The sequence below is a fragment of the Ceratotherium simum genome, chromosome 24 (genome assembly GCF_057802395.1).
Source record: "Ceratotherium simum simum isolate JZ-2026a chromosome 24, ASM5780239v1, whole genome shotgun sequence".
Lineage (NCBI taxonomy): Eukaryota > Metazoa > Chordata > Mammalia > Perissodactyla > Rhinocerotidae > Ceratotherium > Ceratotherium simum.
The window spans coordinates 47,037,163-47,181,341 of NC_141923.1; the positions used below are offsets into that span (position 1 = coordinate 47,037,163).

General features: G+C 42.1%; 3 protein-coding genes across 9 annotated transcripts; 2 read left to right on the top strand and 1 right to left on the bottom strand.

The window, feature by feature from the left end:
• Positions 1–1,171: 1,171 nt before the first annotated feature.
• Positions 1,172–15,906, top strand: GMFB (glia maturation factor beta). Of its 2 annotated transcripts, none has more exons than XM_014784260.2 (7): positions 1,172–1,291; positions 6,078–6,174; positions 7,813–7,862; positions 8,558–8,607; positions 9,112–9,197; positions 10,259–10,332; positions 12,215–15,906. In XM_014784260.2, the coding sequence occupies exons 1-7, from the start codon at positions 1,289–1,291 to the stop codon at positions 12,284–12,286; spliced, it is 432 nt and encodes a 143-aa protein (XP_014639746.1). In that variant the 5' UTR covers positions 1,172–1,288; the 3' UTR covers positions 12,287–15,906. The 2 variants fall into 2 exon arrangements, with proteins under 2 accessions (XP_014639746.1, XP_004426227.1); XM_004426170.3 differs by having other exon boundaries at positions 9,115–9,197.
• A 14,997-nt stretch (positions 15,907–30,903) lies between these two features.
• On the top strand, positions 30,904–44,431 carry CNIH1 (cornichon family member 1). 2 transcript variants are annotated; one of them, XM_087448510.1, is made up of 6 exons: positions 30,904–31,036; positions 35,891–35,959; positions 36,207–36,254; positions 39,978–40,090; positions 41,187–41,330; positions 43,450–44,431. In XM_087448510.1, exons 1-6 carry the CDS (start codon positions 30,956–30,958, stop codon positions 43,475–43,477), a joined length of 483 nt encoding a protein of 160 aa, XP_087304636.1. In that variant the 5' UTR covers positions 30,904–30,955; the 3' UTR covers positions 43,478–44,431. The 2 variants fall into 2 exon arrangements, with proteins under 2 accessions (XP_087304636.1, XP_004426226.1); XM_004426169.3 differs by lacking the exon at positions 36,207–36,254.
• Positions 44,432–49,900: 5,469 nt separating this feature from the next.
• On the bottom strand, positions 49,901–64,747 carry CDKN3 (cyclin dependent kinase inhibitor 3). 5 transcript variants are annotated; one of them, XM_004426166.3, is made up of 8 exons: positions 64,634–64,747; positions 62,382–62,464; positions 61,022–61,077; positions 60,459–60,503; positions 57,206–57,428; positions 53,619–53,650; positions 51,840–51,943; positions 49,901–50,133 (listed from the first exon to the last, which is right to left on the bottom strand). In XM_004426166.3, exons 1-8 carry the CDS (start codon positions 64,640–64,642, stop codon positions 50,047–50,049), a joined length of 639 nt encoding a protein of 212 aa, XP_004426223.1. In that variant the 5' UTR covers positions 64,643–64,747; the 3' UTR covers positions 49,901–50,046. The 5 variants fall into 5 exon arrangements, with proteins under 5 accessions (XP_004426223.1, XP_087304632.1, XP_087304634.1 ...); XM_087448506.1 differs by lacking the exon at positions 64,634–64,747 and adding an exon at positions 64,461–64,568; XM_087448508.1 differs by lacking the exon at positions 61,022–61,077.
• Positions 64,748–144,179: the final 79,432 nt, after the last annotated feature.

Below are 144,179 nucleotides of genomic sequence, written 5' to 3' on the forward strand. Positions count from 1 at the left end.
TACTGTTGATCAGGTGTGATGTCATGTAGCTAAATGTTCATTTTCTCACCTTTTTCTCTAATTCTTCCCATAGAGGGAGAGAGGAGATGGGAAAAGATGGGGGTAGGGGGACAATCTATGCTAAAGTCAAACATAATTGCTCATGGCGCAGTAACAATCATTTTCTCTCTCACCATTTATTACCTGGTACTTTTTTCAAACTTACCAGTTCCCTTCTCATAGTAAAAACTATTGTGGGAGCAGATCACTATGAGAATATAGTTGAGCTGTGGAATTTCTTATAGCTAATACCTTTTTTAACTTATGAGAAAACATAGGTATTGTATCAAATTGGTTTATATATTTTGAACCCTAATTTAATGTTATTAACATGCTAACAATTCATTAAATTTAAACATTAAATACAAACTTTAAAAATTCTAATTCAGTCTAATACTACTGAAGAAGGATGGCAGTGGGAGCATGATCTGGAATTTTCTTTTTCTTCGGTTCTTTCACTCATTCAGCAAATATTAATTGAACACCTATTGTGCACCAGGCACATGCTAGCAGATGGGGATAAGCTGTAAACACCATGAGATCCTGCCTCAGGCAGCTTCTTTTATTGAAGGCACCTATATGAATTCTAGAGTTCAAACTTTACGTCTTCCAAACCCCTTTCCTCCCCGCATTGAAAAGTAAACTTGCTGCAATAAGTCTGCACCTCCTACAGAAACTTCTTAATAATGCGTGATTAGGCAGTGGCTCATGAGAGCATTCAGCTGAACATCAATCATCTTCCAATCACACATCGTAAACAAACACCATCGAGAAAAGAAATGTATTAATCAAGTCCTGGAAGGCGGCGGGGGTCGGGGTGGGGTTCTGGTGACGGTGGGAGGAAAGGCAGGGGTGCCTACGTTTGAGGAGCAAATTTGGAAGGTAGGCTGCGGCCAAAACACACATTTACCAATGAAATCATTGACTTAATCATGTCCCAATGAAACTGCTCTCAGTGCTTGAGGAAAGTTAAAAGGAAGCAAGAACTCGCTTGAATTTTAAGAGTGCATTTTGCCACGGTTGCCCAGTCCCAGTCAGACAGAGCGCCCCCCAGAGGCTACAGGCAGGCGCTCGCGTTCCGGCTAAGTTTGAGCCGCGCCTCCCGCCGTCCGCCGTCACGTGCCGGCGCCGCGGCGCGGAGGTCGGCGGGGGTGGCTGTGCCAGGCGCCGGGCAGGAAGGGAGGCGCCGCCGTGCCATTCTTAAAGGGGTCAGCGGGAAGGCGAGAGGCAGCCCACGGCCGGAAGGAAAATGGTGAGCTGCCGCTCGGGAGGGCGGGGGCCAGAGGGCTGGGCCCGCCCGCCGGGCTTTCCTGGTTGCCGGAGCCGGCCGGTGGCGGCAGCGGGTGGGGTGGGTCGGCGGCCGCTTCCGGTGCTCACAGCCAGATTCGGCCTCTGCCCCCAGCCTACGGGCGGCATGCGGGGTCCACCGGCCCAGCGGGCTCTGGACGAGGGTGCGGCCCGTGTGGGTGCGTGTCCTCGCCGGGCCTTCTGGATGGAGGTTCCAGCTTCGGAGCGAAGCGTCGGAGGGGCGGCGGGCCTGGCGAACGGAGGGCTTCCCCAGACGCCGGATTCTCTGCCAGGGCCCGGGCCAGGCCCGAGGGGTCGGCAGACGCCCAGCATCTTCCGCCTGCTGGCCTCTGCGGGGAGCGCTCCAATTCTGACTCTGCTCTCTCGACCTGCCCTTAGCTTCTCCTTGCCCGGCCTGCCTCTAAGGATGTTTCCTTATCCTTGCTTGCTTCGAGTTATGGCAGTTGGAAACCTTTTGACCCAAGGCTTTGGCGCTTCGCCTTGAAGTGACGGTCAAAAGCATTAGTTTTGCTTGGTCTGGGGGCTATGGCTTCCGTTGTCGTATGGGTTGGACCCCACGCTCAAAAATAAAGTGGAGAATTAAATCAATTCCCCAAGAAGGATCTTCTAGATCTTTCCCATAGGGGTTTTTAATATGCTCGTTTCTCTAATTAGAAACAAACAAAACACAACCCCCACCCCACACTGTCCTATCTCTAACTTCCCATTCATTTCTTAACCCACCTCCATCGAATAGATCTTGTCATGGTCACTAAATCTAAGCGCCCGGCTTCAATTCTCATCTTTCCTGACCTTTCAGCTGCATTCCGGGGTGGTGACCACTCTTTCCTTTTTGAAGCATTCTCTTTCCTCATGCTTCCTCCTTGGCTTCTGGGAATGCAGAACTCTTGGTTTCCCTCTTCCACCCGTTGGTCCATCTGTGTCCCATGCAGACTCGTTTCCTTCCGTGGACATCACATGTAGGATTTCTAAACTCCATCCTAATCCTTCGTTTTCCATTCCATATTCTCTCCCCATCCTTTCTTACCTACACTCATAGCTTCAGTTACCACCTGCCTGTATGCAGATAACTTGTGAATTTGAAAACCTTGCTTCTGAGATCCAGTTCAGATCTGTATATTCTACCACTTAGTTAACATCCCCTGGGAAGCTTTTCTTCACTTGGGTGCCTCAAGCTGTCTCAGTTTGTCCAAAATAGAACTCATGCTCTTTCCTCTGAAAGTTGGTCTTCCTCGGCGTTCCTTAACTCAGCGAAAGGCAGCACCATTTAGTCTCTTACACAGGTGAAAAGCCTAAGAGTCATGTTGGTAACTCTTTTTCCTAACCCCCCTACCCCTCTCCCAGTATCTAGTCTGACACCAGCTCCTTTGTAGTGATTAAGGGAGTGGGCTGGAGGTCAGGCTGCCTAGTTTGAATCCTGGCTCCTCTGGTTGCATAACTTTGAGGAAGATAACTTCTCTAAGCCTTAGTTTATTGCAAAATGGGGATAATAATAGTATCCCTCTCATGTGATTGTTTAGAGCATAAAGGGCAATCTATGTAAAGGACATAGCACAGTGTTTGTCTCATAGTGTTTAGTACATGTTAACTATTACTGGCAGGGTTCACCTACTTCTCTTTATCTTCATCACCCTGTGTAAGCTACTTCTCATATCTCACCTGGGCTAGTGTTGCCAGTTAGTTAACTTGCTCTATTCGTCCTGTTTCTCCGCATGTTTGCAGTGTGCAAATCTAATCATGTTTGCCATCAGCACCCTGTTTAAAACACTTGAGTGGCTTCCCTTTGCTCATAGGCTAGAGATTAAAATACTTAACATACGTTGTTGGCCCAGAGGTGTAGTGGTTAAGTTTGCATGTTCTGCTTCCGCGGCCCAGGGTTCGCAGGTTTGGATCCTGGTCGTGGACATGCCCACAGCTCATCAGGCCATGCTAAAGTGGCATCCCATGTAGAAGAACTAGAAGGACCTACAACTAGGATATACAACTGTGTACTGGGGCTTTGGGGAGAAAAAAGAAACACACAAAAAAAGAGGAAGGTTGGCAACAGATGTTAGCTCAGAGCCAATCTTCCTCAAAACAAACTAACAAAAAAACTTTATGACCCCCTGGGCCCTATGTGGTCTAGCCCATGCTGTCCTCCTCTTGTACCATGTTCTTGCTTATTCTCGGTGCTGAGTCACACTGACTCTCTTGGATGTGCCATGCTCACTTTAATCAAAGGGTCTTTGCACAGGCAGTTTTGGTTCTTCAGATGCCTTTACCGGGGACTATTCCTGTGACTATGCTGTGCTTCACTAGTCATAAGTTCTCATAGCATCCTGTGTCTCTTTCCTAGCTCTTATCACAGGTACAAGTGTACAATTTTTGCCTGATCCTTTTTTTTTTTTTTAAAGATTTTATTTATTTATTTTTTCCCCCCAAAGCCCCAGTAGATAGTTGTATGTCATAGATGTACATCCTTCTAGTTGCTGTACGTGGGACGCGGTCTCAGCATGGCCAGAGAAGCGGTGCGTCGGTGCGCGCCCAGGATCCGAACCCGGGCCGCCAGCAGCGGAGCGCGTGCACCCAACCGCTAAGCCACGGGGCCAGCCCTGCCTGATCCTTTTGATATAGGTCTGTTCTCTACTGTAAGTTCCCTGAGCACAGGCCCATATTTATTTATTTATTTTATCTGATTATATCTTTGGCGCTTAGCATGGTGGTGGCGCACATTAAACGTTCCTTGTGTGGATATACCAATAAATGAACAGTTGAGTTCAACTCCACTTAACTTTGTGTGTTAACATTTACCATATAGAGTTGGTTTCAGGGCATTATGCTCATTTTTAAATGTTTCTGCTAACAGTAAACAATTAGAATTGGCTGAGCCTGAGTCCTTTTTCTTGTAGGGGGTAGTTTTTGGCTTTATTATGGTATGGGGAGGAGTGAAAACGCAAAAAGAGAGCTAGATAAATTAAATCACAGCATATTCGTCGCTTAGTTTCTGGTCCTTAGAATGTCAGGATTGCACAAACAGCTCTGGGTATCAGAGCTGGAAGATAAGACTTGCACGGTAGGTCTTTGCCTAAACAGAAATCTAAAATATTTATTAGTTTCACTAATAGGTTCTACCTTTGGTCAAAGAGACAATGGAAATTCTAGTTTTCTAACTTCTATATCTTTCTTAAAAGAGGAAAAAAAAAGGACTGAGGTTGAATATTACCTTCAGGATGCTCCATATGACTTAGCACCTCTTTCTTTAAAGACAACTAAGAGAATGGATGTACATGACTCCTACAGGAGGCTTATTTATTGAATAGTACCTATTGGTGGCATGTATTTTCTAATTGCATAATAACATATACTGTGGTATCACACCTTATATATTATCAGTGTTCTGAATTTAAAGGACAATTTAAAACTGATAGCCATTTCCCACTTTAATGTATACTGTCATTTACCCAGCATAGGATCAAAAAAGCAGGCTTTCATTAAATTTTTATTTTAACTTAAAATCGGAAGCCTTAATCCTTTTGGGTTGTAATGAGACATATGTATTAGCATTGGTCTCAGAACTGTTCTAATTTTCTTGAAAAAGGGGGGGGGAACCTATATATGAAAAGAGACCAAAGTATGTGGACCTTGTTTGGAACCTGACTCAGTCAAACCAACTGTAAAAATAAATAAATGAAACAGGAAAATTTGAACTCTATTTGAATATTTGAGACTGGAATTGTTAGTTTTTTTAAGTGAGATGTTATTGTCCTTATATTTTTAATGGCACGTACTGTCATTTTAATGATACATACTAAAATATTTGTAGTTGAAATGATTTCTGGCTTATGTTGTGTGACAATCCCAGGGGGCAGTATTGAGGGTGTTAGGTGAAATAAAATTGGCTGTGTTGATATAGTGGTTGAAGCTGAGTGATAGATGCATAGGGTTTCACTACACTATTCTCTACATTTGTATGTGTTTAAAGTTTTACACATTGAAAAAAGAAAAAAAAAGATTTCCGTCCTGTTGCTTCCAATCGGTAATACATTTGCACCACTAAACAAAGAGTGATTTTGATCATTTCCTTGCCAGATTTCTGGGGAAGAGTCTCTAATACTTTTTCATAATTTGTAAAAGGTTCTTTTAGTTTTTATATTTGTTTTATATGGTTTTGCTTTCATAATTCTTAATAGCTCCTTTTTTTATCCCCATAGTCGTTTAATTGATATAAAATGTTAGTGGTCTTTATTCTTTGGTTTATTTTTCATACTTTTGTTTATTTATACTTTTTTTCATAGTTATGAGACCCAAACATGAACCAAGGTCTTATTAACTCTAAGTACAATAAGATAATTCTTCTGTTCTTCGTGCATAGTGCAAAAATATTATACTATCTAGCAGCAGACAGTGATCCTTGACTTTTCTCATATCCTTCCTTTCTTCTCCAGTTCTGATGAAATTGCGCTTTATTGTGTGTCTGATTCTTTGAAACATTTATTAGCCAAAGAGGAAGTTAAAGTCTACCCCACATATAAGATGAACAAATGTGTATAATTAAACAGTGTAGATACAAAGCTTGGTAGATTTAAAAGCTCTTTAAGTGTTCCTGTGTTTCATGTTAATACTCGCACATAATTGTGACATTTGTAGATGTCAGTATACTGTTCTAAAGGTGTTAGGTTTTATAACTTTAACATGTACATATATTGAAGTCATGGCATTTTATACATGATTTCTTTTATTTTCTTTTCTAGAGTGAGTCTTTGGTGGTTTGTGATGTTGCTGAAGATTTAGTGGAAAAGCTGAGAAAGTTTCGTTTTCGCAAAGAAACAAACAATGCTGCCATTATAAGTAAGCTAAATGTGATTTGCTCAGTGATGTGGTCTTAGTTTATTTTTATCTTATAGCTACATTGAATAAACTTTGGAACCTTTAGAAAGTAATTTTCCTCCTCCTGTGTTAACTCCCCCTTTAGGTCACTTGAAAATAAGTAACAACTGGGGCGGGCCGGGTGGCGTGATGGTTAAGTTTGTGGGCTCTGCTTCCGCGGCCTGGGGTTTGCAGATTCGGATACCAGGCATGGACCTGTGCACCGCTTATCAAGCCATGCTGTGGCAGGTGTCCCACATATAAAGTAGAGGAAGATGCACACAGATGTTAGCCCAGGGCCAGTCTTCCTCAGCAAAAAGAGGAGAATTGGCAACAGACGTTAGCTCAGGGCTAGTCTTCCTCACACACACACAAATAATAATAACTAATATCACAGAACAAAGGTGGAGTATACTACCTCCCCCATAGTCTTTCTCTCAGCTGCCCTCACAGCTCTGGAGAAGACAGTCGTCTTTGTCGTTGGTAGTGACCCATCCACCTCCATCCTTTAACTTCTCAGGGGATTAAAAATAGCCTGGCCATTCATCCTCAAACAAAAACCTTTGCCTACATCTGAAATGGTAAATAAAGTTCAGCGTTGTGTTCAAATGATTTGGGTTCTTATTTCAACTCGAGACTTGAACTCTAGTTTCATGGAGAGTACTTTTTAAGTGTTACTTCTGACAGTGGAAAGAATGATTTGCATGTTGCTTCTTCCACTGTGAGTTGTATCTGATGTTCTGCAGATTTCTTTTATATTCGTAGGTGATATTTAATATGTGGGTAGTGATTTAGAAAGATGAAGGAAGGGTGAGGGGGTGAAAATATCAACCTATAGACTATGCGTAACAGAGATGCATCTGGTAGGCGTGAATTAATGAGGTGGTGACAACTTATGGTGACTTCTGGTTCTATTACAATTAAATACTACAGCGTAGACATACAGTTCTTAAAAGTGAAAATGTGTGTCGGTGCCATTTTGTCACAAAAGGCGAATCACAGGATTTATTATGAAATTAGTGCAAAACCAAAAATGGCCAACTTTTCAGAGTAATGGAAAAGAATAGAGGCATCAATTATCTAAACATATTTAGATTTGGCTTTGGATTATGTTACATGTATTTGGATATAGATATCACTGCTATTTGGTAATTCACTTTCTCAGAATAATCATACTGTACCATGAAATCCGGGCTCTGGAGAAACTGGGACTCTGGTGGCGGTTGTTCTATCCTGACCCCTGGTCCACTTTTCCCGTGCAGTTCTAACCATGTTACATAGACCAGTCTCAATCAGTCACCCTTTCAGACTACTATCATTATCTGAGAAGTTACATTTGAGTTACAAAGTTCTTCATTTTCACAGTAAATGTAAGGAGTTGACATAAAGTTCTAAATAGCACATTAGATGCTAGGAATTGTGGGTAAAAGCTTTTAAATGCTGATTGAGTGAAAAGCAAAGCTAGCTAATAGAACATAAACTAGAGCTGCGAATGAGTTTTATGCTTGTGTTTCTGATGTTTTAATTTTGGATGCCGTAAAAAGAGCTGAGACTCTGTGGGTTGGGTAGATCAAGGTCATGTTAGAATCACAGTTTACTCAGACTATCTTTTTATTGTAGTGAAGATTGATAAGGATAAACGCCTGGTGGTACTGGATGAAGAGCTTGAGGTTTGTTTGATCAGCTAAATACAATTTTATAGTTAAGCAATTATTTTTGCCCAAGATGCTGTATTAGTTACATGTACTTCTAAAATGAGTTCTGAACCTTTAAATACTTGCTCATTGTGCATGAAACGGGTGTGCTGATTATTGCATAATACACTGTCTTGCTAATTTAATCACCTTCTTTAAATAATTAATGAAATCCAGTGTAATAAGTGGTAGAAGTTAGGGTTATATGTCCAGTAAAAGCTGAATCAACTTTATAACTTGCTTCTAAATTGCTTGGTCAGTAATTAAAAACTAAAACCCTATAACCTAAGTATTTAGTTTGTCAAATTAAGTAACTAATTTAGAGTGAAAAGAAGTTAACTTTTTTCCTCGAAATCAGACATGGTTTCCTCTGAGGGGGTTGGCTTATCTCAGTTAGTATTTCTTGATATTTGGAACACGAGCAGAAAGTACTGGGCCTCTCAGCCCCACGTTTAGTTACTAAACAGAATTAAGCTGAGTGGGCTGGAGTGGGCTTTCATTGGGTTGGGGGTTTAGTAACCTCAGCTTACATACAATTTAGTAAAATAAAACTTTATGTTGTGGTGTACAGTTATGAGTTTAGACCCGTTACTAGAATGGGTGCTCGGTATATCTCTTGAGGATTTATGAGCAAGAAAATGTTTAAAAGCTGTTTTTCTTTATGGTGCCAGGGCATTTCACCAGATGAACTTAAAGATGAATTACCTGAACGACAACCTCGATATCCTTTTCTTAGTGCTTCAAAAAGATTTATTTTCTTTAGTGGTCAGAATTTTATTTATGAAACTTTGTTCATTTGTTGAACTTGTAGAAGACATTTTATAAAATTTTCTTCTACACCATGATCACAACCAAATTAAAATAAGTATGCACATATTGGACTAAGAAAATTGAAAGTTGATGTATTAGTGGGATGAATTATTTCCTTTTTAAAAAATTCTTTTCATTATGTGTTTACAATAAAAATTGAGAAAGAGAAAAAATCCATATTAAATCCCTACTTTTAATAAATTTATTTTTGAGAAATAATATGATTTTATGACTTAGCTTTGGGGCCCATTTGTAAATTTGTGGAAAGACAATGAATAATGTAAGTGTGACCTAAATGGATAGGTTAGAAATTTACCACTCACTAACTCTCCACGTGTGTGTTTTCTTTCAGAACTTTGTTGGTAAGTACTCGTCTCAAATAGAGAAGTAATTTTAGTTTCTTTAACTTGAGAAAAACCTTCATTGTGTATAGTTACAAATATCAACATGATGATGGAAGAGTTTCATATCCTCTGTGCTTTATTTTCTCCAGTCCTGTTGGTAAGTGAATTTCTTTAAATAGTGCAAATTTGGTTCTGATCTAATTAATTAAGCCATTTTTACACTAGACAAATTTTATACTTGTTTTAAGGATGAAAAGTGTCAAATAAACCTAAATTGAGGTGTATGTGCACACGCCTGCACAGGCGAAGGCATCCCTAGAAATAAGTTCTTATAAAGCACTGTCTCTTAGAATTTACTTATTTTCTTAGGATAAATCCCTGAAAGTGTAATTGTTAGGTCAGATCCTACACACATTTTAAGGAATTTGAAATGTAATGACATTTTAAAATATCAAAAGTACATTTTCTTGTATATTTTAATTTTGTTTATAAGTATGTGAACTTTGTGTATAATCATGATTTATATTTGTGTTTATCTTTAAAATAGTAGTTACCAATGATATGCCTGTAATCTTGAGAATTGTCCCAGAGTAGCATACATTGGGTATTAAAATGGCTTATTGCTATTTCAGGTATCTGTCATCAGAACTCCCACTACCACCACCGTTTAAGCCCACAATCAAGTCTCTACTCACTGGGCTCTTCTCTAAACTTTATTGTTTGTTATCATTTGCTCAGCAATTAAAATATACTGTGGTATATTTTTATATATACCAGTTAATGTGTAAGCAGTTAATGTGTAAGCAGACTGTAACTTTTTTTCAAGGAAGATCTCCCCACCCCACTGACTTACCATCCCAAACCTTGTATGTGTTAGGCATCCATAAAATTGATCTTGATATTTAATGTCAGAATTAAGATAATGCTGAGAAGTTTTTAAGTGTTTGCAAGGCTCTAAAAGTCAAGATCTACAGAGGTCTAGATTCATTTATTTTTGCTGACCTAAGGCTTATTTGCTTATAATTTAACAATATCTCTTTGTGCAGGCAGTATGCAATAGAAGACTCAAAATACAGTCCCCACACATTAAGACTGAAGTTTCTGTAAACTCGATAGCATAGGAAATCCTAAATGTGTCATTTGTTAAAAGTAAATAGTGCAAATCCATCACTTTTTCAAAATCTAAGTCTCATTTCTATGTTAATCTCTCTTTTCCAGGATGTAAGCCTGAACAACAAATGATGTATGCTGGGAGTAAGAATAAGCTAGTGCAAACAGCTGAACTAACCAAGGTGGTATTTATATTTGACTTGCTTGTTGAGATGATATTTTCCCTTAGTATATAGAGCAATGGCTAAAATAATCTGCAGAGTTAAGTATTTTTTATGCAGGTGAAAGTTATTCAGAGCAGTAAGTTAGTCAAAGCTTTTCATTAGTTGGAAATAGAATGATAGAAGTCTTTAACCAAAAGTGTGCTTTTTGATTGAGAATTATGTTGATTAGAAGAATTCTTAAGAATGTAGCCAGCTTTAGAAAAGCCATTGTAACTATTTGATCTATTGAGAGTTCTTCTTCCATACGTGATTGCTTTTTTTTTTTTTGAGGAAGATTGGCCCTGAGCTAACATCTGTTGCCAATCTTCCTCTTTTTATTTTTTTCTCCCCAAAGGCCCAGTACAAAGTTGTATATCCTAGTTGTAGATTCTTCTAGTTCTTCTATGTGGGAAGCCGCCTCAGCATGGCTTGATGAGCGGTGAGTAGGTCTGTGCCCAGGATCTGGCAAACCCTGGGCCGCTGAAGTGGAACGCATGAACTTAACCGCTACAGCACTGGGCCAGGCCCCATGGTGTGATTTCTGATAAAAGTCAGCATTGAAGCTTCTGTGAGCCCTTTACCACAGGCTAGATGAACCATATTCTGTGCAGGAATTCCATATTATGCAGTTAACTGAATTTTTCCAGTTATCTAAAATTAAGTTAAGAATACTTATTAGTATTAGCTTTATTAAGTGAGAACATTCTGTCTTATATGAGACCCTTGCTTTAGGATTTAACATGTCCCCATTGTTTTATGGCATTTTTGAAGGTTAAAGGTAAGAAGGGTACTTGCTCTCATACTATTTAACGTCCACATATTAGTTTGAGTTGAAAAAGTATATAAATTTAAGGTTTTGAAATAGAATATTACATTACTGAAATGGTATCAAATAATACTTCCTTTCAGGTTTTATTTTAAGGACAGCATCGATGTTTTCCCGATGGGTGCTTATTTATCAACTCAGGGGATGTCTTTAAGCGCACTCTCCTTTTTCCCTTTAGCGCGTAGGATTGTCATTGACACCACCAACTTATGTAGACACTACTTTTTCTCGTTTGTACCATAAGAATACCCTGGAGTTGCTCTCAGGGTTTGGGTGGTTAAGAATAACTTCTGTTAACAGCCCTGTGTCTGTTCTACTCCTGGGCGCTCCTGAAGTGCTGGAATTAAGGCTTTACAACTTACAAGTTACTTCTACAAATAATCCAGTTGAATCCTCATCACAACCCTGTGAGGTTGATGGTGGCATTCTTATTCTGTAGGTGGGAAAACTGAGGTTCAGAGGATGAACGACATGCCCGGTGTTGCATAATAGTAAATGACAGAGCTAGGATTCAAACTCACATCTCGCCTCCAATCTCATCCTTTCTGCTGTATTACATTTTCTCTCTATAGCCATTATACTTGATGGGCCTGTGTGTGTGTGCAGATTCTTACTGGAGATTTGTGGACCTCTAGTCCATCCTTACCAAACAACCTACAGCTGATATTTTCTCCAATTATGGAGGACCAGTGTACTTCTAGTTCCTAACTATCTGTATTGATTTTCGTTGTGTATATTTGGGGTGTCTCTTTTAATGGGTAAGATTTACAGAACTGCTCTTTTAGAATGTTTGTAGATTTGTGCTTTTAAGAGAGTTTTGCTTTAATGCCATCCTGATTGTTAAACTTTGGAAACTGAGTACCTAACATTTAAAAAAAAGTCAAGTACCTTCCAAAAGCTATATCTGATTTACACAGATAAGTCATGACCAATATGAAAGGAAGGAGAATTTGGCATTTAATACTCAAATGTATAATTTGTTTGATTTTTTTTTTTTGAGAGTATCAGAGTATGACCTAAGTTTTTTTTCTTAAGGTATTTGAAATAAGAAATACCGAAGACCTAACTGAAGAATGGTTACGTGAGAAACTTGGATTTTTCCACTAATGTGAACTTCTGTGTTTCTAAAGTATTTATGTATTAACCTGACTGTACTGGAACCAGACATAAATACTTATTTATGCCTAAAAATGCACTGTTACTTACAGTTTGTTTCCTGCAGTAAAGAAAAATAATTCATTTTTGTTTGAACAAAGAGGAAATCATCTTCATAGTAATGAAACTTTGTAAAATGTTTCCTTATATTTGTATTTGTTAGGTGGACTGCTTCTCTCCAGGGACTTTTTGCACTCTTGTGACTAATTTCTATAACTTATGGTTCAGAATTTGTTACTATTTACAGACACCATTGGAAAGTGAGTATTAGATTGTGATAGACAACAGTTGCCTCCTTTTGACAAATATTGGATATTAGCAGTTCGTATATGAAAATAGCATATTATCACTTGTCAAATATTTGAAATTAATTTGGGTAAAAGACTTGAGTAACCCAATTTTGAGCCAGGAATAATAATTTACCCTAGTGAAACCTGCGTTACAAGTACATTTGTTATCAATTCCATGCCTTCTTTGGTTTCCTATATCTTTTTAATCATGTCCAAAAACTTTGTTCATCAGTTGCTCATTCTTAAGATCTGGGAGTTAGATTTTATAATAAAAAAACTATTAGGTTTTCTTCTTATGGAAAGTAGCATCTTAGTCTTAGAAATTGATGGATTGTAACTAATCAAGGGCTTCATTCCGGGTGTGTCATTTGTAGATAGTTTTGAATCTAGGTTAATAACACTTTTATTTATAAAGCACCTCTTAATATTGTCCTGTGAACACGAATTATTTTATATGTGTTAATACTGTGCCTTTGATTTATTAGCTTTAAAGTTAGTTTAAGACTACACTGCCAGTATTCCAGATTTGGTGAAATTAACACTTTTGTAAAGGGTCCAAGTAAAATTATTTTCTAATGTGCGTATCTGAAATTTGTAATAAAACCAACATCATATTTTTAAGATTCCAACTATCTGCTTGCATTGGTGAATATATGGCAGTTGAGAGTTATAATTTTGGGTATATTTGTGATTAGTTTTATGCTATAGAAAAAATTACTTAATTTAAAACGTTGGCCATAGTTAATAACATTAATAACATAATAGAAATGGCATCTTATATCCTAAATTTCAGAAGATATTCTAAACTGGACACCTATCTTATTAGATGATGGCATCCGTGGCATAAAGCGAGGATTCTAATATATACTGTACTTTAAAACATATGACTAACTGTTTAACGTTAATTTAACAAGAGGTCTTGAGACTCTAAAGAGTAACCAGTGTGGTGAGTGAATTCTTATATTAAGAATATCTTAGTCATTTCAGAACTAGCAAAGGCATTTTTTTTTATCTTGGCATTCATATGTTCGTTGCATTTTTTTGAGATTTTTGTGCCAACTCTAATGAAGAGTTACAGATAGTTGGAATTTTCACAATATTGAATAGAGCATCTGTTCTCAACAGAGTTTTGCTTCACTAATCTAGAAAACAGGAAGCAATAGGAAGTTTGTTGGAGATGAGAAGTGCTAGCTCGGGGATTTGTTTTGGTTAATGAATGAGAAGGATGCTTTATTCTAATTTCCAGAAAGAGAAAAAACTTCACCCAGGAAGTTTAAGAATTAAATAGCTATTTTGATATTGAAGAATAATGCTTATAATTCTGCAGAAATGGAAATGTCATCTAAGTGAATGGAGAGTGTTTTTAATGTTTTTGAATGAAGGAAATGGGATTTTATTTCACCTGGTTCGCAGCAATAAGAGCAACTAGTGCTGCAAGAATGTGTTTTTTAATGAGCTTCCTTCCTTCCTTTTGTCTTGCATGTTTTAGGTTTGTTTTTTCTTTTAATTTGAAAGTCCTCCATACTGTCAGATAATAATGACCTCCATATACAAACCTCTCTTAGTTCCCCTGTTCTCTAACAGGGGCAGAGGCCTCTGATAAACCATGCTTTTTGGAGCTTGTCTGATCCTTCTCAATAACATGTATTTTGCAAGACAATAGATTGAGGTTAGGAGATCAGAACTTTTCTCTACTCCCCGTCCTATAGGGAGATTTACAAATCACATGCTCTAGACTGCTCTCAGACTTTTATGTAAAACTACCTTTCTTCTAACCAAATTTTGCATTGTTCTTTTCAAGTACATTTCCTATTTGATCTCTTTTTCTGCCTTCTCTCAGATAGTAACTCCAGATTTAATAACTCCAGTTTTACATTCCATATCTTTCTGGTGCAACCATTTCCATTCAGCCTTAAATCTTAATCTTTCCTTTTTGGCAGCAGCTTTTTTCCTGGGAACCTCCTTCATGGTCTTCTAAGTCAGCTTAGTTCTGAAATGGTTAGCCTTGCGTAAGTTCTGTATAGCATTTAATGTTGTCAAAATAGAACCAACTAGTAGTCACAGCATATTTTAGTACGGTTTTTGTGGCAACGTAAATAACAGTGAAGAAAACTGTTCTCAGGTCACTGTGCTGGAATTCCAAAATGTCAGAGTTTTGAATAGTATTCACTTTGTTCTGGTATTGAAGCAATTATGTTAGGAAAAAAGTTGGTTGACTGACTGTTTTTGTTTAATTGACTTCTGAAATAAATGTTCAAATTGTCTATTTCTAAAGTTTACTAAATGCCTACTGCAGTTAAACATACTCTTGTTTAAGAGGGCGTTGCTAAATTTTTTTATTGTCATTACTAAATAATCTTTGTAGCAAAATGTCTGTCAGCTCTTTTCTCTCGTTTTATCTCCTATTTTCAGGAGTCAAACGTAGCCATAAATTGTATCCTGGTCTGACGGTTTAACTAAAAATTTCCAGTTAGAGGAGTTTATTGCCAAATTAAATTTGGCTGTCTTTATTCCTCACCCATATAGATAGTAAAGAAGGCATACTTTAAAAAATGTTTGCATTGCTTTAAAACCTGAGCAATGTCTTTGATCTCTAATGTGGACTAGTGATGAACAGATGTTTTAATAAGATTTTAAATGCTGATATTTGGTGGAAGTAGAGAGTTAACTCCTGTTAATTCAGATGTTCTCGGTATGGTTGCTTTCCCTATTTGTTCAATATGCTGATAATACTGGAATCTACAGAATTTGAGCCTTTACAACTTATGTGAAGAAATGTCTCAAACATTTCTGGACAAATCTCATTTTGTATTTCTGGAAGAATGTAAATCCTCTAGGTCACTTAATACCAATGGTCCCAAGTTGAATATTCTTGAGAAATTTGTTTTCTATTACGCCATTGGACATTTCAAATCAGTTATCATGTTCTTGTAATATTTAAAACAACTACATTAAGGTTGTGATGGGAACTGTGTTTTCTTGCTTTTTGGAATATAGTGCATACATATATATTTACTTGAATATTGTTTGAGATCACTAACATGCCAGGGCAGTTCCCACTGATTTAGATGGTCCAATATAATCTCATTCAGGAGGCTTGAAACGTTAATGATTTAGTCTTGTGAATTTTAACAGTTCCCAGTCATTTAACAAAATCAACAACTGGCACAACTTCGTAAGCTGTGGTTTCAGTCTCTGCTAGTTCATATTGCATGTTTATTTTGGACAGTCTTCTGTTAAGCATGGTGCTTGTACTGGTTTAAATAAAATGTTAACATGAAAGGACTTCTAGATTTTCATTTTTTGCTCGCCTCCTCTCCCCTTTGGAGTTACTATTACCTGCCTGGCTCAATTGTGGCATTTGTGTGAGCCACACAGATTCAGCAGTTTACTTTATCTGGAAAAACTGAGAGGCAAAATAAACAGGAATCACTTGGCAATATAGGCTTGGGGCAGGGAGAATACGATGAGATTATAAAAATTTCTACAACTTGGTCCAGTGCTAAAATGATTCGTTTCTAGAAGCAGAAGATATTATTTCAAATGCTGAACCCTTGCTCTCAAAGGGAAGACTAGAAGAGGGGCTGTGTACTTCCTAAGAAATCAAATTGAAGATTCTTTTACTGAATATAGTTTATTGCTGTTTATTAAACATCAATTGAAGGCCCAGACTGCCATTATAGACTGTTCTCCATGGTGTGTGGTTCATAGGTATCTGTTGAATCAATACAAATCACCAATACTTACATAGTTTTTAGAGTTTACCATACACTTCTTGTGACTGAATATGTAGTAGGAGCCACAGATTGTTTTTGGTTGTGAAAGTAGTAGTTTATGCCTTCCTATCTTCAAGAATCTCACAAGGAGAATTGGCCAAAGTGTGGAAACATGTCTTCCTTATGTCTGAAGTTTGGCCATTTAGCTCCTCAGCCAGCTCCTAAATTTTTTCACCTTCGTCTTTTTGTCCCTTGCAGTTTTCAGCAGCAAAAAGCATTTGTAACCGCTTAACCTCACAGCATGGGCCCACTCTCATTTGCCTGAGGGCATACCCGGAGTGAATATTGTATCCTTGTACAGTATATTTTTAGCTATGTTGGGGAGCCAGGTAAAGATATTCTTGCTGAGCATCTGGGAGTTTTCACACAGTTCTCTTATCCTTTACTTGAGATTGGCCCCTAGACTACATGAAAGCTCCCTACTGAGGTAAACGTTTCCCATTATAGGAAAGAAAAAGCAGAGTGCTTAGGTTGCGTCCAAAAGCCGCCTTGTAGTGCCTGGACAAAGGAGGGGGAAGGTGTGTGTGTGTCACTGTCACTATTACCTATACAATTAAGTACGGATTCTCTTACTCTGGAATTGAAGGTCCATGTGGTATTTTGGCCCATTCCTTACCTGTAATGGACAGCCAAGCCCAAATGAGCCACAGCCCTTTGTTAGGTAGAAATGCCCCAGCCCCTGCTCCTTGCTGCAGGGGCAAGCTGTTAGGCAACCAAGATTTGTCCCACAAGGCTGTACCTTCCTGTCCTCAGCCTCCTCCCCATCCTTAATACACATAGGATCTCCAGCCCCCACTGGCTGAACCCAAGGGCAGCCAGCCTGTATGATGTTGCCTCATTGGTGCCAAAGAGTGAGCTGGGCCGATGTTTTTCCCAGAGTACCCTTTTGGTACTCTGTAGTTCAATTCCTGACAGTGGGAAAATGATCTTATTCTCTTGGGATGAGGCAGTTAGCAGTGGGAGCTGAACCTGCAAGAATGCCATTGGATGGAGACGAGGCCACGTGCACTCTACAGAGCAGGAGGAAAGAAAATGCCAGCTGGGGCAGTGTAGAACGAAGCAGGCATGCGGAGAGTAGCTGAATCATGTGAAAGATGGAGCCCCAAATTGAAGAGCCATGCTCCTGCCTTGTAGGTTCCTAGAGCTTCCTTTGATCCATGGCTACTCTTAAGAGCCCCATCTTTGTGAGGCCCGGTTGGTCAGCTTTTTCTGGGTGCCTCTGCCCATCTGTCCTTACCAGAAACCCTCCCTTATTTAAGTTAACATGGACATGTCTGTTTACCTGCAAACAAAAGTGCCTGACTATAGTGCTACCTCTGGTTTCATCTGCCACTATTCTGTGCAGTGACACTAACTCCAGCCTCACTGAACACCCTTCTTGTATACAAACATGCCCTGGGCTTACCTGCCATCAACAGACACCTCCTCCTCATGCCACTGCTGCTGCTGAAACCGAGCTTCAGAAATCATCTCAAATGCCAGTTAAACCATCAAGTCTGTTGTTTGTAGAACTAAATATAATACCTTCCTTAAAAACACACAAAACTTTTATTCAACGACTAATATCATTAGAAAAAAATTAGAAAATACACGTAAGCAAAAGGAAGAAAAATTCTACCACTCTGAGAAATCTGTTACCGCACCAGGTCCGTTTTTCCCCACTGCCCAGAAAGCCGATCACCGAGACGATGAGATGGCATAGAGAGAGGGTTTAATCACAAGGCAGCCGAGTGAGGAAAACGGGAGAACAAGTCTCAAATCCGCCTCCCCGAAAATAGGGACTCGGGTATTTATGGAGAAGGGGGCAAGGTGGTCTGAAATGATTGGAGGTGAGGAGAGATGAGGTAATTGATGATCTGCGCAAGCGCAAGTGTAGTCAGGCCTCATGTCTCTGTAGGACACACGTTCACAATGGCAGCATTAGCATGCCCTGAGGGTGGAGTTCCAACCTCTTGCCGTCAAAAGGGCCCAGTTGATGGGTTGGTAGTCTCAATCTGGCCTGAAGTGGACAAGGGGTTCCAGTTCCCGAAAAAAAGAGCTCGAACATCCGTTACCATGGTGACCCAGGCTCCAGGGAGATGTCATCTATAGGAACCTAGTGGGAGTCAGAGAGCATATTGCCCAAACAGCACAGTTAACAATGAGTAAGTTTATCATGCAGACTTAAGTCCTCGACTTCCGTTCTGATAAGTTTCTAGGTAAGGCCATCCCCCTATTCTTCCTGGTACAGGGAAGAAGATAACTTTACAAATGTAATTATCTCCTATAAAGAGTAGCTCGAACTAAGAATGGGCTTAGCACGACCCACCCAGGCACCCGGAGATGTCTATGGTAATGGCCTTTTCTAGGGGCAGGCCTCCCATCCCAAACTCCTTTGGTCAGTTAGTGGGGGTGGGGGTCAAAATGTCATTCAGGCAGAGACACATTTTGAGTTGCCAAATTCCAATCCCCTGTAGTTACTAACTGCTTAATCATCAATGGCTGTTTGCCAGTTTCAAATCCATCGTGACATTTTTGGTTATCTCTTTCCCTGTACGTGGAGGAATTCTCTGGCGCCATAGTTTTTGTGGTCTCTCTTATGAATTACGGAATTACACTCATTCTTTCAGGTAATAAAAATTTCAATCTAGTCTAATGTCAAAATTTCAGTATCTTATTTTCCTTAAATCTCCCTCTCTCCCTGCCTCTCTTTCTCCCACTCCACCTCCTTCAAGCATGCTTAAGGCTGAGAAACCCACCATGGGAGCAAATGGGGTGTGTTCTGTCCCTCATCATCGCCTCACCTTGCTCCCCCATTCACTAGGCCTGAGCCCTCTGGGATTGGAGGGGGAGAGGCAATGTAAGGAGCAGAAAAAGACTTCTTAACCTGGTGCAGATGTAACTTGGAGTTGGTGTCCTGTGGGGTGTGGTCAGTGTCACATGCCAACTCTTCCCCCATGGGGTGCTTTTGTGGGTTCCTTGCTGAGTCCCCCACTGGAGACTTTGGCTCAGGTCCCTTGACTTGGGTCATGCCTCCTCTGGCTAATGGCTTTACAACCGCCCCTCCCAGCTCTTGGCTTCTAGTAGTCAGCTCTCTATTAGAGTCACCTTGCTTCTGCAGACTGGAATCTTGAGCAGGGTCCCTTGTTCAGCTTCCTTCCTCAGGGTCCTTATCTGGCCCACAAGAAGCATGCATCTTAGCCTTGCTGCCATCAGGGAGGGGACAGCTTGGTCCCTCTGCCATCAGGGTCGGCCCTCAGATCTGGTCCCTGCACACCTCTCTGATCTCATTTTGTCCTCTCCTCCTAGCTCCCTACACCAGAGCCATGCTCGGCTTATTTTTTTTCCTCAAACACACCACGTCTTCCTGGGAAGATGGCCCGCTCTCCCCTCCTCACCACGCTGCCATATTCTTCTGGCTGGTCCGTCCTTCTGAACTGAGCCTGAATGCTGCCTCTGAGAGTGGCTCTCCCTGATGACTCATCCTAAGGTGGCAGCATGTTCACTGTCATGTGGCATCTGTCTTAATTCTCTGCATAGCGCTTACCACCATCTGATAGTTTTCCAATTTATGTAACTGGTCTGATGAAGGACTTTCAAACAGAATAGTGTAACGACAATTTTTGAGTCGTTTTTCGAAAATTTCTACCTCTGCTCCCTGTCAAAGCTCTCTTTTTTCCCGTACTTAGAAAGCTTCCTTGATGATATAATATTTCCATCATATTTTAGTTACTTGGTTGTTAAATGTGCCTTTTCTGTTCATTTTACAACTTCAATCTCATATTTGATTCAAATCTCTTCTCCTCAGCACAGGCTAAACTTGTGGCTCTGGGGGAGGGAGAGTGTGGGAGCCCTGTCCTCATGTCATGATTGCTCTCACTTATCCCCCTGGTGCTGGGGACGGGAAGAAGGAGGCAGAAAAGGTGTTAGCTTATGGCCCATGGCGAGTTGACTGTGCTCTCCTTGAACAGTTTCTTTCTTGGCACATCCATGGGTGTTCCTGGTAAGTAGGTTGCTGTTCTTTTGGATGTCATTGCTTCTCTATTGAACACTCACTAGCAGTGAGTTCCAAGAATTGGGCAAGTATTCTAACAATGGTTCTTTCCTAGGGGTCATCTTTTGGGTCTTTGGATGGCTTTTCAGGGTTTCGTCATGATTTCTTTTTCTATAACTTTTGTTTTACTTGGATTAATAATGATCATTTAAAAAATGATCACTTCTTCCTATTTCCTTGGTTTTCAATGTATTTGTTGCTATGTTTTTTTCCCAAATACCCCAACGATTAGTTAAATGCCTAGCAATTCTTCCAAATACTTCAACACATAGGAAAATCTGTCAGTTCTCTTTTTCTCCTGGGAGCCCTCCTTCCCCACCTTCCATCCTCCCTCAAAAGTCTGTACTGGATGCTCTGTAGGCATGAGGCACAGCTGTCTTCCCAAAGCTTCTCTCACTTGCTTCTTAGTTGGAGTGCTTTGGTTGGATCCTATCTTGTTAACTCATTTTGCTGAAGCTCATGGTACATAGGAGGAGAGCTTTTGCATCTCAGAAAATGATTTCACTCCATACTCACGGTTGATTGGTGCTTTGGCTGGTGTGCCAGGTATTTGGGGTTTGCCTCTCCAGAGCCCCTCTCCACCCTTCTCCACCCTGGTCTCTGCCCCGAGGATGCTGACCTTTAGGAACTACATCAACTGGCTCCCCTCCCTCTGGTTTCTACTTGAGTTCAGCCAATTTCTAGGGAGGATGGAGAGTGAGGACAGCGTCTGTATTCCCTCAATCCCTCCACTAGGGCTTCCTTGGCAGGCTGTGGCCCTCCATTGAAAGTTATGCCTCCAATGAAGACAGCGCTCTCTCCGTGACCTGCTCCGTCTGAATCCTGGTTACCGCTACCTCCCCAGCTCCCTCGGGCTCACTGATGGGAACATCAGAGCTCTCAAGGGCTGCAGCATCCCTTCCCACTCTTTAGTAATAGCCCTTTATCAAATCCTCCTCAAATTCTCCTAATTTAGAGTGCCACCTCTTCCCTGGGTGTCAACTTCTAGGGTGGAAATCCTTTTCCCTCAGAATTCTAAAGGCGTGTCTCCTTCACCTTCTAGCTTCGGTATGCTGCTAAGAAGCCTGATGCCAGTCTGACTCCAATTCTTTTGTAAAGTACATTTCTTCTTTTCTCAGGGAGCTTTTGGGATCTTCTCCTTATTTCTAGTATTGTGAAATGTCTCTGATGAGACCTGGTGTGGATCTGGTTTCATTCATTGTGCTAGATACTTGATGGACCATTTGAATCTGGAGATTCACATTCCTCAGTTCAAGGAAAAATTTTTCCATTATTTATTTGATAACCTCCATGGTTTTGCTCTCTCTTTCTAGAACTCCTATTGGTTTGGATGTTGGACTAACATCCAATTCTTTTTTTGTGTGTGTGAGGAAGATCCGCCCTGTGCTAACATCTGCCAATCCTATTCTTTTTTTTTTTTTTTTTTTTGCTAAGGAAGACTGGCCCTGGGCTAACATCCGTGCCCATCTTCCTTCACTTTATATGGGACACCACCGCAGCATGGCTTGCCAAGTGGTGCATTGGTGCGCGCCCGGGATCCGAACCAGCGAACTCCAGACTGCTGCAGCGGAGCACTCACACTTAACTGCTTGTGCCACAGGGCCGGCCCCTAACATCCAATTCTTTAATTGTCTTATTTTTCTTTCCTATGGTTCATCTCTTTGTCTTTTTTGTTCTTGTTCTGGGAGATTTACCTCAACTTTCTCTTCCAACCCACCTGTTGATTTAAAAATTTCGGTTATATATTTAAAAGCCATATGTGTTTTATTAGTAAGAACTAACAGTGCTAAGTTAAGCAAGGAAAACAATTAAAATTCCTTCACAGTTCATAAAATATTTCAAAAATGCTTATTTATATTTCAATAAAGGGTTTTTATCTTGGAACAGGCAGCTAGTAGCATCTCTACAGTTAAATATTTTGACTATATTTAAAAAGATACTACTACATGTCCTGAAATTCCTTTCTTTTTTAAAAAATGAAATATTTTAAATGATCAACAAATTTTGAATTTAAAAACTATTAAAATTTTTTCTAATAAATTAATTAAATTAAAATGGTATAAGAGGCAGTGGAAAGATACTTATAATACAAATAAAGCATTCTTTGCTACATGGCTTTCAATATTAGATTTATGAATATGTCAACAACTATATAATAAAAAAATTTCTAGTCTGCTTATGCGAAATCAGGAAAGCTCTCAATAACATTCTCACTCTCTAAGATATTTTATACAGCTGTACACCATGGCAGTAAACTACCAAGTAAAAGCAAATTTAAAAAATATTTGCATTGTTATGTAACAACATATAACAGAAAAAGATGTATCAACTTGATAGAATTATAATAGTTGATATAATTTAAGGGGAAATTAATAAAATTTATAATATTAAAAAACTTAAAAAGAATTTATTCTTTTTTCCTTATCCTTTGCACATTGCATGATTTTACAACAAAAGCGTTATGTAACATTTCTATCCATCAATCAGTGGCACTTTACACTTCAAATAAAAGTCCATTCATACAAGTACAATACAATAAATATAAATGACAGAATTTTGTTTCCTTTAATGTGAATAAAGTACAATTTCTTAGGCAAAGAATTTTTAAGGGCAAGAATTGTTAAGTGCATTTCATTTAAAAATAGTAAATAAAAACATAAAATGCTAAAACAAATAAAGGATCATGCATTAGTGTTAAAACACACAAAATCCATACCATATTTTTAAAATCTCAAGAAAAACAATCCTCATTGCCTTTCAGAGGTGCAGTCAATAAATTCATCAATTTATAACCACTAGATGAGGGAGGGTTGACGGGAGGCAGAAGAGAAAAAAGAAAAGGAAAAAAGAAGCCTGACAGCAACTAGAAGGATGTGCAACTATGACATACAACTATCTACTGGGGCTTTGGGGAAAAAAAAGGAGGAGGATTGGCAATAGATGTTAGCTCAGAGCCGGTCTTCCTCAGCAAAAAGAGGAGGATTAGCATGGATGTTAGCTCAGGGCTGATCGTCCTCACAAAAAAAAAAAAAAAATGGGCAAAGGACTTGAATAGATTTTTTTCCAAAGAAAACATACAAATGGCCAATAGGTACATGAAAAAGTGCTCAACATCACAATCATCAGGGAAATGCAAATCAAAACCACAATGAGATATCACCTCACGTCTGTTAGAATGGCTATTATAAAGACAAGAAATAACAAGTGTTGGTGAGGATGTGGAGAAAAGGGAACACTTGTGCACTGTTGGTGGGGATGTAAACTGTTTTGGCTACTGTGGAAAACAGTATGGATGTTCCTCAAAACCTTAAAAATAGAGCTGCCGTATGATCCAGCAATTTCACTTCTGGGTATATACTCGAAGCTAAAGAAATCACTGTCCCGAAGAGGTGTCGGTACCCCCATGTTCACTGCAGCATTATTTACAATAGCCAAGACATGGGAACAACCTGGGTGTCCACTGATGGATGACTAGATAAAGATATATATATATGTATACACACACACACACACACACACACACACACACACACACACTCACAGAGTGGAATGTTATTCAGTCATAAAAAGGAAAGAAATCCTGGCGCCAGCCCAGTGCTATAGCTGTTGAGTTCTCATGCTCCACTTCAGTGGCCCGGGGTTCACAGGTTCGAATCCTGGGCATGTACCAATGCACCACTTGTCAAGCCATGCTGTGGCAGCGTCCCATATAAAGTAGAGGACGATGGGCACGGGTGTTAGCCCAGGGCCAATTTGATCTGTGAGTGGATTATTGAGGCTCACAATATCACAGTTATGGTGGTCGCACAATTTTATGAACATACTCAAAGCAATTGAACTGTTTTTAGTATACACGATCATTTTTACTACACACAATTTAAATGGGTAAATTCTATAGCATGTGAATTATATCTCCATAAAACTGTTTTTAGAAGTCTGATCTTAGAGCATGTCTATGTCACTTTCAATGGGGCAACAAAATCTCCAATAAAGAAAATTTGAGAGCAGAATGTCCCATAGAGGGAATGAAACACAGAGGACATTCAGATTACAACTTCAGAAAATCAAACGTCCAAAACTATCGTAAGGAAGATTAAGTACTTGCTGGTGCTTAACACATGGCTCAATAATCTCTTGAAGTAATTGTTGGTGTTTTTGTCTTGTATTCCCTTCTCTCCCCACACTCTGAAGGTGGCTAGGACTTTTATGCTTCCTTCCCTCGAGGATTTTTGTAGGCAGGACGGAAAGAAGACGACTTGCCTTTTGTGAAAGCCCTACTTGCACTGCAGAGACTCTGCTAGGTGTCCCAGAGGGCGAGGGTGGTGAGTGAAGGCTTTTGGGGTCTAGGAGAGAAAGAAGAGAGAGTAGGTAGTCTTCTAAACTGGAAAAGGATCGGAGGTCTGTGGGTCTTGCAGGCAGTGGAGACCTGCGCCCTGTTCTGTGGGCCCTGGAGAGGTGGTGACATAATAGAGAGGGGGACCCTGGGGTACCTGGAAGGACCAGAGTTTTTAACCTTGGCAATATTTCTAATACCTGCCAGTTCTGCTGCTGTGATCACACACATTTCCAGGACTCTAGTGTGACTCTGAGAAGAGGCATCCCCAATAATGCCTGATAAAGAATCTTTTACTAATCCAGTTGAAGGGGAATTGGAACTAAGTTATTTAAAGACAATAAAAAACATTGCACCTTCTCTATGCCCCAGCAATTTCATTCCTAATTGTTTACCCAAGCGAAATGGAAATATCTGTTCACAAAAGAGACTTGTAGAAGAATGTATGTAGCAGATTTATCCATAATAGCCCCAGATTGGAAATAACCCAGATGTCCATCAATAGGAGAATGGATAAATAAATTGTGATGTATTCACACAATGGAATATTACAGAGCAATACAAAGGAATGAACTACAAATACAACAACAACACAGATGAATCTCAGAATCATGCTGAGTGAAAGAATCCAGACATACGAGTACATACTGTATGATTTCACAGACAGGATGCTCTAGAAAAGATAAATCTAATCTGTAATGACAGAAAACAGATCAGCGGTGGCCTTGGGCTGGGAGGTGGGGTGGGAAGGGGCACAGTGGATCTGCTTTGGAGTGTTGTAAATGTTGAACACATTGATTATGGGTGGTTACATGAGTGTATAATTTTGTCTAAATTCATTGACTGTGCACTTAAAATGGGTACATTTTATTTTATGTAAATCATACTGTAATAAAGTTGATTTAAAAAATGAACTACTGATGCGTGCAGCAATGTGGAAGAATCTCAAAGAGAAAACCTCAAAACATTATGCTGAGCCAAAAAAGCCAGACACAAAGACTATATATCATATGGTTCCATTTAATGAAGTTCCAGAACAGGTGAACCTAATCTGTGGTGCTAGAAGGCAGAACAGTCGTGTCTCTGGGGTAAGCCATGAGGGAACTGTGTGGGATGATGGCAACGTTCTCTATCTTGTTTGGGGTGGTTACACGGGTGTAGGCACGTATTAAAACTCCATATACACTTAAAATCTGTGTGTTTCGCCACCTTTAAATCTTACCTTTATATGATTTTATGAAAAAAAAGACACATATAAAAAAAAGAACAATAACAATAGAGACATATATTGTGCACACGAGATTGCTGAGTGAGTCATTTCTGTACATTCATTCCTCTCATAATGGTTGTGTCACAGGCACTCCTAGGGCAAAGGGCAAAGTGGATCACACAGTCACCTGGTGTTAAGAAGCCACATCCTGCTGGTCGGCCCAGGGTTCTCTACCCCCCACAGCCTTCACCCCATGTTCTAAAAATGTACCCAGTGAGCAGAAAACAACACAAACTGTCCTCAGCTCCGCCACGTACAGAGAGCAACTGGGAGTCAGACATCACTCTGGAGGGCAGGAGCTGCCTTTCTCCCAAACATTGAGCTGGGGAAGGCTCTTCCTCTGAGCACGTGGCGTGGGGGCCTTGAACCCTCGAACAGTCTCTAAGCTCTGCCAACAAGAAAGAAGTGAGGGTGGCTTTGCAGGTAACCGACACTTTCTGCTACATCTCCCATTCTTCCCAGCTCCACAGCTGTTCTTTCCAAGGCTTATGTCTCAGTTACATGTCCAGATCCATGTGCCCCCGACAACCACCAGCTGAAATTGCTTTTCCCCCAAATATACAAGTCTCTTCTTGAAGATTGAGAACTGCTAGCCTACAATTTTCTGTGCTCGGCTTCTTTCCTCTTGAAAGTGCCTCATTATTTAAGGCAAGGACCCAGGTCCTCCCAGAGCATCGTGGGTTCCAATATGGTATATGCAACAGGGATGACGTGTTCCCTTATTGTTCCACATCTGTGGGAGACCTTGAGCTGGTTGAGGGCAAATTCATAATAGTGCAAGGGGCTTTCTCTTTTATGTTACCACCATGTCTTTAAGTATCCTACTCACCTGCTCTCTACGGAGGGTGTGTGTGATTTACAAGCCTCCTGGGCCAAAGAAGGAGAATTGTCTCCTTGGAGTGGACTGGAGGGGGCGCTGAGCGGAGCGGCAGCTTCTTTCTCACTTGGATGATGGATGTGTGAAGATGGCCTGCTGTCAGATTGCAGTCCTCAACATCAATGAAGAGGAAAACTGTGCTCAGTTCAAGCTGCTCCCTGAGTTGGGCAAAGCAGTGCTTTTTCCTGTGGAGGCTTGCAACTTTTCTGAGCTCACGTTCTCCTAACTCCTCAGCACCTCCCCTTCCCCCTTCCTCACCACTGGCTTTCTTTATCTAGTCTAGGGGGCTGGAAAGTACTCTCAGGTGTGTATCTCAATTTTTTGGGTGCTATTCTTGGAATACAAGCTTTGGGTTTGTGGGCTTTGTTTTCCAGTTCTCCAGTGGCTGACCTGTGCCCAGCTGTCTGGTGGGGGGCATGGGCAGTGGGTAGAGTGGAGGCAAACTGATGGAAAGACAGTTGAACAGGGGGAAATTTGAGTGGGGGAAGGAGAGAGGGAGGGAGAGAGAGAGAGCGTAAGATTAATACTTCTTTGCAACATCATCCAGCCCCATCCATATTTACAAGTCGAAGCAGGAACTTAATTCAGTATGTGCTAAAAAATTACCCCCATGGGCTAAAAGGGTTAATGCAACGTCCAAAGAATCCTGAGAATTGTCTGAAAGAGGTGGGTATAGACTGCTCACTGCTCATAATGGTCCTCCACAATGTCAACTAAACCATTATTTTCCTCACCAACTGCCTTGTCTATGGTTGGTTGATCTAATTAGCCCTTTGCCCTTATTAAAATGGGTGTATTCTCTAACTGATTACAGCTGTGTAATACTGTCTAAAACAGTGCTGTCCAACAGAACTTTCTGTGACAATGGAAATATGCTATATCTATGTTGTCCAATATGGTAGCTGCCAGCCACATGAGGCTACTGAGCACTTGAAATATGGCCAGTGTAGCTGAGGAACTGAATTTTTAGTTTGTTGTTTTGTTTTGTTTTTTTGGTGACGAAGATTGGCCCTGAGCTAACATCTGTGCCCATCTTCCTCTATTTTGTATACGGGACGCTGCCACAGTGTGGCCTGATGAGCCGTGTGTAGGTCCGGGCTCAGAATCCAAACCTGCAAACCCCGGGCCACTAAAGCAGAGGGCACGAACTTAACCACTATGCCACAGGGCCAGCCCTTGAATTTTTAGTTTTATTTAACTTTAATCAATTTAAATTTAAATAGCCACACGTGACTAATGGTTCCTGTGTTAAGACAATGCAGGTCTAAAGTTTACCTGTGTTCTCTGGTAAAATGTGAAGAGCCCGTCACACTGCCCCAGCTTCTGAGCAAATCAGTCAGTGTTCTACTCGACATAGAACAGGTGCTCAATAAACCTTTGTTGAAATATCTAAAATGTTACCCTTGAATAAAGTGGAGGGACTTGGGTTTTACGTAACAGCAGTAATAGGGGTTGGGGCAGAGAAAATTTCTCTTGTCAATTCCGTCCACCTCCTAGGTGAAAGGTGGGCTGCCCCTTCTGGAACCAAGGGTGGGTCCTTGGGGGGCAGTTCCATTTTGTGAGATAAGGTCCTAGACACAGTTACTAGGCAAAGGAAAGAGACATTTCAAATGAAGCTAGACAATAGCTTGTTGCCCACAGTAGGACCTGGAGGTGCATGGTGATGAAACATCGCTTCCCAAAGTGTAGATGGGATTCATTTATAAGAAGGGGGCTGGACCTCATGCTTTGGCTTGGACAGTACCCTGGAAACTCTGTTTCTCTTGAGACCAGGAAACTGCATCTGCCCCTCATTAGATTGTGAGTTCTCCTGGACAAATATTGCCCAGTGCTGTATTTTGCTATGCTTCTGTTGCCCGTATTACTGAATAAGTCTTCTTTGATGCCTTCCTTTCTCTCACCACTGCATGCAATCAAGTCCTGCTGAGCTTTTCTCCCAAATACTATCAAATATGTTCACTCCTCTCTCTTCCAGCTTCCACTGCTTTAGTCAGAGCCACAGCAACTTTTGCCTGGACCAGTGCTGGGAGCTCCTTGCTTCCAATCTCACACTCCTCTAATCAGCGTCATCATGCACAGTTGGGCAGTTTGTATTCTGCACACAGGAGGCTGGCCAAGGAGCTGAGTGACGCTGAAGTATAGCCTGCATTCCTGTCTCGTGGTGTGGACTTCTGTTTATCTGAGAGAGTACCTTGTAATTTGCACAAAGGCGCCACATAATCCTGGTGGTATAGACCTGCACTGTGACAGTAGCCACTAGCCACTAGCCACATGTGGCTATTTAGATTTTAATTAAAATAAGTAAAATTTAAAGTTCAATTCCTCAGTTATACTAGCCACACTGCAGGTGCTCAATAGCCACTTGTGGCTAGTGGCTGCTGTATTGGATAGTGCAGACAAAGAAAATTCCACCATTGCAGAAAGTTCTGTAACACAGCACTGGATAGACTCTGCTTCTAAACCATTGTCTGTACAATTTGCTAGTGTGAGCGATCTTGAACGCAAGTCTAAACATGTCCCTCTCCTGCTTGAAAGCCTTCAGTGATTTCTACTTCCATCAGCAGACATCAGTTAGAGGTGGTGAATCAGTTTTGTGGGACACAACCAGCATTAAAAACAAAACAGCGAAAAAGAAGGGAAAATACTGGGCAAGCTTTAGTATTGTTTGTGAAATGTTTGTTTCACCTGTATCTATGGTTGTCTCTATATCCAGTCATCCATCTCTGAATAATTCAAGGTCTATATGATGCTCTGCTGGGTTGCAATGAAAAAGTCTTCGCGTTGTGTGTGGTGAGCAAAACAGTTTGAAAAACGTGGGCTTCTGGGATATGAAGTCTGAGCTCCTTAACCAGGCACATAAGGCCCTCTATGATCTGAACCCTTGAGAACCCCTTTCTAACTCTCAGCACTGTCTTGGCTATGTCCCACTGATTTAGTACACTGCTGATGGGTTCACCGAAGACACCGAGCTTTTTTTCTTTCCGTCATATCTGTGCCTTTGATACTTGCTTAAGATAAGGTTGACATGAGGGAAGCCATATTGTAGAAAAGAAACCCTATGGTAACTTTGAATGACCTCTGACTGACTAACCCAGCTGGATATGCACCCTCCAGGAGATCTAACTGAGCTGTAGATTTTACCACTCCTGCTTGTGCGTGTACCTCCCAGCTGTGATAAGATGATAACTTTGTTCTTTTGAGTTCCTTGGGAATGTGATGACCCCGGAACAGAGTCTATGCTGATAGCCATTATCAATGAAAACTGAAAGATCTGGTGTGGCACTCCCAGTCTGTAACACCAGAAGGTCAACATTCCTAATTCCCTCCCCTACAAGATTTTGTGCCCCTGAAGATGGTTCTTTGAGACATTAGTCCGCCATCTTCCCCCTTGCTAGCAAGCTGTAATAAACTTCCCTGTCTTTTCCACCGTCTTGCCTCTTGACCATTGGGTGTTGTCTCACCACGAGCAGAGCGTGCCCTTAGTGCGGTAACACTTTGCTGGTGCTGAACCTCTCCTCTGACTGCTGATTCTACCTTCTCTCTGCCTGGACAGCTTCTACTCATCATGTAAGCTTCAGCTTAGTAAACCTCTCCAGCAGGATCCTGCCTGAGCGCTCCAGGAGAGCCTGCCTGACCTTTCACAGCCCGCCGCAGACGTCCGTTAAGGGGTAATAATACTGTAAGGATTTATTTAGGTGTTCGTGTCCAGCACTAGACTAAGTTCTTTCAGTTAAAGTGCTATCTCACTCATCTTTGTATCTCAAAGGAGAAGCAGAGTCCCTGGAACACACTAGGCGCTCATTAAATAAGCATTTGCTCAAAGAATCAAGGAGAGAAGGCAGGCAAGACACACCCGTCAGCCGTGCAGACAACGGAAGTGCACGCACACTCCGGCCAGCAGAGGGCGCAGGCGCGCCAGACCGGTGCGCAGGCGCGCGGGGAGGGCGGCGGCGGAGGCGGCGGCGGGGGCCGGGGAGGTGAATGGTTTTACCCAGCGGGCCCCGCGCCGCCTCTCCCCGCCGCCGGCGCGCTCGCTGCGGCCATGGCGTTCACGTTCGCGGCCTTCTGCTACATGCTGGCGCTGCTCCTCACCGCCGCGCTCATCTTCTTCGCCATCTGGCACGTGAGTACCGGGCCGAGGGGAGGAGGGCGAGGCGGCGGTGCAGCCCCTTCTCGCCCCGGGCCCCCGAGGTGCGCGCCCCGGGGGTGGGCCGGGCCGGGCCGCACGGCGAGGGGCCCCCGCGGGGCCCGACCGATGCGCCCGTCGTCCCGGTGCAGGCCGCGCCGCTGCTCCTCCCCGCTGTGTGGGCGGCGCGGTCCCGCCGGGCCTGCGGACAGCTTCGCGGGGCGACCTCGGCCGGCCCCCGGGTCCCCGCGTCCCCGCATCCCGGGGTCCCCACATCCCCGCGTGCCCGGGCAGGGTGTCAAGGGCGCAGAGAGGCGTGCTGTGTACTTAGCGGGATTGAAGTTTCCCGCATTACTGTTATTTAATAACGGATTGCCTTTCTTTCGGGTTTCCGCAGGAGCATGGCCCAAGTGAGATAGTTATAACCTATTTTAGATACATTTCCAACTCTACTTTTCAGCCCTTGTTGGGTGCTCTTCAAGTAGAATCACTTTTCGGATTCTTGTTTTCTCATGAACTGTGATATAGATTGGATTGATTACTTTGTTGACCGCATCTCCGAACTTTTCCCGAAGTCATGTTTTGACCGCCCGAGTTTCTCAAGAGACAGTCTTCCTAGCCACTCCTATATTCAGGGAGCTTGATTTAGTAGAAGTAGTTTTAATTGGATTTGGAAATGCTTAGAAACCTTAAGCTTCTCTAGGGTAGTGTTTTTCTTTCGCTCACATCATGCTGCAGGATAGAAGCGCATCGTTACTGGTCCCTGTAAGGAACAATTAGGTTCCCTGCGACATAGTCTTGCAAGAGGTTTTTAAGGATTCCTGTTTCTCTAGTGCAAAATTAGAAGTAGCCTTCTGGAAATCAACATTCATTAAAAATTTATTTTATATTTGCTTCTGCCCTCTCCATATTCTAGTACCTTCTGGAATATTGATCTTAATTTGAATGATTGGGCATGTTCACTCATGTAAATTTCGAGGCAGGTTACATCACGCCGGTAACAAGGATTTGTTATGGAACATAGAGGGGCAGAGTGATTTAAAGGGCAGCAGTGTCTTGCGCAAAAAAAATCTCAAAAGTAGAGTGATATCAAAAATCCATTCCCTTTTGCTAAAGAATATGACTACGTTTATAATTATTTTAGAACCCAGCTGGTTGTGTATTGGAGAATGCTTATGTAAGCTGTCAAGTAACTGCTCCCTCAAAATGCTTGTCAGTAGGAACCAATAACTTGAAAAGCATTGTAGGCTCTTTGGTGGAAGAACAAGAAATAAACATAATTTGGGATCCAAATTAGCTCCCTCTTAGTAAGCCTCTGGTGAAACTGAAATATGTGGTTCCCTTCTGTCTGTAGATGTGGATTTAAGTCACTTCCTGTGCGATGGGTGCTTTTTGTTTTCTGAGTTGATGAGGATTCTTAGAGCTGTGGATGGCCTTTTTTACATTTTGAACCAGGTTGTATTTGCCTTAAGGAAAACCTGAACTGCACTTTTTAAAAATGGGTAATTTAGTATCAGCTTTGAAATGAATATGTGTCTGGGTGAAGTAGATAATTTTAGGTCCTGTTATAGAATTTAAAAAAAATTTGTGCTCCACAGATTAGCGGAGAGCTTTTATCCTTAGGGATTTCTTAGTAGTTCAGAGGATTGTGTATCCTTTGGGAACAAATTGTAAATTCTAAATAAGTAGTTTTAATTTTCCCATTAACTACATAACCCTCAGTTTATTTTCTTTAAGTATCTGTCAGGACACTCACTGGGAAATTTCAAGTATAAATTCAAAAAGTCCTGTTTACATTAATCGTTGTATGGAGGATACTTTTTATGCTGGTGGTTAGGTCTGCCGGTTTAGTCCTGATTCATGTGGTTTATGCTCTGTGGAAAATATGGTTGGGAGCCTAGATTTGTTTGAAAGCTAAAAATGCACAAGTCATTCCCTGAAGAGGTGCATCAAGGTTGACGGTATCCTGAATTGTGTAGTTTGGTGTCTTTAGGGATTTATCTGTTTTATCGTTTTTGCACTTCTGTGGAAAATGTTATGAACATCTTTGTCCAGATGTATACAGTTGCAAAAGATTTGAAAACCACTAGTTGAAGAATCCTTTCAGAAGAGTTTTGAAAACTCTAGCTTATTATAGCACTCAAACAGAAGCCCATTCAGCAACATACTCATTAAAAGATCCCTTGAAATCGCCTGAAGAAAATGTCCAGTTAAAAAAGTTAGTTTTGGGCCGGCCCGGTGGTGTAGCGGTTAAGTGCGTGCACTCCGCTTCGCTAGCCCTGGGTTTGCAGGTTCGGATCCCGGGTGTGCACCGACGCACCACTGGTCAAGCCATGCTGTGGCAGCATCCCATATAAAGTAGAGGAAGATGGGCACGGATGTTAGCCCAGGGCCAATCTTCCTCAAGAAAAAAGGGGAGGATTGGCATTGGATGTTAGCTCAGGGCTAGTCCTCCTCACAAAAAAAAAAAAAAAAAGTTAGTTTTAAAACATAAGTTTTGTACTTTGCTATTAAATTGAATCTTGTTATAGGCAAGTAATTGTATTTTTCATCATGTCCTTCTCTTGAACTTTATTACTAAAAGGCATTGGGGAGATATATCACAGCTAATGTCAGGGAATTGACTAGTAATGTCGATAAATAATCAGAAATTAGTATCGTCTAATTGTACATTTATATTTTTAACATTTATATGTGTTAGGGGTTATTAGCAAAGGAAAATGCCTTTTGGTGAGTTCTGTACTTATTTTGAAGCATAGGGATTTTTTTTTCTCTTTTTTCTACCCCCACCCTTCATTCAGTAAATATTGCTTGAATACTTAAATATGTGCCAGGCACTGTCTGGGCCCTGGGACATAGCAGTGAACACAGCAAAAAATCTTTGCTCTCATGGAGTTTACATTTTAATGTTTAATTATTTTCCTTCTATTCCTGTTTTAGTTAGAATTTTTATTAGGTCAGATTAGTGAATTTTATAAAATTCTAGAAATTAAAAAAACCTATCTTTTTATGAAGCTAAGAACTTTAACGAGGAAATAAACCAGCTTATTAAAAGCTAGACATATGTGACTCCATTGATTACTGGTAATATTGAGTAACACTGTCTCACATGTAAAGATGCTGTTCCTAACCCACTAGAGGAAGGACAGATTAGGTTCTCTGTCCCTTGGGTGACCAGTGGCAGCAACTAAAATAGCTCCCCCATAAACTGGGTGCCTTTGGCTTCTTATTTTGACATCTCACAACACCACATAGTGGTGCATCGCCTCTATTTTGATTTTTAGTACATTTTGACTTTGAAGCTCTGTGTTTAGTGACCCTAAATGTTAAAGCCACATTCTCCAGAGTAGGAACAAAAACATTCTTGCCGTGTATTTTATTTTATTATTATTTTTTTTTTGTGAGGAAGATCAGCCCTGAGCTAACATCCATGCCAATCCTCCTCTTTTTGCTGAGGAAGACTGGCCCTGAGCTAACATCTATTGCCAGTCGTCCTCCTTTTTTTTCCCCAAAGCCCCAGTAGATAGTTGTATGTCGATAGCTGCACATCCTTCTAGTTGCTGTATGTGGGATGCGGCCTCAGCATGGCCGGACAAGCAGTACGTAGCAGTACGTTGGTGGGCACCCGGGATCCAAACCCGGGCCGCCAGTAGCGGAGCGCGTGCACTCAACCACTAAGCCACGGGGCCGGCCCCTTTGCCATGTATTTTAAATGGATGAGATCTTTCTCCCCTTATCACATTTGTAACTGTTTCACTTATACACCATATGAGAAGCTGGCCTTACCTGGGCTTATCCTTCTTCAGTCTTTAGTTTGGCAACCAAATCAAACGACCCAAATGCGGTAGGAATATGCATAGGATCCAAAAGGAGGTCAGACTGATCACTTTTATAGTGGCCTTGAACAGGGCTACTCTTGTCTATATGGTGCCTTTACGTGAATTAGAACAAGGTGTCTCTTGGGACAGAAGAATTAGAAAAATCCTCCCTCCTGAACAGATGCAGGCCGCGGGCGCAGAGCCTGCTGCAGAGCCCTGGGCAGGGTGCCTGGCAGCATGAGCATGGGCTGGCACTGAGTCCCCACCTTTTGTCTTGTGCAGAAACTGCACTACTGTATGTGGCGGTCCTGGCCAGGAAGTGTAATAATCCCTTAGTGTTTCTCTATTCTGAGGCCCTTTCTTGCATTTCCAGATGGAAGCAGGACTTTGAAATGTATGTGTTTGGGCACAAATGGGAACCAGTTGAAGCACGCGAGTCCATCTCTAGTGTCCTACTAAACACTGTGACAACGGAGGGCATGCACAGATGATTAAAAACACTTCACCCTGAGGGCACACAGCCTTGGGGGGAACACATACCTGTACTTAAGTCTCTGCTCCAGTGTGAGAAATGCCATGTTGGCAGCATTTGAAAGCTCTGTGCTCTGTGGAGATGAGACAGGTGTGCAATTATTTCTGACTGAGAGAGTCAGAGAAACCTAGAGAGGAGCTGACGTAGGAAGAGAGTTTTTAGGATAAAGAAGAGTTTCAATAAATTACTGTGGGTGGGGGAAAGATCATTTCAAGTAGAGAAAATAACTTGAACAGAGGCATTAAAAAATTGAAAACTGAAGATATTTATCACAGTGATATCAGATCATTTTAGTGATAATATAAAAATGTTTTCAGTTGTTTCAGTTTGATTCTAGTTATTTATTAGCACATTGAGTTTACTGTAAATTTGTATATCTAATGTTGGTACACTTTTTCTTTTGTTTTATTAACTTTGTTCAATTATTATTTGATAATGGGGCAGGTTTGTTGCTGCTTTTTATTAAAGTGAGAAGTCCTAACTATTTTAATTTTATTTTAGATTATAGCATTTGATGAGCTGAAGACTGATTACAAGAATCCTATAGACCAGTGTAATACCCTGAATCCTGTAAGTTATAGTAGAGGGTTTTTCTTGAGATTTTTAAACTGTTTTTGCTTTTAACTTGCTATAATTTGAAAATGGCCAGTATTCTCAGTAGCATGATATATTTGTACTTTTTGAAGTAGGCAGAATTTTAAAAAATATTCTTTTTCCTGTCCTGCTTGTGTATTCTGACTGTTATTAATCTGCTGGTGATCTTGTCAGCTGTCATACTAACATTCTTCCAATCTGCTTTTTACATTGTCGGCCAAAGACAGTTGAAAAGGTCAAAAAGATTAAAAGAGTCAAAATTGCATTAAAGGTGTGTACTGCTTTTTAGTTCAATGTTTTAATGCTACACTCATTTCGTGGGGAGGGCTAGAGCATTTGTATTTGTAAAATGTTCTGTTCAGTGTGCTTGTTCATATGCCTGTTGAGGGTTATGATTTCATGAAATTTCATATTTTATGCAAATCTTTGCTTGCTGGCCCAGTCAAGTAGGGAAAGCTGTTAAATGCTTATGCATTTTTAAAAATGTTATAGCCATAGGCACTTCTATGTTAAATTATTTGGTGCAGTGTTTGCAAGTTGGTTAACATAAAATGACTAAGAGCAGGTGAAATTATTCTCCTGTGTGACCTACTGTGAGATAGTCTACAACTGGAGTCTTTAGTACCATATTGAGTTTTATCTTTGGTTGTGTCTGTTCTGCAGTTAATTAACTCACTCTTTCAGCTCATGTTTATTCAGCGCCTTGTAGGTGGATAGCTCTGTTCTTAGGTTCTGGAATCTTGTAGTAGTGCTGACCTTCAGACTCATGCTGCCAGAATTTTGTAGATAACAATTTATATACATAAGTCTACATAGTTATTTCTAATATATATCCACTGTAAATTTCTAAAACAAACCTGTCTGACACTAAGTTCTAAGCTCTGAGGGATTTAGTTATAGTGTGGCTCCATTGTGCTTGGGGGTTTTATATATGTATTTTGGACTTCATTTAGTTTACTCCTTTAGGAAGATTCTCCTTTAGTCTGTAGGATTGAGTTTGCCTAACGGGTCAGAAACTGAAAGAAAGCGGTGGGTATATCTTCAAGAAATAGAATACAATAATTCATCTTTAAAAATTACTTAATGAAGTTGAGAACTCGTGTAGACTTTAGTTGTGTAAAACTATAATGCACTAGCATGTTAGAGGGATTTTATTTGGAAACGGGCCTCTAAAGTTAGTTTGCTTCTTTATCATTGTTTGCTGGGTAAATATGAATGATGGATTCCTAGTTTGTCTTTGAAGAGCTGTTACAGTAAGGCTTGTTGTAGGTACAGTTAAAAGTATTAACTTACTAGCTGTTTCTGTGCTCTTTTGAAACAAAGAGTTGACTCTGCTTTCTCATTGGAAAGTAATTATGTTCATTGTAAAACATCTTAACCTACTATTGAAACTAATTGTTACCAAGAAATTAAGAAACTGAAATTTCTCCTTTTGACAGCTGTTTATTAACAGTATTCTGTCTTCTTTGGCTTTTTGTTACTTGAAATAACCAATGATGATGAGGATGATAATACTGAAATCAGAGGAGGGCTTTCCTGGGTGCCAGGCTCTGTGCTAAGCATCTTCACCTGGGTTTTTCCATTCAGTTCTGACAACCCCCAGAGGGAGGTGGATTGTTATTCTCTTGAACAGGAGAGTCAACAGGCTTAGCGAGGTTAGAGACTCAGCCCAAGGTCACATAGCTAAGGTAGGGCCAGAATTTGAACCCACATAGCCTGATTTTTAAGCTCAAGTGCCTGTATTTTGCTAATTTGCTATAAATTTAAGAGGGACTAATTTCATTTTAACATATAATGTGTGATTTCTGGCTTTTCTTAATGGAAAGAAATTCTAGCTTAGAAAAGATGTGCTTGGGACATCCTAATTTTGAGTAGGTTGGAAGAAAGTTTTTATACCAGCACAAGTTGTGTTTTTGATAGGGTGCTGATAATTGGCTTAATAGCAGTGCATCTGACAGTTTTCCCTATTTAAAATTTGTTTTGACAATTCTGCCAAAGTATGGGGGAGGACAAATATTATTTTTTAAAATGTGAACCTTAACTAGAGAATATTATGATTTGCATGTTTAAGTACCATCATTTCAGCCATATTTGCATGAGGTATTTTTTGTGGATACAAGTTTTTGTGTAAATGTTGGTTCCTTAATAGAATAATTTTTATGCCACTTCTGGGGAAATTTTGTCTTTAAAGAATGATTGGAGAGGACTGGTTTTTATGAGAGATGCATAATGAAAGTTTCTGGACGTTTTTTGAGGACAAGAGAGGGATTTTGGCATTTGTTTCATATTAGAACTGGTAGGGTGGCAGATTATCATCACTCTCACTAAAGTCCATTGTTAAGAGCAGTAGGGATCATGCTCTCAAAATCATTTTTTCCCCATACCTCAGTCTGTAAGTGTAGGATGAAAAATTGTATGATAATTTGTATTGTTAGATATCAGTTGGCTTTAGAGGGCTAAAATAGGCTTCTTTTAAAGAAAAATCCCATAATTTAAACAAATATAAACAGCAGCTCTAGTGATACTTCTAATAATATATATATTTTTCTTGGTTTGTCCTGGTGGTAGTCATTGAGTTTCAAAGATTTCCTATGACATTTTCTTGTTGTCTTACAGATGTTTAACTTTGATCTTAATTAAATGCTGGCTTAAAGGTTCGTGTTATTTACAAGTTTATATATATATATATGCAGAGTTTATCTTTTATTATTATATTACTTAAGTTTGTTGAAAAATCTGGTTAGTGGTGTAGATTAGTTGGTTTTACTGGGATTTCTTTTAAAATAGTATTTGTTAAAAACTATGCTCCACACTTTTCCAATTTAAAAAGTAAGTTGGGAGTATTAGAAAATGAATATGTAGTATATATATTATATATTATTATATTCTACAGCTATGGTTTCCCCTCAGGAAAGCTCTGCTGATGTTGGGGATTCATATAGTTTTAATTTGGTGTGATGCAGACATTTGAGAAACTGGCTTTGCATCTGTGACTTACAGGAAGTTCTTTGGCTGAAACTTGCAATGAAAGGTTTTGGTATTTTTATTTAACAGAATCATTGGGCTGAAATCTTTAGGATGAGAAAGATAATTTAAAATAAAGCATTAACTCTTGGTCATTTTATAAAAAGTGTTTTGCTTGAATTAATTTTTCCTCACTTAATGCTACCTGCTATCAAAAGACTTTTTACTTTGTTTTTTGAGTTCTGAGCTTCTCCTGGTCTGCCTGTCTGCAGCATTTCATTGGAAAGTGGGCTTAAAGAAACAGGAAGGCCGTGTGGGAATGAGCTCAGGAACTGGGGAAATTCCAATTTCATGGTTCAGAACTCAGTCTTTTCCCTCCTGCGTTGCAGAAAGCACGTCATTTGCATTTGTGCATATTAGCATTCTTTCCCCCCTGACTGTGCTGAGATTATTGGCTGTTGGCTTTTCATTGAAAAATTACTTTTGTGGTAATGTGACGTGGTTTGCTAAATATTGTATATGTAGCATTCTTGGTTTCTGTTAAAGGCTTAAAAACACTAGTGTGTAAACTTCCGAAGGGGAGTTTTGTGTAAACTTCTGAAGGGGAGTTTTGTTTTTTGTGGATCTTTTTATATCATGTTGCATGTGACCAGATACCTCATTTTTGTATTTTTAATCATTGTTGAATGGTAGAAAGAAAAAGTATTCCAATTAATTAGCAAATAATTGTGTTTGAACAATCTGGGTGGTAACTTTGTATAATGTAACCTGTTGTTCTAATAATTTGAGTTTAAATTTTAGGTTTTATCTTATTCTTTCAGTGCAAGCTATATCCTCTGGTCAGTTTGCTTGTAATCTTGCTTTTGGTAAAAAGTTAAATGTGGAAATAAAACTCAGTGGCATCTTTCATCTCCGCTTCTAAGAAAACAGTGATTTTTCATTATGGAAACTTGGTTGCCACCTGCTTTCCAAATTAGCAGTTGACTTAATTCCAAGGCATTTGGATAACTGGCTTGTCTTTTCCTTCCAGCTTGTACTTCCAGAGTACCTCATCCATGCTTTCTTCTGTGTCATGTTTCTTTGTGCAGCAGAGTGGCTTACACTGGGTCTCAATATGCCCCTCTTGGCATATCATATTTGGAGGTAATATTTAGATATACTTCTAATACTTTTCTTAATTAAACTTTAATTATACTATGGTTGATTGACATGGTCATCTTACATGCTAGTCACCTAAATGAAAACTGAAAGTTAGTTGACATTTATTTTGAAAATCAAGTTGGTGAACAAATAACTGTTTTAATGCCTCTTATGGAGCTTACTTTACTACTGTTTAAAGGTTTTTTTTTTTTAAAAAATGAAGTGTAACTTATACAATATATGTGTGCAGGTCTGAAGCACGCAGCTCAGTGAATTTTTACATATGTACACACCCATGAAACTACCACCCAGATTGAGATACACAGTAGGTCCAGCCTCAGAAGATTCCCTTGTGTGCATCCCAGTCAGTTACCCTGCACTTCCCAAGGAGAACCACTGACCTCCAAACACTTAGTAATTTTGCCTGTCTTTGCACTTCATATAAATCAAAACGTACCGTGTGTCTAACTTCTTTCTCCATGTTTACTTGATGACTTTAAATTTGGTTATTTATGAAAGATATTCATATTTCATAACTTCTAAAAGTTACATCTGATCTATATAGGGAAGTCAAAAAAATCTCATTGCCCTCGATTTTAGGAAATATATACTGAAGAAGTATTTAGGAATAAATTGGTATCATGTCTGTAACTGACTCTGAAATGGTTCAGAAAAAATATACATATATTTAGAGATAGAATGAGAAAGAGAAGGATAAAGCCAGTGTGGTAAATGTGAACATTTGGAATATCTGGGTGAAGAGTTCTTGTACCTCTTCTGTAAGTCTAAACTTATGTTAAAATAAAAAGTCAAAAGAAAAATCTTATTTCCTTTTTACAGTTATTCTTATTTTTCTTGGATTTCTCAAAGTGTAGAGGAGACCAAATGTGACTTGTTTAACTGTCCTGTTCTGATTTAGGGGGCTCTAGTTTAAAATTAAGATGATAAAAGGAAAGAACTCCATCTAGAATTAAAAGTATGCCTCCCTGCGTGGACTACCTCTCATTGGAACAAATATTATTTGAGAAGAAAAACCCTCCTTCCCAGCCTGAAGGTTTGCCTTCCTTTCTGAGTCGCTGATAGACTGTGTTTATTACAGGTATATGAGTAGGCCAGTGATGAGTGGACCAGGACTCTACGACCCTACGACCATCATGAATGCGGATATTCTAGCCTATTGTCAGAAAGAAGGATGGTGCAAATTAGCTTTTTATCTTCTAGCATTTTTTTACTACCTATACGGGTAAGTTTAAAAAATAAAATGAAAATATGATTTCACTTTGCTGCCTAAAATGTTTGCAGGCATTATGGTCTTAACCTTAAAATTCACTTAAAGAATAACTCAGTGTCTTAAAGATGGTAACAATAATGGCACAGCGCACACCAGCAAATTCCCACACATTGAATATGAATACACTGGTAGTTGTCGAGACTGCCAGCTGGTATGCAGTTAGAGGCAGAAAGTTCGGTCAGGGGGCTGTTTCTAAGTTTTTAGACACATTCAGTGAGTGAAGGACAATCCTCATTCTCCATGGCAAAGTGATGGCATTGGGAGGATATGGCTGGGTGAGTTTGCCAAAAAAATTTTGCTTAACTTCAATCTTGAGATTGTATTTAATTTTTTCTGTATCATTCTTCATAAACTGTATGCTCTGCCTTTTTTTTCTGGTTTGCTTGATCCAAATGGGATGAAAGAAAGAAACAGTTCTGTCTTACAAGACGGTGCAGTTACTGATTTTTCTCCCTTTACACCATGATGGACTCATATCATAGTTCTCTAGGTCAGCGTTTCTCAACCTCAGCACTGTTGACATTTTGGGCTGGATAAATCGTTGTTGTGGGGGCTGTCCTGTGCATTGTAGGATGTTTAGCAGCCTCCCTGGCCTCTACTCGCTAGACGCCATTAGCACCACCTCCCCCCAGTCATAACAATCAAAAACGTCTCCACGTTGCCAGATGCCCCTGTGGGGCAGCGTTGCCCTGCTGGAGAACCACTGCTCCAAGTGTGCTGTCGGTGGAGTCCCGTGGCTGCTTATTCAAACTAGACAAGGACACTGTCAGGTGTGGAATTATAGCTTTTGTTTAAGCTGTATAAATACACTTTTCTCATCTTTTATTGATATATATTCAACTAGAGAGGGCTTTCTGATTTTCAAAATATGAAGAAAATTAGCTGTATAAGGTGAAATTGTTGTAATTAGCCTTCCATTCCCTTTCCTTTTTGTTACTTGAAAACTTGCCAAGTACTTTTGTTACAAGTAAAACTTGCAACTTGATAGGCTTATATTCATATTTCTCTTTACATTATATAAATGTCCATTATACAAAAAAAGGTATTTTTATGCTTTTAAAGGTTATAATTATGAACACGAGTATCCTTTAGTGCATCTACAAATGTTGTTCATATATGAAACAGAGTGAATCTAAGTTCTGGAAAGTGAAATTCCATGTGTCATTCTAATGTCCTGTTAATTTTCATTTTAAGTTAATTTACATTTTATAACAAATGTCTGGAACAGTGCTGGCATATAGTAGGCACTTAAAAAACATATTTGTTGAAAGAAAGAAAAGAAACGAATGTTTGAACAAATGATAAAATTGGAGATGTACAGTTGTGGGGAATGTTCACCAGAAGATCGTGGCACCAGGATATTCATTTCTGTTTTAAATTGTCCATCGAGTTGCCCCCCCTCCTTGCTTTGTGTTTCCATTTAGATACACATGCTTTTGAACCATGCCCTTCCCACATGGCTGTTTCTGTAGAATTGCCCAGCAGTCCATAAGCTTAAATCAAATGGTTATTGTTTTTTATTTTGCTCCTCTGTCCCCTTTTTTTCTTTAACCCTGCTGCTGTTGCCTACAGCCTTTCTCTAGTGGGAAAGTTCCTTAATGGACCATTCCTGTCTGTAAAATTGGGATAATAATGGTACCCCCTCCTAGGACTGCTTGGAGGATTCAGTGAGATCATACATGTAAAAGACCTAACAGAGGGCCTGGCATGAAGTGTGCCCTCAGGAGATGCTTTCCCCTGTTATTAGACATAACTCCAGAGCAGTGTGCTGTTTGGATTGCTTCTCTAAGCTCTGATCCCCCATTAAACGTTCAGTTGTGCTGTTCTACTTGCTAAAATTGGAAAGGAAATAGGGGACAGCCACGGCACATGCACTGAGCCAAGCCCTGCCTTAGACAAAGTCCATAGATGCAGATTAAAATTGTGTTGTGAACTTGTCATTGGTCTTTTCATTTCTGCGATGGTGTGATACCACAAACTAGTTTGCTATATAAAGCAGACTCAACTTTTTGGTGCTCTTAGGTGTTATAATTAGGAATGTTTGAATTAACAGCTTTTTTCTTCTTTTCAGCATGATCTACGTTTTGGTGAGCTCTTAGAACAGTGCTCAGAAGAATCGGTCCAGTTCAGTGCATGCACAAAGCCACCATGTGGAGAGATTCTATCCAGCAAGACCCTGTTTCCAGGAGTAGCCTATGGAATCTGATCAGTTACTTTAAAAAATGACTCCTTATTTTTTAAATGTTTCCACATTTTTTGCTTGTGGAAAGACTGTTTTCATATGTTATACTTGGATAAAGAATTTAAATGGAATTCCGTATAAATTAATATCAAATGATGACCTCTGGTGTTGACAGGATGGACTTGCACTCCTTAAGGAACAGCCGTAATCCCTTGAATGATTGCATTAATTATTGACTGTCCTTAGTCCGTTGGAAGCTTTTGTTTAGAGGAGCTTGTAGGGCTCGTTTCGGTTTTATTGAAATGCCATCTAATTATAAATTAGCTGTAGATACCAGGTGCTTCTGATGAACTGAAAATATATATCTAACCTGTGGGAACCATCCTGGGTTTCCTCATCTATCATGTAGATGATTCTATATGGATACATTAAAAAAATAAGAAGAGTGGGATGTTTTCCCTTTAGCTTGAATATTGTCCATATATATTGCATGAATGAGAGATTTCCCGTATTTCCACCAGAGTAATATACTTTAATTCTTAAGCATAAGTGAACGTGATATAAAAATATATGCTGAATTACTTGCGAAGAATGCATTTAAAGCTATTTTAAATGTGTTTTAATTTGTAAGACATTACTGTTTTAATATGGTGATAAAGGTATTCTTAAGAATTTGCAAGTACTTTAGATTTTCAGAACAGAATGAGAGAGAACATTGTGTAACTGTCCTGCTGTTCCTTTAGTGCAATACAATAAAACTCTGAAATTAAGGCTTATTTTCATTGCATTGTTTTAAAGATTATAAATAGCTATTTCTTAAACTTGCTTAATCCGTAATAAAGGTGTATTACTGTCAGTTTTTAAAAAGATAGTAGAGTATTACATTGTGTGTGTTTTTTTTTAATACCATGCTTAAATCTAAAAAGGAAGATTTTTAAATGGCTAAGCCCATTACCCCCTGTTGTCAGTTGACAAGATTCATAAACATTGATGGCACAACATCTTCATTTTTCTTACCAATTTAAAAAATTATTGTGACACTTAAAATGTTTTAAGTATTTTTTTTCTTTTTTGAAACAGCAGGTTTTAAGGTAAAATGACTTGTCAATTTGTATTTTTGCTGCTGCTTGTAAGGTAGGTAAATTGTGGCTTGCATGTTTTTGTAAGCATTCTTATGCTTTATTTGGGATGAGGAAGTTAAGGCAATTGAAAATAGTTTAAGTGGTTCAGAAGTTTCTTTTTTTTTTTGTGAGGAACATCAGCCCTGAGCTAACAACCATGCCAATCCTCCTCTTTTTGCTGAGGAAGACTGGCCCTGGGCTAACATCTGTGCCCATCTTCCTCCACTTTATGTGAGACGCTGCCACAGCGTGGCCTGACAAGTGGTGCGTCGGCACATGCTGGGGATCTGAACCCGGGCCACCAGCAGCGGAATACGCGCACTTAACCACTATGCCATGGGGCCGGTCCCCAGAAGTTTCTTAAACAAAGGATCAAAGAAAGAAAAGCAATGTATAGAAATTCCACATAATGATCAAGGGAGTTTATGGATGTGTTTGTGGAAGTCTTACTCTAAGAACCCCTTGAATTCGAGGCTATTTTATTCTCTACTGGTGAAAAGGCACTTCCCCACCTTTGGGAGAGGAGCTGCACCGTTTGGGGATTGGGTCCTGGGGGTGAGTGTGTTGAAGAAGAGGATGTAGAACCAGAAAAGTGAGGGGAGTCAAACCCTTTCGTAATGAGAGAAGCTTTAAAGACCTTGTATTTTACAGTCTGGAGAACACCTTGAGGGATCTGACTGTTCACCAGTTCATGCTGTCAGCTGTTAATTGAGCACTTGCCAGGCACTGAAGATTCATGCTCCGAGTATAAGCAGTCATTCAGTTTCTAATCCACCCAATTATATCAGCACCCACTCCTCATTTTTCTTTCTAGTTCATAAGGACTTTTGATCAGGAGAGACCTGGCCAAATCTTATATATTACTGATAGGTTTCCTGGGGCTATTACTTGAGTATTCCTGTCAAAGTATTTTCATGAGCCCTTGCTGTCTCTTAGCAAATAGTACTGTCCGTTATAAATTTTAACAAACACCCTTTTAATAATGTATTCCAGGATATTCTCCAGGATTAATGCAAGGTCTACTGATGGCAATTTGTGGAAGCCACCTTCTCATGCTTCAAAAATTAGATATGTAGTTCTTAGCTGATTCCTCAAAGATGATTGACAGTGAGGTTCACCCATCTCGGTGGTAGGTTGTTAGTTCCTAGGCATGTAAGTGATTAGAAGATTGAGAACCTGGATGTTATCATAATATCTACCCATCTTTAGCTTTTCCAGTGTTTTATGAAATCACTTACCAAGAGAAAGCAGGAACATAATACTTGCATTTGACAGTATCCCATTGGCTCTTTTCCTTGCTCTGAATTTAATTTGTTCCCCCCATTAATCTGTTTTGGGTGGTCCTAGCCTTACATCTATTATTCCTGCAAGTCCAGCTGAAGCATAGTTAGCCTGGGTTTGTAATCCTTTCCAGCTTTTATCAAACTACTCCCTGTGCAATGATAGCTGTTTATTTAGGTATTCTTTTCTTTTTTCCTTGTTATAATTACTTTTGATATTATGTGCTTTCAGAGCTTTCCAACTCTGATACATTAGTGTAACACACTGTAGTTGATACCAACGACTCTTTGTTGCTATAGGTACTACAGATTCTCCTGAGTTAAAAATCTTATGTAACAAATGTAGTCTGTTGAGCAGTTGTTCTGTTGAGTAATGTTATATCATGGCAATATGCCCCTTTAGTACTAAGGAAAGGTAGGAGTAGAAACTGATTGGAATGCCCATATCTGAATTTTATTAATGATGGTCGATGATTTTCACAGTACTTAACTGATATTCCCCACTCCCTATCCAGGGTAGAGGAGTGTTTGGTCCCAGGCTACAAATTGCTAATTTGTTTGAAGTTTAAATTATTTTTCACGGGAAGGGGGGAGTGATTGGAAATGACCAGACAATTCACTTTGGATGCGTATCAAGTATTACTAAAGCATTTGAGAAGCCACATGGATTATACATGAACTGCCAGACCTCCCAGTCAAGTCCAGATGCCCAGGTAATGGTCTTTCACACAGCAGCAAAGTACATGGCAGTTTGCAGTATGAGTCTTTTAAAGCCAGTTCAGTGTTGTGCAGCTTGAGGACCACTCATGCTGATAGCTCTCACAGAGCTCTTCTCTGCTCCCCAAATCAACATACCTTGAAGATATGTCAGATATTTGCATAGAAAGGAAATGGAGATGTAGATACACTTTGAAACTAGCAAAATATTTTCCTTGGTATAACACTTCTTTTTTCCTCCAATTATGTGTTTATGAACAGTGTTCATGGAATATTATTACCGTGGTACAAATAATGACTTATGTGTATCTTTTACAGCCTGCAGGGGTGGGCTTTCATTTTAGGTGTGGCTGTATCACAGCAGTGTGATATTGTGAGCCCATTCAAATAATTATCTATATTTAAAAGTATACATCTAGTTTACTTATTTATATCATTTAACACTCATAAATGTGCATCTCTCAATAATTGGTTGTACAGTATAATTGTCAATCAGATTTTTTTTTTTTTTTTTTGTGAGGAAGATCAGCCCTGGGCTAACATCCATGCTAATCCTCCTCTTTTTCCTGAGGAAGACCAGCTCTGAGCTAACATCTATTGCCAATCCTCCTCCTTTTTTTCCTCAAAGCCCCAGTAGATAGTTGTATGTCCTAGTTGCACATCCTTCTAGTTGCTGCATTTGGGACGCGGCCTCAGCGTGGCCGGAGAAGCGGTGCGTCGGTGCGCGCCTGGGATCCGAACCCGGGCCACCAGTAGCGGAGCGCGCACACTTAATCGCTAAGCCACAGGGCTGGCCCCTGTCAATCAGAAATTTTGACAGCAAAAATATTTTAAAATAACACTTCAAAGGGAAAAGATAAAAATATTGAGATCTTGCATTGTTCTTAAGTACTCATTTTCATCCTTTTGGGAAACTATTAATAATGCTAGTCTCAAATAATTTAAGCTCTTTTGCTCAAACCAGTCATTGATCTGTGGTCAGACTAGCAGCTAATGAGTCTCTGGTACTAGTAATATAGCTCAGGAGATGGTTCTGAGCTAATACTGCAGGGTGATGCCAAGAAAAAATGTGCTTCTGTTTCTGGATATGTTGAACGGCTTTCTTAGAACACTCTTCCTTTAAAATTAAGAGTTCTAAAACTAAATGTCTACAAGGAGTAAACAGCTCTGCTGCTTGTTCTGCTTGGTTTTGGAAAATCGTATTAATCATCTAAGGTGATTGATCTGTGAGACTGGAGTGAAGGTTTTATCCTAAGTGAATTTTATTCATGCACATTGTGGAGGTGAAGATGTAGAGAACATTTTGACATGGAAAAGAATGAATAAGTTAATTTTATCGTTCAGTGCTTTTTCTAAACATTTCAATTTCTTTGGTTACTATGTTCATGTATTCTGGAGAAGATTTTCTTAAATAATAAATTGATGACTAGGCAGACTCTAAAACTACTAAGAGAAACATAGGATGTAGTTAGCTGTCTGTGCTCATGGTTTGTTAAAGTCTAAGTTAACCTTAATGGTGCTGTACCACTGTCCAAAGAAAATGCCCTAAGTATCCTACCTTCTTAGAGCTGGCTCGATTTAGTTTGCTTTTGTGTATCTAATAAAAACCATGTGCAGTGTTCCCTTGTGTAGTTTGTGGGTAATGGCTGAGTCTGTGTGTGGACTCAGTTTCAGTGGCTCAGGCGGGCGTGTGTGTGACCAGGACTCTAGCTTGTCTCTCCATCACCCTCCCAAAGATACTTCACGTTTCTTTATTATGGAATCATTAAGGTTTTTCCTTATACCTAGTATTAAAGTAGTTTGATGAAGATTTTAAATGTGGAAGGCTTAACTAGCACTTGCAGTGGAAATTGAGAGATGAATGCATTTTGAAAATTCAATTGATTATTAAAGGATTTGATTAATCCATGTCAATATTTTTCCTCCATTTTCTTAAATATTCATGAATAAGCTGTATATTTATATTGGGAGAAAGCTAATATAAGATTTGGTAATGTCACCTTCAATGACTGCCTAAAGCTTAATAGAATATTGCGATTTAAAATTGTATTTGGTTGTGATACCAAAATCCTGAGGAAGGTCCACCTATTATTGCAGCCTGTACTTCAAAACAAATAACTTTCTTGCTGTAACTTTTGGCATTTATTATCTTAGATAAGAAATCCCTAGGGATATGTGATTCTCCCATCTTCCTTAGTATTCTTATAAAAGCTTAAGTTCTAGAAGTAGTCTATATATAAAAGTATTAAAATATTAATTTTATATTACGGCACACACTGGCTCTCTGGTCTGAAGTTCCCAAACAGCATTTGTAATTGTTTTACAGTATTCCCTAATGAAATTACATAAGCAGCAAGAGGAGTGAGAGACAAAATAAGACTTTTGGTAATGATATGATTGTTTAAAATCTGTTTTGATGTGAAATTTACTCTGTGTGGAAGTGCCAAGACCACTGGTTCACATCTGTGGTTACCAGTAGCCCAGAGAGCTGCAGGACTACCATGTGCGACTCTGAGACCACTGAGGTCTGTTAAAACAGGGGGCTCTGACTCATCCTTTGATTCTTGTCTGTGGTCCAAAGGACTGCTTTTAGTGGCTCAACATTGAGTTTAAAGACAGACAGACACGGTCAGTAGCATAGGGTGAAGTGAAGGAGTGAGAATTGGAGAGTGTTGATCTGTAGATAAGTGCTTTCTAAAGTCACTGTGAGAGAGGGGTTAAATTCACTCCATGTAGTTCCTAGGGTGAAAAAATGAATGCTCTAAAAACAGAGCAGCTGTCTGAACCAATGAACTCCTCATCTCTGAGAATGTTCCAGCAAATGCTGGATAAACACTTGTTGGGGACGATCCAGCATTGGGAGGGAGGTGACTAGATGATTCATAGGATCCCTCACAACACTGTATGGCTATGAAGTAGAAAAGACAATGGGAGAGATTTTGGGAGTAACAGAGGATGAAAGTTATTGAAATAATTTTAGCTTGGGTGCTCATACCAATTTTCGTACTTATTACTATGTCATATACCACTCAGAAGTTACAAATAGTAAAATGAGGTAAAGTGTGGTAAATAATAAAAATATGAAGTCAAATATTTTTCCATATGCTTTTTTCAGCATTACCTCCAGGTAAAATAGACCAGAGCAGCCAGTGCATTTCTAAAAAGGAAAATTGTATAGCAAGTTTTCTCTTTCCTAAAAGAGATGAAAGAGACACAATGAAATTGGTCAATAAAAGCTTTAGGAATATCTGCAGATATACATTTACAGTCAAGTTGATAACACTAGTAGTTTCATTTCAACACAAATTATGTTAGAAGACTTAAATTTCAGACGTGGTCATATATATATGCTATGTGGAATTCTTTTTTTATCTAGACACAGATCTTGATCGTGAGTCTCTTGATGATAGATATGCAGCTCGTTTCTCCCGGAACTCATGAAGATAATTATATTGCTGGAAAAAGTAAAGATACATTGAAATACATTGTAGAAAACTAGTTAACAGAGTAGTCACAATACTAGTAGGAATCAGGGATCAAGAAATATTTGCTAAGAACAGTTCTACAGCCTTTTGGGTAAGGAAGTATTTGTATCATGGGGAAGTTTTATCTTTAAATAAAGCTGCATATAGTGTGGAAAACTATTGCTTTAAAAATCAGAAGATAGCATGAAATACAGATGAATGTTTTATACATCTGTAAAATCCTTTCTCCCTTTACTGGCAGGAGCAAATAAGATTAAAAATAGTGTGTGAAGGCATTCTTGCTAATGTATTTCCCCTGGGGGTAAGTAGGGAAGAAGAACGCACTTTCTGTAGCAGTTAACAGTGGTGTACTCAAGAAAATCTATTTCTTAACTTATAGAAGCCCCAGTTTTCTGCTTTTTGTGATGACATAATCTATTTGGAACAATTTTCATAGTAGATAATATTAAAATAAAATCACTAATCTTAACAGATAAGCAAAAATAAAAAAAGCTTTAAATAATTCATTTGGAGTTTTAATAGCTTCCCAGAGGATATTCTTACTCTGCCAATAATCTCATTTCATATCATCGCGAAGTTGAAATTGCATACTGCTAACTTATCAGCACAGAGATGGGAAAAGCCTGTTTGCCACAGAATGCTGAGGTGATAAATTGACAGCCCACATTATTGTGGGCTTAATTCTCTCCAAGATTAAAGATGTAAAACATGCATATACATACATACACACATATGTTTGACCAGGTCTTTTGTTTCAAAGAAAGACTTGAGAACATCTTGATTTTGAAGCATCATTTGATTTTAACAGCTAATAAGGGAGCTCTCTGTTTTCAGAACCTGTAAGGTGAAGTGGGTCCTGTATGGACTGTTTTGTGAATGACCTTATTTAACCCCGAGAATCAGGCTGCTTGGTGAGTTTATTGGTTGTTATAATAGTTCATGTACATGACACTTGGTTAGACTGCGAACCCTGGGAAGATGAACTTGCAGGCCCAGGGAGCCGCCTACAGGCCAGGATGCTTTAGGGCCCCCGCCTCTGAGTCGGTCCTGAGGCTGAGGCCAGGTGCTCGGGAAAGGAAGGCATGTTAGCTTGACAGGTGCACAGACAAGTGAAATCCGAAGTCTTTTCAGTAATGTGATTAATACACACAGCATCCTCGAGGCCTTGCTGCTGCAGTGTTCTGAAGTGTTAAGGGGAAAGTAAATGTGGAAGGTGTCACTGGTTATCCACAGCAAAGGATAACCAGCATTGCTTTACATTTTTTGTATGATAGTTATTCATCTATCTTAGTAAATATTTTGGTGATATAATAGGATCCTCATTAGTTCTTTTTGGCAAAAAATCTACCCAAGAAACTACCAAGTTTATAGTAACCATCTCATTTTTCCAAGTGAGAGGATCCATTCCCAGAACTGAATGGGCAAAATCTTAACAGTTGTAGATCCTGGAAGAGTAAACTGGAAAGTTTTTTCATTATTTTGTTTGAAATACTGTGAACTTTTTCAGACATCCAGGTTATATTTAAATGTAAACTAAAAAAAATCAAAATATAGACAGGTGACCTATGAATAATAGAATGCTCTGGACTTTCATTGCCCTCTCGAGAGTGTATTACACTCTATTTGTAATGGTCTCTCCCTGACCACAACCACACAAGAACAGTCCATCTCCTTACCTTTATGGTCTGTATAGCTCCAGATCCTCTTAGGTCCCTCAGGCTGTCTATGGCTTGCTGTGGTGACACTGTGTCAGACAGGTAAAGTAGGAGACAAGCGGCCACTAATAGAACATGACAGAAAAACAGTATATTACTAAATAATTAATGATAGGGAAGAGCATTTTATATTTAATTAGACTTCTTTGGTGCAGAAGGTGAGTTTGGTGTAATTGTTCAAAATCAATTAAATGACAGGCCTTTTAGTATGTGTTTTTGACTGTTAAATTATGGTTTTAAATGACTGTGGTTGAATGAAAGTTTAACACTGGCTTCATTTTTTTTAAACAGCTTTACTGAGTTATAATTCGCATACCATGCCACTCATTCAAAGTGTACAATTCAGTGGCTTTTAGTGTATTCACAGACATATGGAGCCATCACCACAGTCAGTTTTAGAACATTTTCATCACCTCAAAAAAAAACTGTACCCTTTTTTTATCATCTCCCTATTACTCCATCACCCCTCCCTAAGCAACCACTCATCTACTTTCTGTCTCTATGGACTGGCCTCTTCTAGACATTTCATATACATGGAATCACATGTGGTCTTTTGTGACTAGCTTCTTTCACTTAGTATAATGTGTTTAAGAGTCACACATATTGTGGCACGTATCAGCACTTCATTCCTTTTGATGGATGAATAATATCCCATCGCATGGATATAAACTTTGTTAATCCATTTGGCAGTTGATGGACATTAAGGTTGTTTCCATTTTTTTGCTGTTATGAATAATGCTGCTATACAGTTTGTGTACAAGTTTTTGTGTGGACGTACATTTTCATTTCTTTCGGTTTATTCCTAGGAGTGAAACTGTGGGCTCACATGATAACTCCATGTTTAACTGTTTGAGGAAGTACTGCCTGACTGTTTTCCAAAGCAGCTGCACCATTCTGCATTCCCACCAGCAGCGTATGAAGGCTCCAGTTTCTCCACATGCTCGCCAATGCTTATTTTCCATTTTTTGGATAATAGCCAGCCTAATGGGTGGTAGGTGGTATCTCATTGTGGTTTTGATTTGCATTTTCCTGATGACTGATGTTGAGCATCTTTTCTTGTGCTTATTGGTCATTTGTATATTTTATTTGGAGAAACATCTATTCAGATCCTTTGCCCCTTTTTTTTAATTGTCTTTTTATTATTGAGTTGTAAGAGATCTTTATATATTCTAGATGAGTCCCTTATCAGATATATGTTTTACAAGTATTTTTCACATTCTGTGGGTTGTCTTTTCATTTTGATAGTGTCCTTTGAAACACAAAAGTTTTTAATTTTGATGCTGTCCAACACTAAAAAGAATAATTGTTACTCCAGTGTCTCATTTCATTAACTGTTTTATTTTCCTAGCACATATTTAAAAAGTTAAAAGTTAACATTTGGTAATTAACTTTGGTTTTCATTCTGTTACCCATGGATATTATTTAGAAGTTACTGTCAGTTTCATAACACCTGCATTGGGATAACATTAGAAAACAAACCAAAACAGAAGAATGCAGGTGCTAAGACTTGTAAATTGTGTTTTGCAGAATCCTCCAAAACAATGCTGAGAATACCTCTCACTCCCACCCAAGTTTTCTGGGTAACACTAAATTTAGGGCCTTAAATAATTCTTTGGATCTTAGCAGACTTATATTGTGTTTTGTTTCATTTTCATACAAAGTGAGCAGATGGCCCAGAAACAGGAGTTTGCCTACTTTGAGGTTAAACAAAATACTGAATAATGAAAATATATTTCTTACCAAGACAGGATCTCCCAAGTCCTCCATAACAGCTGAAAGGGAAGTACAGTTGTGAAGTTCGTACATTTTCATTCCATCCTGACAATTACAACTAAAGACTTGCTCTTTCTGCCTTCTATTTCTGACTCTAATGCCGAGCACAGTGCCGTGCACACCGATATTAATAAATATTTTTGAATTAATCAAGAACAAAGTGTGCTTATTTACTTGTTGGGAGGTATTCTGAACACCTCTAAGGGTCAAGGTAGCGGGGACCTTGTTATTGACCTCTTTAAACTCCAGGATCCACACCTGAGAAGTGGAACATCTCACTAAACAGACAGAAATCAGACTATTTTTACCAACTGCCACTTTGATGACTTTCCTCTGCCTCACAAAACCTTAGTGGTTATGGGACAAATGCTGTCTGTGTAAGAGCTCTCCATTTATCCAGAAAGAGTACAGAGGTAGCGTGTACAGAGCTTCAGGCCCTCGGCTCTGGAGCCCCACTGCCTGGGTGGAATCCTGAATCTGTCATTATTAGATGTGGGAACCCAAGCAAGTTATTGAACCTTTCTGGGTCTCGGCCTTTTCACCTATGAAACGGTGACAGCAGCCGTACCTACATCATAGTGAGGACTGAATGAGGTAACATTTGTAAAGGGCTTAGAGCTTGGCCCAGAGTAAGAAGTAAATGAACATTAGCTGCTATTATCTAGCATTCTGAAGAAATTAGTAGTTCTGCATAACTGAATTTTCGAGAAAAATGAAGATTAACCCTCAAAGCAGCAAAACCATTCATTTTAATAATTTTCAAAGATCCTAAAAAATATATTACACACTTCCTAACTTTGTTAGAGGGTATACTGAACCTAACTTGGTGCTGTGACTTATCATGAACATCAGTTACTGTATTGTAGATGAAGCTGCAGATACATATCTTGTGATAGGATGAGACAGAGGACCAAACGGGTACTGTCCCCTGGGGTGTTCATGAACTGGCTTTCTACAGAGTGTCCCAGATGTGGGTCTGTTTCAGAGATTAGGACCTTCCCTATAAAGGCAGAGAAGGCAGAACACTTCAGTGGCTTTCTGCAAGATTCATACTGCCTTACACCTCTTGGCACCTTCATCTTTCCTCCTCTGCCTGATTGATTCCTATTGGTCTTTCAAAACTCAGCTCAAATTTCATTCCTTGAAATGCCTTTGTGCCCCCACAGAAACCATCACTGTCCTGTATGCTGCCTTGTACACACCTTGTGCAAGTCTTACTGCACTTACATGATAGTGTCGTCAGCTGTGGGTTCCTTGAGGGTGGGGACTGTGCCTCAGTGTGTGTTTTGTATTTCCAGTGTTTGGTACACAGTAGCTGTTATGGGGAATTGTGTTCCCCAAAAGATATGTTTAAGTCCTAAGCTCTGGTGCTGTGAATGTGACTTTATTTGGAAATAAGGTCTTTGCTGTGTAATCAAGTCAAGATGAGGTCATTAGGGTGGGCCCTCATGCTCTGTGACTGGTGTCCTTATAAGAAGAGGAAAATGCCAAGTGAAGAGACACAGGGAGAACCGTGTGATGACAGAGGCAGAGCTGGAGTGATGCAGCTGCGAGCCAAGGACACCAAGGGTGGACGGCCCCACCAGAAGCTGGGGAGACGCGAGGGAGGACTCTGCCCAGAGTCTCAGGGCGGGTGTGGCCCTGCTGACACCTTGATTTCAGACTTCCAGCCTCCAGAACTGGGAGAGAGTAAGTTTCTGTTGTTTTAAGTTACCCAGTTTGTGGTACTTTGTTACAGCAGCCCCAGGAAATGGTATAATACAGTAGGCAAGCAGTGTTCACCTATTTTATAAAGGAGAACCCGTGACACAGAACCTGTAGACAACAGGACAGGGAAAAAATTTACCAGACCCTGTTTCTGAGGGATAAACTCTAGAGCTGTCTAGCAATGTGGGCATCAAAGGTGGCACAATGGATAGAAAACTGTCTTAGTCTCAACAAACATTTGTCACTGTAGGGACACCTTTGGAAGCTCTAGGACTATGAACATTTGCAGACATCAGATGCTTTATTATATGGGACCCTGAAGCATTCAACATGCAAGGCCACCCATCCACCTTTTGTTTGTATTCTGTTCAAACATCAGAGCATTGGTCTGCTAGAACCTGCTAGAATAGAATCTGTTAAGCTTCACTAAACTGAGCTAGTTTAATCTCTAGAAACTTTTCAGTAGAGACTGCTTTCAAAGATTTATTTGGAAAAAAAGAAAAAGAATTGATTAGAAAAATGGGTCCAAAAATTGGAAAATATTTTTCGTTAGCTGCATGTATCTATCTAATGCTATTTTTCTTAGATTTATCAGAAAATTTAACATACACACCTGTATTTACTTTAAAATTTTGCTTTTATAATTAGTACTAGATGAAAGATCATGTTTTTCTATAGAGAAAGTTTGGAAACTGTAGGATGTAGGATCGCTTCTGCTCTTTATTCCCAACTCTGCAGGCTACAGTTTTCTGTTATCAGAGTTTAGTTTGGCCACAAACAGGTGTGTGTCCCCAAACAGGGTCCCCAAAGACCCCTGTACTAGGTGGTTAGCTCTCCAAACAGGAGCTACTGGCATGAAGCCCCTGAGCTGCAGGATGAAGGGGAGAAGCTGGCTGGGCTTCCCTTTCCCCTGGTGCGCTGAGACTACTCGGTTATTGATACAGTTTGTACTTTCTAGCTCAAAGCAATGATCTTAAGGACCTTAGAACTTTTAAGATATCAAACTAGATAGAGGTAACACTCTATCTTGTTCTAGAATGGATTAAGCAGCTAATTAGTATACAAAAAATACAGTAAGCACAGAGAAGGACTAGCTTTCTCCCTGTGGCTGGCTCTCCACTGCTGTGTGTCTCACTCTGGCAGAGCACCTACTGTTCTTTTCCATGGCACCACTTCTAATCCTTGCATTGCTACTTTCTACTGCTGATTGCCACTCTCTTCTTCCTTTCTCCAAGCTAATTTTTCTTTCCTTATTTTTTTCCTTGACCCATTTTCTTTTGTTTTAAACTTCCATACCAGCAGCTTGTGTATAGCCATTGACAAACAATAAGAATCCCTCTTTCATTTTGGTAGCAAATTCATATCATCAAATATAATTTTCAAGTCATGTTTTTAGGATTGCTCATGGCTTAGGGATGATTTCTTTGCTGCTAATTTTTAAAAAATTGACTTTCTTGCTCTTGGAAGCAACTAAGCAACTGAAAGGCTGACCAGTAAGTACGGTGTTATTATATAACAAGAATGATGCTTCCACCTTTTTGGGAGGGAGAGGGTCCCAAAATTATTAGTAACGATCTAATACAAAAGGAAAGAAAAAAAGCCTGTTACCCTTTTCTAAAAATTTCCAAATCTATTCATTTATCGTTCTTACTCTTCAAAGTCATAACGGCAAATATCTGAGTGCTTGCTCTGTACTAGGCATTGTACTAGTACATTTTATGCATTGTCGCCTTTTAATCCTTGCAACAAACTATAAGGTAGGTAATAACTGAATAAGGATGCAATAATTCGAGAAATCACTTTGACTGGGACATTTCTCATGTAATCTGGAGAAAAGGAGAACGTACTGTATTAAAGTTTTCCGGTTATTTTTAAGGCAGATCGCAAGTTCCTCCATTATTTCACAGCAGCTGGCTACGTCAGGAGTCCCTCCGTGTGGGATTGGATGATGATGAGTGATAATTCCATACTGATGGTAGAGGTCCAAAAGGTTTGGAACTCTATATTTTGACAGTTCCCCTCTGGTGCAGAAAACAAATATGTCTTGTATACCATGGCTCTTTAGTTCTTCTGCCAACAGACCAAGATACACACGGATAGACACATACAAACATTACAAATTTAAATACAGTCAAGAGGGAGAATATGGAGTTAAGTTTCTCAAGCCAAACTAAGTAAATAACAAATGATAACCTGTAGGGCCAGCCCCGTGGCTTAGCGGTTAAGTGCGCGTGCTCCACTACTGGCGGCCTGGGTACGGATCCCGGGCACGCACTGACGCACCGCTTCTCTGGCCATGCTGAGGCCGCGTCCCGCGTACAGCAGCTAGAAGGATGTGCAACTATGACATACAACTATCTACTGGGGCTTTGGGGGAAAAAAAAAAAGGAGGAGGATTGGCAATAGATGTTAGCTCAGAGCCGGTCTTCCTCAGCAAAAAGAGGAGGATTAGCATGGATGTTAGCTCAGGGCTGATCTTCCTCACACACACACAAAAAATGATAACCTGTAAATTTGAGTGCTTATTGATAATTTAAAACAATACTGATCTGTCTTCAAACTAGGGTAAAAACCAAGTCACTAAGCACAAAATAGGAATTAGAAATATCTGGACCAAAAGGTAGTTAAAATTAAACCTGACTTTATAAGTCAAAATGCTTTTTATAGAATTTTAAGAAAATTATATTGCTGTTCTTGAAAAAAATTTCTTTTATAATAAATACTGCTTTAAAATAAATTTGAAAACACTTAATACATCTAAATAAACTCCTGAGAAGGAATGATAGCACATTTTTTTCTGTTTTCTTCTCACAAAATCAGCCTGTTTGCTATGGTCGTCGCTGTGTTGTTTGTTCTTCCCTAAGCACTGTATGGAGCTTCTCCAGCACAGCCATAGTGCCAGAGCTCGCGTTCTCCCTTACATTTGTACTGTCCCACACCATGACGTACTTAATTTTATGGACTAGGTTTCTAGGAAATACAGCATTAACTGTATTAACATGATGTAACTTAGCTAATTTCACTATAATGATATGAACCAAGCAAAAGTTCTATAGACCATTGTATACACTGGAACTTCCCTATGGCCATATTTACTATAGAGCATTTGATTCAAAATGAGTAAGTAATTTGGGCTTATCTGAGCCCCCTCTTTCTTCCCATCTCCTAAATCCAAGGACATTTAGATATTTAAGTACAAAGTGCCTTTTCCCATGAATCTCTAGACCTGCACTTGAAATATGGCTGGTCCAAACTGAGAGGTAGTGTAAATGTAAAATACATATATGATTTCAAAGACTAAGTATCAAAAAACCCCTATCTCATTCATAATTTGTTTTATACTTAAAACCTATTGAAATGATACTATTTAGGCTATATTAGGTTAAACAAAATATATTATTAAAATTCATTTTACCTGTTTTTACTTTTTTAATGTGGCAACTAGAAAATGTAAAATTACATACATGGCTTTTATTTGTGGTTCCCAATATAGTTCTATTGGATAGTGCTGCTCTAGATAATACTATCATATTTTTGTACTTGTAAAAGGATTTAATCTGTAGTTAACATATTTAACCATTTTTAAGAGAGTAGGTAATTTTCTATTTGCCTCTTGTACACACTGGATAATTTCTGTTACACAGTAGTCCTAGAAAGGACTCTGGGGAGGAAGCACAGGCACTGCTGCAGGGAGATTCACGGTCTCTGCCATCAAACATTGTCATCTGTTTTGTATACTGGATTCCATTTAAGATTTCAATGGAAGAAAAAAAGGTTTGGTAAAAAATTGGAAACCCCTTTTATGAAGATACTAAGTGAACAGGGCTTTCCAAAATACACAAGATTGGTTTTTGAACCAATGCTTTAAATTACATTTTGCTTATGACTTAAATGTTACCCAAATGGAAATTTCCTACCATGGTGGGTATCTCTAAAGCAGAAAATCTGTACAAATACTGCAAGGGTCAACTAATTGATTGGCTCTTTTTTTTTTTTTGTGAGGAAGATCAGCCCTGAGCTAACATCCATGCTAATCCTCCTCTTTTTGCTGAGGAAGACCGGCTCTGAGCTAACATCTATTACCAATCCTCCTCCTTTTTTTTTCCCCAAAGCCCCAGTAGATAGTTGTATGTCATAGCTGCACATCCTTATAATTGCTGTGTGTGGGACGTGGCCTCAGCATGGCTGGAGAAGCAGTACATCGGTGCGCGCCCGGGATCCGAACCCGGGCCGCCAGCAGCGGAGTGCGTGCACTTAATGGCTAAGCCACGGGGCCAGCCCCTGATTGGCCTCTTTAAGTCTTCTTTGGTAGGTAAAAAATAAATTAAAGAAAGTATATTAGCAAATTGATATTCCAGAACAACCAGGAAAAAACTTTAAGATTTACAAAATCTATACTGGTCAGAATCAAGCAATATGTACATTTTCCTTTGGTGTGTTATAAGGACATTGATAGGACTATTAGGCTTGAGATAACCAGGCCAGCCAGAATAAAACATTTTGAAAATCCAAATTTGTTGGCATCATGCAATATGTAAATTACAAATTGAGGTAGATTATCAGGGTATTTGTAGGATTATTAGACTTGAGGCTATAGTGGTATGAACATCTTAGAGCATGTGAAGATTATACTCTATTCCCTCTCTTCCACCTAGATGCTGGCTCTCTAAATTTTCTATCCAGGATGGACAATTTCACTCTACCTCTGGGTTTCCAGCTCAGGCTGAATCTTTACTATCACAGGCAAGTCTATAAAGAACAGTTATGTTCAAAGATCTGGGCAGGGCAGTGTCAGTTTTCTATTTACATACTTTTCTCCCTCCAACTTACACATTCTAACCTTGAATGCAGTTTCTATGTATAAAAGAACTACAACAATCAGTGAAAAGCAGTGCTATGTTTCATAAATGATGAGTTCTCTGAGCCCTTCACAAATACTTGTCACATATTAGAATAAGTCTATAGTTTGAAACTTTATGAAATATTGAACATTTATTTGGAAAATTGAGAAGAGACTATAGTTTGTTCTTTTTGACAAAGAGATTTTAAGTATTATTTTTAACAAAACCTATTAATAAGGTTGTCTCATTTTACACCTACCTGTATCTTTTTGGATATTTCTTCTAACATCTTTAAATTTACAACCTATAGGTAGTAATGAGGCAAGGGAAAACGTCAGTTTTTGGTCATGTATAACAAGCATATTTAAACACATATATAGTGTACTGTAGAAAGTCACTCCACATGATCATTTATATGCTTCAATTCCATTTTGAATGTGAATTTCAACTTCTTATATTCTTAAGAAAATATTCTAGGGATCCTAGCAGAAGAAACTCCTAATCTGAGGATTCTTTCTTCTGTTTCCTTTCTGTAACTGGTACCTGGCTGTCGTCCTCAGCCTCACATCGTGCCCCAGCGTTCACGGTTTCTTAAGAGAGGTCACTCAGAAGTGTAGAACTGTGCGTGTGGGTGTGGAGGGGTGGAAGAGTGGATCTATGCTCCTTTATTGAGAGCCCTCGAGGAGGGCTTCCAAAAGTGAGTTCCCCAGTGCTGATGGTCTATGAAATTCTCTTACTGCTCAGTACAGAGAATGATGTTGTTAGCTGACAAAAAAATTATTTCAGATATATCCACAGGAAGCCAACTGTAGTGTCACCTACCTGGCAGAGCACATAAACCAAGAAACTGAGGACAATTCACTCGCGACAGAGGGAGCCTGAAAAGAGGATCACTGTATCAAGTTTGGTCCAGTTTTAAAAGAGTTGTAAATGGAAATTCAGTTTAACCAAATGTGCACTTGGCACTGAACAAGGGTGTTTTAAAGTTTTAAGTAGTAATAAAACAAAAATTCATAGTTAAATAGCAATGTGTTGGTCACAAAAAGGCCTAGAAAAACTGGAAGTTTTAAAACAGGGACTTACGGGCATTGTTACAATTTACGTCTAAAAAATGGCAAATTAATTTATTCTTACCTTAAAGATGATAATGCCTAGATTGCCTGCAGCTAGTATAAATTGTACTTAAGGCACTCTGTGGTATGTTACCTGAGATATTTGTGTTAGTAATCTTACGTAAATAAGCTGGAAAAGGGCCAACTGGCAATCTCATCCCCAGCACTCATTCTACATTACTATTTTAAGATTTCTTTGTAGGACTTCCTTAAACAAATAAAATTTCATATAATAAAAACCACAGGCCACCCATTCTTTGTTGTAATGGATTTTGATTAAAGAGAAATAATTTCAAGAAATCCTATTGGCAGTTTACGGTACTCAGGGACCAAGGGGCAGAGGCTCACTTTGTCTGCAAGACAGAGGTGAGTGCGGAGGAAACCGGGCATCACATACATACCACCTGACTGAAAATTAGAAGTTTTTTTGAGTTTAAAAGGGGAGTTAGAAGGGGAAATGAAAGATAATTGCTATTTGATGGCAGAACAAAAGAACTTTCTGGACAAGAACACTTACGCTCCTTTTTCTCTTCCACAGTAGGGCACGGTGCTTTCTTAAGGAGAGAGATTATTACATTTACAGGGGTGAGAGAAAGCATTTGACTGCTGGTTGTAGAAAATCTGGTGTAACCATAAGTCATTCCCAAGATTTGGAAGTCGATTTTATATAGAAACTTTTGTTTTTGTCATTGTATCTATAGTAACGTGGCTTTTATCTTAAACAGGGTCTGCCGATAGATGCGAGACAGACGCAAGTAGTTCTAGGATTTGACTTAATGATAAATGATTAAATATCTTATCCTGTGTTTGGTACACTATTCTTTTGTTGGAAAAGAATAAGTAGATTTTGGTACTAAATGGGAGATCATTCCAATCCTATCTCAACTCCTTACTTACTTGTTTCTACTATGGTTTTCTCAATTGAGTTAAAAGATCCCTTAAAGATTAGAATTATATAATCAGCAGAAGAGAATCAGTAAATATTTTCAATATGTGGACTACATTCTACAAAGATTATGATGTACACATTAAGTATTTTAGCTCATCATTGATCAGAAATGTTAACATACCATGATATCTGAATTGGAGTCTGTTCATCTTCAATAGGCTCTTCGTCTGATGAATCAAACTCGCTTCTTTGCATTGAAGTAGGCTTCAAAAGAAATCAGTTATGTTAAATAACTGTAAAGAAGAATATTTACTTATACTCTTAGTATAGCTGATCCTTGCTTAAACACACAATGCATGGTTGCAATTTATTCAGTTACCAATCTGGAATATCAGAGATCAGCAATACCAATAATAAATGACTGCTGTTTACCATCCTATTAATAATTACAGCACTAGGGAGCGGAAAGTGAGTTGGATTGGGAGCCAAGAAATCTGGCTTCTGGTCTTGGCTCTGCCACTCACTGTATAATCTTGGACAAATTACTTCAGTTTTTTCTAGATCTCAGTTTTCCACAACTATAAAGTGAGGAGATTTATTCATTCATTACAAACATTTCTTGGACACCTTCATTTGCCAAGCTCTGGAGAGGCAAGGATCCATAACATAACTAGCCTGCCTTCAGTGAGAGACAGCTGTGTGCATGGATGACAGAAGAGAGTTACAAGTGCTAAAATGGAAGCATAAACTGTGCCCTTGAGACCAGAGAAGGGAGTGACTGCTTAGAGAGCTGGAGAAAGCTTCCGGGAGGAGATGCAGTAGCTGTATTTTGGAGGATGATCAGGAGGTTTTTAGGCAGATAGGGAGGAAGTTAAGGCATTAAGGCACAAGGAGAAAGGCTTGTGTATTCAGGACTGGGATATCAGAACAGAGGAGAGGAAGCTAGAGAAGTAGTTTACCTACCCTATTTCTCAAAAAATAACCCCAGACAGCCTCGTAGTTTGGTTGGCAGGGTGCAGGGGGTGGTGGAATATAGGTGAATAACCTGCCTCCAGCTCTGTGAATCATCGGATAGGGAGATGGGGATGGAATATGCATGCTCATCTAAGCAGGGGGAACTCAATCCTGCATGTAGGCAGCATTTCTACATGGAAGACTGTTGGACCAATAAAAATAGGACAAGTGAAAAACACATCTTTCTTCTACTCCTTAGTTGGAACCAACTGAGAGAGAAGATAGTGGAGAGGCAAATGGAGATCAATATGTTAGTTTTATTACTGAGGGTCAAATGGAGGATGTGGCTGTAAAGCTGTGGTCAAGTGGGCTTGTCAATTCTTCAATCCAGGATTGGATTTATCCACCCAGTCTTAGGCTGGACTAGTGATGGACAACCCAAGTCTCCATTGTGGTGGAGTGCACCCCAGAAAGTACTCTCTGCAGAGAAGGGAAGAAAGGGTTGAGCTACTTGTGTGATCAGATCACTCACTCTTCCCCTTCTGGGGACAGGTGGAGAAGCAGGCCAAGAGTGAAGGACAGGGGATGTCCCTCCACATGGGAACATGGGGATTAGCAAGTGTGACCACCTACTGTCCTTTCTAGCTCTGGAGCTCTATTCTATGACGGTCTTGTTTGTTATGGCAAGATCACATTACAGAGCCGATTTAGGCTATGGATTTGATTGCTTCGCATCTATCTGTATTATTATTATCAACTCAACTCAAATGAAGGCCTTTCAATAGGTTGTCAGCACCGGTGGTTGCTGATGCGAGTCAGGGGCTTCAGCTCCTTGCCTCTGTTTTTTTCTTTCTTTCTCTTTAAAGCAGTTTTTAAAGATTTTCAGTTTGTGTGGCCCATTCCCTCAGGCTCCCCCAGCCAGGTGTGCAAGTTCTAACAGGCTGCATGTTTCCGCTCCCTCAGGCCCGGGGATTCTGAACCCCAGGGAATGGGACGCAATGCCAGGTGGCCCTGGGATATGGCGACAGTGGTGTCACACCCACGGGGGGGGCTGGCAATCGTCTTTGGTGACGTTTTCCCATCGGCGGTGAGGACTGCTCCCAGGGAGGCGCAGGGAGCCCGGACATCCTCTAAGGCCGGGGTATCAGGCAGACACCTAAGCTCTCTCTGCCTCAGTTTCCTCCGTAGGACGGGCCTCAGCCCTCTCTGGCAGGGCTGTCGTGAGGCGCAGGAGACCCCGCAGGCGACAGCTCCAGCCCACGACAGGCGCACAGCGAGCGTCCGTCTCCCCGCGCCCGCCACTGACCTGCCCTCCGCAGCCGTCGCCCTCGCCGGTCCCAGGAAGCGCCACCTCCCGACCCAGGACGGTTACTTGCGAGTCATGCCCGACCAGTCCCGCGCTGTCCCCGGGCCCAAGAACTGGCCTCGGCACCGCTCCCGCCCCTGCGGCTCCGCCCCTCCAAGCCTCGGCCGACTCACCGGCTTCATCACTGTCCGCCCTGCGTCCTGACCGGCCACCGCCTACCCCGGCAGCACCGGTGTCTCGGCCTCCACCCGCGCCGAGCCCGCCCCTCGGCTCAGCTCATTGGCTCATCCTTCTGTGCGGTGGGCCCGGCGTCTCCTAGGAGCCAATCAGACCCTCTCTCTGGTTTTACCCCGCCCCCCCGGGCCTCGCCTCGGCCTCTAACCGCTCATTGGTTGCTAGGAGGCCTTTGAAAGACGCGCGGAGGAGGGCCTGTTGAACGTTGATTGGCTGGGAGGGCGCCCTCCTCCCGCCCGTTGCGAGCGGGGAGGGCGGGGAGCGGGCAGGGCGGAAGCGCTTTCGGGGATGCTGAAGAGCCCTGCTTTCTCATGGCGGGAGTTCAAAGTGGTACCACAGAAGGGAAATTTGTTTGTTTTCTGAAATTTTTTTATATTTTAAGGCATGGGGGGAGCACTGTCTTGGAGCGTCTTGTGAAAACACACCACATCTCATAGACTTTATAATTATGGTCATATCTAGTCGTACAAATATTATGGAAACGACTAAAAATCCAGATTATAAACATACCTTGTATGTTTGATATTTTATGTTTTTTACCATTCCAGGACCTAGACAGGTTAGGGTGTAGATCAACATTCCTATTCACTAAATATGAGTGAAACAGAAGCGTACGAAGGGAAGATAAAAAATCTCCAGATGGTTCTAAGTGCCAGTGTTTCTACATAATTGGCTATAATCTTTAAAAAATGTGTTTGATTATTTTCTCCCCCATTCTCCAGTCCCCATTAGGCTGGCCATGGGGAAGGAAGTCACCTGAAGCAACATTACCTGCAAATCTGACAAAAGTATGCAGAAGTTTCAGCTCTCTGTCTCAGGTTGTGAAAACCGGTGGGTACAGAGCTATTAGGAAGAATTCCTTAGTAAAGAAGATAGCACAGTTTGACTTAGAGACTGTGTTAATCAGGTTCTCCAGAGAGACAAAGAATATGATATATACATGAAGAGATTTATTTTAAGGAATTGGCTTCCATAATTGTGGAGGCTTAGTGAGTCCAAAATCTGATGGTAGGAGGGCCTGAGGGGCTGGAGACTCCGGGAAGAGTTGCAGTTGGAGTTCAAAGGCAGTCTGCTGTAGACCCAGGATGAGCCGATGCTGCACATGAAGTCTGGAGGCCATCTGCTGCAAAATGCACTCTTGCCTTTTTGTTCTATTCAGGCCTTCAGCTGATTGGATGAGGCCCAGCCACATTATAGAGGGGAGTCTGTTTTACTCAAAGTCCACCAGTTTAAATGTTACTCTCTTTGAAAAGCGCCCTCACAGAAACATCCAGAATAGCATTTGACTAAATATCTGGGTCCCATAGCCCAGCCAGGTTGACATATAAAATTAGCCATCACAGACACACTAGACTTGATTCATCCATTCATTCAGTAAATATATATCGAGTACCATCTGTGTCTTAGGTACTATTCAAGGTGCTGGGAATACTGGCATGAACTAAACAAAGTCTCTGCCTTTATGGGGCTCACATGCTGCTGGGGGAGACAGTCAGGTAGTGATATATGCTGTGAAGAAAAATTGAAACAAGTGGAGCCTGATGATGGTGCCGTTCTAGATAGAAAAGTTAAGGAAGGCTTCTTTGAAGAGATGTCATTTGAGAAACATCCAAATGAAGAGAGAGAGTGAACCATTTGAATATTTATGGCAAGAGTTTTCAGTCTGTCTGAAGAGTAAAGAGGTGCAAAGGCCCCGAGGTGGGAATGTGCTGGTGTGTTCAAGGAACAGCAAGGAGGCTAGTGTGGGTGAGGCTGATGGAGTGAGGCAGAGAGTGGTAGGAGATGAAGCAGAGGCTTAAGAGCTTCTTTTCTGAAGGATTCAAGAGAGGGTCCAAAGAAAGCTTGGGGCCTGGGCTCTAGGTGGGCTAATTCCTGTCTCTGTATGGCGCAGGGGAACAAGTCCTTTCCAGGTGGGCTTCAGGATGTTTGATGCTCCATCACTCCCTAACTCTCGCCTTCTCTCCACTGCCCCCAGTGTTGTCCCCACACAGCTGTTTAATCTGCAGCATCGGGTGTCCCTTCCATTTCCTCAGAACAGACCTTCCTCCCGGGAACTAATGCAATGCCAGCCTCCTCGTGTGTCATCCAGATTCTGCCCCCTCTGGCCTCCACTAGCTGTGCACACGGTCTCCACCTGTTCTGGCTCCTGCTGATTCTGCAGAGAGGAGAGGCCGGCTCCAGTCCTGTGGTAGGAAGGAGGTGACAGGCTGGGGGGAACTGGGAGTGTTTCAACTTCTGTTTGTTCTCTCCACCAGCAGGGCTGTGTGCAGGCTTTACTCTTTAACTCCCCAAAGACAAACGCATCTCACCTCTGTGATGTAGGGTTTTTTGGGTCCAGTCCGGGGGTTGGCAAACTATGGCCCACGGGCGAAATCCCGCAGGCTTGTTTCTGTAAAGTTTTGTTGGAACACAGCTGCACTCGTTTGTGTCAGTGTTGCCGAAGGCGGCGTTTGCTCTACTCTCTGTGTAGTAGAGTGGAGTAGTTGCTACAGCGGCTGTATGGCTGCACAGCCTAAAAATTTACCCTCTGGCCCTTTACAGAAAAAGTGTGCCCACCCCTGGTATATAGTCTATGAGAGAAACATATATTTCTTTTAATAACATGATTTTAAGTTTACTTCTTGAGGTGAGAGACCTGGCCTTATCATGCTAAAACATTCTCCTTTGCTTGGCTCGGTCCCTTCATTATGGAGGGTCCCACATAGACTGACAAGGCCTCTGGCTGAGCTGTCTGGTTAAATGGCATCATAGTAACCTGGTTTCTCTCTAATAATCCCCAAGAGGCTCGCCTGAGCGGAGCAGTCGGGGCTTATGTTCAGCTTGCCATACCTGTTGTCTTCAGTTAATTTTTTGGTGTGTGACTCATGGCTGTTAACAGAAATGTATATGGTCAAAACAATGTGGACGATTTATCCAAACTACCAGAGGGAGAAGTGTTAACACATGTTCCCAGACAGATGAGAATTTTGAGAGATGCTCAAAGAGAAATGAAACACAACTGCCATCAGTAGTTGCACTTGGATGTATGTTTTACAACTAGATCCATATTTTAAAAATATTTTAATATTAATACTAATGGATTTGACGTGTGTGTTGGAAGAGAACACTGGAATCATAGAGTTGAATGCAACTTGGAGAGGATGTACTTCCTGGTTCGTGAAGGCGAGTTTGAGAATTTCTCTTGTCGTCTTGATGACGATCAGATACAGTATGTGACACCTGCAGTAGGCATGTGTGGTTTCCCATGGCTTCTCCCTTTGGTGGGTTACCCCTTTCCTTTCATGGGATCTTGCTGGGCACGTGACTGGGCCTGCCCCATAAATGTACCTGTTCGTCTGGTCACAGTTCCAGGTCAGGGAAGGAATGGGGCCTAACCTGGAATGTCTTCCTTGTCCCCTTTGCTTTGCTTGCTGATGCTCTTAATTTCTTCTCTACCTTCCTAAGGTTTCTGTTTTACCCCAGAATGAGGCTGAGTTCTAATTTGCAGTGGATAATTGGAGTATATTGTAAAATTTATTAAACATTTAAAATTTAAAGTGCTATTGTATTTATAATTGGAAGGGACATAACAATGTCGCTCACCCCACGTGCTCTTTTGCAGTGTGACTTTGCCACGCCAGGTGGAGTACACTCCTCTTAAGTACGGTCTGGCCTTAGTGACCAGTTTAACTAGCAGAATGTAGCAGAAGTGACAAACGATAAGCTCAATAAAATTTCATACCCATGTAACCAGCACCCAGATCAAGAAATGGAACATTACCAGCCCCCAGAAGCCTCCTTTGTGTCTCTGTCCACTAGCCCCCACCCTCCAACGTTACATCTGTTTGATTTCTGACCCTATTGCCTAATTTTGCTTGCTTGTGAATTGTATATAAATGGAATCTTTTGTGTCTGGCTTCTTTTGCTCAACTTTATGTTTGTGAGATTCATTCATGTTGTTGTTTGTGGTTGTACTTGTTCATTCTCATGGCAGTGTTCCGTTGTGTGAATCTACTATAATTTATTTATCCAGTCTACTGTTGATAGACATTGGTTAGTTTCCAGTGCGGGGCTATTTTGAATAGTGCTGCTATAAACATTCTTGTCCATGTCTTTTGGTAAATATACATGTACATTGCTATTGGGTCTATACTAGGATTGGAAGTACGTGTGTTCATCCTTAGTTGATACTGGCAGTTTTCCAAAGAAGTTATACTAATTCACACTCACTGGCACTGTTTTGGAATTCTAGATCAACATCTTCGCCAGCATTTGGTATTGTCTGTCTTTTTCATTTGAGCCATTCCATGAGTGAGTCACTTGATTTCAAAGCTGCATCTAATTTCAAATTTTTGAAAGACTAACACTAATCAGTTGGATATCAGAGAGAATCAGTAGATGCCATTCTTCTTTTTTTCTTTGTGAGGAAGATCAGCCCTGAGCTAACATCCACGCCAATCCTCCTCTTTTTGCCGAGGAAGACTGGCCCTGGGCTAACATCTGTGCCCATCTTCCTCCACTTTATATGGGACGCTGCCACAGCATGGCCTGACAAGTGGTGCGTCGGTGCACGCCTGGGATCCGAACCGGGCCACCAGCGGTGCAGCACACGCGCTTAACCGCTCCGTCACAGGGCCGGCCCCGATGCCATTCTTTAAGAGGTAGCAGAAGTTCATAATGTTAGGAATTTTTGGAAAATGTTTCTATCTTATGTATTAATTACCATGTATAAATATTTTTCTGCATTATTTTATATATATATGTATCATTGCAATGTGTATATTTTGGGGGTACATGCCTATTTTAGACCATAAAACTACTGATATGAAGTGAGTGGCCCCCAATTAGGAAGGTCCCCCAATGTAGACAACATCAGTGAGCACCTCACACTGTGATGGAAGAACTGTTATTTAAGTTCCCCAGGCACCACCAGCTTGGGCTAAAATTAAAGTCACAGGGGCCGGCCTTGTGGCTTAGCGGTTAAGTGCGTGCACTTTGCTACTGGCACCACGGGTTCGGATCCCTGGCGCGCACCCATGCACTGCTTCTCCAGCCATGCTGAGGCCGCGTCCCACATACAGCAACTAGAAGGATGTGCAGCTATGACATACAACTATCTACTGGGGCTTTGGGGAGAAAAAAAGGAGCAGGATTGGCAATAGATGTTAGCTCAGGGCTGGTCTTCCTCAGCAAAAAAAAGAGGAGGATTAGCACGGATGTTAGCTCAGGGCTGATCTTCCTCACAAAAAAAGAAAAACAAGTCACATTAACTATCCTTTATGGAATAATATTTCTCTGGTTCTCTCTCTATGCACTATGTGAAACTCCATCCCCTCTCTATTGTGCAAACTGCTCAGTGAGTCCTCACGGATGACCTCCCGTATGCTCTGAGATACAAAAGCAAGACAGCTGCTGTCTTGGCGCTCCTGCTCTCCTGGCTGGGGTAATGTCTCAGGTCACTGCCAAAGCCTGGAGCAGCAGCCATGCTGATGTCCCTGAAGGTGCTGTGACTGTGGGGGTACTCTGACGTCCCACCCAAACAAAGTGCCACACTTCTCTGTCGCTGCTGACATTGCTGGCACAGGATTTTGCTAACCCTCTCATCTTCAATGTCCCATGGAAAATTTAATTAAACAGCTCTTTTTTTATTGGCTTTTTAAAGTCCTGGGACCCAGGACGTTGGGTGTGGCCAACAGTGGGCAGTACAGAGAATCATCCCTCCTTTCTGGGTCTGTCTTGATGACATTGAACCCAATTTGTGTACTTTGACTTCTCTTACCTTAGGGTGAGTTACTTCCCACGAGTCCTCTGGCCTCTCCTGTCCACAGTCCTGGCAAGATTAACTCACCCACCCTCTGCCAGCCGTGCCCAGGCTGCGTGAGTCCCACGTGCTTGGGCTCAAGCTCGGGTGGCCTCGCTTGCAGGTGGGCCTGGGTCCGTGCTGGTCTATCACTGTTGTACTGGCACAAGTATTAGCAGCTCTCCCTTTTACTTTCAAAAGTGTCCACGTTTGAGTGGTAAATTATATGGTCACCCTTTCTCAAGCAATCTTTAGGAAAGTTTTCCAGACGTAAAACAGAATCAAAACCACATTTTAGAACAGTCAAGAAATAAAACATGTAGGAAAGAATTTTGGACTCAGAAGGCTGGTGTTGGCGTTGCAGTGACCTGTCTAGTTTGCTGCCCCTGCTTTTCCTCTCAGCCCCGCGGCTGGCAGCCACTTGGCCCCACCTACAGGCTCATCTCTGCTCTGTTCCCAGCCAGTTTCTTCCTTTCACAGGGAGATGGAAAGAGCTGGAGTAGGGCGCTCTGCAACTCAGTTGGAGGTTAATACTTGCGGTGGTGGGCCCACCCGGTATACCCTGTGCCCAGTTTTCCTAATCTGGCTTCTCTCCTGTTCCTGAGACAGTTTCTATTTTGTTCATATCTTAGTTCTGAATGGGGCCCTAATGATCTCTTGCCAATTTCCCCATCCCTGGCCTGCCCTGGACTCTGGCTCCTGACCCTCAGTCACACAGGTTCTGCTGTCCACTGCCAGCTTTCTCCATGTGGCCTGTCCTACCCTGTCGCCTGCCCTGCCCCTCGATCAGTGCACTCTGCTCTCTGGAAGCTGTTTTGTAACCTCCTGTTGCACTTGCCTGCTGGGTTCCCACCAGGAAGGCAGTATGCTCTAGCAGAAAGAGCAAGGCCTTTGAAGTCAAATCCCAGTTCTGCAATTAGCCAAGGGGTCTTGGAGTAATCACCTAACCACGTAACCTGAATTGCAAGCCCCTCATCTACTGCGTGTAGAATGAAATTGCTACTTGGAAATGAATGAATTGACAGAATTCTGAGCTCAGAGAATTCCCTAGTGAGTTTGTTTGGTATGAAACAGTTATCTGGGGCTGGATCCATTTTTGGGAAGTTCAGATTTCTGAACTTGAGGAATCAAGGCTCTACATAAAAGAAGCTGGGAAAGAGAGCCTGAACAGCTGGCAGAATTTTCTATCTTCAGGTTAGGAGGAAGTCTGGTCAGTTTCTCAAGCTGGGCTCCTCACCTGTCCCAGCTGCTGCGAGCCGGGAGGGGCTGGGCTTAGGCAACTTCTGAGAGGCCCTTTTCCCCATCTCATCGCAACTTGGTTTTGGGGAAACCAATTTGAGAAATCTGCCAGGAATGGAGAAGAGGGTGATCCTCTTAAATCTGTCGTTCAGTAATACCCAGTTCATTGTCGGTATAATCTAAAATAAAGAGAAAGGGCATTATTTTTATCACTTCATACTGAAGTGAATTCAGAATGAGTTGGAAACATGTATGTTATAAACATCCATATTAATAACCTAACATATAAAACAGAAATTGGCAAGACTAACCAGATCATAGTTGTGTTCTTCCCGGAATGGGAGATGGCAGTAAACATCTTCCTCCTGTGCAGAAATCCCCACTGTGGGACTCAGATCTGATTAAAAGAGCCAGGCTTACAGTTATTACGGTATATTACATACATTTTTCAGCATTCAGTAGTGACTGGTGTCTCCGTGGATTTGGCCAGTTCCCGGCAATTATGCATTTGGCTGCTAATATAAACCAGCCTGCCAAGTGCCTGGAAGGACAATCCGTGTCTGAGTGGGTTTTAGTCTGGGAATGATGTTGTTCAAATACCACATCCCTTCCCAAGGTGTTCAAATCCTGGTTACAGTTCTGTCCTTTAAATCTATTTTATCCTGAAACTTGACCAGAAAGGATATGGCCACATCCCTTTGCCCCTTTCAGCTTCCGCAGCAAACACCTGGGGGGCTTGCGAGAGTTTTACAGCAGCCATCTGCCTCTTAGTCCAGAAGGAGTTTTGTGCCTAATCAGAAAATCACGTTCTGAACCTAACGTGTTGGATCGATTGTTAGAAAACACTAATTCTTTCAGAGACTCTTAAATCTGGAGGCCGGGCCAAATTCCAAAGTGAGTGAAGGCATTCTTTTTCTCAGATGTCCTCCAGTGTCATCTGAGGGCGTGTTAACCAGCCTGCCCTCAGCTGTAGTGGCTTCACACCCGCTCTTCGGGCTTTGGCCCTTCATTAGGAAGAGAGGCTGTTGGCTGGTGTATTTTGTATAGCAGTGGAAGCTGGTGAAAAAAAGCAAACACTTTTTAGAAATTTGAGCAAGGACTATCTTGGCAAATATGGCGAGAACTAGAACGTGTGTTCTGTGAGGCAGAAATGTTTGTCTGTTTTGTTAATTACTATTAACAGTGTCTAGCTCATAATAGTCACTCAGTAAATATTTGTTGAATAAATAATTAAGTGAATGAATAATTATAAGCCCACCCTCTTCTTAATTGCACAGTAAATATCATCTTGTCCATTCCTTATTCTCTTTTATTTTTCTCATTTTGTTTTTATTCAACATAGACAGAAGGTAGTTACAAGCTTTTCTCTGTTAAATGGTGCAAATGGAAGGTAAATACGGCTGCCTTGCCGGGGCGTTGTGTGTACTTGTCAGTCTCTTCTCTTGCCCTTCTCTCTCTTCCTCCACTCCCCTCCCCGCTCTCCTCAACAAGGAGCCCCTCCCCTGGCTCAGCCTGTGGCCTGGCCTTCCTCACAGAGGAAAATCTGTCTGCACCTATCGCATTATTTGGCCACGACAATGCTCACCCCTTTTCCTCTAGTTCCACTGAGGGGTCCCTTCTATACGAGACAGACCCCTTCCCTTCTGTGGAATCTGCAGCATCCGTTATTTCTCTTTCTGTGTCTTCTCGCTACTGGCTTCTTCAGAGTCCAAAGAAGAACTCAAGTCTCTCCAATATTAAAACACACACACCAAAACAATACTCCCCACCCCCAAAACTAGCCCCATATCACTTTCACCCTCACAGTCTAGTTTTTCAGTAGAAAGGTCTGCATTCAGAGATTCTTTCTCACTTCTTTTTCATCCTATTTTCCTTTGCAAAATTAAACAAGAAAAAAATGTTTTTTCAGAAGGAAAATATGAAATCAGAAAATATGTCTCTCCTTTAAGAATAGAACCAGAGGGCCGGCCCCGTGGCTTAGCGGTTAAATGCGTGCGCTCCGATGCAGGCGGCCCGGGTTCGGATCCCGGGCGCGCACAGACGCACTGCTTCTCCAGCCATGCTGAGGCCAGGTCCCACATACAGCAACTAGAAGAATGTGCAACTATGACATACAACTATCGCCTGGGGCTTTAGGGGAAAAATAAATAAAAAAAAAAAAAAAAAAAAAAAAAAAGAATAGAACCAGACTTTTTTCTTCCTTGGTGGCTAGATTTCTAAGAATAAGAGCAAAAATCCCAATGCAACAAATTGCATCTTGTTATCACAGAACTTTCTGTTGGTGAAATCTCTTGACAATAAAAGAGAAAAAATACAAGAACAATTTTTATTATAAAACTTGTTTATAATCCAAGACGAAATACACATTTGGACTCCTTACACTGGAGTTTGTTTTAAGGGTGATGGACTGAGGAGGTGAAAATAAATGATGGTTCTTAAATTGAACCAGTTGATGTAAATGAACCAGCAGGATGTTAGCTAATCTTCTTTTTTAAGAAAAAGAAGATTATTGGTGACCTTTTCAACTCCTTTGTTGAAAAAGGCATAGAAAGGCTGTATAAACTCCTCCTGGTTAAAGGGATCGATTCTAAAGGCTCTCTTCCTCCTGTGGTAGAGTCCTTTATGAAGTACTTTCCGATATTTTTTTCCTGAATCCTAAATACAACAGAGTGTCTTTTGTTTGACTATTATCTTCCGCATCAACCACACTCAGAATTCTAGCCTGTGCCTCTGGCATTCTTCTGGTATGCTCTGTGAAGGACATCTTCTGATGACATCCTCCTGGCACATGCAGTGGACATCTCACGTGACCTCTCGGTGGTCTTTAATTCTGATGGCTGATTACTTCTTAAAATTTCCTCTTCCCCCAGTTCTCGAGGAGTGGGCTCTCCTTGCTCCTCTTCCTCTCACTGTCCTCAGGGCCCTTTCCTTGGCTCTCTTTTAATGTCCCATACTCTCGAATGGCTGTCTTATTGATCCTGTGGCTTCAACTGCCAGTAAGCCAGTGAATTCCTAATCTCCAGCTGTCGCCCTCACCTCCCTTCTGAGTTCCAGACCCATGTGCGCACTTCCTCCCACCTTGATGGCCCTCAGGCAGTAGAGCTCAACACGCACAAGGCTGAGTTAGGATCTCTTCCTCAAACTTGCTTTTCCTCCACGTCACTGTAGCCCCACACCTGAGGGTCATCTTAGCTCTTCCCTCCACCCCCTCTACTCTTCATATTTAATTGGTGACCTTTTCAACTCCTTAATACCTTTTGTTTTGGCCCCCTTCTCTTCACCCCCTCTGCACTGTCCCAGATAAGGCTTTATCAGTTCCCACCTGGAAGGTTAGAAGAGTTTTCCACCTGCCTACTTGCCTCGGCTCATGCTTCTCCGTGCATTCTCAATGGAAATCTTTTAATGATGATCAGATTTTGAAGATGCAAATCTGATCATGTCACTTCCCTATTGAATACCCTTCACTAGTGCCCCACTGTGAGAGGATGAATTTCAAACCTTGAGCACAGCATCAAAGATTGTTTGTTAATTGGTCCCCTTGCCTCAACTATGCATCTTAGCTTTCTTCGGCGGGGGTGGGGGGTGGAGTAGCTCAGACTCAAAGGCCTACAGTGGAGGGAACAGTGGGGACAGATGAGGGTGTTGTGAATTGAAGAGTTCATAACCCCATCTAAAGGGGACATTCTTTGGCTCCAGCCAGTTGTTGCCAGGTAGGAATTTGGGCCCAATACCACCAAATTTTTTTTTTTGCATGAGAAGCTGGATTTTTATGTTAAACTTTCTGCTTATTAAATGTTGGAAACTAATTTAAAAAATTAAAAACATTGTGTGATAGTTCATTAAGAAGGTGCAAAAGAAAAATACATGATCTGTGGATCAAATTAAACACATTTGTGTGAGATAGTGCACAATGGAGGCTCCCCCTGTATTCTGCATCTTAGCCACATGGAACTGCCTCCAGTGCCCTACATGTGTGGTGTGTCTCTGTCACCAGACCAGTGTGAGTCCTCTCCTTGATGAGTTAATCAAACTATACCAGAAGTAGTTGTCACACAAAGCAGAAATTTTATTTGCAGCATGCAGCAAAGAAAATGGAGACCATAGGGAATAATTTCACAAAGCTATGGCTCCCTGAGCATGGGAAGTGGGTGCCTTTTATTTGGGGTAGGAGATGAATATGCCAGAAGGAGTTTTGTCATTCCATGTAGAGACGGGCATGGCTGGCACATGCACAGTTCAGACACGTGCCTCCACATACAACACCTGTGATGTTAATAGGACTTTAGCTCCTCCCTTGGTGGTGTTTCTAATATTATAACGAGATAAAGATTTCTTTTGTACATTTTTCCATTTTTTCTGTGCAGGTGTCATTCCTGCCACGTGGTTTGGACTGGTCTGAGACAGTTCAAGCCAGTGGGTAGCTGCTCATCCTCCTGAAAACCAACTTTGAGGAACTATTGAATGCTGATGGCACTTGTTAAGCAGCTCTTTAAGCTGCCAAGCAACAAGCAACTCTTTAAGCCTAAGTAACTCTTTAAGCAACTTGAGGCAGGTAGCTGGTGACACCTCCTCACTTTTGTTTTGCTGCCTTGCTCTGTTTGGAATGCCCTCTTTCTTCTTCACACACCTCCCACCCCACCCTCACTCTTCTTCCAAATAAATGCTAAGGAATTTTGAATTTATCCTTATTTGTCAAGATTCCCCTCATAAGTCCCTTCTCTCAAGCATTTCCTGACATTCCTTCACCCCACTTTAGGGAGGTGCACCCCAACAGGTTCTATGGAATTTTTTTTGTTTTTGTTTTTTATTTGTTTCCATGATGCAGTCTCTAGACTTTAAGCTCCATGGGGATAGGCCATGTCTAATTTATCCATGTATCCGTAAGGCCTAGCACAGTGACTGGCACATAGTAGGCACTTAATCAATATTTGTTGAATGAATCAACTAGATAGTAGTTAGTTGCCAAGATGTATAACTTTCTAAAACTGACATTCACTTTAATTTTTATCAAAAAAAGCCAAAGTGTTATTTTATAGTTGATAACTTAATATCATCCTCAAATCCCCATAAATATTGATGCCTCTTTTGGAAGCCAACCTCCATAGATGGCCACCAATGAACATGCCTCCTAGTATTCATGCCCTTGTGTGGTCCACTCCCCGAATCTGGGCTGGCCTGTAGCTTGCTTTTTGACCAATAGAGTGAGGTGGTAGGTACACTGTAGGACTGCAAGGCTGGATCAGAAGAGGTTTTATGACTTCGGCCTGAGTTTCTTGGAATGCTTGCTCTTTCTCACTCTCTCTGGGAACCCAGCTGCTGTGCTGTGTGGAGCTCAAGTCACATGAAGAGGCCACATGTAGGCCACATAGAGATCCCTGCTGGGATCCCAGTCAATAGCTACCATCAACTGCAGCATGGGAATGCGGCACACTGGACATCCAGCCCACCTGAGCCTTCAAGTGATGCTGTAGCCAACTTCGCACTGCAGCTGCATGCCACCGCCAGTGAGAACTGTCCAGCTGAGCCCATTCAACCCGAAAAACTGTGAGATAATAATAAAATTACGTTTTAAGCCAATTAAGTTTTGGAGTGGTTTGTTATGCTGCACTAGATAGCCAGAAAACCTTGGAAGTGAATAAAATATTATGTTTGAAATTATCATGTCAAGAATAGTTTCACCTGTCCTGCTACAATTGACCCTGGAGTTCTGTGCTGCATTATTTCACAGATAACCTGCTTGACCTCATGCTTCCATGAGAGTTTTACAAAGTAGTAGCCTTCGTTTAGAAAGTTATCTACTACTGATCCATTTACATATTTATCAAAAAAATCTTAGTTAAGTTCTCCAACAGGTTCATACACATCAAGTCTTTACACAGTGAACAATGTGATGATGAAAAACTTCCATCCTGTAGTGGCCAGTGGAGTTTTCATTTCATCGGAATGAAATTGTAGAAAATATTTCCTATAGTCTTTTCAATGGAGCAGTCATTCTCTAGCAAAATAATCTATGGCATATTTTAGTCAGTAACACTTATTTAGCTTCTATATGTTGGATGCTTCTCTTCCCCCATTTTAAAATTAAGCTATAATTTATATACAGTAAAACACACCCTATTTTGTATACAGTTCTGCAAGTTTTGACAAATGTAGACAGCTGTGTACCCACTGCCACACTCAACACACAGAACAGTTTCATCACACCCCGGTCTCCCTCCACCTGGACCACTGATCATTTTTTAAAACAATAATTTATTGAGGTGAAATACATATAACATAAAATTAACTATTTTAAGGTGAACAATTCATTGGCATTTAATATATTCATACTATTGTGCAACCACCACCTCTGTCCAGTTCCAAAACATTTCCATTACTCCAGAGCAGAACACCTTAGAGTTCTCTCTCCCATGCTCTCCTTTCCTGAGTCCCTGGCAACCACCAGTCTACATTCTGTTTCTATGGATTTAGCTATTCTGCACATTTCATATAAATGGAATCATACAATATGTGACCTTTTGTGTCTGGCTTCTTTCACTCCCACAGCATCATGTTCCCCAAACGTGTCCAGCATCTTGTTTTAGGGGTTTACGCCCTTTGTAGCATCTATCAGCACTTCATTCCTTTTTATGGCTGAATAATATTCCATTGTACGGATGTAATCTGGTTCTTTGTCCCTATAGTTTTGCCTTTGCAAAAATGTCATGTAAATGAAATCATGTAATCTGTAGCCTTTTGAGGTCAACGAGATGTTTTGATCTTTGCTTTTAGAGTGTATGGGTGCCTTCAAAAGTCCCTATCACTTATTGACCTTTTTTCCTAATGGTTCTGTGGGGGCATGATACTTTGGGCTCATAACTTGTGTGTATCCTCCTCCCCTATGCTTCGTTGAACTTCCTCATTTTTGCATTGAGGCCCTGCTCAGAGCCTGGGCACACAATGTTTGTCACCATCCCTTTAGGGACAGGTCGTTTGTGTGAGATCAGAGAACACAAACGGCTGGTCGTTCACTTTCAATTCAAAAGCCATTTTATGGGGATAAGTAAGATTTGTGAACAATACTTAAAGAGTCAGATTTTTTTCCCCATGAGCCACAGAAATGAAAAACTATAGGTTAGAGTAGAGAGGTGAGGTAGTCAGAGGCAGAGGAAGAGTATGCTTCCAGCATCAACACAGATGCTGCGGTGTTCCTAGAAACAGGAGCAGCTACTGCCCCCACCCCTTCCTGGAGAGCATGTGTTGGGAGAGGGGCGGCATGCCAGGACATTCAGACACATAGGGGGATGTGAGGACGGAGGGAACTCGTAATTCTGTCCAGGGTGGGGTCTGGGAAAGCACGGCAGACTCTGGAGCTTCCTCCTGCACTGGTGAGATGGCCCTGAGGAAATGTAGACGAGGCAGCGGAATGTGTCAACAGAGAGGGCCTCAACAGCCCGCCTGGTTTCCTGGCCCAGTGTGCCTTGGGAGAGCAGACACAGCTTCACACCACTCGAGAAGGCTTGGAAGTTAGCCAGGAGGCAGAACGAGAGCAGGTGGCCTGAAGGGGTTTCTTGGTAGGGAGACCAGCCGTGATGAGAGTAAGTACTGTGTGGCTGGAGACCAGAGGGGAATTCAGCCCCCTCAGCAAATGCTGGCCTGAGAGGTCATCCATCAGGCCTGAGGACTAACGGGGTCGAACATCTCAGCAGAAGCCAGTGTAGGGCAGATGATGGCAACAAGGGATGAGATGCCTTCTCCAGGTGTCATGATGCTACATGAGCCCCAAGCTGGGAAACGAACCAGGGAAAAGCAAGGAGAAACCCCAGAAATGATTTTAAACTTGAAATGGCTGAAGGTACTTCGAATTAGCTGGGAGTGTAATTTCCGCCAGTAGGTGGAACTGGAGCTTGAGATCGAGAACGTGAGTAGTAGACCTACTGGTCTCTCTGCACCTCAGTCTTTTCACCTGGCAAAGAGAGGGGCCACCATAGTCCCTCCTTCACAGGGTTATCGTGAGGGTTAAATGAATTAATATGTGCACAGCATTTAGGATGGTGCCTGGCCCACGGCACACACTTGGTAAATGTTAGCTCTCATTATCTGCAAAATACATACATGCATACATACCGCAAGCAAACAAATTAATAAACCGAAAGTGACAGGAAAATAAAGACATTGCTTGAAAACCTTACCTGTTGTGGTTTTGTGCTATTGTACAGGTGAACCAGGAAATCAGAGTTCCTGCCCTATGGAGCTTTCAATTTAAGACGTAATCAAACTTCTGACAGTCCCTGCTGCTGTTGTGAGAGCTGCATTATTGGTGACTGTGGACTGCATGCGGAGTAAATGGAGACGGCAACCACAGCCTGGCTGGCTATTTCAGGAGTGGCTTTTGGGCTCTTTGCATCTGGAGAGTTGCTTGGATCTTGCCCCGAACTTGGTGCCTTTATGGGCTTAAGGTTATCATTTTACCCACAGTGTGTAGTCTTCTCATAACTCTCTCTCTCTCTCTGTTTTTCTCTCTCTCTGTTTTTCTCTCTCTGTATGTATTACACGTAAAAATATTTTCTGTTCAGTCAAACTTCTTAGTAGTTTAAAAGATTTATTGGTCAATTTGATGATAGCATGTCATTCTAAGTGTTGTTGCTGGGAATTAGTAGCCAAAATATACTATGGGATGTAGTTTTCCTTGCTCATCCTTACTTTGCCCATCCTAACATTTTAAGAATTGTTAACCATGTGATTTTTCTTGTCCTTCACGATTCTGTAGCTACAGTTGGTGTCTATCGATGTCATTAGAATCCGGCACTGCTGGCTCTCAGCCAGTTAGTGTTGGATTGTCTTTCAGAGGATTGGTGGCCTTCCCCATGCCTGGCTGTAGCCCCTCTGATTGGCCTCGCCTTCTCTTCCTCACTGCTGCCAGCCAGTCCTGCTCCTCAGATTTTGCGTTCGTTATGCAGAAGTTCAAAACTGAGTCCTGTGAAAAGAGCCGAGTGCCTGGTTTGATTTTCTGGCACCGAAACCAAATAAACAATAAACACATAAAGCCCATTTTTAAAAATCCACATTACTTTGGGGAAAAGCTTTTTCTCTGATCTCAAGTCTCTCTGGGAAGTCACTGGGGCTGAGGCCCCCATGGAGCCTGCTCTAGATCCTGTTCTTTCACTTGGTATCTCATTGATTTCAGAGAGTACCTTCCAGAGCTCAGATGCTGCTTCTTTCTGTTTTGCTAGGGGGAAAAAGATTGCCTTTCCTTCCAAAATACTCGTGTCTTTCTAACATGTTAAAATTCACTCGTGACGAAACCACTATAGTGAAGTACTTGGAAATCTTTTTATTCTGGAGCGTTCTGGTTACAAACACATCCCACAGGGTGCATGAATACCAGGCTCCCATGTCCTTCGAGGGAGAAGGGTGAGCTGGGTAATAAACCCAGCAGTGGGACTCTGGCAGGCAGGATCTGATAGCTGATACAGAAGCAAAGACAAGGACACAAAAGAAGAATTCCAAAGGCCACAGCAGGTTGCTTTCAGGAAAAGAGAATCAGCAATGTATTTTTAAGCAGTCTATTAACCAGCCTCTACATGAGAGTCCCTTTTTCCTTTTTCCCTCCAGCTTTATTGAGATATCATTGTACTTTTTCTTTTAAGCTGCTTTTGCACGCCTCACCGCTCTGCCTTGAAGTGTAGGCTACAAAAGGCCCAGCTTCAGAAGACAGTGGACGTGGGGAGCAGTGAGGAGACATGAACGTGCTCTCTCCGCGCGTTCCTCACCTCGCGTGCCGGACTGCGCGCCCTCGGGCAGGCGGGCCGCGAGCGCAGGCCCCCGCGCGGCCGGCCGCAGGTTCAGCGCGGCCGGAGGGCCTGGGCCGCGAGGGCGCGGCGCGGCGCCGCTGACCGCACGCCCGCCAGCGGGCTGAGTTACTACTTCATTCTCGGCCGGAGCGGCGGGAGGCAAGATGATGAGTGAGTGCGAGCGCCCGTGGGCTCCAGTGTGGGCTGAGGGAACCAAAACAAGCATGGCGAAGACAGGCCAATAGTTAAATCTGTTTCAAGGATGGGGCGCGCGGGAATGTTGGACTATATTTTGTCTAGTGAACAGATTTCACTTTTAATGGCTGTGTTAGTCAGTGGAAAGCAGAATCCCTGGATGGAATCTGTTTTTCCACCCCCTCCCCATACCTCTTGCGGCTCCACGACCGTTTCTCCCGTTCTTGGTACTTAAGGTGGCCTGGACGCTTTAGAGTGAGACGCGTTCTGAGCTCGCGTGCCGTAGTCAGATGCCCAGTACATCTCCCCTTCACTCTCCTTCCCAAATAAACTTGCCTAGATGAATCTTGGGGGCGAGGAGTAGACCATGGAGGGAGCAATAAAAGCACTTCACAGAATCTGATTTCCCCTTTTCCACGCTGCTTAGCTCTGGTTGAACAGCCTTCGTCTCCTGGACATGGAGGCTCTCCTTGTCCCCTTTCCAGCCAGTGCAGACGTGCCTCTCTCTGGATATTCTTTTTATATCCCTCCCTTGGATATTCTTATTTTTTACCACCTCACACCAGATTTTCATGTTTCCCTGCATCTCCCCCCTTTTTCACTTAAGGCCACCTTCCCACATGTCCATTGCATTTTCAAACATGTCCATACTATTGTTCAATTGGTGGTTTCCAGTTCTGGCCTCCTGCCACTGTCGCTGGCCAGGGGGAAGCCAGTCCCTTGCCTTGTTGCTCTGTTATTTTACGGCCAGTACTTTTCATTGACTTTATACCAAGTGTTGGATGCACCCAAGGTGATCGTTCAAACACGTGCTCTATCCTTGCAATTACATAATGAGGTAGATTATTGGTTAGTAGTGAGAATATACGTGTATATGTACTCGCGCGTGCACACGCGCGCACACATCCACCCACCCACCCCCCCACACACACCCATACTCTCTCTCTCTCTCCTTTTGGTCTATGGAGCGAACATATTACCCAAAAGGGCGGATAGATCAATCTCTGTTTTCATCATAATTGTCCAAGAAAGCTGCCAATTTCACTTCCTTTTTGTATTTTTATCCAGTTTTCAGAAAAGTGTTGAAGGGGCTATCTTATCGTGGGTGGCGTGGGCTTGGGGGATGGTAATTTTTCAGTCACTTAAAGGTAGACATGTTTCCAATGTTTTTCAATAGTAAGGCGCAATCTAGGCTTATAACTGTAGAGGGCGCTCCTGTCTTACTAATAGCATCGCCATTGTCCCTAGAAAACAGCTGAGCGGTGGGGAGAGGGTATCCTTTTATTACTAGATACTTTATGGGAAAGGAGATAAGGTACATTTTGGGATAAACACAAAATCCGTTTTGTTTTCGTATTACCTTTTATACATGTTTTTCTCCCTTCCTTCCTTCCTTCCTTCCTTCTTCCTTCCTTCCTTCCTTCCTTCCTTCCTTCCTTCCTTCCTTCCTTCCTTCCTTCCTTCCTTCCTCCCTCCCTCCCTCTCTCCCTCCCTCCCTTCCTTTTTTGTCGTCGTCTTCTTGCTTTTTTCCTTTCTTTTTTTTTTTTGAGGAAGATTGGCCCTGAGCTAACATCTGTTGCCAATCTTCCTCTTCTTTTTTCTCCCCAAAGCCCTAGCACATAGTTGTATATCCTAGTTGTAGGTCCTTCTAGTTCCTCTATATGGGACGCTGCCTCAGCATGGCCTGATGAGCAGTGAGTGGGTCCGCGCCCAGCATCCGAACCGGGGAACCCTGGGCCTCTGAAGCGGAACACGCTAACTCAACCACTAGGCGGCCGGGCCAGCCCCTATACATGTTTTTCTTATGGATAAACTCATCTAATTTGTATCCTTTGTTTAGTTTGTTAAAAGTGTGAAAGCCCCACCCAGTGAGCATTAACCTCTTGAATGTTTCGTCCCTTGTGTTGGTCCTGCCACTCGGTAACTGATGCTGTGTGTACCGGGAGCTGTGAGTGACCCTTCAAGAATGGCAGTTGGAGCAGGGCGCCCCTTCGCATAAAAGCCTTCCATGGTTTCTGATTTCACTTAGAAAGAACCCCTCCTCCTTACTGTGCTTACCAAGGCCTTCCAGGATAACGCCTCTGCTGAGCCGCCAGTCAGCCTTGTCTCTCTTTCTCCCTTGCGGCTGTCGGGCGAGTCGGGGACAGTTCATCGACCGTGTTGCGCTGGTCCACACTCAATGCTCTTCTGTCCACTCAGTGAGCCTGTCCGTGTGTCTTCCCGTGGCTGGCTCCTTCCCGTTTTCGCATGCGTTCCTCAGAGAAACTTTCTTCTATGTCTTCCCTAACTAAAACAGGCCCCTCAACCTCAGTTTTTTTTTTATTAGGAAAATTTAAATTGCGGTATGATTCACATAACATTTTGCATAACATAGAATTTACCATTTTAAAGTGTACAGTTCAGTGGTTTTTAGTGTATTCACAAGATTGTACAATTATCATCACTACCTAACTTCAGAACCGTTTCCATTAAGAAGCCCATACCATTAAGCAGTCGGTCCCCACCGCCTTTTCCTCCCAGCCCCTGGTGTCCACTAATCTATCTCTGTCTCTGGACTTGCTCCTTCTGGGCATTTCACACCCACTTCTTTTGAACCGTTAAAGTGCCCTGTTTTGTTTCCTTCCTGACACACATGCATTTGTTTGTTGTTTACTCTCATATTCCATAAATAACCTGTAGATTTTCTTTCCGATTCAGTCTGCCCAGCAGTGTAGCGTGCTCAGCCTCTTCCTGTGGGAGTGGATGAGCGTGCCGTGTGCCCCTCCTGGGGCTGTGGTAGAAGAGACCCTTCTGTGGGCAGGCTGACCTCCAGGAGCTCTTCCAGCTCAGAGCCTCCACATTTCTGTGTGACATCTCCCCATTCATTACATTAACACCATGGCTCTTTGGGGCTCTAAGTCTTCCCAAACATTTTCTGTTCTTCACTTGCAACCCACAGAGCCGTAACTGATTTAATCCCATTCAACAAAGTGCTGATTGGGCTTCTAGAAGACTCTTTAAGGGCTGGGATCATGCTGTGACAGTAACATTCAGGGAACATGGGCCATGTGCCAGGCGTAGGGATGTGTGTGCCACTTGTGTTTTTTTCACTGATTACAACGGTCTTATTCCAACCTTGTGAGATCAGTACTGTTGTCATCATCCCATTTGGAAGATGGGAGCATGGGGGCTAAGGGGGTGGACACTTTTCACTCAGCGAGTTTGTGGCAGAGTAGGGACTGGAGTCCTGGCAGTCAGACTTCAGGGCCCACTTTCTTACCCACTTTCCTTTCTATGTGACTTCTTAGGTTTCAGCCATGTGTGTGCTCAAAGTGCCGGTGTAATGTTTGCATGCAGTCTAGGAATTAATACTATTGCCTGGTAAGATTGCTCACAACAACGGCATCATAGAGAAGGGCAGATCCCTTGCAGTTCCCAGCAGAGCAGCAGAGCAGCAGGCTCATTACCGGGATTTCCTGCCACCCTAGGAGCTGGGGAAGTGACCAGCTGGCGGCTTTGGATGCCTCGGGGCTGTGGAAGCGTTTGTGTGTAGATGGAGGGAAGAATTCCTGTCAGTGCCAGCAGCTCAGGCTTCTGGAGCAGTTGGCACTTGGAAGAGGGTAGTTTCCTGCAGGAGGGTTGGTCCCCAGGAGAACTGCCTCTGAACGGCTTAGGTGGTGTATTAGTCACGATTCTCCAGAGAAATAGGACCAATAGGATGTGTGTATACATGTGTATATATATTAAGTATATATATATATAAAGAAATTTATCCTCTTCTTATAAAATCTGCACAGCAGACTGGCAGGCTAGAGACCCAGCCATGAGCCGATACTGCAGTTCAAGTCTGAAGGCAATGTGCTGCAAAATTCCCTGTTGCTCAGGGTAGGTCAGTCTTTTGTTCTAGTCAGGCCTTCAGCTGATTGGATGAGGCCCACCCACATTAGGGAGAGTAATCTGCTTTACTTAAATCCATCAATTTAAATGTTAATCTCATCCAAAAACACCCTCACTGAAACAGCCAGAGCAATGTTTGACCACATGTCTGAGCCCCATGGCCCAGCCAAGTTGACACATAAAATTAATCATCAAAGCTGGGTACTTGAGCCGGCCCTGTGGCTTAACGGTTAAGTGCGCGTGCTCTGCTACTGGCGGCCTGGGTTCGGATCCTGGGCATGCACTTACGCACCACTTCTCCAGCCATGCTGAGGCCACGTCCCACATACAGCAACTAGAAGGATGTGCAACTATGACATACAACTATCTACTGGGGCTTTGGGGGGAAAAAAAAGGAGGAGGATTGGCAATAGATGTTAGCTCAGAGCCGGTCTTCCTCAGCAAAAAGAGGAGGATTAGCACGGATGTTAGCTCAGGGCTGATCTTCCCCACAAAAAAAAAAAAAAAAATCTGGGTACTTAGTGCTTGGGTTCAACCCGCCCAGGGCCTGGGCTGCAATGCATGGGGGGCAGTATTGTTGAGAACATTGTATGTCCCACACGGTGAGGGGAGTCCAGCTCCCACCTACTGTGAGGTACTGCCAGCCAGCTCTCTGCGGGCAGTCCTCGTGGGTAAGGGTGTGTCTCAGCCACATTCAGGTTTGCCCAGAGAACAAACACTTGCCCAAGACCATCTTAGGGTCGGGGGATCCACGAGCAGACGTTTCCTGCACTTTCTAGCTGGGTGGGCCTCAGGGACCTAGTAATCACTCACCCAGAGAGGGCCCATGTAGTGCTGGCTTGAGCCGTCTCTGGATTGCATTTATTAATTCACTTATTCAACCAACAGTTGTTGAATGTCTGTTATTTGCCAGGCTCTTTCTAAGTACTGAGGATACAGCAATGAACAAACACAGACAAAAATCACTATTTTCAAGAAATTTACATTCTAGGAAGTGAAGAGAAACAGACATTTAAAGAAAATAAATAAATGAAATACATACTGTAGACCTGATGGTGATAAGTGCCCTGGAGAAAAATAAAGGTGAGAAGGGAAGTAGGGAATGCCGTGGTCAGAGGGAGGGTGGGGTGCTGGTGGTTTGCCTTATGAAGGAGAGTGGACAGGGAAGCCCTCACTGGGAGAAAAGGTGCCTTTTGAGTAAAGAGTGAGTCATGCCGACAACAGGAGGAAGAGAACTCCCGGCAGAGGGAACAGCAAGTGCAGAGGCTCTGAGGAAGGAGTGTGCCTGGAATGCAGCGAGAGCAGGAGAGTAGGGGGAGGTGCAGTTAGCGCAGTGACAGGAGCAGAGGGGCTGGGGCCTGAGGGCCCTCTGTGAGGGCTCCAGCTTCTACTCTGAGAGCCGCAAGCTGCAGCAGCTTCTCAGAGAGGAATGACAGGGCCTGGCTGCTTTGTTGAGGACAGGCTGTGGGGCATGTGTGGGAGGGACTGTCTTAGTCCGTTTGGGCTGCTATAACAAAATAGCAGAGACTGGATGGCTGATAAACAACAGAAGTTTATTTCTCTCAGTTCTGGAGGGTGGAAAGTCCCAGATGAAGGCACTGGCAGATTTGGTGTCTGGTGAGGCCCACTTTCTGCTTCATAGATGGCTGACTTCTCACTGTGTCCTCACATGGCGGAAGGGGTAGGGGAGCTCTCTGGGGTTTCTTTTGTAAGGGCACTAATCCCGCTCATGCGGGCTCTACCCTCATGACCTAATGACCTCCTAAAGGTCCCCCCTTCCTAACATCATCACCTTGGGGATTGGCATCTTAATATATGAATTTTGGGGGGACACACATGTACAGACCACAGCAGGGAGTGTGAGGCAACAGCAGGGAGACTCCCGTCAGGGAAGAGATGGTGGTGCTGTGGACCAGGCAGCAGTGAGAAGCGGCCAGGTGGACAGGATTTGCTGCACACAGGGAGGCCTCTGTGTGTGTGGGTGGGGGTTGCTACGAGGGAGGCATTCCCATCCAGCCTCTCTGGCACACTTACAATCAAAGTAGAAAGAAGATGGCCTTGAGAGTTTTAGTCCTCAACAAGTGTCTGAGGATGTGTGACCCGTTTGGTCGGAATGGCGGAGAAACCCCTCCTCGGACCAGGCGTTGTGGCCGAGAGTGGGTTTACCCACTGCCTGTCGTCCGGGTCCTCATGCGCTGTAGACATATGTGGCCCAGTGGCCGTTCAAAGGAAGTGACCTCATCAATGTGCCTTTCAAGCCACACAGGATGGATCCTTGTGCGACATTCAGCCGTCGCTCTGGTTTACACCAAATTCAACAACTTGTGGCCTGCAGATACTCAGTATAAATAGCTGGAAAAGCCTGACCTTGACAACCTCATTTCTCATTCCTTTCTTGTTACAGGTAATAGAGCTGAAAATGTGGTTTTAATTATAGCCCTAATGAAAACTGAAAATCCAGACAGACACTTGACGCACTCTGCTGTGCTTTATATTACATTTGTGCTAACTACAAAGTGCCCAGCTGGGTGTAACGTTATCCCCGTTCCCCGAGCATCCGCCCGACTGAAGCTGTATAATTGATGTGTACTTTGGCACGAGGTCAGCTTAAAGAGTTTTTTTTTTTAAGATTTTTTTTTTTAAACATCTTTAACAGTATTTGGGGAAAGGAATACGTTTATTACCTGGGCTGGGAGAACATTTCTCTGGGTTGCCCAACACTCCCCACCCGCATTCCAAACTTCTTCTAGAGCATTCCGAAACACATCGCCTTCAGGACACTCTGCGGCCAGAAGTAAGCTTAGAGACGTACTTTGACTTGGAGCCATGTCTGTCTTTGGCCAGTGGCACTGCCTGGGCAAAGCTATGCCTTACCACAAAAACATGTTCAGCTCTCTCTTCTTCCCTTCAGAGGGTGTGTTCAGTGTCTGTGAAAGGGAGAGTGGTGGTGGCTATCAGTGGAGGCCACATCCACATCTTCGTGGGCCCATGTTCTGTCCTTCCCTGCCAGCCCACCACTGTGACGTGGCCTCTAAGGGAGTTCCTTAGAGGGAGGTTGTCAAATAAAATACATGATGGCCAGTTAAATTTGAATTTCAAATAAGTAGCAATAATTAAAAATTAAAAAGTATTTGCTGTATTAAAAAATCTTAATTTTTAATTATTGGCTTGTTATCCGAAATTCAAAATTAAACTTGATGTCCTGTAGTTTTATTTTTTGAATCTGGTAACCCTACTTACAGAGTGTCTGAGACTGGACTAGGTTTCTGCAAGGACTTCTAAAGACTCCTCGCCCATGACTTAAAGCAAATATAAATCCTCATTTGGGGACAATGTAAGGTTGCCTCTGTTCCAGCTCACCACAGACTTCCATTCACATCCCATCTGGCTATGAAATCGCTCTCTCATCCTGCTCCTTAGGTCACACAAAACACCATGAAACTCACCCCTGTGGTTCTAGAATGATTGGAATCACGGCCTTACCTACCTCAAAAATAATGAAAGGTTCTGCAGAGACCCACTGATGGTAATAGCATCTTTACCGACTTAGTGGGTGACCCTGGTCAAGCTACGTAATTTCTTTCTTGTTTAATTTATAATATTTTTGTTTTTATTTAAATTTTTGAATAGGTAATGTATTCATATTACATATGAATTTCAAAAAAACATAAAAGGCATAAGAAGTCTCCCTTCCCCATCTAAGATCCAGCCATCCAGTTCCCTTCCCCACAGGCAACAAATACTATTTGTTTTTTATTTATTCTTCCAGACATATTTGTGCATATATATGCAAATAAGTATATATTTTCCCTCCTCCCCATTTCTATGTAATTGTTAGCATACTGTACTTATTATTATAAAAGCATCTCCCTTTTTTCATGTACTATATTTTGGAGGTCTTGTTATCATGACATAAAGAACTTTCTTATTCATTTTTTATGACTGCATAATATTACGTTGTGTGGATGTATCATATTATTTAATCAACTTCCTTTTGATGGATATTTACATGGGTTCCAATTGTTTGCTGTTACAAACAACAATGCAGAAACAGGTATTGTTTTGCACGTAGGTGAATACTATATCTTCGGTTAAATTCCTAGACATGGAATTGTTGGGCCAAAGGGAATATGCATTTATAGTTTGCCAAATTGCTCTATTAGTTTCCTATTGCTGCTGTAGCAAATTACCACAAACATAGTGGCTTAAAACGACACAAAATCATTATCTTATAGTTCTGGAGGTCAGAAGTCTTAAAATCAAGGTGTTGGCAGGACTGTGTTCCTTCTGGAGGCTCTGTGGAAGAATCCATTTGCTTGCCTTTTCCAGCTTCTAGAGGCTGCCTGCATTCCTTGGCTCATGGCTGCCTTCTCCATCTTCAAAGCCAGAAGTGTAGCATCTTCAAATCTCTCTGTGACCTCTGCTTCCATTATCACATCTTCTCTGACTCGGACTTTCCTGCCTCCTTTTTTTTTTTTTTATAATTTTATTTATTTGTTTATTTTTTCCCCCAAAGCCCCAGTAGATAGTTGTATGTCATAGCTACACATCCTTCTAGTTGCTGTATGTGGGACGCGGCCTCAGCATGGCCGGAGAAGCGGTGCGTCAGTGCACGCCCAGGATCCGAACCCGGGTCGCCAGCAGCGGAGCGCGAGCACTTAATCACTAAGCCACGGGGCCGGCCCTCCTGCCTCCTTTTTATAAGAACTCTTGTGATTATATCAGGCCCACCTGGATAATCCAGGATAATCTCCCCATTTCAAGATCTTTAACTTAATCACATTTGCAAAGTCCCTTTTGCCATGTAAGGTGACATATTCACAGGTTCCGGGTTAGCATGTGGACATCTTTGTGGGGTCATTATTCAGACTACACACTCATAGAATTTGTACCAATTTAAAGTCCCATCACAGCCTCACTCACAGAATGTGCATTCAAATTTTTTGAAATTCTACCCATCTGGTAGGTTAAATAAATAGTATCTCTTTGTTAAATTTTAAGTTACATATCTCTTATTATGGATAGAGGGGAGGGGAATGTATCTAAGAGCCATCTCTTTTTTTTCTTTTCTTTTTGAACTGTCTGTTCAAATCATTACTTATTTTGCTGTCAGGTTGTCAGTTGGGAAATGATTATATATTAGAGTAGATGATGTTTCTGAGAAACAAATTGCACATATTTTTTTCTAGTTGTTTCTATTTCAACTTTGCTTATGCAAGGTTTTTTTGCTACGCAAAAGGTTTTATTTTTATGTAGTTAAATTTATGAAATGTATTTATGGCCTCTAGGTTTTGTGTCATGGTTACAAAGATCTTCTCCACTTCAAGGTAATAAAAGAAACACAATTTCTCTTTAAATTTAAATAAGTAAAAAATGACACAGGAAACATATGGTCTTTGTTGAGAAGGTAGAAAACATAGATTAACAACAAGAAAGAAATAAAAACCACCTAAAGCATACATGCTATTGTTTATTTTATAGAAGAGTGGCCCACAGATTACAGTCTATTTGCAAGTAGGGGCTGGGCAGTGGATTGCTGAAGCTGGCTGACGTGGGTTTGCCTGTCGTGAGCATCTCTTCCCAGCACCACCTTCAGTAACAGCAAGTTGGAAGCTGATCATGTTGAGAGTATTTACGCTGTGGAAATTGGCAAATAGCACAAATCAGGCCTTTCCCCCTGGAGAACCAGTTGCTAAATATTTACCAGCACACCACTAGAGAACTTTAAAAAAAGCCTTTAAAAAAAATTCCAAGAACTGATTTCACTTAGATTTTTTTTGTTTATTTGGGAGTAGCTGAGGTGGAGGGAGGGCTCATGGGGATTGTCTGAGTGTGTAGGGTAGCTTTAGATTGGTGGTGCCTCTGCGCACACACACACACATACACACACACATATCCACACATTTACTAAAACATCAAATTGTATACTAAATCTGGTGATCTGCTTTTTTGCCTCCTTAATGGTATATTGTTGCCATCTTTTTATCTCTATAAACATTTATCCAAATCATGATTTGAATGGTTGCATAGTACACCACAGGATGATTTATTGCGCTTGGCCAACCCTCTGTTACGAGATGCCTGTGAGACTCCTGTATGTCCTGGTTGCCCTTCCAGTTGATATGATATTAGGCTGCACAACTCTTTCTCAAGGATATGGGATTATCAGTGAGAAAGCTTTTAAGAAGTGCTTTGACACCTTCAGACACACAAGACCTTTACAGTGTTGGCATCACTGCTGTAATTACCTCCAACCAGGCAGGCCTTCTGGGAGATGCCCTGGTTTCTTTAGGTGTAACTTGCTCAGACCCCTTAGAAATGTAAATTCTGGAGATATTTATGTGGCAACAGCAGCTCAGGAAGAAAGAATGCTAGCACTAGAGATGTGGATTCCAAGAGACAGAGCTCTGCCATCTGACAGACAGGGAAGGTGACAATTAAGCCGTAGATTAAAATAATGAGGATAAATCTCATCAACACACTGAAGGGTTTCAGACAGGCCAGCAGGAATGGAGGATTCAGAGGGGAAGATAGAGAAGATACTTTTGAGCTAAGAGACTTAAAATGAGAGTGACATTTCCTAGTTAGCATAAACTTAAGAAAGTGCAACATGATAATTGTTTCTCAGGTATCCAGAATATCCTTAACACTGTGTTAGCATTTTGGATAATTTAAGAGAAATATAAGACAGGATATGGGTGGACTGGTTTTAATCAGGGGAAAATAGAAATTTTCATGAATTCATAAGCACCTTTGAACAACCACTTTGCAAATATCAGTCTGATTTTGCCGTGCCTGGAACCATCGGCTACGGAGGATGCTTTTGATGATGAGCTGCAGGATCACCACATCAGGTCAGTTCAGAGTTATCTTGTGACGTTATTTGAAAAACATAATTGCTCTGAGTGGGATTCCTGTCTACAAAAGGGTGGTAGGTACTCTGAATTTTTTTAACAAGTACTAAGAAAGAGCATTACTAATAGTGGAATTTTAATTAGTGCCTACACCAAAGCTTTGAAAATAATCTTTGGTGTTTCCTTGAGCCTAAGGGCAAACAGACACTACATAATTGAAATACTATATACACTCTGGTTTTTGATTCTTAAAACGTATTATATTCTTGCCACTGGAAGGCAGTGTTGCCTAGTCACTGTGTTCAGCCAAGACATTGGGCGGATCTGAAGATTTGGCCTGAATTTGCAAGGAATCCAAATGAGCCCAAACAGTGTTTTGATCTCTGCCTCTTTTCTGAATCTGGCAAAGGTCCTGGGCTGCCCATGGATGTGCCATCCCTGTTGGATGTTTTGTTACATCAGGGGTGTGGGCACTAATTATGTGAAATCAGCCTGTGTGTATTAAAGTGGTGAGACTTGATTCCCTTTGGTCTCCACTTTTCTTAAACATAAAATGGGACCATCAGCCCTTGCCTTCTCATAGCTTAATTTAAAAAAAAAGCAGATGATGGAATTTCCATAGAGACAGATAAAAACAAGCTGATCAATGAATTATAAAGGTATCCTTTCAGAAATCTCACTTTGACTATTAACTTTATTAGGCCAGATTATTTTGGGATTATCCTAGTTATTTTTTTTTTCCTATCACCTATCGCACCTGGTAGAATTCTAGGTCAATCATGAGTTCTCAAAGAAAATTGGTTCAACAATTAGTCTTTCTGCATTTTTTTCTTCTATCAACAAATATTCGGGTAATGTTTTGATTTAGAAGCACATTTCAGGAGTTAAGTTAGAGAGGATTCTCTGTTGACTTTTTAATAGTAGATGTCTCCTCTTTAGACTATTAATAATAATCCCTTATCTTTGTACAGTGCTTTAAAAATGTAAAGCCTTTGTATATATTTTCTCTTTGGATTCTCATAACAGTATGGTGAATTTGGTAAAGGAGGAATGGTGATTTCCATTTTGATGGTTAGGAAACAAGTTCATGCTGAGTCATGCTCCCAAAGCCACTTAATCACCTTCTGTGATTTCCCTTACAGTTCCCTGTGATTTCCTTACACTGTTCCCTAAACAGTGCTTTCCCTTCCTCATAGACACTGTGTGTAGACAAAGGCCCCTTCGTCTCCAGGACCGTGACAGTAAGGCTGAATTGTAGCCTTTTATTCATGGAGTTTTTTTGTCCCGTCTTTCCTCCCTTGGCTCATAGACAAACATACCTCTTTTTGGTTATGTCAATAAATAGCACAGCATGATTTTTCATGGACTTAGGGTAAATAAGGGGCTCTAGACATTAAAAGCCTTTCTGCTTCTTAAGGGACTTTATTCTAAAGAGTGTTTCTGTGGAAATGTTTTTTACTTGAAAGACTATGGATCACTTTTCAAACGCGGAATTGTCTTATCTGAAATACATTCCTACCTGTGCTGAAAGACACAGCTATAATCAATGCCTTGATCAGATGGACAGTCTTTATCAAAAGTGTCTCAGATCCTGCAGCGCCTGAGGGGCCGAGAGAGAAGGCCTTTGCTGGTGTCAGCATGTGGTCAGGAGCTCAGCTCCTCGTGGAGCAGCACGAAGGAAGGTTTCAGCAGACTGCCTGGGAATCTCTCTAATCCCTTACGTGTCTTCAACACCAGACAATGAACATGTTTCCAGATGCGAGTCACTTGGGTCAACTGACGCCTGTATGTCCTACAACATCTTAGGTTTGGTGTCATTTTAAAAATTGAAAGCTAGAATGTACCAGACAGTAAATTAATGAAGATTCTTTTATCTGTTACACTGGCTATCAAAATGGATTGAAAATTAAATTCGCCTTCCTCACTGCCCTCCAGCAAGATTCATCAATGAGGAATAGTCCCTCACAAGATAGAAAAATCGCAATCAGATTTACCAGTGGAATTCAGACCTAGTCTGTAAGTACCATGAGGTAGTATCCTCGTATCCTTCAATAATCCAGCTCCGTGCAAGGTGTGTTTTTGAGGAGACTGGAGAGATCCGAGTCGGAGCTCTTGTTTTTATGTTAACATTGTGCGTGATGGTGGTCTCTCACATTGTGCCCACATCATTTAACAATAGATCATAAACACATAACTTTTAATTTAAAATTGAAAACTTATTTTTATTTTTTAATTGAAATATAGTTGACATACAACATTGTATTAGTTTTAAACGTATAGCATAGTGATTCGACATTTATTTATATTACAAAATGAATGCCCTGATAAGACATCTGTCATCATACTACGTTATTACAATATTGTTGACTATATTCCCTATGCTGTAAAAACGGATATTGTAGATTCACACGCATTTGTAAGAAATAGCACAGAGAGATCCCGGGTACACTTTGGCCAGTTTCCCCCAGTGGTAACATTTTGCAAAACCCTAGTGTAATATCACAATCAGGATATCGACGTTGATACCATCCACTGATCTTGTCCAGATTTCCCGTTTTACTTGTACGTGTGTGTATGCACGCATGCGTGGCATGTATTTGTGCATGTATTTAGTTCTGTACAGTTTTATCCCTTGCGTAGGTTCATGTATCTACCGCCACAATCAAGACACTGGGCAGTTCCATCACCACCTGGGTCTTGCGCACGGCTCTTTATAGCCACGCCCATCTCCCTCCACCCCGCCCCCTTCCGTAGCCCCTGGCAGCCATTAATCTGTCCTACATTTCTAAAATTCTGTCATTTCAAAACTGGAATCATACAGTATGTGACCTTATTTGACCGCCTTTTTTCACCCAACATTATTTCCTGGATATTCATCCAGGTTGCGCGTGTTAATAGTTCATTCCTCTTTATCGCGGAGTCCTATAACCGTGGTGTTGTGAACCACAGTCTAACTGTTTACTCCTTGAAGGACATTTCGGTTGCTTCCCTTTTTTGACAATTATGGATAAAGCTTCTCTGAACATTTGTGTACCAGATTTTGTGTGAACATAAATTTTCATGTCTCTGAAATAAATGCCCAACACATATGACTTTTTTAAGTGTAACAGGAATAGAATTTTCATGCTGCCTACCAAGATATATTCTTCTAAAAGATGATCCATTTCAGCTTGTATAGAGACTCCAGACTTGTAAACTTGTCCTGTAGACATGTATATTATTTTCATTTTGTCCTAGGTGAATAAAGTGTCTTTTTGCATGAAAATAATTTGAATTTTGGTTCATTATATGGCTACTTCATGGGGAGATGAGGTCTAAGTACTCAAAAAAAAAAAAAGGATATACAGGCAGAGTTATCACTTCCTGCTTTGCCCTCCCACCCCTAACTCTCCCAGGCATTTGAAGTGCCTCTACTGTTGCCCTGTAGCATTGTAATCATCTGTTTACACAACAGACTCCCCACCCCGGTGGTCTCTCAGTTCCTTAAGAGCTGGGCTCCTGTCTTAATCATCTCAGAATACAGGGTAGATATTTAATAAATCTTTCTTAAAGAATGCATTTCTCTTCTGCATGGGACAGTTTATAAGTCATCTAATATGTTCAATTTTGATACAGCTAATTTGATAAAAAATAGCGAAAATGTACCTTAATATCTTCCAATCACACAGTTCTGATTTTATATAGAGAAGAAACTCCTGATTGAGACCATACTTTGGAGAAAATTGGAGAGTGGCATAATGTTTGTTAGGATGAAGGGAATTTATTAAGGACAAAAGTAATATAATCCAGTATTTCACATGAGAAAAAATAGATTAAGAATTCAACTCTTCCCTGAGTAATGTCAAAAAATTACATAATCCAGCATTAAGCCCAAACCTGCATTTTGTAGTGGGATTAGTACATGTGTCACATTTTTTAATACTCTACATTTTGAAAGTTGGAAGATATTTAAGGCTATGTTAATTCAGGTTTATATGAGACATGATTTCAGCAACACTCTTTGGAGGCTATAGCTGTCGTGGCAGAAAGAGTTATCAGAAGTCTAGGATAATTTTATTTTTACCATCAGTGGTTTGAATTTGATATTTTATTTTGAATTTCATGATGGATATTGCATTTCTGATATTAATACCACAGCCTTTGTATATTATGCTGCTTTGGTCCTTACTCAAGATGGTAAGGCCCAACTGTCCTGGAGCCCAGAGTCTGGCTTTATTTATAGAGATGTGTGTAACTTTAAAATAGCTATACGATAAGGAAAATATTAACATAGACCAATGAAGTGTAAAAATAATTATACAACTCTTTTAAAATTATAAATGTGAACTTCTCTCATAAATCTTTTACAGGAATTTCTAAAGCATCTATTTAATAATTGTCTTATGATCTCTCCTTTTGCTGCCTCTACTAGGCATACTGATACGAAAGCTGCCAAATGACACGTGGAAAGATTAGAAAAATTAAGTTTTGAGTAATATAAAAATTTAACTATCTGAAGAAGCCCATAGACTCCTATGTGATCTGATATGAAACGTCCTTTTCTTTTAAAATTGACGAATCTCTATGTCAAGAGATTATAGATATCCTTATATGAAGACTAGAGAAAAATTATAAATCTTCCATTCTTGACATCTTTTCTATTATATTTCGGAGAGTTTACATTTGTAGACTAATGGGTGATATTGTTTTAGAAGCAGCAGCAATTTATAGTTTGGTTGAAGCAAGTTCTTGTAATAGTGACAGGCGGGTCCAGCACTAATCCATGGGGATCTGTGCAACATGGCAAACAATACCCTTTCTAAGACGTGTGTGAATTATGAATCCAGTGGTGGGCGGGCTCTAAGTTCTGTGCAGAATAGCTTTGGTGTGAGTTGATGGAGCATTTTGTACCTGGGATTCAGAACTTTTATGAAGGCCAATACCCTGAAACTCATTCAAGCAATAAATTCACTTGTCTTTGAGTTTACAAGGCAATAAACAGTGAAGGCCTTTGACCTTAACATTTACTGAATACATTTGCAGCAGTTGTGTTTATTGACAACTATTTATAGGGAAGCATTGGGTACGGAATTTTTTAAAGAGAGGGGAAGACCAACTTTGCAGGTCTTTTTTAAAAAATAAAAATTCTGAATTTAATTTTTGGCCATTAGACAGATTTTCAGTTTTGGAGTTGGGATTTGGTTCTAACTGTGTACAAATCATGCTTTGGGAATTTCTTTACTTAATGATAAAACAAAGAAGACTCATAAGGAGGAGGACTAACCCTGGAGTAAATACTTGCCCATTCAAGTCAGTGGGTACTCTACACTTTGAAAGTAGGACAGGAGTGACTGGTATAGAGATTTTAAGTTTTTTTCCATGGATTCAATGTATGTCATGGAGCAAATCACTTCTCTTCTGTGTTAACATCCAGTTATATGAAATGATAATACTGTGTCTCCCAAAGATGTTGAGGGAATTTATTAATCCCAAGTACATTATGCATTTTGAGTTTCATGGGCTAAAAACACAAAAATAAAAGAGGAATCTTTATTATTGAAATAATTACTCTGTCATGAAAAGGGCAGCTTGCAGCTCTTTATTTCTGAAAGTTGGGAGGGATGACCATTGCTCCACATTACACATGGGGAACTTAGGTGCAAGGCAGTCCAGAGTTTTGTTTCAGTTAGAGGGTGAGCCCTTGGTGATGGCTGAATTAGGAAAGGTGCGAAGCACCTGGGGTATGGGGTAAGAAGCAACCGCAAAGGGAAGGGTCACTCTTACTCCAGGAGTTTCCTCGGAGCCAAGTTTTCTGTGTGAACTCAGACCACGGCTGTACCTACAAAGGCCAAGGAGAGCAGGGAACCCCTTCTGCTATGCTAGTTAAATATGTCTGAAATAAGGAGGAATCCCTTGCTGCTTTTGGTGAGGCTCATGCCTTGGAGAACAAGATGTGCTGATCATTATCTTAACATCTGGCGATAGTGGGAGTACTTGAAGGGGCAGTTAACAGAGTCCATCCCTCCTTGATTCCACAGCTACACTGACACCGCACTCTTAGGAGATGAATTCTGCAAGCACAGGGTTTGGCAGCCTTGCAGTTAGCTTAAAAAACTTCAGCTCACAAAATTCTTTGCAAGATTTTTTTCTCACAGAAGGAGCAAACTGCAAACAACCAAGTATGTGCTTTTTGGGTCGTGCTGTCACTTTTTATTAGACAGTGTGTGTCTGTGGACCTACTCTATTGAGGCTCGGATTGTATTTTTGCCCATTGGCTGAATCTGGGCTTGTTTATGTGTCTGTTTTAAGAGGTTGTGAAAGAAAAGTGTGTTTCATTTGCTTGTTGAAGGGAGTGGGGTAGGATCTAATTTGGTTGGTTTAGCTGGATAAGTCTGGTGTTACATGCGGTAGTTAATGATTCTAGTTAGCTCTGCCTGGAGAAAAGTACATGTTTCAATTGCGCAGGCTACCCTCTTACAAATGAGGTCATTGTTCTGTGGAGTGGAGGAATGGTGAGTGACCAAGAACAATTCTGTTATTAAGACTACAGAAGTGATTCCCAGAGCAGGTGCTACTGTTAGAAATCAGTTGGTGAGGTTAAGGACCAGTACCTGGAATCAATTGTTATTTCATAGAATAGAGTTTTGCATTATACTTTTCATAATTATCCTATACTTAAGTGTTTGATAATTATACCAATTTTATAGTCACACTCAGTGTAACATTTCAATGTAGTCATGTTCCATTGAAATTAATTTCATCTCATTTAGCCAATTTAGTGGCATGCTTCTGGCCTGCAGCTGAAGACAACGCTCATGGGAAGTCATGGTGGTGTGCAACATTGTTCGCTGGGCAAAGCAAGTAGCTGCTTTCTAAGGTTATCACGTGTAATTCCTTTTTCCAGTTCAAGAGCATATCTTGTTTTAAACAACTCTTTGAAAGGCAGCCAAAGAAAAGGTTGGCTCAGATATGCCCTTACCAGCCTTGTTTATGAGATACAGTGTTCCACTTCTTGGAGGAAGATGATAAAGTAAAGCTGGCTTTGAGAGGTGTGTAGGAATGCGTGTTTGTGTATTTAAATTCCACGTGCAAGAGTGGAACCCAAAGGGAAAGAATAAAATAGAAAACCACGACAGTCGGATGATTGATTCCTCTCCTATATTCAGTTACGGGTACTGAGGTAAAGAGTGCAATTCTGAGGTGTTAGTGAAGGGATTATATTAGGAAGAGCTATCTAATAGGAGACTAATCAGCATTACTTTTGATGGATTGAAGTTGGAGCAAGAATATGAAAAATAGCGTGAAGAAGATTTAGAGGACTTCTGTTTTCTTTCCTGTTCACTCTTATCAAATATACAGGCAAACAAAATTTTCTTTGAAAGCCAGTTTCTCTGGGGAGGCAGAATTGTTTTTATGATTCAGCTGGTCTCACATTAACTTTGGGGCACTCTCCTCAAAAAACGGGAAGCTTAACTCCCTGAAAACATTAGGAACTTCCTGAAACAACTAGAAACTTCCCAGAAAGTGGTGCCTTGTGTAAGAAACAAACAAAAAACAAATCTAAAGGCTGCGGAAACCTGTTTGTTAAGCAGAGAGGGGAAATGCCCTCAGCCAGACAGTCTAAACACAGGAATGTTGGGCAGCAGATCAGATCCAGAGTCGGAAAGGGAGAAGAGGCTGATAAGGCTGCAGAAAGCAGCGCCAGTCACCAAAATTGTTTCGGAGGTAAAGTGAGGAGGGCAGGATGTTTGTGATATGATCACATTGTGCTGCTAGCTCCTGGCACACACCGCAGGAACCATGACTAAGAGGCACTATTGAAATCACCCAGCATGCGCAAATGTGGAGCCCCCTGGATTGTGCCTGGGTGTGAAATGAAACGCATCTCCTTTCACGTGAAGCAGTCCTCCTCAGTCTTGGCGGGTGGCACTTCTGCAGCCAGTGCCAACATGTTAGCCGTATGACGAGGCTTGTGATGGTCCGTGTTTTGAATCCAAGACTCAAGACATGGGAGCCTCATTTCCAAATGTTAATAGGGAGATTATTTTTGTGAAATGGGGATTTTATCAAATATAGGCATACTGCAGTTAGCTTCAGGACAAGACATTTCCATGCTTCTTTCTCCTTTTGGTTTCTTGGACGCTTACCCTTTCTGGGGAAAATGGCAACTTTGATCATTTCCTGTGCATTTATGAGTTTCTAGGATTTCAGTTTATGGCCCCAATTCCTACAGTGGCCATAATGTTGGTGAAAATTGGAGAGTCTCCAGTTGTGCCCGAGGCAGTTGTGCGCGTGAGCCTCGTCACACCGTGCAGCCAACATTTTAGACTTGCTGCCTCGCTTCTGATTCTGCCTATGAGGGCACAGATACAGAAAACCACATGCTAGGGGTTCAAACGCAGGGACAGTGTATGTCAGGGTGTTCTGAAGCTTGTTTTTGGCCAATCTAAGCATAGTGTTACTGCCGGGGAAGTGTTCAGGTGTCCACATGTGGAAGCTGAACTTGCTGCTGAGTGGCAATTGTCAGTAAGTGGAAATCAGTGGTGGAGTACTGTAGCCTTCCTTCTTTTTCCACATTAACCTCAGGACCACGTTTATAGGCTGATTCCAGATGTGCTTGACTCTAGGGCCGGGTCTTCAGAGGTGACAGCTGTGTGTTTACCTCAGCAGAAAGAAGGTCAAATTGTGCTATAGATCCCAGGGCAGATGTCTGACTATCCCATGGGAGTCCCTGACGGAGCATTTGGCTACAATCTGGCCCAGAGGCTGGAGGGAGAGTGCTCACTCCAGGGAGTAGGGAAGAGATGTCATTCTCAATGGCTGCGATAGAGGTCGCAGCTTGAAAGGAAAGTGCTACTTGGGGAAGTGAAATAGCTTTTAACTTGGTGTCCCCTGGGGTCAGTCCTCTTCCTGCACCACTCCAAGCTGCAGGCTGGCCCTGGGTGTTGTTATTCTGCAGCCATGTTATTTGGTGAGCCCTGTTTTTAGGAACACTTAATTGGTCTGACCTGCCCCACTGCTTCTTACATGAGGGGGAGCATTCCAGGAATAGAGCTCGCCTCTCAAACTTGAGAAATGTACAACCTCTTTTAAAGGGATAACATTGTCTTTGTGCATCCTTGGTGTTAACTTACATTCTTTTTATTACTAGTCTCTAAACACACATACAATATGCTTACAAAACCAATACTATTCAAAATAACAATATTAATCAAATAGATTGGATGGCGTCATTTTGCTCAAGCCCAAATCCTTGATTCACAGTAGAAACAGAAACTTGAGATCCAGTCCTATATGTAATTTGTATTTTTTTTTTTGTGATTCGTATTTTTAACTTCAATGGTGCTAGTTCAGAGAATTTCTGTACATGCAAGTGAGTTGTATGAAAAAGATTAATAGCTTCAAGGCTTTGTTAGTTTAAGAAAGTCGGACCTCATATTGAATCTAAGATTTGCTGAAAATCAGTTTTTCAAATACCAATTTGAATGAGGCATCAGTTAATTGTGTGAAGGTGTCTTTTGTACTGGAAAGTAAGATGGGCATTACAGTGCATTGAAATCTGCATCAAATGGGTGTCTGATTTAATGATCATTGGAATTGGGACTAGAAATATTCTCTGTTGGTTATTTGTTATTATACTTATGGTAACAAATTGGTGCAAATAGTTATGTACAAAGGCAGGAGCTACCCAACACAGTAGCTCACATTATAAATGGAACACAGACTGTTAATGGCAAAGGTTTTTTGAGCACTGTATGCCTATATGACTACGTGCCTGTGATGACTCAGTTCCTCCACCAGAGTTTTAAATGTGAAGTACCGCGAGACTGTCACTTGAGGCTCTCATACTGTGGAAAGGCAGAAGCAGGCTTGGTCATCTCAGAGAGGGGTTCAGTTGTAAGGCACTAGCAAGGTGATTCAGCATTTACTTATGTTACATATTTGAGATTATTATCATGTGAAAGAAATAAGTTGAAAAATTCTAATAGAGCACAATAACCAAAAGATAGAAACAGCCCACATGTCCATCAATGGATGAATGAATAAGCCAAATGTGGTATATACACACAATGGAATATTCAGTCTTAAAAAGGAAGGAAATTCTTACACACGTTACAACATGGATGATCCTTGAAGACATTATGCTGAGTAAAATAAACCAGTCACAAAACGACAAATATGATATGATTCCACTTATATGAGGTACCTAGAGTGGTCCAATTCATAGAGACAGGAAGTAGAATGATGGTTGCCAGGGGCTGGAAGAGAGAAGAATGGGGAATTAGTGTTTAATGGGTATAGAATTTCAGTTTTACAAGATGAAAAGAGTTCTGGAGGTGGATGGTGGTGATGGTTGCACAACAATGTGAATGTAGTTAATGCCACTGAACTGTACACTTAAAAATGGTTAAAATGGTAAATTTTGTGCTATGTATATTTTACCACAATAAAAAAATTCCAACAGAGCAATTTCAGACACCCAAGAAGACTGAAATCTGAGAAGCATGGCTCTGGACTGTGGTTGCCCCACACGAGCCGGGGCTCAGCCCACTCTCCTTGGTGAAGCGAGGAAGGACAGGCTGTTGTAGCAGGTTTTCACACAGCTCAGTTTACCCATTTAAAAGGTTTTCTTTTATTCTAGGCTTATGTTTATGCCACTTCTTCTTTGGGGGGAGCTTAAAATCTTCCTTTTGTGAAGAGAGGAGTGCTGATGGTGATTGTTTTTCTTTAATGGACCTACTTGGCAAAGTAAGTAGTTAGGAACACCATGTTGCTAACCCTAATTAAAAGGTTATTTTAAAAACTGATTAGTGAAATCCAAAAGTCTTGGAACTTCTGCCTTTTCAAACTGGCATGTGGTCCCGTTATTCCTTCCCATTTTGATGGCTATACTTACTCAAGGTGCATTGAACAAGAGAAAAATTATAGCTTGGTATTCTAGAGCCAGATTCCACCATCTCCCTCAGCGGCCTTTGCAAAACATAAGGACTATACAGATGTAAGCTGTTGTTCCTTCTCTTACAGTATTTATTGAACACCTATGGTTTTTCACCTATTGAACACCTCTGTAGGGCAACAGAGATGAATAGGTTTGTTCCTGCCCTCGAGGAGCCCAGGTCTCAGCAGGGGAGGCAGTCACATAACCAACATAACACGATGTGATAAATTCTGTCACAAAGGGACGGACGAAGTGCTCCAGGAGTACAGAGGAGACGGTAGTAAAACTGTAACATTATCCCAATGTTTTACAACTTTTACAGTAAGGAAATATACTGTCTAAGACTTGAAGTCAAACCCTTCTGGCTGAGATGGGGGCCCATTCCCCTCATTTCCTCTCATGTTGACCCCAGATTAGAAAACAAATCATCCCACCAGGACATGGGCAGCAGTGGGTTGTGAATTCAGGGTGAGGATCTGTGTCAGAAGGCAAGTTTAGGGGACATGGCGTTGATCAAGGCTGGAGCATGTCAGAGGGAGGAGTTAGGGGCTCATGAGCTGGGTGGATCAGACAAGAGCCAGGGTGACCCAGACCCCAGAGAACAGAGTGGGCTGGAGGGCTGCATGCCAAGCCCACAGAAGGACCCCAAGTGGCAAACGGGCAGGACAGTGGAAGTACACACCACTGAAATGGAAGGATCGGCTCCATAGGAAAAGTGAAAATAGATAGTATTTTTTTTCCTCCTTTTTTTTTATTGCGGTAACATTGGTTTATAACATCCTATAAATTTCAGATGTACATCATTATACCTCTATTTCTGCATAGATTACATCATGTTCTCATGTTCACCACCCAAATACTAACTACAATCCATCACCATACACATGTGCCTAATCACCCCTTTTGCCCTCCTCCCTCCCCCCTTCCCCTCTGGTAACACCAATCCAATCTCTGTCTCTATGTGTTTGTTTATTGTTGTTGTTATCTACTACTTAGTGAGGGAGATCATACAGTATTTGACCTTCTCCCTCTGACTTATTTCACTTTGCATAATACCCCCAATGTCCATCCATGTTGTCACAAATGGCTGGATTTCATCGTTTCTTATGGCTGAGTAGTATTCCATTGCATATATATACCACATCTTTTTCATCCATTCGTCCCTTGATAAGCGCTTAGCTTGCTTCCAAGTCTTGGCTATTGTGAATAATGCTGCAGTGAACACAGGGGTGCATGTATCTGTATGCATTGGTGTTTTCATGTTCTTTGGATAAATACCCAGCAGTGGAATAGCTGGATCATATGGTAGTTCTATCCTTAATTTTTTGAGGAATCTCCATACTGTTTTCCATAGTGGCTGCACCAGTTTGCACTCCCACCAGCAGTGTATGCAAGTTCCCTTCTCTCCACATCCTCTCCAACACTTGTTGTTTCCTGTTTTGTTAATTATAGCCATTCTGACGGGAGTGAAGTGATATCTCATTGTAGTTTTGATTTGCATTTCCCTGATAGTTAATGATGTTGGACATCTTTTCATGTGCCTGTTGGCCATCTGTGTATCTTCTTTGGAGAAATGTCTGTTCAGGTCTTTTGCCCATTTTTTAATTGGGTTGTTAGTTTTTTTGTTGTTGAGATGCTTGGGTTCTTTATATATTTTGGAGATTAATCCCTTATCAGATATATGGTTTGCAAATATCTTCTCCCAATTGTTAGGTTGTCTTTTTGTTTTGTTGATGGTTTCCTTCGCTGTGCAGATGAGTTTTAGTTTGATGTAGTCCTATTTGTTTATTTTTTCTATTGTTTCTCTTGCCTGGTGAGACACGGTGCTTGAAAATATGTTGCTAAGACCGATGTCGAAAAGCATACTGCCTATGTTTTCTTCTAGAAGTTTCATGGTTTCCAGTCTTACATTCAAGTCTTTAATCCATTTGGAGTTAATTTTTGTGTAGGGTGTGAGATAATGGTCTACTTCCATTTTTTTGCACGGGGCTGACCAGTTTTCCCAACACCATTTGTTGAAGAGACTTTCCTTTCTCTATTGTATGTTCTTGGCTCCTTTGTCGAAAATTAGCTGTCCATAGGTGTGTGGGTTTATTTCTGGGCTTTTGATTCTGTTCCATTGATCTGTATGTCTGTTTTTGTGCCAGTACCATGCTGTTTTGGTTACTATAGCTTTGTAGTATATTTTGAAATCAAGGAGTGTGATACCTCCAGCTTTCTTCTTTTTTCTCAAGATTCCTTTAGCTATTCGGGGTCTTTTGTTGTTCCATATAAATTTTAGGATTCTTTGTTCTATTTCTGTGAAAAATGTTGTTGGAACTTTGATAGGGATTGCATTGAATCTATAGATTGCTTTAGGAAGCATGAACGTCTTAACTATGTTAATTCTTCCAATCCAATAGCACAGAATATATTTCCATTTCTTTGTGTCTTCAATTTCTTTCAGCAATGTTTTATAGTTTTCAGTGTACAGATCTTTCACCTCTTTGGTTAAGTTTATTCCTAGGTATTTTATTCTTTTTGTTGCAATTGTAAATGGGATGGTATTCTTAATTTCTCTTTCTGCTACTTCGTTGTTAGTGTATAGAAATGCAACTGATTTTTGTATGTTGATTTTGTATCCTGCAACTTTACTGTATTCATTTATTACTTCTAAAAGTTTTTTGGTGTGTTCTTTAGAGTTTTCTGTATATAAAATCATGTCATCTGCCTTTATCAGATTAAAGAGCTTCTACAAGAAAACGAAACCAGAATCAAGATGAACAGACAACCCATCAGCTGGGAGAAAATATTTGCAAAACATATATCTGACAAGGGGTTAATCTCCACAATATATAAAGAACTCACACAACTGAACAACAAAAAAACAAACAACCCGATCAAAAAATGGGCAGAGGACATGGACAGACACTTCTCCAAAGAAGATATACAGATGGCCAATAGGCACATGAAAAGATGTTCAACATCACTAATCATCAGGGAAATGCAAATCAAAACAACACTAAGATATCACCTCACTCCCGTTAGAATGGCTATAATCACCAAGACAAAAAACAACAAATGTTGGAGTGGATGTGGAGAAACAGAAACCCTCATACACATTTGGTGGGAATGCAAATTGGTGCAGCCTCTATGGAAAATGGTATGGAGATTCCTCAAAGAATTAAAAATAGAAATACCCTATGATCCAGCTATCCCATTACTGGGAATCTATCCAATGAACCTGAAATCAACAATCCAAAGAGGCTTATGCACCCCTATGTTCATTGCAGCGTTATTCACTATAGCCAAGAAGTGGAAGCAACCTAAATGTCCCTCGACTGATGATTGGATCAAGAAGATGTGGTATATATATACACAGTGGAATACTACTCAGCCATAAATAAAAGACAAAATCATCCCATTTGCAACAACATGGATGGGCCTGGAGAGTATTATGTTAAGTGAAATAAGCCAGAAAGAGAAAGACAAACACTGTATGATCTCACTCATATGTGAAATATAAACCAACACATGGACAGAGAAAACTGTATTGTGGTTACCAGGGGCAATGGGGGTAGGGGGTGGGCACAAGGGGTGAAGGGAGACATATATATGGTGATGGACAAACAAAAATGTACAACCCAAAATTTCACAATGTTATAGACTATTAAAACATCAATAAAAAAAAATCATGTCATCTGCAAATAGTGACTCTTTCACTTCTTCCTTTCCAATTTGGATCTCTTTTATTTCTTTTTCTTGCCTGATTGCTCTGGCTAGGACTTCCAATACTGTGTTAAATAGGAGTGGTGAGAGTGGGCATCCTTGTCTGGTTCCTGTTCTTAGAGGGATAGCTTTCAGTTTTTCACCATTGAGGATGATATTAGCTGTGGGTTTGTCATATATGGCCTATATTATGTTGAGGTACATTCCTTCTATACCCATTTTATTCAGAGTTTTTATCATAAATGGATGCTGTATCTTGTCAAATGATTTCTCTGCATCTATTGAGATGAATAATGTGATTTTCATTCTTCATATTATTAATGTGGTGGATCACGTTGATTTGCGAATGTTGAACCATCCCTGCATTCCTGGAATAAATCCCACCTGATTATGGTGTATAATCTTTTTAATGTATCGTTGAATGCGATTTGTTAGTATTTTGTTGAGTATTTTTGCATTGATGTTCATCAGTGATATTGGCCTGTCATTTTCTTTTTTTTGTGTTGTCCTTGTCTGGTTTTGGTATCAGGGTAATGTTGGCTTTGTAGAATGAGTTAGGAAGCTTCCCTTCCTCTTCAATTTTTTGGAAGAGTTTGAGAAGGATAGGTATTAAGTCTCCTTTGAAGGTTTGGTAGAATTCACCAGGAAAGCCATCTGGTCCTGGACTTTTGTTTTTGGGGAGGTTTTTGATTACTGTTTCGATCTCCTTACTGGTTATTGGTCTATTCAAATCCTCTGTTTCTTCTTGATTCAGTTTTGGAAGGTTGTATGATTCTAAGAATTTATCCATTTCTTCTAGATTGTCCAATTTGTTGGCATAAAGCTTTTCATAGTATTCTCTTATAATCTTTTGTATTTCTGAGGTGTCTGTTGTAATTTCTCATCTTTCATTTCTGATTTTACTTATTTGAGCCTTCTATCTTTTTCTTGGTAAGTCTAGCTAAAGGTTTTTCATTTTTGTTTATCTTTTGAAAGAACCAGCTCCTGGTTTTATTAATTTTTCTATTGTTTTTTTAGTCTCTATTTCATTTATTTCTGCTCTGATTTATATTATTTCCCTTCTTCTACTGATTTTGGGCTTTGTTTGTTCTTCTTTTTGGAGTTCCTTAAGGTGCACTGTTAGATTGTTTGTCTGAGATTTTTCTTGTTTGTTGAGATCAGCCTGTATTGCTATAAACTTCCTTCTTAGAACCGCTTTTGCTGTATCTCATACATTCTGGCATGCCATATTTTCATTTTCATTTGTCTCCAGGTATTTTTTGATTTCTCCTTTGATTTCTTTGTTGACCCAAGCATTGTTCAGTAGCATTTTGTTTAATCTTCACATATTTGTGGCTTTTCTGATTTTCTTCCTATAGTTGATCTCTAGTTTCATACCATTGTGGTCAGAAGAGATGCTTGGTATTATTTCAATCTTCTTAAATTTATGTAGACTTGTTTTGTGGCCTAATATGTGATCAATCCTAGAGAATGTTCCATGTGCATTTGAAAAGAATGTGTATTCTTTGGTTTTTGGATGGAATGTTCTGTATATATCTACCAGGTCCATTTGTTCTAGTGTGTCATTTAAGGCCAATGTTTCCTTATTGATCTTCTGTTTGGATGATCTATCCATTGGTGTAAGTCGAGTGTTAAAGTCCCCTACTATTATTGTGTTGTCTATTTCTCCTTTTATGTCTGTTAATAATTGCTTTATACATTTAGGTTCTCCTACATTGGGTGCATAGATATTTACAAGTGTTGTATCTTCTTGTTGGATTGTTCCCTTGATTATTATGGAGTGCCCTTCTTTGTCTCTTGTTACAGTTTTTGTTTTAAAGTCTATTTTGTCTGATATGAGTATTGCTACCCCAGCTTTCTTTTCATTGCCATTTATGGAGTATCTTTTTCCATCCCTTCACTTTCAGTTTATGAGTATCTTTAGGTCTGAAGTGTGTCTTTTGTATGCAGCATATATATGGGTCTTGTTTTTTTATCCAATCAGCCATGCTATGCCTTTTAATTGGAGCATTTAGTCCATTGACAGTTAAAGTAGCTATTGATAAGTTTGTACTTACTGCCTTTTTTAAACTTTTTTTTCTTGGTGTTTTAGTTCTTCTCTATTCCTTTATTCTTCTCTTGCTCTCTTCCCTTGTGGTTTGATGGCTTTCTTTAGTATTATGTTTGGGTTCTTTTCTCTTAGTTTTTTGTGTATTTATTATAGGTTTTTGGTTTGTGATTACCATGGGGTTCATATACAGTAACCTACGTATATAGCAATCTATATTAAGTTGATGGTCTCTTTAGTTTGACCTCTATCTGAAAGCTCTACTCTTTAACTCCCCTCCTCCCACATTTTATGTTTTTGATATCATATCTACCCTCTTTTTTGTGCGTTTTTATCCATTACCCTCTTATCATGGAAATAGATAATTTTTCCTATTTGTGGTCTTCTCTTTCCCCCTTAAATAAGTCCCTTTAGCATTTCTTGTAGTACTGGTTTCTTGGTGACAAACTCCTTTAATTTTTGCTTGTCTGGGAAACTTTTTATCTCTCCTTCCATTTTTAATGATAACCTTGCCAGGTAGAGTATTCTTAGCTGTAGGTTTTTTCCTTTTAGCACTTTAAATATATCATGCCACTGTCTTCTAGCCTATAAGGTTTCTGCTGAGAAGTCAGCTGATAGTCTTATGGAGTTTCCTTTGTATGTAACTTGTCTTTCCCTTGTGGCTTTTGGGATTCTCTCTTTATCTTTAATTCTGGACATTTTAATTATAACGTGTCTTGGTGTGGGTCTCTTTGGGTTTGTCTTGTTTGGTGCTCTCTGTGCTTCCTGTACCCAGATGTCTGTTTCCCTACTTAGGTTAGGGAAGTTTTCAGCTATTATTTATTCAAATAGATTCTCTGCCCCTTTGTCTCACTCTTCTCCTTCTGGGACACCTATAACACGGATGTTAGTGCACTTGATGTTGTCCCAGAGGTCCCTTAGACTGTCCTCACTCTTTTTAATTCTTTTTTCTTTTATCTGTTCAGCTTGGTTGATTTCTTCTAGTCTTTCGTCCAGCTTGCTGATCCCTTCTTCTGTATCCTCTACTCTGCTTTTGAGTCCCTCTAGTGAATTTTTCATTTCCAGTATTGTATTCTTAATTTCTGATTGGTTCTTTATAATATCTTCCATTTCTTTGTTGACGTTCTCACTGAGTTCATCCGTTCTTCTCCCAAGATCAGTGAGCATCCTTAACACTCTTTGTTTGAACTCTCTGTCAGGTAGGTTGCTCATTTCTGTTTCATTTAGTTCCTTTTCTGGGGTTTTGTCCTGTTCCCTTTCTTGGAACATATTCCTTTGCCTCCTCATTTTGCCTCTTTCCCTGTGCTTGTATCTATGTATTAGGTAGCTCAGCTATGTCTCCTGCTCTTGGAGAGGTGACCTTATATAAGTGATGCCTTATGAGGCCCTGTAGTGTGCTTCCGTCTCATCACCAGTTCCAAATGTACCAGAAGTGACCCCTGTGTGGGCTACGTGTGTCCTTCTGTTGTGGCTGGGTTGCTCTTCCCGTAGGTGCCCAGGGAGGCTGAGCTGTCCCCCTGGCCAGCTGTTGCTCAGCTGCTTATAGCTGCCTGTAGTTGTTGTGGGCCCTTCAGTCTCTTTATCATGTGTGGGGAGCCCCAGCACAGTTGGCTGCAAGGTCTAATAGCACATTCCTGTTGCAATTTTTCTATTAAGTGAGTAGGCCCCCAGCTTCGCTGATTGTTAGGCTCAGGGGCTTACAATTGCTATAAGTCTCCGGTCTTTAAGTCTCTTGTCAGCTCTCTGAGGATTGCAGCTGGATGGGGCTGGCCTCAGGCATGGGAGCACCCAATTGTTTCAGACTTTGGAAGATGGGGCCAATCACCATGTGGCTCTTTGAGAAGTACAAGTCTCCTGCAGCTGACAAACCCCACTGCCTCAGGTTCACACACACAGTCAACACAGTCCTGCCCTGTGCGCGTGCCCTGACCTCCTGAAGTGGACCCAGTCTCTCCAAGGCAGGAGCCCCACACACTCCACTAATGCCCCACACTCTCCACTAGCTCCTTGTGCACACTCTGCCCCACAGAGGTGGACCCACTTACCAGGATGCAGAGAATCTGGACAGTTCACTTAGCAGGCCCACAAGTTGTCCAAGGGCTTGTTGTTGGGTGGGGCCATTCCCTAGCGCAGGCTGCTTGCCTTGGCTGAGCTGGATTAAATCGGTGCTCTAGTGGGTGGGGCAGACCCTGGGCTAGCAGGCCACAGGGAGAATTCCAATGGCGTCTGCCAGTGTCTGTCTCAGCATGCCCACACCAGGCCACAACAATGGCTGCTGCCACTGTCCCAGTCCCTGGAGAGGTCTCACCTCTCATGGAGATGCACTCAGAACCTATCAGGTGAGTCTCTTTTCACCAAAGGACTGTGCACCTTTCTTTCTGGTGATTTTAGGTTGCATTCCAAACCTGGTGAATTTATGTGTGGGCCCTTTAAGAGCAGGCTTTAATTTCTTTGTGAACCAGCTTTTCTGGGGCTATTCCCCATCGTTGTTAGTAGCCAGCAAAGTCAGATATTAGGCCACTCATCTTGGTTCTGCTGGGTCCGAAAAATGCCTATAGTGGGAACACTCCCCAGCTCAGGTCCCCCACTCCTCCAGGGAAGGCTGTGTACCTTTGGGTTGCTCCTGGGTGGCCGTGAAGTGCTGTGGCTTGTGAAGGTGGCGTTTGTTTCTCTCCAGAAGGGAAGTTCTGCCTCTTACACCTCAATTAGGACTGTCGTTTGTTACAGGGGTTCCAGTTTTCAGTTCTCTCTCAGAGGTAATTGCTCCAAGAGTAGTTGTAAATTGGCTGTGTCCATGGGAGGAGGTGAGTTCAGAGTCCGCCTCCACTGCCATCTTGACTTCTCTTGCTGAACTCTGTGTTCCTAGTCTAGACAGTATTTGTTGAAGGCTGACTGTGTCCTAGGCACTGTGCTAACATCCATCCCGTCATTTAATCTTCAGAACAATGCTGGGGATGATAATACTGTTCTTATTCCCATTTTACAGATGAGATAACCGAGACTTGCCCCAAATCACATAAGTAGAACACGCTAGAGGTAGAGTCAGGGCTTGACCCCCGGCCTGCAGGACCCCAATGCCCGTTGTCCCAATCCAGCCTCTTGCAGCAGTGCCAGCATTCTCCCAGCTTCCAGCTGGCTGTCTCCAGCTGGATGCTCCACCAGCACCTCATATATAATGTGTGAAAGTAAAATTCATGCCCCTTCTGTCCCCTCTGGTGAGCATCCCTGTTTCTCTTCTCTCAGGCTTAAAATCTCAGCTTGTTCTTTTCTCTTCCCACTCCCTGCTTGCCACATCCAGAAGGTTGCCTGGCCTTGTTGGCATCCAATCCAAGCTTTCCATTCCTGTAGCTGTGCTGCAGGCGGGCCCCTCGCAGCCTCTCCCCTGCGAATTTGTCCTGGGCAGCTGGTCTCCACCATCTCCAATTAACAACAACTTTGCTGCCAGAGAAAGCTTCTGTTAAAGCCTGGCTCTGATTACCTCGCTCTCTGCTCAAAATTTCATATAATATGAATAATAACAATGGATTTCTTCCTATGGAGTCAAAAGAATGTTCAGCCTCCTTAGTTTGTCATTCGAGGCCTTCAGCAGTATTCGTCAGCCCAAATTTCCAGTGTGAAATTGCAGGACGTTGCCTTCATGCCCCTTTTTGCCTCCTCCTATCCTTTGACTCCAAGCAAACTCATCCTGTTGCCTCACCCTTCACCTCTACCTCTTTATATGGTACTGTTTGCCTGAGATGGGCTCTCCGCCACCGCTACCTGCTGGCACCCCAACTGTCGTTCTAGATCTGTCTCAGGTGCCACTTCCTCCCTGAAGACTCCCCTCTCAGCCTGTTGGACGTGACCTCTGCTTCCTTAGGCTGCTGGCAGCGTTTCGTACAACATCAGGCGGTAGTCGCAGGCTGCCTTGTGCTTTCGTGCAAATGCGCCTGAACTCCTCCTTAGACTTCGACTTCCTGAAGACGGGGATCTTGTCTTACTCATGTTTCTGTTCTCCTAAGGCCTAGCCCAGGAACTCAAACATTCATTGAAGGAATGAATGGGGCTAGAAGAGGGTGGCAGAAGGAAGAACAAGGGAGCTGAAAGAAAACTGGGTTCTATTTGCATCATCAATGCTTTACGTGCTTTAGAAATGTAGAATTTCTCCTGAAGAATCAACTCCAACTTCATCCATATCATTTTATTAGGCTTTGCTTTGCTGCTCTCATGTCACATTGTCTGCTCTCTTTTTATCCAATCATTTTGTCTTCACTCTCTTTTACTCTATCAGAAATGGTTCCACTTTTTGGGATTAAATCAGCTCTCTTCAAAATCCAGAAACTCATTTATACTTATTTCTGGGATTTGTGTTTTGCATATTCTAAAAATGTTCTTACAGCTTCTGTCATTCATATTCAGGTAATTTAAATTTGTGGTTATTTGTTCTTGTCCTATAATCCCTATTTACCTCTTTGCTGAGGGCAGGGCCACAACATCAGTAGCCTACGTGGATGGTGTTCTCTGCAGTTGAGCAGTGTTTGGCTTGCTCAACAGTATGTGGCAGCCCTGATTGTGGACCCATGAAAGTTAGGTGCAGGCTTGGCTGATTTCTGGTCAGTTTGTGAGTCATCATGAGTTCATTTGGACCCTGGGTGTCTCTGGAAGGGTTGAGTGGGAAGCCAACTGAATGCTGGTTTCTCCAGCCACTCAGAGTTTCAGGAGAGCAGGCTCCTCTCTGGACATCCAGCCCTTGTTCAGTCTGTTACTGCACGTGTAGAGACTCCAAAGACTGCCAATGTGAAAGCTGGGAGCACAAGAAAGTGCTTGCAGGGGTTAAATTTCACATTTGGGTATTCAGATTGGCACTAGAGGAAAAAATACTTGGAATCCAACAGTATTGCCAATTACAAGATGTTAGTGTGGCCTTTTGTGTTAAAAGTATATGCTTGGTTAAGCCCTGAGTTAAAAAAGGGTGATGGGTCCTATGTAAACACAAAGACAAATAACGCTTTATGTTAGTCTACACCTGTGCTTGACAAGTTACCCAATGGCCCTACTTCTCGTGGGATGAACTTAGCAGGCAGTGCGATGAGATGTGTCCCTTTCGAGTGTTGGGACTGCTTACTCCCGCTCGGGATGCTCAGCTCTCTGAATGCCACGGTGACAAGGAATGAAGGCTTTCCTGCAGAGAAGTCACGGTGTGCAGTTTTCTTGGAACTCAATGTGAGTTTGAAAGGAAAAATGACCCAGAAGAGGACAAGCAAGGAGAGACAGCCCATTAGCAGCCGAACCATATGACAAAATAGAAAGCAACTTCAGAGCTGTCGGCGCAACAGCTGGAGGAACATGCCAAGAAGCCAGATGCTGCTGCTGAAAGACTGTCTTCCCCAAAGCATAGGCCTGTGATGTTCATCCCAGCCCCATGTGTGGCCTGGGCACGGCTTTATTGCTGGATTAAATAACAGGCGAGGAGAGGGGGAATTGCGTGCCTGCTGCAGGCTGACTTATCAAGTTAAAGCAGACAATAAGGAGTGGAAATCCTTTCACTATAACTATCAACATTGCTAGGAATTTGGACTCCATATATACCCCTCTATAAGGGATTTATTTGGAAAACTACCTAACAAGTGGCATATTTTAACTTGAAGCTACATATTAGGTTGGTGAGATCCCATTGCTAGCTCATCCTATCAGACTTTCTAGCTTCTTTTTTGTGGTCCCAGGAATATTCATATACATGATGTCTTCTGGGGTTGATCTTTGTCCCAGATAAGTGGAATTTGTTCTCAGTTTACAGACGTAAAGAATCTTACCGACTTAAGGGAATGTGGAGTGACTTGCTTAAAGTTAATCCATCTGACATCTCTAGGCCTGGAACATCCCGAGGGCTGTGGCTTTCTCAGCTCTTACCACTAGACCGCACTGTCCTGCTCTTGTCTCACTCCCCCAGATCCACCTGTTTCCATCGCGCGTTCTTTCCTCTCCTCCTACCACCCTGGACTTGTGATAGAAGAAACCAGTATATTTTCTCTCATATCCAAAAGGCTGCTGGGGGAGTCATTTCTTGACTTTTGGGAAGACAAAAGCATTTTTTGAAAAAGATTATTTGTACTGGAGAGAATTTCTGGAAACGGGCTGGACAGATACTTTAAAAAATCTTGAGGTGTGAGAAAATGATTCTGCATCATGCAAATAGAGCAGTCAGAAGGTAAATTGTAGAAATCAAGTTTCATGAATTTCCTGAGGACACTGGGGGATGAGAGTGCTTTGCCTGCAAGCTAAGAGAGCTGGGCTGAAGCAATTTCTAGTGTGTCCACTCTTGGTTTCCTCCCCTGACAAAAAGAGAGCAGCTGTGGGACTAATGTAAAGTATGGGGTCGTCTAAAACTCAGAGGCCTTGTAGCTCGTGTGGAGTGTGGTTCCACCTCGACATACTTTTATGTGGATGGGGGAAGTTGAAAGACTCTGGAGTTTGCTGGCCAGGTCATTGAGCACCTGGGGGCTGAACTTCCAACAGGCTTGAGAAGGAGGATTTCCTCATTGTTTTTTCTTCCCTTTCTGACTTTTCTTCTGTTATGGAGCAACAAGGAGATCTCACTGCCTGTCTTAGCTTGGGTTCTTTCCGGAAGGCAGAGCCAGAGAGAAGGGCTGGTGTGCAGGCAGTTTATTTCATGAAGTATCCCAAGGGAATAAGAGTGTGTATATGTATATGTGTGTGTGTGTATGTGTGTGGTGTGGGGTGTGTGTGTGGTGTGTGTGGTGTGGGGTGTGTGTGGTATGGAGTGTGTGTGTGGGGTATGTGTGTGGTGTGTGCATGTCTGTGTGGTGTGGGGTGTGTGTGTGGTGTGTGTGGTAAGGGTGTGTGTGTGGAGTGTGTGTGGATTGTATGTCTGTGTGGTGTGAGGTGTGTGTGGTGTGTGTGGTATGGAGTATGTGTGTGGGATGTGTGGTATGGGGTGTGTGTGTGTGTGGTGTGGGGTGTGTGTGTGGGGTGTGTGCAGTGTGGGGTGTGTGTGGGGTTTGTTTGTGGTATGTATGTGGTGTGGGGTGTGTGTGGTGTGTGTTGTGTGGGGTGTATATGTGTGGTGTGTGTGTGTGATGTGTGTGGTATGGGGTGTGTGTGGTGTGTGTGGTGTGTGTGGTGTGGGGTGCGTGTGTGGGGTTTGTGTGTGGTATGGGCTGTGTGTGGGGTGTGTGTGTGGGGTGTGTGTGGTGTGGTGTGTGTGTGGGGTGTGTGTGTGGTGTGGTGTGTGTGTGGGTGTATGTGATGTGTGTGGTATGGGGTGTGTGTGGTGGTGTGTGTGTGGGGTGGGGGGTGTGTGTGGGGTTTGTGTAGTGTATGTGTGTGTGGTGTGTGGGGTGTGGGGTGTGTGTGGTGTAGGGTGTGTGTGGGGTGTGTGGTATGGGGTTTGTGTGTGGGGTATGTGGGGTATGTGATGTGGAGGGGTATGTGGTGTGGAGGGTGTATGTGTGTATATGTGTGTGTGGTATGTGTGTGGTATGTGTGTGGTATGTGTGGTGTGGGGTGTGGTGTGGGGTGTGGTGTGGGGTATGTTTGTGGGGTGTGTGTGTGGTGTCTGTGTGGTATGTGTAGTGTGGGGTGTGTGTGTGGTATCTGTGTGTGGTATGTGTGGTGTGGGGTGTGGTGTGGGGTGTGGTGTGGGGTATGTTTGTGGGGGTGTGTGTGTGGTGTCTGTGTGGTATGTGTAGTGTGGGGTGTGTGTGTGGGGGTGTGTGTGTGGAGTGTATGGTGTGTGGTGTGTGTGTGGGGGTGTGTGTGTGGAGTGTGGGGTGTGGGGTGTGTGGTCTGTGTGTGGTGTCTGTGTGGTATGTGTAGTGTGGGGGTGTGTGTGTGTGGAGTGTGGGGTGTGCGGTGTGTGTGGAGTGTGTATGGTGTGTGGTGTGTGTGTGTGTGTGTGTGTGTGTGTGTGTGTGTGTGTGTAGGGGGTTTGAGAATAGTGAAACAGGGAAAGCCAAAGCAAGGGAGCATCATTGAGCTGGTCACCACTGTGGGTAACTGGGACTCAGTCCCGCTGAGAACCCCCTAATGAGCCATGGAAAATGCACCTCAGAATTATCTGCCCAAGGGACAGAAGAGGGGAGCATTTGTCCACTGGCTCCCATGCTCCACAGGTCAAGGGTTGTCCATGGGATTAACTTCCTCACACTTCCAGGTTTGTGCATGTGAGTGCCATGGTGTCCTACACCACCACGTCGGAGAAAGCAGAACAAGAGAGATCCTGGGTGCAGCTGAGGCAAGGTTGCTGCTGGGCACCTGTGTGCAGCTGGTTGCCACAGCAATGGCTGGAGGAAAGGGTGGGTTGGGAGGACCTGAGGTGGAGCACGGAGGTATCTGACAGTCATGCCTCCATCTAGGTGTGGCCCCTGGCATCTTAGGTGCCCTTGAGATTCAGGGCAAAGCGCAGTTCTTAGGCAGGTAGTAGGCCCTCCACATGATTGTGTTGAATTTGTTTCCTTTCTTTCATTGATTTTTCTCTCAAGTTCTCCTGCTGTAGGACTACAGGATGCTCTGTTCTCCTCCCATTGGCTTAAGACACAGGAAGAAATGCGAACATGACTTGGTGTTCAGCCAATCATTTCCTGCATTGCCTGGTGTATGAGTCAAGGTTGCAGCAGAAACTGACGATGGCACACTCAAGAGGGTGAGCCAAGGGAAGGACTTACTTCCAAAGGCCTGGGTACAGTTAAGGGCAACCAGTGACAGTGAGAAGTCTTGCCACCTTCAGCCTGCAGGAGCCAGAGGAGGAAGCAGTTACCAAGCCCTGAGAGCTGCCAGTGTAGCTGGAGTAGAGGGCCTCAGGAGAGGACCAGTGGCCCTCAGGAGAAGGACGTGTCCAGTCTGTGGAGACCCAGCTGGGAAGGAGCTGGGGGAATAAATGGTCCGACCTCACTCTTCTCTTGCCTTCTGATCTCCTGCTGGAGATCAGATCCTCCCACTGACTGACCTCACCTAGAAGCCAGACGGCAAGGGAGCCCAAGATTCCATGCTGGTTAGCCTACCTGGGTACAGAGCAGAGGGCAGAGGGGTGGAGAGTGGATCTGGAAGGGCAAATAGAAGACATCCAGCAAGGCTGGTGCACAATTTGTATGGGCAGTTTATGGGCCAGCTCTGTCTTATTGGGTATTGGGTGCTAGTCACACCTACTTGGAAGTGGTGTGCTTTAGCACAAATAATGAATCTTTAGACCTAAAAAATGACTGGCTTAGTATAGATCTAACTGGGAGGATGTGGCTCAGAGTGTGGCTAGACTGATCACTGTGGGATTTTAATATATTCGAAGTTACTTGGAAAATATTTTTTTTAATTGATGTTTTAATAGTTTATAACATTGTGAAATTTTTGGTTGTACATTTTTGTTTGTCCATCACCATATACATGTCTCCCTTCACCCCTTGTGCCCACCTCCTACACCCATTGCCCCTGGTAGCCACAATACAGTTTGGAAAATATTTTATTTTGTGTAAGAAAGATCAGCCCTGAGCTAACATCTGCCAATCCTCCTCTTTTGCTGAAGAAGACTGGCCCTGGGCTAACATCCAGCCGATCTTCCTCCACTTTATATGGGACGCCGCCACATCACGGCCTGACAAGCGGTGCGTGCGTGCGCGCCTGGATCCGAACCCTGGCCGCCAGCAGCGGAGTGCGCGCACTTAACGGCTACACCACCGGCCGGCCCCTGGAAAATATTTTTTACCAGTGAGATTAGAGAGACATTTATTTACTATGTAAAGATCTTGTTGGTCCATTGACAAGGAATAGAAGGGAAAGATGAGATTAAAAGCAAGTTTATGTTTGTGGTGAGAGGGAGGGAAATTTTCTCTCTTCTAATTTCCTTTGTTGCTATTTTAATGCAGTTTTTGCAATAAATTAAAAATAAAGAGAAGCCACTAGTCACCTAGATGAGCTTGTTCAGCTTCTGGACAATGGTGCTGGCTAACCAAGTGTCTTGGATAAGGAAGGCTTTAAACATGAATATTTCTTGCTCGAGTCTTGGAAACTTAAACTAGAATCCACGTGAGGTTCGTTTTAATAGAGCCCTCTAGGTTTTTAAGCATTTTTTTCCATAATTACTTCTGTTTTCTTTATAAGCAGTTTTATGGGGAGCTGAGGCAAGGTATTTTCCTTTACGCCTTCAAGTGGCTTTGTGCCTAGTTCCCAGGTCACTGAGGATGCAGAGTGAAATCCAGTCTCTGACACAGCTTCAGTGAAGGGGGACCTCAAATATTCTGAGATCTGTCCTTTCTTTCGGGAGGCACGAGGAGGAAGGTTGAGATTATTGGGTGTGGGGCAAGCCAGGCTTTACCAGAACCCTGTGAGGAGCGTGAGCTCTCCCCCCGCCCCCTGCCCTGATGGGGAGGAGGCAGTGCTTGCCAGTCCAAGCTGGTGTCACTAATGTTTACCTATGTACACAGACCAAATGCCAGACCCCGTCTCCAGCCCACGACCCTGAGCAGTGGAGACAGGGGCTTGAATGCTTCTCTTTCTAACCACAACTGCAAACTTGACTCCAATATCTTCAGGCTGTCATGAGAATTTACCCTGAGAAAAATGTTTTAGTTGAAAGGTATTTTTTCTGATCTCACAGACTATGACCAGTTGACACGTTATCTGAGCTGAATTGGTTCAGGGGCCTGGCTTCCAGATGTGAACTGGGAGTTTGGTTTTCCATTCTCCTCTCACCCCCATCTGCCCAACGAGGGAAAAACAATTTTTTTTGAGGGGAAGTAAGTAGCTAGCTGGTTCCTGGCGTGTACCTGACGTCGTCAGGTGGGGTCTGCATCTAAAGAGCATTTTGTTTGTATGAAATAGAGAGGCCTACTCTTCGATATAGACTGTGGCAAGATGGTTTCTGTCTTAGCCCGGTGCAAGGAACAAACAGAGGCTTACAGCAGAATTTACCAGTGGTTGATTATGCCTCCAGATTTACAGCAGATTAAAAAATAAAAGCACCACCCGGTAAAATTTCATTGCCTAAGCTTGCTTGCTTGATCTTCCTATCCTTGGCAAGAACTTTGATTTTGAGTTGTCTGAAACATCTTGAACATCAGCTGTGCATGTGGGGTGGAGTCTAATAAGACAAAGGATGGGCCTGCCTCTGGGAGAGGGAGAGCCATGGAAAGTAGAACCATGGGGCCTGGGTTTGGACCCAGAGCTTTTCATGGGTTTTCTAAACACATTCACAGACTGTGGATGAGTCCCTTTTGCTTCTGTGCTGCCGTTCCTGCCCTTTTTACACTGGGATTTTGTCTGTGTGTATATGCTACAAGCACAGGCCAGGTGTCATAGTGGAAATCTTGCTGGCTTTGGAGTTACACGGCCTCGGTTTCAGAGCTTTACCTGCCAACAGTCCAGCAAACTTAAAGCAAGATATGGGCTCTTCTGTGCCTCCTTTTCCTAATTTACAGAAGAGAATACTAATCCTGTGGGATTCCTGTGAGGCCTAAATGAAGCAGCATGTCTGATTATCGTACATGATGGTTGCTTTCACTGACATTCTCTATTTTAAACTAGATCTTTTCATGCCCCAGTCTTGTCTCACTTCCTGAAACCTCAAATACAAAAAATGTGAAATACGGGAGAGGAAGTGCTGAACCCCCAAGACAGAGTGTGTGAGGCCGACGATCAGGAAGGAACACGACTCAACATCCCGATAGGCGGATGTATGTGCCGGCTGTATCTGTGAATGTCCTTTTACGGCACACCTAGAGCTCCGCACTGTTTCTAGGGAGCTCCTGAAGCCCAAATGTCAGACGTGGAAGTCCAGTTTCCCAAGGGTTTCTATCCACCTCCAGGCCAGAGTCACGAGACGCGTGATTCCCAGAGCTAGCCTGTTCTCAGGCCCCAGTCTCTGACCGCAGACTCCCTCTGGCTCAGCTTTGTAATCGTGGCTGCCCTGTGTGTGCGAGACACAGTGCAAGGACAAGACAGAAACATTAAGACTTGTTTCAAAATTGGAGACAAATTGAACTAATATAAAAATAATAGTACTCCCTTGACCCTGTATCGTTGAGGTTTTTGGGGCCTCAGAGCTCTCTAATGTATTGTTTCATGATTTAATCTGCTTTGTTTTTCTCTGGATTTAGTGATGCTGGAGAGCAGGTTACAGGACTCTAGGAACTGAAACAAAGAACAGAAAAACAAGGAATGCTTGGCAACATGGAATTCTTAAAATATTTTTTGTTCTCTTCTCAGAATGTGTCCCATCATACTCTTCAAAAAAATTTGTACAGAAAGGTTTTTTTTAAAGAAATCAGTATGTGTGTGGGTATATAAAATATATACCTATGTGTATCTATTTATTTATACTTGTCGCTGGTAGATCTTGCTGGTCATGGGAGAACAATAAAGAAAATATCAGTAAAGGACAACAGGGGACTTAAGTGTTATTCTCCCCAGCCCCCCTTCTTCCTCCCTCTTTCTTTGAAAATTTCTAAAATAAATCTGCAAGATATAATTCAGGGATGGTAAAAAAAAATCATGTTTTAATTGTTGATGCTTCACAATTTGGAAATGACATATTTATTTGTTGTAACTTTAAAATTCAACTCATTGTGTTTATCAAGCCCCTACTAAGTGCCTAGAAAAAATAAGCATACAACTTATTTCTCATTCCTAAGAAGCTGACGGTCTTGTCAGGGGAGCTGGAGTGGGGAGGGGGCAGTAGGACCTGGACACACAGTGAAGAGAGACACCAGGAGAAGCAGACAGAGAAGCGTTACATAACACAAAAGCAGGTGTACAAATGCTAACCTTCGAGGGGGTCAAGAAAAAATGACCCTGTGATGGCTGGAAGGCAAGGGATGCTAGAGGTGGAGTTGGAGATGGAACATATGAGGCTTTTGAGAGATTTTCTTCTTACAGAAAGGCCTCGTAAAGCGATTGTTTATGTCTGTTGCCACGTTTGGCACTTACGAAGGCTGAAGAGTGAAGCAAATGATATGTGCCACGTTTCCTTTCTCCCCTGAGCAAAGAATGGAAGCAACTGGAAAGCCCTTCTCACTTTTCTCCAGGAGACAACAGACCTCACTAATTTTCAATGAATGCAGTGTCAAGCTGCCAGGAACAAAGACAGACCAGGTCCCAGGCTCCTAAGCCTGGGCCACTCAGGGAGCCCATAGCTCTGGGAGCCCAGCATCTCAACGTTTTGTTTACCCTCCCAGAATGCCCAGAGTGGGGCTTTTGTGCATTGTGGTCTATGCCTGATTTTGGCCAGTTGAATTGTATTAGTTCTGTTGCTGTGTTTTAATTTGAGGTCCCTGTGATCCTTCCTGTCTTTCAGTTTAAATGTTACCAGTCGGGGAGGTCTGTCTGGATTGCCTTACCTAAAGTGGTCACAGCCTCTATTATTCTTCAGCACAGCATCCTGTTTATTTCATTTGAGTCACTTTCACAAACTAATTATTTTGCTTATTAGTTTTGATGAAGAGAGCAGTCGTCCATAATAAGACAGCATTATGTGCCAGTAGTTTTAGAGAAAGAAAGTTTAAAGTCTCCATAGGTCTTTAGCTCTCCTTTCAAATAGCCTTCTGGAAGTTTACTTATGATTGTAGGTCTGCCTCCCTTTCTTTGCTGACTATCGCAAGGTTTTCTCTTTTCCACCTGAGTGTCACGACCCCAAAGTCTCCCTCTGAAAGGTGCTTAGGACCCCCTGGTGTAATTTGGAGCCAGCCAGACACTGGGAGTGGTGGGCTTGTTTGTCCATGCAATGTACTTCTTATCAACGACAAACATGTATTTCAAGTTCTGAGTCCGTGGTCTCTTTCTTTCCCCTCTTCTTTAATGTCTGTCCCTCCTACTGGATTATTCACACCACAAGGCGAAGGACCATGTCTCTCTGGTTGTTTATTGGATATTCCTAGGGTGTAGAATTGTGTCTGATCCGTACTAGGGTCTCAGTCAAGGTTGATCTTTGCTCCTTCCCATCCCCTCTAGCCACGCTGTACCTCTGAAGTGCCCCCCCCCTCCCGACATCTGTTCACCTAGCTCACCTGAGCCACCAAAATTTGCAAGGAGAAGAGGAAGTAGAGGTAGAACCACCAATTCTGGTGCTTCCACTAACTGGTATCAAGCTCTCTTCTTGGGGTGTGTGGGGAAGGACTGGAGAAACACAGAGGGTCGTAAGAGATTCCCCCATTCCCCACCCTCCCAATCCAACTTTTGGATTCAGCCTGGTGGCAGTTTGTTGTTCACCAACCCGCCTCTCCTCTCCTCTCACAGTCTCTCAGGCTGGCTCCCTATCGGGCCCTTCCTCTTGTTCTTGGATGCTTAGATAGCTCTTTATCTACTCGCCATCTGTGTAAGGGGATCCTGACATGATGATCAGATGTGAACTCAACTCCAGAAACATTTTAATTAATTTATGGTGATAAAATGCGAAAAGAAAACCATTGAGGAATGCCTGGGCCAAAGAAAATCAAACATAAGAGGAAACAAAGAGACCAGAGCCATGCAGCCTTGGAAGGAAGGGCCTAGTTGGCAAAGGAGCCAGCAAACACTTTCTCTCTCTTGCCCTCTTCACTTTTTTAATAACCCCCGGCTGGAGAGGCCACGGAGGACCCAGGAATTGGAGGGGGTGAGGGAGAGAGTTGAGTAGCCTGCTCTCGGCCCTGACTTTTGATTAGAGCAATGAAGGCGGATGTGGAGAACACAGGCTGGCCAGCCCGTCGTGGGCGTAGCGGAAGTTCCACAGGAGAGCAGAAGAGGCGAGTTTCTAAAGCTGCAGCTCTGAAAAAAGGTCATCGGATGAAAATGGTGCTGACCAGGGGTTGGGGTGGGGGGATAAGACTGGTGTTGTTCAAGGTACAAACTTGCAACAAGTGGTAAATAAGCCCTAAGACCTAATGCACAGTGTAGTGAATATAGACAGCAATATTATACTGTAATCACGTAATGTGATAAATATCACAACAGCAATCATATTACAATGTATACATGTGTCAAAGTATAAAAAAAAACTTCTGCAGATGTTTAAAGAGGTCAACGTTTAAAGTAAATATGGCTTCATTGCAGCCTGGCAAACAGTCCTGGAGGAGGGTATTGCCTACATTGGGAAAATACTAAAGAAAACCAGTATTAGCCAGCTTTCTCCTTCCTGAGACAAAACCAGGCCAGCAATGTTTATTTGTAGGCTGCTGGGTCATTTGACTTATTTGCAAGGTTGATTTGATTTAGTTTGTCTTCCTTTTCCCTCTTTTTAATGTGAAACACCTATGGAGTAAAGACAAATTTCTCAGTCACTCCTTCCAACTGAACTTTAGATGAAGACAAGAAAAAGGAAAATACCAGTGAAACGGCACACAGGAATTCTATCAAAATAAGAAATTACTTGGTTTCTAATTTGTTTGGATATTATATCTTTATAGATTTGATGGTCTTAATCCAACTGATATAAAGCAAAAAACTAACAGCAACAGGGAGAAGAATACAACAGGGAAGGAAGAGCGGGGACCGTTAGCCGAAGACAGGGAAAGGAACCAGACAGGCTCCTCCGCGATCTGAAGGAATCTGGAGCACACATTGCCTGTATGTCCTAATTAAGAGGAACTCCATAAATTGAATAAATAAATATATGTTGACCTTAGTAATGGATTATTTATACAGCTGATTTAATGGAATAATAGAATTGTAGAGCTGTAAGTGACTTCATACTATGGGTCTGAATCAGAACTGCCTAGAGAGGTTTTTTCTTTCTTTTCATGAAAGAAATATGGTCAGGCCCCACCTACCAGCATTTATGGGATGGGGCCTTGGCATCTGCATTTTGGAAAAGCTTGTAAGATATTCTGATTTGTATTTCTATGCATTTATTCATTCATTCATTCAACATTTATGGAGCACCTACTGTGGGCCAGACACTATGCTAGGTTCTGGGGACACCACGGTCAGGAGAAAAGGAGCTGGTCCCTGCCCTCGTGGAGGTGCGGTCTGTGGGTGATGCACAGCCCTTTCATTTCTGTTAAGGACACTGTTACCCTGAAAGTTTCAGTGACCTTCCCTGGATCACTCTGTTAGGAGGTGGTAAACTGGAATGGAGCTATACCCAGATCTCCCAATTTCTCAATTCCATGCTCTTTCCACTAACTACCTTTGCTGATTTTCTGATTATCTTTTATTTGGGTAATATTAAAATGCTTGAGATTCTAGTTTTACTGCAAAAACAGCTGGGTTTGGATCTAGGTTGAAATCCTTGCTCTACCATGTGTTAGCTTTATGATACTGAGCAAGTATGTAACCTCTAGCAACTTCCAATCCCTTCTGATTCTAAAATAGAATCATTCCTACCATGCTGAGGTGGAGGGAGTGGATGTGATTATTCGATGGGACAACATAAGCAGAAAAACCTGTCCAGTGGCTAGGACTTTGGGAGAACTCTATTGGAAGATCTGTCCAGTTTCTATGCAGGAGGCCCCAAACCTTACTGGGTGTTGCTGGGGGTGGGGTGTGTGGGGAACCAGCCTGGGTACTGGCAGAGTGACCAAGTCAGCCTTACCCTTTGGAACACGCCCAATCAGTCTTGGGCCCATTGGTATCAGGTGAATCCTGCCATCCAAGCAGCAGTGGTGGGGTTAGAATGCTGGTGATTGGTCCCTGGGGCTCATGATGAGGCACTGGCAGCCTTTCCAGAGCAAGCCAGACATTCAAAGCTGGGAAAAAGAGGGCCTGAAATCAGAGGGAGCAGGCAGTCTTGGAGACAGAGCCTGGATCGCAGTGGCAGTGATTTCAGAAGCCCCTGATGAATGGCATCTTGGTTTTCTGTGCAGATCTGTCAGCCTTGCCCCAGGGCATGTTGTGGTTCCGTTCCCAGGCTGCCTGCTGCTGACCAGCAACCTTGGCCGTGGCCTGAGTCTTCAGTGAGTTTCTCTGCCAGGACAGAAGTCACCCTCTAAACTTGCTCCAGATCTCAGAACCAGATCATGGTTCTGAATTAGAAAGGAAGAGATGAGAAGAAATTAGTTGGATCGAGGTCGAGCCACATGTACCACCAGTAGCAAGAATTGGGTTTATAATGTACCTCTCAAAGCCTTTCCACATCTTCATTATTTAAGAGAACATATCACCCCTCCTAGGAATATGGCCATAGAAATGCGTATAGATGTCCACCAGAAGACACATAAATGTCCGCAGCAGCATTACATGTAATAGTCCCCAACCTGACGCGACGCAAGTACTCAACAACAGTGGCATGGATAAATACATGGTGGTGTACTCACACAGTGGTTGTAGAGCAATGAGAATGGACAAACCATGACTACATGAAACAGCGTGATTGACTCTCACACACACAATGTTAATGCAGGAAGCCAGACACAGAATCGTACAGGCACTGATTCCGTTTATATAACATTCAAAAACAGGCAAACTTATCTCCGATCTTAGAAGTCAGGATGGTGGCTGCCTTTGGTGGGGGCAGTGACTGGAGGGACACACAAGTGAGTTTCTGGGGTCCTGGGGATGTGCTGTTTCTTGATCTGAGTGTTAGTGGCATGGGAGTGTTAAGTTTATGAAAATCCATCGAGCTGCATCCTTATGATTTGTGTCCTTTTGTATCTATATGTTGAGCTTCAGTGACAAGTTTACAAAAGAGAAGAACGTGGTACTGTCTCTGCACCATTATCATCATAGATTACTGCTGGGACTGGAGTCTGACTGTGGGTTTCCATCAGTAAAATAATAGTTGAGTAATATCAGCATTTTCTTACGTCTGCCACAAAGTAGGCACTCAAATATTTGTTGAATAAATGAAGAGTGGGTGACAGCTCTTCTGTGGGGCAGGTGAGCTATTCAGTAAGAGTGCCAGGGAATTTAAAGAGGTCCCAGAGGGAAATTTCTATAATCAGAAATTTTTATTATCCAAACCATTGTGTCAGACGTTTAGGAGGGGAGCCTCATACCTGCCTGGGCCATCTGGCTTACGTGTGGACGTGTAAACACAGGGTGCTCCTCCTTGGTGATGGAGAGCAGCCCATGCTTAGGGTGACCGCCCTGTAAAGAGCTCTTCCTCTGTCCCACAGCCTCTGGAGCCTTCATTAGGCCCAGTTCAGCTGGATCTTTGATGTCATCTCTGTGCAATCGCTGTCTCATCATTTTCTCCTGGTCTTTGATGAGTAAAATGTGAGCGGGAGATATTTGACCTCGGGGCGTGGCTTGTGGCAAGGCAGGAAATACTTCCTCTTGTTGGGGTACAAAAAGGGAGATGAAAAGGTACCGTGAACTGGTACATGCTAACTGACTCTCAGGTCTGCCAAACATCTCCAGGAAGCATGATCAGGGCCTGAACACAGATTTGCAAAGAGGGGCAGATCTGAGGTAGCAGCAGCTCAGATCACATGAACTCCAGCCCGGGTGGAATTTCATTCAGTTTGCTGCCCCCATCTAGTCAAGCTTGTTAGTCAGGAAGCCAAGAGTGTCAAGTATTGAGAGCTGGTTTAAGCCACAGAAAAGGCCCGTTGAAGTAATTTTCTGTTAGAAGATTGCGGGTGGTGAATGTGCAAACAGCATTCACACACAGACCCAGTTCTGTCCACGAAGCTTGGATTCTGCTTCCTTCTTGAAGGTTGAAAAAAACATCATACTGTGCAATTCAAATACAACAAATAGCACAATATCAAGAAATGTGTACCTTTTGATACAGAGTTTCCAAAGATGTGACTCCTTTGTCTCTAAAGACAGCTGCCCTTCCTGGGCTCTGGTGAGACAGACCAAGTCTTGGTTTCCAGAGTGCAACCCCAGAGCTGAGTTCTTTCTCAGTTCTTTCTCACCGGTGTTAAGCGGTGGAGAGCTAACATTCTGATGGAACGCAAAGCCCTCTGCCTGGGGTCTCTTGGAGATTTGCTTCTTTCTAGGGATGAAGTTGCTGAATCAGCTTGTGTAACGTATCTGTGTTTTGCCCTAATGTCAAATAACCATGACATTTGCACAGAGATGAAGTCAAGGGATGAAGCCTGCCTTCTAAGTGCAGTCTGGTCCACAGAGTCTTGTGGAGCCCGTCCTGGAGGACTGAACACTTGGGCTCTTGGTGCTCAGGTCTCACTCTGGGCTGGGTGTCATCCTCAGAGGACAGCCTTCGTTAGGGCAGGTGTGGCGGGGCCTCCGCCTTTGCACTGCTGGGTACGGGGGTGGTCCGCTTAAGGGGAGAGGGCAGATGCAGTGGTGAGGGAAGAGAATGGAGAAGAGTTGGGTAATGCAGGCTTTGGAACTACCAGAATATGCTGAAAGACCTGAGGTGTTAAACACATAATTAGCATTAAGCAACAAACATGTAATTAGCATTAAGCCCTGGGTCTGCTACTGTCCCCTGCTTCTAACACTGCCACTCCTAGATCCATTTTTGGGATGACAAATAGGCTTCCGTTTTATTCATTTGAGAGAGAAAGATTGACTGACTGTAAAGATCTCTGAAAATCTGGGTATGTGAACTTGGGAAGGTCTGTGGTCATGCGTCCCGCCTTGGGCCTCAGTTTTCTTCTCTGCTGTAAAGCAAGGATATTGGACTCTCTGATATTTAAGGTCCCCCTCAGCATGAAAGTTCTGCATTCCATAATATCTTCCAAACAGCTTCCCAGGGAGGTGATATCACCAGAGTCTTCAGTTAAAATCCAAATGTGTTTCCTGTGAAGGATAACGTTGTAAGCCTCATTAACAAGAATAACTCAGGTCAAATGTGTTTGCCAAATATGCTTGGTACTTTGAGGATCCAGGACACAGGCTTGGTTCATTTATATTGGAGGAGAAGAGAGGAGCATTCTGGAGAAAGGGAGCTGACCAAGGGGCTCAGTATTGGGTGACATTCTATGGAGGGTGCTCTGCCTACCGTCTTACATGAAAGGTTACTTGAGGCAAATGACAAGATTCCAGAGGCAAGATTTCTTTACCCTTATAACTGGCATCAGGAATCCAGAACTTTCAGGATCTGTAGCTGGAAACAGAAGGCAGCCAGCCTTTGAGATGGTCCCCAGTGTGCCCATCTCTGGTATTCACATCCATACGTATTTCCTCCTCCGGCTGTGGGCTGGACCTGGAATCTTATACCTAATTCATGCAACGGTGGGGCAGGTCTACAACGTATTTGTCATCAATGCACTTATACTGACTACTTCTAATTTCATCAGTGAGAACCTATTTCTAACAGTCATTATCCTAGTAAACAGGCCACTACTTTCATTTAAAAACATCACCAACCCATTTCTGACATTGAATATGTTAATGTGGAAGCCTTGAGTTGAATTAGAAGCACTTGTAGTAGCTGCTTCTGGAGTATGGGTTTCCTGAAGGGAACTCCAGCCAACCATTGCAGGTCCGTGCATTCCTGAACAGAACGCTTTTTTTTTTTTTTTAATAGTTTTATTTATTTATTTATTTATTTATTATTCCCCCAAAGCCCCAGTAGATAGTTGTATATCATAGCTGCACATCCTTCCAGTCACTGCATGTGGGACGCGGCCCCAGCATGGCCAGAGAAGCGGTCCGTCGGTGCGTGCTCGGGATCCGAACCCAGGCCACCAGCAGTGGATCATGCGCACTTAACCGCTAAGCCATGGGGCGGGCCCCAGAATGCTTTCTTGAGCTTGGACAGCCCAGCCCTAGACTTAGAGCTTAAACCAAGTTACACACAGTGTCCCTCTGCACATGTTAAAGGATCTTAAAGCAAATTACAGACAAGTGGCAATAAGGCTAGGTTTACAGAAGGGTTTTAATTTCTTGTTTGTGTGGGTGGCCAAAACCTTAGTCTCCTGTTTTTCTTTTTTTTTTTTTTTTTAAAGATTTATTTATTTATTTTCGCCCCAAAGCCCCAGTAGATAGTTGTATGTCATAGTTGCACAGCTTTCTAGTTGCCGTATGTGGGACGCGACCTCAGCGTGGCCGGAGAAGCGGTGCGTCAGTGTGCGCCCGGGATCCGAAACCGGGCCGCCAGCATCAGAGAGCACGCACTTAACCGCTAAGCCACAGGGCCGGCCCTCCTGTTTTTCTTTACATTTATTTATTTCTTGCTTTCTTATTCTCCATCTACTTCCCTAGGGTTTTCCTGATGGGAATAAAAGAGATGTTCTTTTGCCAAAGATTGCAGTTTCTTGCCACTCCAAGTAGGGTACGGAGAATGGGGTGAGGAGTGGAGGGAAGGGTTGAGGTGGGGGAACTGCTCCAGCTGCCTTCAGATCGCCAAGGACTCTGTGCCCATGGCTGTGGGAGGATGCACAGGTGCAGCAGAGATAGGTCAGACTTGGTGGGTGTCCCAAGCCTCTGTCTCTGCCAGACATCTGGCCATTGGGCCCCTGCTTTTGTAAAGATACATTTGAACTGGGCTGCTGGGGCACATTGAGAATGGCCAGACCCTGTGGGGTTGGGCTGCCCAGGCTCAAGATCCCACCAACGTTTTAAAAATGTATAGCTCAAAACCAAGGACAGCATTGGCACCTACATTCTAACCACTGTCCTTTTAGGTGCTCTGCCCAACACCTTTGGAGATGTATCAGCCCATTTTACACTAAAAATCCACAGGTTTCAGGGTCCCTAAAGGGCAGCTGGGTGACCCAAGGCAGCAAACCTCATTACTAGATGGAGTTTTGGGATTCCAGACCCCAGAGAAGTTATATCCTGGAACTGCCTTATCAAAATACTCCTAAACTTGTAAACAGTGGAAATAAAAAAACTTAGATTAGATAAAGATTTGCAAAATAAAAAACAAATTGACCATAAAGCTACTTTCTGTTCTCAGAACGGTTTCTTTTTCCTGTTTTGAGGGAAGCAGCTGGTGATAGGCAATGGCTTGGACCCACCTCCTCTAAGGTACTCATCCACCCCCGTCTTGTGGGCTTCAGCCAGCCACGTAGTAGTCTTCTACCTTTGCTTATCATGACTTATTGCCTTTCCTCCTGCAGCCAAAGTGTTCCAAGTAACCCTGAATAGATTGGGGAACTGGCTTTCAGCACACGCACACATTGTTGGTGGACGTGGTGTCTAGCTGCAGTGCGGCGGTTCCCACGCTTTCTGGGAGAGCGCCAGCACCCATGAAATATGTCTTGTCCAGTGAGCAGAAATGGTGTCACCCTCTGGGAGCGCCCAGCCTCTGAGCCCCGCAGCTGGTTGGGACTGCTTGGACTGTGCCCACGGCAAGAGGGGCTCCTCATCCTCTGAGCTGAGTTTGCGCTGACCAAGCTCCAATTGTGTTTTGCTTTCTAGCCTGCCTGGGTGGGTGAGGAAGGAGCAGGTTTCTTTTGGGTGGGGAGGCACATTCCTTTCTTCCTGTGGGGAAGGTGGTATTTATGTTTCTCAGAGAAGAAGTTCCTGGAGAATAACATAGTGCTATATGCTTTGGATGTTTGGGATGAAAGGAGAACAATTTAAGCAATCTATTTCTCCTCTGAAGTGCTGTCAGAAGGGTCAAGAGGGGGTACAGCCTAGGAGAGCCCTTCTGCAGATTTAGTGTGTGAAGAAAGCGGTGGTGCTGAACTCGGCTTCAGATCACCCGGAGCTTTTTCAAAAAACACCAATGCTGAGTTCCACCCCAGACCGACTAAGGCCCCCTCTCTGGGCGGCGAGGCTGGAGTCTTGGTGTTTTTTCAGAGCTCCCCAGGTAATTTTCATGTGTGGCCAAGGTTGAGAGCCCTGCACTAGAGTACTGACTGTATGGCTTATATTAGTGTGAGGGAGACGGAATCTTGATTACCTGAAGTTAACGGGAAAAATAAAATGCCTCCTCTGGGTCAGGCGTTGTGCTGGGCTCTTGCTTTATATTACCCCAGAATCCACACAACAATACTGTGTGTAGGCGATGTGTCACTCTCCATTCTTGAGAAGAGGAGCTGAGGCTGAGAAAGACAGCCAATTGCACAGCCACCCAGCTGGGATGTGGAGGAGCTGGAATTTGAGGTAAGATCTGATTCCAAAGCCATGAAACCATGTGCTCCTGCAAAGGGCCTACCTGGGGCCGAGGGAGGGGAAGGAGCAGAGGCTGGGGCCGATGTGTTTGTGGCTGTGGTGATGGGCCAGTCCATAAAGACAGGCAATTTCAGGACAGTTTTAAGTTCCCAGTGTTCGTTGGCTGTGCGGCTTTCTTTGGCCCTTCCCACATTTCCTGCTGCTGTTATTTTCCCTTTTCCCTCCCATTGAGTCCTGCTTCTTCTGGCTTTCCAGAAGATAAGCTGAGCCAGAATGCAGTACTTGTCAAAACCAGGACTCATTGTCTTTCTGTCCAAACCAGTTTCTTCCCCGGGGAGCTGCATCCTGAAGAGCGGCCCCTCCATCCCACCAGGTCGTCCAGCCTGAAAATGGAGACGTGTCCCCACCCTTTCCATGTCCTTGTTTCCCACCGTGCTGATGGCAGAGCTTGGTCTAGAGCCGACTCCTTATAGGCCCCTCCTGTCTGTTCCCCGCTGCCATAGATTGCTGTAGCAGTCCTTCTCTCTTCCTTCCCTCCACTGGAGGATTTCATGACAGAAGAAGAATGCTACTTATTTAAAACCAGGGGGGAAACACAGTACAAATGTCTCTGAGTTTGCCATTTTGTACAGGTTTGACTTTTGAAAGCATGTTAATGTTCTACATATTCAAAACATGAAATAGAATCAGCAATGATGGAAGGAAAAAAAGCATCCTAAAACTGGAAGAAAACTGAAGCAAATGAACCCAGCTGTATTTCAAATGAATAACATTACTACAGTGAAGGGGGAAAGATAACCAACTGAAGTAATTTATGAACACAGCCTCAGACCATCCCCATGCAGTCTTGGCAGGCTGGGGACATGGGGAGGATGGGAAACATGTCCTGGACTCTTTCTGGCAGGTTTGCTTTGGGAAAAGCCCTTCTGAAACTCTTTCAGATGTGTTATTGGATCGAGTAATGAGTAAATTAGTCCCTATCGTTGGGAGCAAGTGTTGTCACTGTGGAATAAGAGAGGTACAAATGTGGAATGGGGAAGTCAAGATAGAGCCCTGTGGGGACGGATTGGAATTAGAGGCCTTGGTGTGGACTCAGAATTTTGCGTGTGTGTGTGTGTGTGAGTGTTGTGCATGGATACATATATATGTATATTTCCTAGCTTTGTCCACTGAAAAGGGCAAGTAGCAATGAGCATACCTAGTGCCCAGATTTGGTCTCAAATGTCATCCCCCAATAGAAGGAACCAGAGCTCCTTGGAGAACTGGCTGATTCCAGGGCTGAGGCAGGGTAGGTACAAGATGAACCTGGTGTATCTTGTTATGCCAGAAAGTAAGAAAATGCTAAACAAGAAAACCAAAAAAACCCAGTGGGGTCTATTACTAGGAGACAGGAGCCAGTTTGAAGGGATTCCCGGTGGTCAAATCAGAGATAATTTGAGTACAAAAGTTAAAGACAGTAATGAATTATAAAACATTGAAGAAGAAGGCATCCACGAGTCCATATTGATAATAAAGAGCTGAATAAAGAAATCTGTGGAGGAGACGGGAGTGCCCTTACTGCTGGTGGAATGCCACGCACCTACTGGTGACCATGGAAGCAGTGCTAAGGCTGAAAAATCATCATTCTTCAACCATCACAATAAAATTGCCTCAGGTAAGAATCATCAATAGATGCTAAATCTAGGAGAGAAATTTTGGCAAGGGACAGGATATTTGCCTCATCTTAAGACGTCTCCCCTCAAATTGCTTATTAATAGCAAAGTAAAACAACAACTATATATAGAATGGAGAAACTGAAAACACTTTGACTGGAGATCAAAATTAATATCACAAATGAGGGACAGAAGGACATCGTGTGCATCCAGATGTGGTACTCTGAGAAGAACACCGTGTCACTCATGTGTCATCCCCGCTGGGAATACGTAACCTGAATCTAATCAATAGGGAAGATCAGACAACCCCAAATAAGCAATGTTCTATGAAATGAAAAGTGGGGAGGAGACTATTATTCAAAGATGGCAATGTTATGAAAGACAAAGAAAGGCTGAGGAGCTGGTCCAGATTAAAGAAGACTAAAGAGACATCACAACTCAATACAGTATGTGGTCCTTGCCTGGATCCTGTATGGAGGGGGGAAGTGCTATAAAGGACAATTTGGGGATAATCGACAAAATTGGAATTAGGGTGGAAAAGTAAAGTATTGCATAAATGTTAAATGCACTAAGATTGATAACTATACTGTAGTTATGGGAGAGAATACTTCTGTTCTTAGGAAATATACACTGAGGAGTTTAGGGGTAAATGGCCACGATGTGGGTAACGTCCTCTCAAGTGGTTCAGAAAAACAAGTACACACACACGTACATAGATATTTTTAAGAGCAAGAGCAAGAAAACAAATGATAAAGCAAACAGGGCAAAATACCCCCGACAGGCGACCTCGGTAAGTTGTGCGTGGGTGCACTTTCCACAGTGATTGCAACTTTAAGTTAGAAATTAGTGTAGAAAAAATCACTTAAGAACGAGCAATATGAACTTTCTTAAATGTGCTATAGACCAAATTTTAACACTCGGGACACCACCAGTTCACAAACTCATTTTCTCATCAAATGTAACACAGTCATTTTATTTTTAATACAGCGAGTATGCACTAATGACATGTTTATTTGTTTTATAAATTGAAATCACACCTAACATTTCATAGTTAAAGGGTTCCCCCTACTAAAAATAGGTTGAAAACCATTTTTTTTTTACCATAGGCTAACAATCCAAGTTCCTTAGGAGGTGTCCAAAGTCCTCCTGAGCCGTCCCTGATTTGACACCCCAACCCCTGTGTCTCTCAGTGTCTCCTACTTTCTCTGCAGCCATCCTCACAGCTCCTTCACCCCCTCCTCTGGCATTCCTGAAGGTCTTTGTGCGAGGTGTTCCCTCTGCATGCCCTTCCCACACACGCTTATAAGTCCAGTGAACATGTTTTCAACCGTAAAGACTCAGGGCAGCTCTTCAATAAAGCCTCCTCTGAGGGCCCAGCTCCAGCCCAGGAGAGGGGATCACCCTCAACTTTGGGTTATCTCTATATCTTGTGTGCCTGTATTATAGCAGTTACCACACTATGTTATTTATTTCCTTCTCTGTCTCCCCTGAAATTGAAAGGAGGGACCAGGTATAATTCAGGTTTTTGTGGGTGTGTATAGAGGGGTGTGCAGTAAAGTATAGTCAGTGGTGTGCTGGAATGGGCTTGCACCTGCTTTGCCAGGCTCAGGGGAGCCCTTTGTGTGCATCTCTTCCCTACTCCCCATTCAGTGACCTCAGGGGGGTGGCTTGAAACTGGCCAGGGTGGGAGTATTTACACCATGGAAATCTGTACCACTTCCTAGAACCAATGGGGAAGGCTCCTTTTCTTTCTGGTGCCTAAGTGGTCAAGATGCGAATCTGGAGGTGCCAGGGTTGTGTTTTCTGGAAAACCCAGCTGAGAGAATGATGCTTGCACAGAGAGAAGCACAGGCTCAAGACACAGAGACAAAGCCTTTCATCCGTCTGTCCCTACGGCCAGATCCACACTTGCCCCACGGTTTGGTTGGGTGAGCCAATCAGTTCCTCCCTCCCTCTACTTTTTCTGTGTTTTGGTTGAGCTAGATCAAGCTGTGTTTCCATCACTTGTACCTAACAGAGGTCAACTGAATCCTCAATTGTTTTGAGGAGTTTGAGAGCAGAGAGAGTCGCACGTACTTTACTACACATGGCACCTAACACTGTCAGAGGCACGTAGAAATGCTCAGTAAATCTGTCAGATCCACTTTATGGAACATCTACTGTGGCCTGGGCATGTGGCCTGGCTAACTGGTTCTGCTTATATGTGTTATCCTGTGGAACCGATTATTTGGTGTGTTGCAGAATGTGAATTGCATTTGTTTAATATTGCAACAACCAGCCCCTTTTATCCTACTGCTATCTATAGAGGACATATCTTCTGAACCACAAATAAGGAAACATGGATAGAGAGGAAGCAGTTTGGAAGACACAGTTTAGAAGCTGAAATTGTGGTATTTTCTGGGATGTTTTGCTTGTTTATGGGAAATTAACTCTGGGATAGCCACATGTATTATATGTTTATTTAAAAATTTGTTCTAAGAATATTTTTAAGAATTTCACAATGCCATTGGGATAGATGCCCCCAAACAGGGTTAGAAACCAGAGGCCCACAACATAGGTGATGCCTCTGAGTCAGACACCCAGCAAACCATTCTCTCTCAGCATCCATGCCATAAAAACAGCATAGTTTTATTCCAAAGTTCTATTTTAGATTTGGTTTTTCAATGACTTTAAACCTTAAAATAGAAGTGTACCAAGCAGACACCTCATTTTTCAATATAGAATGAAGTTCTGCCTGATAGCGGACAGATACTTTCCACATGAATGTAAAATGGGAGCCTGCATTGCGAGATAGCGTAATGCACTCCAGGAACTGACGGCGATATATTTAGATACTGATTAGAAGTAAAACTGATACATCATTCCTTACAATGTACATGAATAGTACCAGTGCCTAACAGTGCCTCTTGGGACTGAGGTCATTTATTTTTCCTCCTGGATATATTGTTGATATCATGTTCTCTGCCTCATGTTATATATTAAATTGTTTAATGTAAGCCATAAGAGAGCAAATGTCACTAAAGGTCTTTTTTCCCCCCCCTTAAAATCTGAAGAATCAAATCTTCCAAAGCAGGTGATCTGTCAGTTTTCATTCCTGAATGTCATTGGTACATGCAGCTTTTCTTATCAGTTCATTTCACATTCCCAAATCGAATGACTATTAATCTACAACATCTGAGCAGAAAGACTGGGGGCTTCCTGACTATTATGCAGGCTACTTTCTGGGTCCCAAACGTGTGTCCACAGGAATGAAAGCTTCTCTGAAGCTACTAGGAAAATCAATTCATTATTAGAAAGTTTCCTAAGAGGTGAAACCCATTTAAAGACAAGTTAATAATAACTACTATGATTGTTTTTGGAAAATGTCTGTGTGTGTGTGTGTGTGTGTGTGTGTACAGTGGTGTAAGAGTAAAGCAACTATGCATTTTGGAAAATAGGATAATCCAAAATTAAACTGTTCTATTCTGTTCCCATAAGCACCTCTTCAGTCTAGAACTACAACAATAATAATCACCATTGTTGGGGTTTATGGTGTGTCTGGCATTGTGCGAGAACTTGACATACATCATCTCATTTCATCTGCACCGAAATAAATCCACCAAATACTTGTTGAGGTGGTTACGATTATTCCACATGCAATCCACCCACAAACCTTGTTGTATCTGCCTTCAGAATGTCTTCTGCATCTGTTTCCTAACAGTTCTCCTGCGACTGCCCAGTCCCAGCTGTTCTCGTCTCTTGCCCGGGTTGCTGTAACAGCCTCCTGGCTGGTCTTTCTGCTTCCCTCTGGTCTCTGTGGTATTCCTAGTGCTGTTTGGCCGATATTCCATCTTGTAGGCGTATGGTAGGATTGTCCTTTCCTGCTGCCTTTGAAGTTAGATACAGTCAAATGATTTGCTTTGGCCAATGCAATGTGAGTGGAAGCCATGCGTGTCACTTCCAGGCTGACATTGTAGAGCTCGTGCATGAGTCACCATGCACCCTTTCCCCTCTGCCACGGTCCTCTGCAGTGATTCAAACAGAGGCTGCTCTGTCCCAGGGTCCCAGAACGAGGATAGGTGGAGCAGAACCCCAGCCAACTTACAGTGGACATGGAGTGTGAGTGAGAAATAAGCTTTGCTTTTATAAGCCACTTAGATTTTGTGGTTGCTGATTACCTTCTCATTTTATAGGTTTAGAGAAACTGAGGCCTAGGGACTTGATTCTTGTGGAAATGGTTATGTCTAATGGCAACAAGGAAAGGTGACCCAGCCTCTCCTGATGGATGCACCCCCTTATAGTCTCATCTTCAAACAGCAGCTGGAACGATCCTTTCAGACATATATCAGTCTGTGTTGCTCAGAGCTTCTAATGGCTCCTCCTCAACACAGAAGGAAACCTCAAGTGCTCCCTTACAGGCCCTTTGTGATCCGGCTACCTCTCTGCCCTCACTCCTGTCCATACCCGCCCTGGCCTCCCGTGTCACTGGCCATTCTTCAGTGCTCCTGCCTCAGGGCTCTGGCCCCTGCACTTTGCTTCTGCCTGGGTGGCATTGGCCCAGATATTAGGGAGCTCCTTCCTCACTTTATTCTGGTCTCTGTTCAAATGCCCCCTCTGAGAGGCCTTCCCTGACCACCTCATCTGAAATGGCAGCCCTTTGCTCTCTCGCTCCTGCCCCATTTTTCATCATAGCGTTCCTCAGTTTACCAGGACCTGACACTGCAGCTTCTGTTTCCTTGTCTCTGGTCTGTGCTCCTCCCGAGGTGGGATTTTTGCCTGTTTTGTCCACTGCTTGAGCTTACTGTGTAGTTACCAGCCCCCGCTAGGCACTCAGTAAATACTTGTGGAATAACTGTGAGACCCCTTGTACACAAAAAGAAGCTGAGGCCCAGAGAAGTGAAGTCACTTGGCCAAGGTCACACAAATAGTTGGCAAGGTTGTTGTGATCAAGCCTTGGCCTCATGGGCTGGCTTCTTCTCCACACAGCACCCTCTAAACCGCACCAGCTCATCCGAGCTCCCGGCCTCCGGGGCATACCAGCCATGTACTTTCTCTGGTTTTCGTTTATGAGGCCACAGGTTAGGAAGAGTGGTTTTGAAAAGTTCCACACCAAGTTGTGGTTCATTTGTCACTTGGGTCGTAATCTGTTTTCTAACTCCATCCCTACAACAGTCTCTCGTTGTGCTAATGGAGAAGACTTGTCATAGAATAAATAAAAAATATGGGTGATCTCAAAGTTATTATTTGCCTTTAAAATGAAAGGTTTCTGCACTTAACCTTGAAAATGCAAGTGTCTGCTGTTTTGGAAACTTTGAACCAAACAGGACGTAGCATTTTGAAGAGCCTGCTGTCTCTAAGGCTGGAAGGAGCAGTGGGCTGGGCTCCTTCCAGTTCTTGGAAGGCAGGGCTGCCACCTGTCCCCCCTCAGCCTCAAATCCCCACTGGAGCTGGGCTTGCCTTGCTCACAAAGTAGAAGCAAGGAGTGGAGATGCTGATGAGGCAAGCGCCCGATGGAGAGAGGTTTGTCAATAAATGTCAGATTTGCCCAGACAATCAGCTAATGTCCTGTTGAGGTTTTTACAGATCACAGACTGTGGGAAAAGGAAGCACCTAGGAGCTCATCAGAGCAGTCTTCTCAGAGCATGGCCACTGAACCGTCCACATTAGACTCACCAATGGTGAGTTGAAAATGGAATATTCCTGGGTCCCACTTCAACACCGCTGAATCAGAACTGCCGGGAGTGGAGCTCAGGGAGCTACATAGTGCACTAGCTCCTCAGGTGTTTCTAATGAGCGTTCAACTTTGAGTCTAGTTCAACCTTCTCAATTTATTGGTTTAGAGCAACTGACGCCTAGGAATTTGATTCTTGTGGAAGTGTTGGTGACAAATTGCAACAAGGAAAGGTGAAAGCAATTTTCAGGGTAAAATAAAATTTTAAGTGTCATCATTCATCTCTTTTTTTGACACAAATCTCCTTGATAAAAAATTACAAAAAGAAAAACACAGGTCCATAAATGAAGCATGTGGCAGATAGAGGTTTTCTCTAATATTCCTTGAAGTTGGTTTTCAGATTCTCTGCACACCCCATTCTAGAGCTGTTGACTCTTGTCTGAAACAACAGCTTCCCATGAATTTTGTCACTGTGTTTATCAGCAGAATCGGGGCTCCTAGCAGTTAGTCAGCAGCTGGAGAAAGTGAGAGGAATAGTGAGAGATTGGAGGAGGAGAATAAAAAGGAGTCAAACTCCATTATTATTCAACATAATAAATATGGTGAAGAGCTTTTTCAGAGGCCCTTGTTACGTGAGGCAAGGGAATGAATGTAGAACAATTAGAGAAGCCAGTGTAACTATGTGAACTGCCTAATTGTTTTTTTTTTTCCCACCAAAGCGAAATAAGGCTAAGGACCTATCAATCAGCCCAGGAATGACTAATTATTGGAGAACAGAAGATTCTCTGTAGTTTATCCTTTGTATCAATACATGAAAAAAAAAAAATTCCCTAGAATTTTATGGTCAAATGTGGCTTTAAGTGAACAGAAAAGAGCCCAGTAAATGGAAGCACCCCTCCATTCCTAAGGGAAGTTGGTGCACTGCCCACAGAATTTGCTGATAAAGGCCCACATGTTAAAACAAAGTGGGGTTGCATTGGCAATACATTTTAGCCAGAGACCGTAAGTGGTTATTTTTTCTTGACAGTCTTGCTGGCTTTTATTTTTTTTTAAGCTCAGAAAACTATTTGAGAATGAAATATAGATGATGATATTGGCTTTAAGTTAATGTTACACTTTTTGCTTGGAGAGAGAAAAATCTGTCGGCACAAGTTCTCTGGTAAACACTGTTGCATGATAAATTGTTATGAGAATAAAGTCATAAGGAAAACTCAGCTTCGCAAATGACACACGTAGAAAAACAGCAGATGTCTGATGAAGTAAAGGACCGACTTATTGCCAAGACCTTGAAAAACAAAATTAATTTCCTTTCGTCTTTGATAATGATGATGTAATGTAGTTAATAGGAAGAGCCTGCCACACTCAAGTGGTTATAAAAGGAGAAATGTCCGCCAGGCACTGGGTCAGAATCGTCAGTTTCAGTTGCTATTGCTCTCACCATGTTGGTTGCTAGATGAGGCCCGTGAAAGAAGCAAAGAATTTGTTCCATCTTGTTTGCAATGTAAATGGGCTCAGATTCTGTAAGTATTTTTAAGCAGCGATTTCATAAAGAGGAATAAAAAGCAGTTAAGTCATTTTGCCTCTGACAATGATTTCAGATATTTGAAGCCTTAGAAAATCATTGTAGGTGAAAAAGATTCTTCACAAGAATACAAGGCATATTTTACAGAATAATTAAATTTCTGTATGGAGGAGAGTGCTTGCTTTTTGGGTAAATGAGGCACATGGCTAGTGTCCTTTTTCATACAGGTGAAATTTTAAAGCACACACTAAAGCAAGATTTATCTACTTAAACCATGTACAATTCGTAGGTGAGTCCAACTGTCTCCTTTCAGCCCCATCTAAAAATAATCACCACAAAAGCTTATTTTAAGGAACATGTGAGCAGTGCTGGCATCTTGTGTTTCAGGATGTGGAAGCTGCTGAGTTTTCTGGCCCCGATAAGCTACGTTTAAAATAAGCACAGTGGCAGGCAGCCCGACTCTGGTCTCAGCATCAGAATTGGCCCCAATCTACCACACGTCTGAGTTTGTTTTGTCTGCTCTGAACCGCATGCCATTTGACCAACTTTTTGGTGAAGTTACTCTGAGTCTCAGAAAGGGAGATACCCCTCTTACGACGGCTGGTGGCCAGAGGATCAGAGTCTCAGCGGTTAGAAGTACCGGTTTGGTGGGGTTGATGAAGTTTGCCTCCCTCTCCAGAGCGTCTCCCCGAACGTGTGTGCATGCCGGATTGCAAGTGCATGTGTGTGCGCCTCGGCAACCCTCCATCAGCAGCTCTCGCAGCAGACACTGCAGGCAGGTCAGCACTCCTGACCTAGAGACTCCTGCCTCAACGGAAGGCCAGGGTTTTGAACTTTCTTTTGGTATTTTGAGGCCAATTATTATCTCTCTTCTCTGGGGGAGACTCTTCTCCCTTGAGAAAAGGACTTGGAAGAACTAACGGATGGGTCTTTTCCAAATCCATGATAGTTTTTGTTGAAATCTGGAGAGATGTAAGCTTTATCTGCTTTGTCTGTTCTTTTCCTTTTATTTTCTTGTTTCTGCTTCTAGACCATTTATATTGGAAACACATTTAAAAGGTCCTTTGTTTATTATTTTTTCTTTTTTTCCACTTAATTCATCTGGTATAAATTTGGGTCATCTAGGAGGAAAACCTGACAATTTACCTGTTGGCCTAAACTCCTCTGCTATCATGAGAAGCTGCCTGGTCTAATGATGTTATAGCAAATGAAAACAATAATCATGATAGGACCATTTATCAAGAAAAGTACTATACGAGTGTTAAGGGCTTTTTGTACTGTCTTGTCAAATTGTGACTATCTTGTCACAGCAAAATGACATATTAGTTACAATGAATAGCCCCACTTTACAGATGAGGTAACTGAGGCTTGGAGAAGTTATATAATTTGCCCAGGATCACACAAATTGTTTTGTGCCAAAACAAGGATCCCAAGGCCTTTACTCTTAACCACCAGGCCACCCCACTTCCCACTGCACTCCAACGTTATATTTTCTCTGCTTTTTGGTTTTTTTTAATCCGTTATTCCCCATAATCCAGGAGTGGGGAGGTGTCCTGTGACATGGACACTTGCTATTCTAAACTGGCCTGAGAGAGAAGGTCTACGTGCATACAGGCTCTCCCTGTTGTGAAAAGGCTTTTATTAACGTCAGCAATTTGGTTAACGCGTCACGGAGGCTGCTGAAAGTGTCCTTTTAGAAAGACGAGTCAGGCTGTAGAAACTCCTTCCCACCTACTGTAACAAGTTAGAAAGCGGTTGCTTTTTTGGTTGAGCTGGGAGATGTGGCTAGGTCTTCAAAACCTTCCATCTTTTGCTATTTCAGCTGGGGGATGTTTAGCTCAGTAGTCAAGCCCCAGAATAGATGGAAAGCGAGCATGCTAAGCAGAGTTGTAAATCTTAAACACTTGCATTTTCATACAAAGTCAAGCAGAAAAGAGTAAGAACTTGAAATCTCATCTCACAGAAGAAAAAATTAAAGGAGGCGCTGGTAAACTTCACATAGAAATTGTGGGGGGCGGTTAAAGGCAGGTAGGAGGGACAAGAGCGCAATAGGCAGATACTCTTGTGATGAGTTCTAGGAAAGAACAGAGAAAGAAAAGAGGCTCTGCATGAGCCATGTGATGGACAGATTAGGAAAGAAAAGTCAGGTATTAGGATAAAAGAAAAATCACTATCTGAGGGTGGGAGGAGAGTAAATTAGTTTCGTCTCTGTTTTTCTCTGAAATAGTCTTAATGTTCTTATAACTTTGAGTGGTGCTGCTGATGATATAGCTATTATTATAGAAAAGTAGGAATTATAAACTTTTGTATAAACTTGACCCTCAGGAACATTAGTTTTTCAGCTCTGCACATTACTTTTGGTAGAAGTTTACCACTAAAGAAGGAGGAACTCGGCTTATATCTTCCGTAAATATGAGATATTTGCCACTTGGAACCAAGAGCAGCAGGTTTCTACTGGTGCTAAACCTCAAATAATTCTGCTTTCTTTCCTTGGAGTTGATGGGAGCAGTATTTGAAAACCCAGAAAAACTCACAAACAACCTGAGGTAGTTGCACGTGTATTTTGTAAATAAGCACCTGTCTAGAATGGGTATGAAGAGGTAGAAATACTCTTACTACAAACAACACTGCACAAGTCTTTCGAGCCTTGCGAGGATCTCACATGTCTGTGCACCATGAGCTGATCATCCTGACTACGTTGATGGTGGCTTCTCAGAACAAAGAAGTGGTTAAAGCTTGGGCTTTCAAGACAGATGAGACAGACAAGTTCAAACACCAGCTCTAATACTTATTTGTTCCATGTGTTTTTGCAAATCACTTGAGACTCAGTCTCCTCAGCTGTAAAAGAGGGCTAATACCCTCTCACAAGGTCGCTGTGCAGACTCGGGAGAGAATGTGTTATACACGTTCCTGGCAGGGCAGGTGCTTACTGCATGCTAACTGTTATCATTACCTAGATGCCGAGTATATCTAAGCATTATAAGATGTAGGCAATTTTGTGTTTGGAAACTGGAGGTTCCCCCCAAAGTCAGGCAGGTTCTCACAACACCTGGACACTAAGCAGAGTCAGTGTTTGAAGTTGTGAATGCTCTTCAAGCTCCCTACTGAACAAATCAGATGTTCGACGGTATCTCTGGAGAAGCTTTGCCTTTCCTCTGAGGAACCCTGGAAAGTTCATTCCTTCGTTCATCGATTGCTTCTTTAGCTCCTTCTCTGTGCCAGGCACTGCCTAGGTGTGGGGTGTTGGAGAGTGTAAAAATAGGTGATGTTCTCCCGCTGTGGAACTTACATTCTAGAAAAGGAGAGAGCTAACAATGAACAAATAAACAAACACAGAAGATTTCTTAGTGATGCTAAGTACTGTAAGGAAAAGTCTCAGGGGGATGTAATGGAGAGT

Bases quoted from the DNA above. Each gene is read 5' to 3' on its own strand.
- GMFB (XM_014784260.2), top strand. The intron at 6,175-7,812 runs GTAAGCTAAATG...TTTTTATTGTAG, and splicing joins AAACAATGCTGCCATTATAA to TGAAGATTGATAAGGATAAA. The intron at 7,863-8,557 runs GTTTGTTTGATC...TTATGGTGCCAG, and splicing joins TACTGGATGAAGAGCTTGAG to GGCATTTCACCAGATGAACT.
- CNIH1 (XM_087448510.1), top strand. From the start codon at position 30,956: ATGGCGTTCACGTTCGCGGCCTTCTGCTACATGCTGGCGCTGCTCCTC. The intron at 35,960-36,206 runs GTAAGTTATAGT...TGTCGGCCAAAG, and splicing joins AGTGTAATACCCTGAATCCT to ACAGTTGAAAAGGTCAAAAA. The intron at 36,255-39,977 runs GTGTGTACTGCT...TTTTCCTTCCAG, and splicing joins GAGTCAAAATTGCATTAAAG to CTTGTACTTCCAGAGTACCT.
- CDKN3 (XM_004426166.3), bottom strand. The intron at 61,078-62,381 runs GTATGTTAACAT...TCCTCTTTTCAG, and splicing joins ACTCCAATTCAGATATCATG to GCTCCCTCTGTCGCGAGTGA. The intron at 53,651-57,205 runs GTACGTTCTCCT...CTTCCCTTTCAG, and splicing joins AACCGGAAAACTTTAATACA to CTGTTATGGAGGACTTGGGA.